Here is a 144179-nt window from a genome sequence, read left to right on the forward strand (position 1 = left end):
GGGTCGAAGGTACTTACTGCAAATTCCATCAAGGAAATGGGCATGACACTGAAAACTGTTGGAATCTAAAACATACGATACAGGACATGATAGAGGATGAAGTAATACCTCTCCCTAACGTTGGCAAACCCAACAACAACAAGAGCCCACTCGGCTCTTGTCACATCTCTCTCGACCAACCAGAAAATTTCGACCCCACGGTGTATATTACACCTCAAGGTGCACCACTCGCTGTGGTACCTATGGATCGAATCGAGGGGGAAGTGTACGGTGTGTGGAACGATGATGCTGAAGATATTTACCTATCTCAAGTCTCGGGCCAGGACCTCTTCACTGAAACTTGGCCCGGGTATGCTCTCATTGACACCACCCCTCAGGAGCCCGAGGTCGACAACCTCACCCGATCCGGAAGGATATACCAACCGGATATTCACCCACCTCCTATGGACGACATCCCGGTTAGGCAAACTCCTGAGAACGGGCGGCACGCCACCGTCGCGGAAGTCATTGAAAATCCTCTCCTGAAACAACTGAAAAGAACCAAGGCTGAGATTACCATCTGGGATCTCATGTGTACTTCAAAGGAACATCGCGAAAAGCTTATTCGCTCACTTGACCTCATCTCAGTACCCACAGATATCACACCTGACTCATTGGTTAGCCATGTCACGAGAGATGCCGGAGAAAAGGCCATAGTTTTCACTGATAAAGACTTACCCAAAGAGGGGGGTGCTCACAATAAAGCCCTTTACTTAGTGGTTGGATGCAAAGGACAAAACATCCCCCTAGCACTCGTAGATAATGGTTCGGCGGTTAATGTCTGCCCATTGCGAACCGCCCATTGCTTAGGGCTAGGAAGCGATGACTTCCAAACCTCCTCACAAGGGGTACGAGCTTATGATAACTCCCGAAGGCCTGTATTGGGAAAAATCAACCTTACCATACAAACTGGGCCTGTGGCACGCACCACGGAGTTTCAAATAATCGACATCAAGCCCACTTTCAACCTCCTCTTGGGGCGACCTTGGCTCCATGACTTAGGAGGTGTGGCTTCAACCTTGCACCAAATGGTTAAACTTAACCATAACGGGGTAATACTAGAAATCCGCGCCCCTCCTCTCGACGTCAGTTGTACTATGGTTGGAAGGTCTGAAACTGCAGACGACCTTTATGGGTTTCAAATGGAAGAAACAATCCAGTTCATCGAAGATTATGATCCAGCATTCCTAGACCCGCATGCAGCCCGAGTCATCCCTAGGATGCTGTTAGCTCAAGGCTATTTTCCAGGAACCCCATTGGGCATAAGGAAGAAGGAATGCACATTCCATCCTTTTCCCAACAAATCTACTCCCTTTGGCTTAGGTTATGAACCAACGGAGGAAGATATTGCTGACCGCCTATCCAGGCTACGCCTTAACAAAACCAAACAAACCACCCTCCTTCCCCCATATCAAAGGACCCTTAACGGGATGTTCATTCGGGAAGGAGAAGAACACCCATGCTGTGATTTCCCTGAACCCTTCGTTCAGGATGGCTTGCTAAAACCCGGATTTGAAATTTTCCATGACTGCCACACCTTGAATGAGGCACCCCACCTCACCAAGACTAAAACAGCTGAAATATTGGACAACCAGGCTCTATGGACATTATTTAACGAATCGAGGCCTATGGAGAACGAGACTGTGATGACTACCCTAGCTTTACAAGATGAAGGTTTCGATCCAACCCGGTTAATCTCTCCTGCATCAACACTAGAAGAGGTCGGGAACGGATGGGTGAAGACATATCAGTGGGTCAACGCAAAAGGAATAGGATTCAAGATGAGTACCGGTGAAGGACCAAAGTTTTATGAGACTAAACCCCAGGCTTGAGCCATATAGAGCGCCATTAGTAGTTCTTTAGATTGATAGAAAAAATAATAGAGACTTTAGATGGTCCTAAGGCCCTTTAGAATATGGGTCAGTTTTATTTCAGTGTGTTTTCCTTACTTTCCAAATCAATAAAGGCGTAATATTTCTCCTAAAATTTTTATTTTAACACTAAATAAACACCAAATGTACTTGCAAAATAAAAAAAAATAAAGAAGCGGCCCACTATAGGCCCAACAAACAAATCCCACTCGGTTTTGAAATAATGCCATGTGAACCAGTTCCCGAAACCCACAAAATAAACCACACTATCCCATCCTCAAAACCTAAAAAGCCAACCAATGTCATCATAAGAGCCAATCCATGAAACCCAAAATAAAAAAGAAATCAAAAATTTAAAACAAATGCAAATGTTACCAAAAAAATAAATTCATAAAACATAGAATCCACCAACAGCGGTTTCACATAGATTCCATCATACCCTCCACAAAGATCTTCATAAGTTCCGCACCCTAACTCCATTCTCAAAACTGTTTTGAGTCACCAATAGAAAAAATTAATCTGGACAAAAATGCGTTTCACGCTAACAGTCAAAAAGCCTCCAAAATAGCCTCAAAATTAACTTTAACTACGAAGCAAAATATCAAGGCACAAAAAAACGAAATAGGAATAAACGCAAGAACATGTGAAGCAAAAACGTCAAAATTGACCGCCCAAGTTATTTTCAGCGCCCAGGGCTGGGCGCCGAAATTTCTGACGCCCCAGCCTGGGCGTTGAAACTCTCTGCCTGCCAAAAGTTTTCCTTTTTTCGAAAAGTGCTCGTCATTTTATCCGCACACAACGGAAAAATAACGAACACTTGGGGGGTACAGTACGTATCCAAATAGGTTTACCAACAAATTGGTCGAATTTTACGCAACCTATGGAAAACGGAAGATGAAAATAATGGCAAATACTTCACTCATTTGACCGATTAAGTAATATGTTTCCACTTCAGGACATATCTACCGAAATCCGGCATACTAGAACTTATTCTAAAGCTAAGAACTACGCGCGACCTGATTCTGACAAGATACGTAGGCAATCCTTACCAAGGATTCGGTCCAAATAATAATAAAAAAAATTATATTCTTTGTGTAAAAAAGTGTTAGACATATAAACAAAATTGAATGGAAACTAAAAATACGCCTTTATTAAAATATAATAAGAAGGAAAACAAAGTGCTAGGAATAAAAACAAACACAACTGAAATAAATAGAGGGCACCTACACCCTAGCAAAGAACTACACTACTCTAGTTCTTCCGGATCATCAAATAAAGTCTTGAAGAGAGCAATGTTCGCAGGATCCACCCCCATAGTCTTCTGCGCTGCCCCAATATCAATCTCCATAAGAAATGGCTCCTGGACACTAACTTCCAAAGATGCCAAAGCTTTAGAAACATTCTCAGTTATAGCCCGCTCAGCCTCAAGGGCACAAACAGTGGTGGGAAAAGGATTACTATCATCAACTGGACTAGCCACTGTTTCTACAGGCGGCTGAGCCTTCCTAACCCATACATTGTTCCGGCGACGATCTCCGCGAGAGCTTGCATTTCTTTTAACAACAGCAGGCCCCTTCATGTTAGGCATATTTTTAGGCCTGACACTGGAACGGGGAAGAACTTCCTTTCGCTTTCGATCAGGACGAGCTTTCACAGTCTTAAAACTATAGGTACGAGGTCTGGCAGAATCAGGACCTTCATACTTAACACGAATACGAGGTATCAAAAGATCAGCCGGCTCCCCATTACGAGCCTCGGTCCTCACATCCTTGTCATCGGAACTCATCCACAACTTATAGTTTTCAGAAAGACCCACAAACCCATTTGTAGCTACAGCCCAACGCGGGAGACCATCATAATACCTAGCCCACGCTAAGACCCGTGTTTGTGCAAAGGTCGCTACCTTAGGTGGTACCGTATCAGAAAAGGGGATAGTCTGCCTTAAACCATATTGACGCATGACTCGGTAAGGGAAAATATAAATGGGACAAGATAGCCCCAACAAAGAAATATAAACCGATACATCAGACCCCCCTGTCATAGTAGTCAAACCCCACCATGGTACCACCCACTTAATAGAACAAATGCCATAAGTAAAAAAGGAGGTCCATTCGGCCTCGTCCTGGCCTTGGTGCAAGTATTTTCGGTTACCCAAAGCTATAGGGCGATAATGTTTAGGATCGGCAGGAGCTTCCAAAAGTCTAAGCCGTTCCGCAAGCCAAATCTGCAAAAACAGGTACGATCGAATCAAAAGAATGAAAAAAGGTTCCTGGGGCGCAGTTTCAACGCCCAGGACCAGGCGCCGAATATTCCAGCGCCCAGCCCTGGGCGCTGAAACTCAGCCCCAGGCAAAAAGAAATATATAAAAGTGACGTATGTGTGCGCAAAGAAAAAAATAGATTACCTGCAGTAATAGGGGGCTTCCCTTAAAAATTTCGGATTTGGCATCCTTCTTCAGCTCATCCGCACTCAGCAAAGTCTCAGCAACAACCAACGGCATAATAGAATAGCAACTTTCCATCTGGCTAATCAAGGGGATCAGCCTTATGTCACCGAACTCACCATTATTATTCGACAGCAAATAATGATTCAACAAGCAAAATACAAGGGCTCGAATGTTCAATTTTTGTTCGGTCATATTCTTACTAGGCCTAAAATGATGTTTTACGAGTTTTGCCAAGTTAACCTTATCGTCTACAACGAGTTCAGCAAATATGTTATCATCTAGCCCTAGGAAAGCCCTTATGGTTGTTTTACCCTCTTCAATAGTGCCAGGGGTAACAGGAGTAGCATTAGTAGGATAACCAAGGATTGCAGCAAATTCATCAGGCAAAGGACATATTTCATTCCCCCGAAAGGAAAAAACATGATGATCGGAGTCCCAAAAGTTTAGGGCAGCATGCAGAAAATTATAATCAATATTAATTTGTTGTAAGCCTAAAAGTGCCTCTAAGTGGTATTCTTTTAACAAAGCTTTTTCTGTGGGAGTAAGGGCTCGTAGCCAACGCCTAACAGTCCGTTGGAGTGAGAAAGTAGGGATCGACATGGCAAAAGCAGTAAATAATTAGAGCACAGCAAAAAAGAGAGAAAGAATTTGAGAGTGGTGGAAAATAAGGACGTACCTAGCCCCTATATATAGCTGAACGCACCCAATAAACATCCTGATCCCATTCGGAAACGTGTTTAGAAATCCGAAAATCAAATATTACCAGGCAAGAACTTTCAGCGCCCACCTCTGGGCGCCGAAATTTTTAACGCCTGAGCTTGGGCGCTAAAAATGCAGCCCAAGGCCCAGATTTAACAAAAACACGGAATAGGAGAGGACTTAAGACCGTGTTGCTAAAACACGAGGCCCTATTACAAGTAAGATCAAGCCCAAAGCACCTTTAGCTCCCAAATAAGCAAAAAATAATAATAACATTGAAACTTGGTCGAAACTTAGACTCATCTCAGAAAACGCTCATGTACACTTTTCAAAAAAAAAGCAAGTTAAATATCATGGTCATTCTTCGAAACACCAAAAATATGTGTCGTCAAGTCATTGGTTTTCCAAATAGAAAATGTATGTATGTCAAAGGGATAATCCGGGCCAAGCCAAAACTGGATGTCGCCTGAAAGCTAAAGTCGCACTCCACGGCTTCACTAAAATAGCACACTACTATAGGAGGTCGCTCGCACATACGAGCGTGACCCCAAACATGATTACAAGACGCGAAAAACAACCGACGAGCCCCAACACTTGGGGGCTCGCGAAAAGTGGACTCCAACAAGGAGCGCGCAATCAAAATCACATTCCCAAACTGCGCCACACACCATATCATGTTTGGATATCTCAAAAAAATATATTGTTAAACAAAAATATACACAGTGTGGACCCACTTATAGGACACATCTAATCAGGAAATATTACGACCCACCAACAGGTTGTAATCACCAAAAGCTCTTCTACACAGGCAAAATGAAAAATTCAAAATGGGCTCGCCCACCCTCAGCGGGCGGGGTCTGCGTCACTAGCCGCGCAGGTCCTCAGTTTTCGACAAAAAATAAAGTCTTCAAATTTAAAATAGGCTCGCCATCTTCAGCCGTCGGGGTCTACGGCGCAAACCACGTAGGTCCTTATTTTCAAAAAAACAAAATAAAATTTCAAAACAGATTCGTCCACTTCTATCGGACGGGGGGTCCACCCTCAGCGGACAGGCTCGCCATCTTCAGCCGGCGGGGTCTACGTCACAAACCGCGTAGGTCCTTATTTTCAAAAACATCAAAACAGATTCGTCCACTTCTATCGGACGGGGGGTCCACCCTCAGCGGACAGGCTCGCCCACCTTCAGCGGGCGGGGTCTGCGTCACTAACAGCGCAGGTCCTTAGTCGCTGCAGCGATATCTTTTATCGGTTTTCCCTTTTTCCGAAAATCAAAGGATCGGTTTTCCCTTATTCCGAAAATCAAAGGATCGGTTTTCCCTTTTTCCGAAAATCAAAGGATCGGTTTTCCCTTTTTCCGAAAATCAAAGGATCGGTTTTCCCTTTTTCCGAAAATCAAAGGATCGGTTTTCCCTTTTTCCGAAAATCAAAGGATCGGTTTTCCCTTTTTCCGAAAATCAAAGGATCGGTTTTCCCTTTTTCCGAAAATCAAAGGATCGATTTTCCCTTTTTCCGAAAATCAAAGGATCGGTTTTCCCTTTTTCCGAAAATCAAAGGATCGGTTTTCCCTTTTTCCGAAAATCAAAGGATCGGTTTTCCCTTTTTCCGAAAATCAAAGGATCGGTTTTCCCTTTTTCCGAAAATTAAAGGATCGGTTTTCCCTTTGTCCGAAAATTAAAGGATTGGTTTTCCCTTTTTCCAAAAATTAAAGGATTGGTTTTTCGTTTTTCCAAAAAAGAGCGATGTGTTGGATTTTCCTTCGTTTTACGTCCTATAAAAACAAGGGGGTTTTCTCGTTTAGCTAGCCCTGAAAATGAGAATCTTTAAAAACGTTTTACCTCGTGATTGGGCTTGGCCAGGCCCAATTACACTTTACAGCTTTAATTTCGAAAACGCCTGTAGTTACTCCCAATGACAAAGTGAGGGAGTTTCTACGCATCTTTAGATCCTTCCAATGACAAAGTGAGGAAGTTTCTATACTATCAGTTGACAAATCCCAATGACACGTGAGGGATATGTCGACACTTCAAGTGATGACCCTTAAGTCAAATGTTATCACTCGGGGGCTCGTGAGACCCTCGCAAAACAGGTCACATACACCATGGCTTGTGTGACGCACTCCGTCTAATACTTTGACCATCGTCTTACTCCAAGACTCAGTCAAAGTGGGGGCTAACTGTAGACACCTACTTTTGTCCCCGTTCCCGCAAGGGAAAGGTTCGATGATGAAAGCATAAAAACTCCACTTGACAACGCATCTCCTATAAAATAAACGAATCTCGATTCCCCATTTCATTTCACCCGAAACCTGCTATTTATGGAAACCTGCTAAAAATAGTAGCTGCCGTAAAAGGTAGCTTCTAAAAGTGGCGAATCATAAAAGATAGAAACCTGTCAGAATTAGGTGTTGCATTCCAACATAAATCCTAAATGAGATAGAAAACCGCGAGAATCCTATTCCTAATAGGATTCGGAAATAAGAGTTACGTATTAATTAAAATCCTAACGAGCCTAGAGTTCGTAACGGGCCCAGACGCATTCCGTCACAAAATTGATACGCGCTAAAAGACTCGAATTAATCTCAAACTCTACAGATTTTAGGAATCCGAATCTGACTAAACAAAACTGCCCAGACCCTATTTTCAACGCCTGGCTCTGGGCGCCGAAATCTTCGGCGCCCAGGCCTGGGCGCTGAAAATACCTGGGTACGTCTCTTTTCCTAATTCTTTGTGGATTAGAACTCTGCAATTCTATCTTTCCACGAACTCTTCCCTATAAATAGGCCCCTAGTTTCGACGTGAAAGAACACACAACAACACATAATATATTCTGAGTATTGACTCTAAACCCCTTAGCCTAAGCCTCTCGCTGCGAAACTGTTCACGCGTTCTGTCGCAATCGATCCATGAATCAAACAGAACGTATCCTGTCCCATAATCGAGATTCGTTAAATAAAAAGGAGAAATAGCAAAGTCAAAGTGGTTAGTTTTCTGAGAACCGTGACGCACCTCTCAAGGGTGCGTCGTGATGTGTCCCTTTTCGATGATTTAACTGCTTTCCTCGCCCTTTTTATGAACTGTTAAACTAACCTAATATGATTGTTCTATCACGCCTAACAAATATAATATTTTTGGGAAATCGGATTATCATGCTAGGTCCCTTAATGCTATTTAAATCAGATAATCACGATCGAATTAGTATTATATGTTGCATATTGCTAAAATCAACTCAGATTAGTTTAATAGTTAACGCATGTCCCTTCAATTATTTATGCTGAGCTAGTAAGGATATCCTGCCTCTGGAGTTATCGACGAGCGAATTACTCCTCTCGGTAGTTACAGTCCCCCGAACCCTCAATCTCTACCTTGCGGGTGTATATTGAGAGATCCCCACACCAGGGATCACAAGGGAACCTACGGCCGTCGTGGTCAAACATAATTGCACTCCCTTTATGTCACGATAACCGGGTTTTGTCAGTTTTTCTCATTGTTGTTAAAAACTGAATGGCGACTCCTATATTACTAGTCAATTGGGTGTATACTCACAGGAAATCCAATTACACTTGATTGAATAAAAATAATCGTCACTAGCACGAGGGACAAGGTCACGCATTAGCCTCGCGCTTTTTCGACCCCCTCACACATGTGCCCGTCGGGCGGCTTACGAGCCGCAGGCCCGTCGGGCGGGCGTTGGCCCGGCGGGCGAGGGGAGACTTAGGCTGAATAAACACGGGATTTCCCTTTCTTTTCACTTCATCTTTCACTCATCTTCTTCAATCCTCTCACATACTCCATTAAACCTCAAACCCTAAGAACTTTAAATCCCCATATCTCCCTCATTTCTCACTCAAATTCATCAATCCAAATATCAAAATCATCCTTATCACATCCTCTTCAACCTCCACCAAACAAATTTCACCCTTTCTCACTCCCCACAAAAACCCCAATTTTCACCAAAATCTCAAAAACTCAAAACTCTTCAACAATGGGTTCAAGGCCAAAGAGGACTTGCACGGGAGCAACAAGGAGACAAGAGGAGGCTTCCACAAGCCGTCCACCACCACCACCTCAGTTTGCATCGGATTCGGCTTTCCCGAACATGATTCTTACTAGTGAGGAGCAACAAACTCGCCTTGCACACCTCAAGCTACGGAAGGTAGTCCCTACTCGATTTATTTGTCAGAAAACTTTGCATGATATGGGTATCGAGAAGGATGTTAGGAGATTATTTCATGGGGTGGGCATGAAACATATGTTTTCCATGGTTAGGTTGACATTTAGGGATCTTACTCTTGAATTCCTTAGCTCGTTTAATGTTAGAAAGAATGGATATAAGGATGTCACTAGAGTTTCTTTTCGATTGTTGAATAATGATTATGATATGCCTATAAAGGATTTTGGTGCTATTTTTGGTTTGAATGTGGAGTATAATAGGTTCCCCGGAGAGGGGCATCTCAATAGCTCTGTATGGGGGAAGTTGACTGGGGATTTCAACCCTAGTAGCATGCAACATTTGCACGCCTCTAGCGTGCAATACCCCGTCCCTTTTGTTTGGTTCCGTTTTATGGCTTTTACTATTTTTGGGAGAGACCAAAAGGAGAATGTGAGGAGCACAGAGTTGGAGGTGCTCGAGGGGTATTTGTTGGATAACAATGAAGGTTACAGGATGAATTTGGCCCATCACTTGGCCATGCAGTTGCTTACCACTGCCACCCACCGCTACTCGACCGATATTGCTTTAGGGGGATTGGTCACCCACATTGCCATAGCGGTGGCGAACTTTGCTGAGAGGGACCATGTTGCGGTCCGGGGTAATAATCTGTTAGATTTAGAGTATTTTGGGAGCCTTTACAGGGTGCACTTTGAGTACGGGGAACTTCTTCCCGGTCAGATGTCATGGATGTTCCAGAGGAACGCTCTCTTTACTCTACCGGACACTACCGGGCTCACCAGTTTTACGAGGGGTCAGTCCCATTATATATATGTAGGTGAGCAGGCACCACCCTTAGCCCAGCCCCTGCCCCAGCCACAGCCCGAGGCCGCGCCTCACACCTATTTCCGGAGGGGAGGGCGTAGAGAGAGGGGGTCGGGACAGAGAGGTAGTCCGGCTCCACAGGAGGAGCAAGGGTCTTCGGAGGAGTTGGGGGCCATTCATGAGAGGCTGGGCAGGCTTGAGCTCGGTTTCCATGAGTTTGCCGCGGATCACCAGAGGACTATGTTCCCTTTCTACGATCAGTACGCCAGGCAAGGCTACATTGCCCTAGATCATCAGCACCCTTCCTGGTTTACTTACCCCGCGGAGGGGTACGGAGCCCCCGGTTCCATGGGCACCTTCACGCCTACCCACTACGGGGGGTTTGGAGCGGGCACTAGCGGCTATGGTGGCCAAGGTGGCCAAGGTGGTGATGGTGATGATGGTGATGATGGTGATGATGGCCAAGGCCATCAGTGATGTTGTTGATGATGATGATGGTCCGATACCCCTTGAGCCAATGAGGACATTGTCTGATTTGGTTTGGGGGGGTTTCACATTACCTGTACATATTAGGTATGTTTTTCTTTTATTTCAGCATTTGCTTATTGTTGTGTGTTTATTTTGGTGTGTTTATTGTTTTCTAGGGTAGTTTATTGCTTTGAAAAAAAATACAAAAATACGTTCCGATGAATACAATATCATGCTTCCCTGTGCCCCTTGATCGAAAATTATTTTGATTCTTGGTATTTGATGATGGGCAATGTAGATGTGTTGGCCAGGATTTGATATTCGATTGCTTTGATGCCTTAGCATGAGTCAACACTGACTAACTATTTGTGGACTTGGTGCTTGACTAGTTGACTTGGTTAAGATGTGTGATAGTTTCCTGGTGTGTCATTGATTTTGAGTATTGATTTACAACTGTTAGTAGTGTTTTATGACTCATATACATGCACATTGTGGAGGACGAAGGCATTTTATCTATTTAGGTAGCCTTCAGATGAATGTAGATACATTTGTTCCCTCTTTTTCTACCCATGTTGTGCTTGTGCCCTTTATTCGGTGACTAACCACATTACAAACCCGTGAACTCCCCATTGGTTACTAGTCCCAAGCCTAGCTTGGGGGAGCTTATAGTAGTGAGGTGATGGAGTTGTAGTGTGATGTATTTTTGAGCATATTGAGTGTGTAAAAAGGAGTTCGTCTCATCATGGTTGTTGTTGAAAATGAGTTGAAAGTGAAAGAGATGAAAGAACAAAATAAATGTGAAGGTTTCTAAAAGAAAAGAGAAAAAAAAAATTTGAAGAAAAAAAAGAGAGAGATTGAAAAAAAAATTGAAGAAAAAAAAATTTTGTTACTCTAAAAAATTTCAAAGTATTGTTTCACCTCGAGTTTCGTAAGTTCATTATTCCTAAGAGTGATTGGTTTTAATTGTGAAAAGGCAAGAAAGTATGGTGTTGGTGTTTGTTGTTTCATCATGTGTTGAGTGCGAGGTTTTTGGTCATCATCTTGTGGTTGATCATGGTTATTTAGGATTCATGCTCCCCAAAGCCAAGGCTTTAAAGCTCACATTATACCCAAATTTACCGCACCCTTACCTAAGCCTAACATTACAAGCTTTGAAGACCTTCCGACCTTTGTGCATAGAGTCGTACTAATATGAAAGTAGTTGTTTATCAATGCAAGTTATGACATGGCACATTCCGAGTCGACTACTAGGTTGAGTGTATGTTTTTCTAGACACACGAGTGTTGTGAGTTTGGGAGGGCATTGTTCACTTATATGTTGGGAGGGGAGCGAACGGGTACATCTTTTATCCGCCACATAAATGAGTGACGAATGTGTGAGCACTAGTCTTGAATTCCATTGTGCATTTGTGGTTCGCTTTGCGTGACGATTGTTAAGGTGGATTAGCGATTGAATGGATTTGATTGGTTAACATTGATGCATGCTCGTTGGATTTTACATTGGATTATGTTTTCATTTTGAAATATGTTGGGGGTGAAGTTGGTCTTGTGTTCATCGATGATTTCCTTGCTTAGGGACAAGCAAGGATCTAGCTTAGGGAGGTTTGATATGTGCGTTTTATATAGTGTTTTCACCCCCGTCCCTTAGTACTTTTATGCGTCAAATGAGCTCTTAGGAGCCATTTTAGTACTCATCTGTGTATTTGAGTGTGCCTTGAGTTTCATGACTACTTAGTGAGAAATTGGTCTTTTTAGACCCGTTTCATGATGATTTAGGCCACTACACGATCCCGAGGGGATTCGGGACGACTATTGTCGACTTACGGGACCCCTAGATGTTCATGATCGAGCCCCGGATGTTAGACTCGGTGTTGCGGACGAAGGGCGGATCACTTAGCCCTCTGCCCGGTGGATTGCCCCTCGCCCACCGGGCGAGCAAGCAGAAAGGAGCAGCAGGCAGCAGGCAGCAGGCGCCCGACGGGCGGGTCTTCGCCCGGTGCCCATCGGGCGCCCATCAAAAGCAGCAGCAGCAAGTTCTCCCTCCGCCCGACGGGCGAGTGGCGCCCGACCGGGCGCGTGCAGATGTTTCAGAAGTTTCTCCCTCCGCCCACCGGGCAGCCCTGCGCCCGTCGGGCGGATTTCGAGCTGGTCGCCCGTCAGGCGGTTGGCCGCCCGATCGGGCGACGACAACCCTGGGGCTACTTGTGCGCGCGTTTTGCCTTAGTTTTTCCGGTTTTCCTTAATGTTTTGGGGCAAAACTATAAATATAGCCCTTAGTTAATTTAGTTGAACATCTTATTATCTTATTTTCTAGTATTAGCCCCTTAGTTTATTTCTCTTAGCTTTGTTTTCTCTCTAATTTAGTTCAAAACACTTAGTTTCAAATTCAATAAAAACTCAAGCTTTGCATTACCATTGTTCTTCAATTAGGTATTGTTCTTTATTTCAATCCTTTATTTTGCTATAATCATGTTTCTAATCGTGTTAATTGCTTTGTTTATCATTAATATGCCTGAGTAATTTAATTTCTAGGGTTTGGGGATCCATGATTAATATGAATGGATATTGAATAGTTATGGTTGTTGGCAGTGTAATTGATTCCTATTGATTGGTTTATTTCACTATACAATTAGATTTGCGCAGGTTTAATTGTGGTAGTTATGCAATGTCAAGTTAAGATTCGAGAGATGCAATTTGATGTTTAGGCTTGTGTCAATAGGTGGAATTAGAGTTAATACGTAGCGAGAGCCCGTTAATTCTAAGTCTATGATTAGTATCGATTCGAGAGAGCATGCTAGTCTAATTAATTACTTGTCGATTATCGTAATTGTTCATTGTCCTGGATTATTATTTGTTGGTGAACCTATGCCCTAGATTTCTTAATATATTGATTCATTCTTATTTAATTATCGTTCGTAGGCTTAGCATACAAATCACCAACCAACTCTTGTTCCCAATAGTCTAGTTTAATTAATTAATAGTAGGAAGAACGCATGTTTCCCTGTGGATTCGATCCTGACTTCCCTTGCTACCTAGCTAGTGGACTTAGGTTATTTTTGATTAGGTGATACGACTTTAGCCTGTCAGTACTATGGGTATAGTGTTAGTGTGTTAGTAGATAGGAATATTATTGTCACTTTTTCTTAATATGTGTGCTAAAATAAAGTGTATCAACTAAAAAAAGGAACATACAAAATATGTAAATAGTCCCCTGAGAAAATTGAGAATTTCATAGGGGTATAAAATACAAGTAGCAAATGACTATACTAGTAGAACAGAAAATATTAACTATTGCTTACACATACATTTAGTCCAAGTATAAAAACTCGATATAGAAAATTTTATGAACAAAAAGAACATGGAGTATGAAACTCGTTCAATAAAATGTATACCAACTTATTTATATTCAACTTAGTATACGTAATCAATCAAAATATGTTATACAAATGTACATCTTAAACAATCAAATGACACATAAATATATGATCACTAGTATAAGATCCGTGGATTGCACATATTATATACTTCAAAATTAATTTATTATTTCGACAATCTTAACTAATAAAGTAAATCAGAACAAAATAAAGTTGAAGTTGACTTGTCATACTGATATACTAGTAGTAATGTTAATACATGCGATGCGTATGTGACATTTTAAATTAGGCAATGTTTATTAATCCTTATTTTAAACTATTTTTAGGAAATTTATTAAACAATTTATATATTAAGTGAATGGGGGTAATGTAGACATTTGCATGGTCACCATAATCCTCAAGAGTAATGTATACATTTGCATGAATAGGGGCATTTAAAGAAAAGTGGTTTTTGTTGTTGGTAAAATTTTGACTATTTCTTCCCAAATATATATATATATATATATATATATATATATATATATATATATATATATATATATATATATATATATATGTAGTATTTTCTTTTAAATATATGTATTTATAATAAATTTTATTAATGATTTAGAAGATTTTTTACTAAGGAAATTGTATGGTATTCAAATTGGGAAAAAAAATAGAGTGTATTGCATAAAAATATTTGGAAAAAAATTTAGAACAATGTAAAATTCCAAAACTTCACTAGGAGGTGACAAGTGATATTCCTAATTTTGAACATATTCATTTAATTTATTAATATAATATGCATATTTTATATGCATAATATGCTAATTTGACCAAAATATCGAGTTAATGTATTTTCCATTATAATGTACCGATTTGACTAAAATATTACCCAAAAATTTTTAGGAAAATTATTATTACGATAATTTATATAGTAATGTTTTTTTCCCATACATAATTGTTTATAAAAAATGGTAGAGAATAAAACAGATACACTTTTTAGGAAAATGAATTTTGGCTGGAAGTGACACGTGTGTTGACGTGTTTCCATAATTTATATACTAATGTTTTTTTTTCCATACATAATTGTTTATAAAAAATAGTAGAGAATAAAACAGATACACTTTTTAGGAAAATGAATTTTAGCTGGAAGTGACTCGTGTGATGACGTGTTGTTTGTTTTAGTACAAAGGTAATACGTAGTAGGTTTTTCCCCTTATCTTTGAAAAATAAAATTCACGTAAAAAAATAAAACAATAAATTATGCAAATTTGCTAAAAAGGACCTTTTATAACCCAACTTTTGCGAGAAAGGACCTTATATAATTTTTTTTGTGAAATCACACCTTAATGTAAATTTTTTGTTGCGAAAAGACCTTATATATGTATATATATATATATTTTTGTGAAATCAACCTTAATGTAATTTTTTTTGCGAAAGACAACCAAAAGTAAGTTTTCGGCATTAACTGAGTTTTTCCGGCCATTGACTTGCACGTGAGAAGCACGTGTGGCTTTATTTTGCTAACCACACCCAATTTTCCTCCAAATTTCTAAGCTTTAAAACCTAATGTTGAAAAAAATATCGAAATAAAATCTAAGTTTGAAAATTCAAGACTCAGAAAATTCAGTTTCTTTAGCCAACTTAAGCCACGCGTGCTTCTCACGTGCAAGTCAATGGTTGGAAAAGTTCAGTCAATGCCGTAAACTTCCCTTAGGTCCTTTCTCGCAAAAATTTTTACATTAAGGTGTGATTTCACAAAAAAAAAATTATAAGGTCCTTTCTCGCAAAATTTGAGTTATAAAAGGTCATTTTTGGCAAATCTATACCTATACTAAAACAGAAGTTCCTCTCTCCTCTTCTGTCCACATGTTGATGTCGCTACCACAATTTTTGTACTTTTTTATTTTAATTTAATTAGAAAATTTTAATTACAAAATATATGCATGGATTCTTATGTTGACAGCCGTATTCGTATATTGAAAAAATATTAACTAAATCTTTGACATTGAAAACATTATGACTAAAGTTTTAACCTTTACCTTTTCCATTACTTAGAGAAAGGAACTTTAATCCAAAGAAGGAATGAAATAACCCCCAGAATATTGACCACTACAAAATATTAAATTTATACCTACTTAACATATTCAATTTATTAAAAGTGAAATCGTTAAATATTTTGTTGATATTTTCAATAAAATAAAGTACCTGTAAACTGGTATACTTTACCAAAATGCAACTGATTCGGAAAATTTAATCAATATTTTACAAGTTTGTTATAGAAACATCCAGAGAAAATATAATCATCCAAAAAATGGAATGAAATATTCGCAAAGACCATATATATTACACCCATTACCCACCCTTCCAATACAATGACGGCTTCTCTTCAATCTATCTATCTATATAACAAAGAAGCCCTAGATGCAAAATTGACATGTGTCGCTCTTACATTGATTTTTTTCCACTCTTTTTTCTTTCCTTAAATAAATGAACTACAATTACATAATTAATTTAATAATATTATGTGTGTATCTTTTCCAAACTAAAATATTATTTGATTTGCGTATAAATATTACTTCAGGAAATATTATCATATATAAACTTATTAATAGAAATAATCTAATACGGAGTATGCATATACTAAAAGAGACATACTCCATAACAAAAATTAACATAGAGTATCTTTTCCAACATTATATCATAATCTAAATAATACTATTTTATATTTAGGTATAGTAACTTCAAACAAAATTTTATCATGATCTAATATCATTTAATTTATAATAGAAATAATTATTATACCTATACTAAAAGAGTTATAATAAAATTGGCAGAGTATCTTTTCCAATATTATATCATAATCTAAATAATATCATTTTTATATTTAGGTATAATAAATTCGAACGAAATTTTATCATGATCTAAGTATCATTTTTATTATAACTTCAAACGAATTTCTCTAAATGCTCTTTTAGATCATGGTAAGTTTAAATTATTATCTAGATCATGGTAATTTTTAGATGACTATGATCAACAGATTCTACTTTGAATGAAGTTTAAAGCAGAATTTTAAATCATATTATGATTTTTATGTTTAGGTACAATAATTAGATAATCTACGTATACAATATTTAGTGCATTATTTAATGAGGATTATAAGCTGCTAACGATAATAAACAAACAACTAACTATTTAGGGTAACTATAATGAGGAAAGTTAACGATCTTTGCAAGAAGTAATATTTAACTGGAAAGGGCTCTCGATTAAGATGACCCACGTTATATGTACATATCTCATTGCCATAGTGTACAATTAAGTTGTGGAGTATAACAACTCTTGACGAGTCTATTGTTGATATTTATAGGCATATAACATAAATATTTTATATATCTATCTATGTACTATACTTTTTGTACTAAAACGCACGAGGTACCTTCAACTAGAACTAACATACGGAGTATATCGGTTTCACATAAAAAATTCCCCCTGCCACCAGTTTGCCTACGTACTTCTAAATAAGACAATTTCACATCTCATTTTCTTATGCTGCATATATAATTATAATTATGTATGCCATATTGTTACAGTTTATACAATTTATTACTCCTCCATTGCATATTAGTTTTATACGTTTTCCATTTTATTTGTCCCAAATTAGTTTTTATACTTTTTATTTTAGGAAAGACTCTAGCTATAACTATTTTAATACCTATCTTTTCCCACTAACAAAAATTTAGGGACCATTACTCTCTCACATTCAAATTATATTAAAAAAATGATTGACTATCTTCTATCAGATCTACTTTTCAATAACATAATATTGTGTTATCTTCTTAATTTTCAATAAAACAAAATTTGATGAATAAACAACAACTTTTCTCATTTAGATCACGAGCGACCAAAATTCTGATGACGATACTGCATGTCTACTTTTCTCATTTAGATCACGAGCGACGATATTGCATATTATGGTCTTAGTTGATGAATAATTATTTTTAATTATTTCGTATGTGTAATTTGATTGTAGGTTATCAAGTTGCAGTTAGAAATTTTAATAAGAGTAAATTACTAAATGATGTAGATCACTTCCTACATCTTCCTCTCGATCACTAAAATTGAAATTGATTAGTTAGTGTAGTATATAAAGATATCAAGAAATCAACATAGTAATAAGTTAATAATAAAAAAGTGAGTATTAATTCGTATGAAAAATAAATGTCATAGAAAAAAAGTGAAACTCTTTGGTCGGTCATCCCGCACACACGCTCACACTAGGGCACGCATGCGCATGGGCCTAGACATGCCATGTACGTTGCCACACTTTGACAGACATTTTTGTCCCGTGCGCGCCAAATCCCAAGCTTTTGGGTTGTTGTTGTTGTGGTTGTTGTTGTTGTCGTCGTCGCCGTCGCATGTGCTTGTGCGCGATAGGGCTTGCGCGTAGGTTGTTGCGTAGCGTGCATGCAACCTTGTGTCCAACATGCCACACACATCCCATATATGGTTATGAGGCCCGTGTTTGTGCGATAGAGTGTACGACCTTAGGTCGATCTAAACTTTTCAATTAGTTATGAATCATTGAGTATAGTACCCTATTTCCTACAACCTTGATGTTGATGATCGAAAAAGATTTTAGATAGTGCTATGGTAAACTATAAAAAGAAAAAAGAGAAAGAAAGAGAAGACAACTTATGTAAAATGCAATTTGTAACTTTTTAAATGAAAGAGTTAGATAACATCACTCATTCAAATTATTTAGTTTATATTTAATCTTGGTATAAATTTATAAAACCGTGCAATTGCACGGGTTCTATACTAGTTTTCCAATAAAATAAAATTGAGTTTCATATGTTCGGTTTTGTACTCGTAAGTCGTACGGTATATCGTATTGTATTCGTATGTGAAATCGTACGTTATACATACCCCCTACTAAGTCCTACGTGTATTGGCCTGTAAACCCTCGTAAAACCGAGTTAAGTACAAGATTGGGACCTCAGTTTTCACATAAATCACCAATCAGGACCTCAATCTTATTTACTCACCAATTGGGACCTAAGGTTAACAATCCGGCAAGTTAACCCAAGTTTAACTCACCGGAGCAAAAAATAAGAAACTTAGGTCCTTAATTCAATAACATCAATAACATAGGTCCTTGTTGCTTACTTATGAGTTTTCTAACATTTCAACTCTAAAATTAAAAATAAAAGCAATATGTTCTTGCTTCCTACAAAATATATCTGTTGGAGATCTTCAAAACAATGCATCACCTGTTATAAAATTACAACTAGTGCTGATAGTTCACAAAATTACAACTACTACTGCTAGTTCACAAAACCAAATTCTTGCAATCTACAGAAATGTTCCTGCGCGCTCATCCAGTAGTTCCTGCACTGCTTCCATTCTTCTCCAACCCTATGATCAACTTCCAAAAACCAACCCAAACCTTGAAAAAAAAACCCACAAAAAATCAAAGTATGACCATGTTGTATAGATGTCATCAAAGAGTTATGAAAAGGGTTTCAAGACCAACAAAAAAATCAGCAAAATACATGATTGAAGATATTACATGAATAATATATGAAGATTAAGACAACACGCACTTGTTTAGTTTCATATTAAATCAAGCTTTCCTTCTGTTAATTAGGGTCTTGGTTACTTTCACACACCTGTTTAATTGTTTTAGTTTAAGAACATGATATTGGTGGCAATTTTGTCATCCATGTGCCTGATTTTTACTTCGACTTCTGAGACCCTAACCACTAAATTATTCTAATCAACCACAGTACATCTTAAGTACTCCTACATTTTGATAAAACTAGTTTAGATAAAGATAGTGCTAACTTTCACTAAGAGATAAAGTAGTAGTATTAAGTAACGGTACAATATGTCGTTAGCTTTTAGGTGAATGTCGTATGAGAAAGGCTAATTAATTAACTCTACCTGACATATCTGGATGCATTTCCATGGAGTAAGATTGAGATTTTCTCTGTCTCTTATATCTCATTAAGTACAGTAGGATATAAACTACTCAATACTCATATAATCTGTATTTATGTGTTAATTAGTTTGGAGGTGGGCGGTATGTTGTTCATCCATACGTGTTAGGTTATGATACATATGACAAAACATAAATCATGCGGAAAAACCATAAAGCCAGGAAAGCATATTATTTACACATAATCATTTAGCATAGTTTAGATGCATACACTTTGTTGCGTGCCCTCCCTAGCTGCGCCCGAACCGAACAAGAACAAGTCTTTAGGACTCCAAGTGTCGTCCCTCCGTAGATAGTCCACAGCACGTCCGGATCCGCCTTAAGCTTGACCAACTAGAATCGCCCTTAAGGTACTTAGAATTTTCGGCTATTGTAGGCAATTATATGACTGAATTTTTGCTCTCAAAAATCACTTTGAATACTTGAATACTCGATATAAATTATGAGCCCTTAACTCATATTTATAGACCATGGAATAAGTAATCGAATCCTACTAGGATACGAATTAATTAAATTAGAATCCTAGTAGAATTCTTATTTAATTAATTTATCTTTTAGGATTAGGAATTTTAATCATTAAACAAATCCTATACTCTTTAAGTTTCGTATGTGAACACAAACTCTACACGAGCATGACCCGCAAGCGTGCAGGCCATGCCCGCGCACAGCCCACACGGCCCCTCGGCCCACGCGAGCTACAAGCCCACGCGAGCTGCAGCAATGCTCGCAGCCCACTGCTCGCAGCTGCGCGCGCTGCCACGGCCAGCTGGGCCTGGCCTTGCGCTGGGTCTGGCGTGGCCTTGGCTGTTCGTGTGGCGCGCTTGGCTTGCTGGGCGATGGCCCGGCTTCGTGCTGGGCCTTCGTCTGGCAGGCCTCGTCCGATGCTAATTCGTACGATACGCTTCCGATTAAATTCCCGATTCCGGAATTTATTTCCGATACGAACAATATTTAATATTTTCGATTCCGGAATTAATTTCCGTTTCGAACAAATATTTAATATTTCCGTTTCCGGAATTATTTTCCGATTCCGATAATATTTCCGATTCTGACAATATTTCCGTTTCCGGCAATATTTTCGATTCCGGCAATATTTCCATTTCCGATAATATTTTCCGATACGTACCATGTTTCCGTTTCCGGCAACATCTACGAATTGGATAATATTTATATTTCCGATACGATCCATATTTCCGTTTCCGGCAATATCATCGTTTCCGGAGTATTCATTTCTTGCCTGTGACGATCTCAGCTCCCACTGAAACCAAGATTCGTCGATTCCAAATATCCATAGATGGAGTATTTAATGCCATTAAATACTTGATCCGTTTACGTACTATTTGTGTGACCCTACGGGTTCAGTCAAGAGTAAGCTGTGGATTAATATAATTAATTCCACTTGAACTGAAGCGGCCTCTAGTCAGGCATTCAGCTCACTTGATCTCACTGAATTATTAACTTGTTAATTAATACTGAACCGCATTTATTAGACTTAACATAGAATGCATACTTGGACCAAGGGCATTATTTCCTTTAGTCTCCCACTTGTCCTTAGGGACAAGTGTGCATTTCCTAATTCCTTTGTCGCTCGATGCTTGCTCTTGAACATAAGGTAAGAGTTGTCATCCTTATTATGTCCAGAGGTGTTTCTCGGTTTCAGAGTTTAACTGATCAAATAAACAGATAATCATAGCCTATGATTCATCCGAGCACGGCCATGCATTTCACAGTTTCTAGCTCTCCGAGTGGCCTTGTACAACTTTTAAGCATCTCATCCCGATTTATGGGAGGACAATCCCAATCTTGCGATCTTGAGATTAGACTTCGTTTGATAGGTGATTACCTGAGCGTTGCCTTTATAGCCTCCTTTTACGGTGCGACGGTTGGTCAACGTCAAAGCAACCAGTTCTCAAACAAGTAATCTCAAATCACTCAGGTATTGAGGATTTAGTGTCTAATAATTTTAATGAAATTTACTTATGACAGATTTTCATCTCTTACAGTAAAGTTTCATAGGTCTTGTCCGATACTAGTCTTCCCAAAGTAAGTATCTATGCAAATGATTATGACATTGCCATGTCCACATAGTTCAAGAAACAGAACTACTAGTCATCTTGCATTCTAATCGTCTAACGTTTTCTATGCGTCCAATTTTATAGAAAACTCCGACTAGGGACCATTTTCAACCTTTGACATTCAAGTTCACTTGATAGACATTTCTTAGTCACAGGACTGGTCCTGACAGTCTATCTTGAATATATCGTCAAATTGAAGGGACTCATTATTTAATACTAAACCAAGATTAAATGGAATATGAAAATACACTTCATATATGATAAATGTTCAACCCCATTGTTTTACAACCATGGGCCTCAAACCCATCTTTAAAACAGTTCATGGAATTCAAAGTTATGCTTGATTTCCAGTGCTACAACGTGAGTGTTGCTTCTCACTTGTTGCATAGGTTTAGTTATCACGCTTTGCCAATCTTAACATCCTTTTCATCGAATGTTCTTCGAGATATGATGATAAGAACTTTTGAGTATGTTTATTTTGTGATCTAGTCTTTCTTGCTACATTAGTGGTTCTACGCATTTTGCAATGAAGAACCATTAAGTCAACAGACATGTGATCTTCCCAAGTTCAATGAAGAACTCATATAAACAACTCTATTTTATTGCTTCTTAGGCAATAATTACTTTTACTTCAACTGTATAGGTCGCTAGTGATGCTTTGTTTGGATCTACTTATCCAAGCAGTTCACAGATATGTGGAAGACTCTCCAACTATATCTTAGAACATAGAAATTATTATTTTAATTTCCCACGCAACAACTCATGGTCTTCAATCCATGTTGCCATTTCAAAACACGATGCTCTTTAGCTCGTCCTTGTCAATGGTTAACTCCAAAGGGTCTTGCTTGATCATTTACCAGTGTTTATGCGTGTAGCATCAATATTTAGCACATCTTTATTTCCTTGAATCAAGAACTATTCCTATGTACCTTTTCAAGTACCATAAGTGTTCTTGATCTCAATCTAGTTGATCTTCACTTAGATCAATAGAGATTGGTATATGTTCGTCATGCCTAAAGTCATACGATACGTTTTTGGCGATCCTCATATTATATTATATAGAATAATTCCCAATTGAATTCTATTCATGTAACTTTAGCTCATTCAGTTACAGTAGATACTGAATCCAACTAAATTCTTTGACATATAATATAGGTGAAGAATCTCATTAGATTCTTTGATGTTTAACTTAGTAAATGCTTATACATAGTTCAAACATTCATTACTTAGATTTATTCATATGGATCGAATATCTCCAATGGAGTCTTTCGTGTTTGATCTAGTAAATGCCATTACTAAACAATATCATAAGATCTTTGTAAATAGATCTTAATACCAAGTATGTACTAAGTTTCGCCTTGGTCCATCATTGATGAATAATTTCAAACCTAATTCATTAGCATTTGAATGTTATTTCACAATAGAGAGATATGTGTGATACACATAGGACCAAATAAGTTTTACGTACTCCCACTAAACTTCTTATATATCTATAAGAATCATGTATATTTTATGAAACTAAAATGCTTATTAGCTTCACTAAAATACAGTTCCAATTCCCAATTGCTTGCTTAAATCTGTACTTAGATTTCATAAGTTAGCATTCCTTTTCAAGCATTTATTTGGATCCACAAATCCTATGACATGCCATGTACATAGTTTTCTTCCAACATTTGATTGAGGAATACATTTTGTCATCCAATTGTCATATGTACCAATATGCAATCATTGCTTGAGTTATAGACTTGAGCATTACGATTATGCATGAGGTTTCAACACAATCCATGCCATGAATTTGCTTGTAACCTTTAGCAACTAATCTAGCTTTGTGTGTGAACACAATTCCATGTTTGATGGTTTTTATCCTTAAAACAAACTTGCAACCAATAGGTGTGAAACTATTCTTGCAAATCAACAAAATTTCAATTTTGTCATCAAAACATTGGTTATGTTTTATGGCCTTTAACCATCTAAAACATTTGAGTCTATATATGGCCTCTAACCATTTTAGGGAATCTGGGTTTCGTCATAGCTTTCTTACAGGTCACAAACTCATTAATAGTTTGACTGCAAGTTGTAGGTTTCTTCATTATTAATAGAAGAATCTCATAGTTTCATTGACTTGAACTCTATGCCTACTTGGGTATAGAACATCAAACAATAGAATATCAATAGCCACTTGAAAGTCCTTTGAATATTCTGTTCTCCTTGAAGCACTTGTAAAGTCTTCTAAGAGATGTCTATTCTTTAAAAGCCACTTCTAAAGTCCTTAAAGAATACGTGTTCGGATTTTCTAAAGAACTTCGAAAAGCCTCCAGATTGTCCGTTTTATGTTTGATGTTCGCCTCGAAGACTTTCGAGGTCTATTTTCTCCCACTTGTCATTTTGGAAACGAATCTCCAAAAGGACATCATTTCGAGCAAACAAACATTATGTTCTCAAAAATTCGTGGTAGAAACAATACGCTTGTGTCTCATTTGAATAAATCACAATGAAACATATATCTATACTTGGGCCTCAGTTTGTCGAATGATAAACACTAAGCTCCCACTGAGTTTTGCAACTCTCTAGATATATTTTATGAAAAGTTATTCTGAAATTACTTTTCAATAGCTTTGACGAATTTGGTTTAGTTTGGTGGTAGTTGAGCATTTTGTTTTGGAAATTATAGGAAAAGTCTTTATGATTCATCATTGATCGAATCAAGTACTAATTGACTTCGATCATTCCAACGTAGATATGCCATATCTTATGGACCTAGATTGTGAAATTACAATACACAATCATTGATGATCATATTTGGTCTCAAGTAATCATCAACATGATCTATCCTAGATCTTTATGATTTCTTGCCAAGTGGATTTTATACTTCTGAATCTTTGAACTAGCCAAACACATTCAACTTATATCACATTTGAGTAAATAAACCTATATTCACTCAAATCCATGTGAAATAATAAAGTCATAAAATCTTTCTTTAGCTTTGAACTCTATTGTCTAGGCGTTCTAACAATAGTTCATATCTTTTGTTACTTTCAACAAGTAAGACTAGTTGTCTTAAATTGATTTAGAAATCAATGAACTTTCAAAAGTCCATCAAAATAGAGCTTTTGAATGTTAACTTATTGATATGGTCTAAGCAACAATGCCAAAGATTAGTGGAACTCAAATCAAGTGGTTGATTTGAACCTAGTAAAGTTCTTTAAAGAGTTGTTTGTTTTAATCAAGCATATTGACTCATCCCGTAAATGACCATTTCATTCAAATAAACAAACAAACAAGCATTGTTTTTGTTCTTCTGAATGTGAGTCTTTCTGTGTTTGAAGCAGAAATTTAGGTATGCTGATTATGGAACAAAATAGCCATTTAGTTCCAGCCTTGAAAGGACTTAAAACAAACTAGATGACCCTACAGCTAATGTAGCATTGCCATGCTTCATTTCCCACTTGTAGGCCATTAGTGTAGCCTAGCTTCCATTATTTGAGTTATTACCGAAGTAAGAACCTCAAGCGGTATATGATACCAAGGAAGTTTGATTCCTAGGTCACTTCTCTTTAAACATAAACTTATAGGTAGAAACGGAATTATAAATTCCTTTCATTTGTTCCTTTGTTTTCCTATTTCTTGTACCCTTTCTTATAGTCTTAAGAATTGAATTCTTTAGTGTTGACTTTTATACTTTGTTAGACATGTCCAATGTCACCAACAAGGTTCTTTACCATTTTAATTTATGTTGAATATTTTGTTTCAACTAGATGATCTTACCAGAAGCTTCTAAAGTTCTCTAAGTATCGATCTATTCGAATGTCTAGGAACTAGACTCATTCGAGAATTAAATGGAAAAAAAGATTTTAGGTTGTTAACCATTGGTAAAGCTGAGCGTTTAAACTCAATGCTTTATGATCTCAAAACTACATTGTATTTTTAATTCACAAGCACCAATCGGTTCGCCATTCGACTTTGATACTCGAAAACAACCATAAAAGTCGCTAAAAGAAACGTACATTTTAAATTGCTCATTTTCTCTCATTTCCGTGAATCGTTCTTGGATTCACTACCAATCGAGGAAATTTACTGTTACCTTTCTAAAAGGATTTACTGCAGTGCAAGATATTTAATTATAAACAATAATTAAAACATTCATTGAAGCATGCAAAGTCTAAACATTTATCATGAATAATAACTTGAAAATGAAAGCAATCATGCAATTTAAAACAAGTTATTAGCATTTTATTCGAATTTATTGTTCCGGCAGGTGCGAATAAAATGATTCCAAGATCCTAAAACCATTGAAGAATTAAGCACAGTTTGTCGACTCAATTCTAAGACATTTTAGGTAAGCAAAAGCCTTTTGCTAATAGTCTAGAAACTATTCTTGGTTGATAGGTACGTCTAAGAACTTATTAGGTAAACCTATCGATTTTGCCACGACATAAAAGGACTCCTTACTTATATCGTTGAGTTTCACCAAAACTAACATGTACTCACAATTATTTGTGTACCTTGCCCCTTTAGGACCAATAAGTAACACCTCGGTGAGCGAAAACTATTACTAGATTGATGTAAAGGATATCCAAGCAAGTGTATATTTTGGCATGGCACCTTTTAACTCAATTTTTAAGTTTGGAACTTAAGGCTCTTACTATGTTGGTTAGATTTTAAGTGAACTAAAATCCTTAATCATGCAACACAATCAAGCTTTGATCTCATGCATATTTAAGACATATTTAAAGCAATAAATAACTTAAAGCATGCATAAGATAAATGTGATCTAGTATGGCCCGACTTCATCTTGAAATTTTAACTTCAAAGTCCGTCTTGAAAATCTCCGTGGGAGGCACCATTTTCTTCAAATATGATAAGCTATAATTAAAACTAATTGCAACTATTTGATGGTACGCAGACCATATTTGAATTGAAAAACAACTTTGGTACTTTAGACCAATTACATTCAAATTAATGGTACGCAAACCATATTTTCTATCCTATTTGGGCCATACTAGTCACTTCATAACCTGCAAAACAGTACATATACAATATATACCATTCACCCATTCATTAACATGAATGGCCCACATAGCTGGTTAGTAAAACACATTATGCATCACGTAAATATTTGCAGCAATTAATCAAGGGCACCAATAATCTACCAATTATTCAGTCCTTATTAATTCTAATCAAGTTGTTTTAACCTTAAGGATTTGTAGACCTAATCAAGAGTTTATGACTAAAAGGGCTCCCACTTAAACCAATAAATTCATATGCTTTACTAATTTTAAACATAAAAATGTATTTCTAGTCTAACCGGAAACATACAAATTTAATTAAAATTTAAAGCTCATATAAATTTATAATTGAATCCATAAATTTAATTTAATTTCAGTCGTATTTAAATTAATTCATGATTTTAATTTTAGTAAAATAATTAGAATAAATAAAATTTATTATAATTATAATATTCAAAATTAAAATCCAAGAAAACAATTTAAATTATTAATTTTAAAATTAATTAAAATTACGAAAACTGAAAATTTCAAATTAAAATTTTAAAACGATCTAATGGTAACGCAACAACCCCACGCAACGCACAGCCATAGGCCACACGCACGCAGCCATCGCTGGCCATGTGCGCGCAGCCCATGCGCTGCGTCGCATTGCTGCTGCATTCCATCGCAAGGCATCCAAGGCATGCTTGGCCTCTGGCTCGCTGCGCGCCTGCCCTCGTCGCACGCGAGCTTGCGCACATCGCACGAGGCAGTGGCATGCGAGCTGGCGCTCGCTGCGCGCGAGCGATCGATGCTGGGCGTAGCACTCGTGGCACGCGAGCTTGCGCTCGCTGCGCGCGAGGTAGTGCGCACTGTGGCGCAGCTCGCTTGCTGCCCACACGCGACTGCTCGTGCCTTGCTCTCGCCCTCGCCCATTCGCCCATCGCACACAGCCCACGACACAAGGCAGGGCTGCTGCCTTGTGCTCGTGCACCATGGCCTTGCTCATTGCATTCGTACCGCATGGGCGACGAGCTCCCTTGCTCGTCGTCACATGCCCGCACTATACAACACCCCTTAAGGGTAACACGTAGCGTCCATTGCTTTGTGCGTGCAAGTTATATGAGCGAATCGCATAAAAATTTAAAATTTATATTCAAAATTAATGACAAATTAATAAATAATATTAATTTCATAATTTTAGGGCGAAAAATCAAAAATTTATTATTTAATTGATTTCCGATTAACATGGATTCAAGTCTAGGTCATAAAAATTTAAAATTTAACATAAATTTACAATTTTTATGGTGGTTTTTAATCATAGGTATCTAATTAAATTATAACTAATTATGAAAATCAAATTAATTCTAAATTATTCCAATTTTCAACAAATTAATCATAATTACAAATTAGATTGCATAATTAACAAGGCTAGGCATTCAAACTTGTTAAACATATACAGTAGGTCAATCAAAAATTCAAGATTTATCAACAAGAATCGCAAATATTTAATTTAACATCTTAAATTTACGAAATTTTGCATTCGAAAAACTAAAACCTCCGAAAAGTCATAGTTAGGCTTCGAATTTGAGAATTCTGGGTTCGGCCGAAAAATTTAGAATGCCTTTTACATGCAGAATTGACACAAAAATCACTCGATTTGGATGAGTAACGAAGAAACTGCCGAAAAACTGCGTACGTATAATTAAATAAACGCAATTTGCAATTAATTAACAATTACGAAAATTAATCACCCCTTTTTAATTCTTGCAAATTTGTAATATTTAACCATGTTTATGCAATTTAGATTATGAAAATAATAAGAGGCTCGTGATACCACTGTTAGGTTATGATACATATGACAAAACATAAATCATGCGGGAAAACCATTAAGCCAGGAAAGCATATTATTTACACATAATCATTTAGCATAGTTTAGATGCATACACTTTGTTGTGTGCCCTCCCTAGCTGCGCCCGAACCGAACAAGAACAAGTCTTTAGGACTCCAAGTGTCGTCCCTCCGTAGATAGTCCACAGCACGTCCGGATCCGCCTTAAGCTTGACCAACTAGAATCGCCCTTAAGGTACTTAGAATTTTCGGCTATTGTAGGCAATTATATGACTGAATTTTTGCTCTCAAAAATCCCTTTGAATACTTGAATACTCGATATAAATTATGAGCCCTTAACTCATATTTATAGACCATGGAATAAGTAATCGAATCCTACTAGGATACGAATTAATTAAATTAGAATCCTAGTAGAATTCTTATTTAATTAATTTATCTTTTAGGATTAGGAATTTTAATCATTAAACAAATCCTATACTCTTTAGGTTTCGTATGTGAACACAAACTCTACACGAGCATGACCCGCAAGCGTGCAGGCCATGCCCGCGCACAGCCCACACGGCCGCTCGGCCCACGCGAGCTACAAGCCCACGCGAGCTGCAGCAATGCTCGCAGCCCACTGCTCGCAGCTGCGCGCGCTGCCACGGCCAGCTGGGCCTGGCCTTGCGCTGGGTCTGGCGTGGCCTTGGCTGTTCGTGTGGCGCGCTTGGCTTGCTGGGCGATGGCCCGGCTTCGTGCTGGGCCTTCGTCTGGCAGGCCTCGTCCGATGCTAATTCGTACGATACGCTTCCGATTAAATTCCCGATTCCGGAATTTATTTCCGATACGAACAATATTTAATATTTTCGATTCCGGAATTAATTTCCGTTTCGAACAAATATTTAATATTTCCGTTTCCGGAATTATTTTCCGATTCCGATAATATTTCCGATTCTGACAATATTTCCGTTTCCGGCAATATTTTCGATTCCGGCAATATTTCCATTTCCGATAATATTTTCCGATACGTACCATGTTTCCGTTTCCGGCAACATCTACGAATTGGATAATATTTATATTTCCGATACGATCCATATTTCCGTTTCCGGCAATATCATCGTTTCCGAAGTATTCATTTCTTGCCTGTGACGATCTCAGCTCCCACTGAAACCAAGATCCGTCGATTCCGAATATCCATAGATGGAGTATTTAATGCCATTAAATACTTGATCCGTTTACGTACTATTTGTGTGACCCTACGGGTTCAGTCAAGAGTAAGTTGTGGATTAATATAATTAATTCCACTTGAACTGAAGCGGCCTCTAGTCAGGCATTCCGCTCACTTGATCTCACTGAATTATTAACTTGTTAATTAATACTGAACCGCATTTATTAGACTTAACATAGAATGCATACTTGGACCAAGGGCATTATTTCCTTCAATACGAACTCCTGACAAGTTAATTGGTGTATATATTTTTACATAGTGAACAAAGGTTGTTGCTGCTGTAATGTGTGTGGTATCACTCAAGGCTGATGATTTGTTTAGGTTACTTGTGTTGATTGAGTGAGATACATTTGGAAGTTTACAACAGACTGACAAATTATATGAGTATCTCCAAGGACAGGCTGCCAAAATGAAAGTTGATCAATTTATTTTACATTGTATATCTAGCATTGTGTTAAAAAAATACAACCTGATTCCTGTTCAATTAGATTAATGTAGTACGCAGATTTAGCGTGAAAAAAGATCAGTTTTAGGCTCTGGAATCTCATTAACAAACTGTAATCCCCCGTAATTTTATAAATTTTATTAATATATTTTAACGTATAGTTATTTATATTTATATAGAATTTACGAATTTTAGAAATAAATATGTAATTAACGAATATTTATTTTTATACGTTTTAAATATTTCAACGATGTATGAAATTAAAATAATTTTAGACTTTAGGTTGAAAAGAATTTGAATTACGAAAACACGTTCGAAATTGGAAAACAATCCTAAACGGTTTTGGATTCAAGTTCTAAAACTAAATCATAATTCTAGCCCAATTGGATGAAGCCCAAATAATTAAATCCAAAACTCTTTACTCCCTTCTCTTTCAATCTCACGTAAAAAGCAAAACAAAAACAACAAAACTCCCTTCCCTCTTATTCCTTCACGTGAACCATTCCAAACCCTTCTCTTCAATTTCACGTGGAACTGCTGCTCCTCAAGCAACCGCCGCACCACCGCAGCGCCGCCATCCTCAGTCGCGCCGCCCTACCACCGCGAGCCTCACCTTCCTTCTCTTCTCCGTCCGGTACTCTCTCTCTCCCCTCGTATCTCTTTCTTCTTCTTTCAGTTTCTTACCCTTCTCCTCTTGGTTGTTCTGCTTTCGCGCAGCGAGACCACCATGCTCGCCACCAGCACAGCCGCCGCGAGTTCTTCTCCATCGCCTGACCGGCGGTCTGCTCGGTAACTTCTCCTCCCTCCTTTTTATTTTTCGGTCTCCTTTCTTGGTTGTTATTTCTTGCGCTCTTCTCCTCATTTGCTTTCATGCTGTCGCACAGCAACCGCACGCCCAGCCACGTCGCATCAACCACCAGAACCACCGCTCGCTGCCGCGCCTCCCATGCCGCCGGCCAGCATCTCCTTAAACCTTTATTTGGTTAATTTCTTAAACCCTAAGTTAATTAAATGTTTTAAATTATGTTTTAATTATGTAATTTATGTTCTATTAAATTAAATGTTTAGTTTTTATTATCCAATTATGAATTCCAGATTTCATGTTTCGCAAAATTGAATCATTAATTTTCAGATTTATATAATTGAATTAAAATAAGGATTTTAATTATTAAAACATGAATTTTTAAGGTTTTAATAGATTTAAAATCATGATAGAATGGTTGTGAATTATTAAAATTATTATTTTATGTTCTAAGCATGATAATTTGGTTTTGGGAAAGCTTTAAACGATTTCGTATTGCTGAAAATTTAAAGTATGATGTTTGCGAAGAGTTTTCAACGAATTTCAATCATTGATTCAATAATTATTATGCTAGGAAATCAAATACTCAAGTTTTGATATTGGGAAAGGATCTAATTATGTTTAGGAAGGGTTTGAAGCACCCTAATGTTGCTGGAAATTTAAAAAGGAACGTTTGTTGGAGTTTATGATAATTAGGGATCGTTAGGGAATTAATCACTATTCTAGGAAGTTAATTAATTAAGTTTCGATATTGGGGAATGTTCTAAATATGTTTAGGATGTGTTTAGAGTACGTTAGTGTTGCTGTAAATTATTAGGAATTGATTTGGGTACGTTTCTTGATTATTTTAGGCGGAGAATTCTTTGTGGGCGACTTTTGAATTCGTTAAAGTGGCCTATCAGTTTGTTTACACAAGGTACGTACATACCTGTGTGCTTGGAACGTGTGCTAATTGTTGAAACCATGTTGAATCTTGTTGTTGAACTTGGTTATGTTGATATTATTGTTGAACTTGGTGATGTTGATATTATGGACGAACTGGGTTATATTGAATGTGCATGTTTAATACTGTTGGACAAACTTATTGAACTTATTTTGCACTATAAGAACTGTAACATGTTAGTATGGATGTTTGATACAAACATGTTGGTTGGGAACACTAGATTATTCTATATGATTGGGTTGGATCAATTGGTTGTTGTTCCCTTTCTATCTTTTCACTACTTTATAAGGGCGGAGGACCTTGTTTAGTAAGTTGAAACTTTATGCCCATATACAGGGTTGCTCATGGTTAAAGGAAAGGTTGGTTAAGTTGGAATGAGTCTTGATTGATGCTTTTATGATCACTTACTTAATTCCAAGATAAAAACAGTTGTGAACAAATGTGAATTGTCTGTCTTATGTAATGGTTGAGTCATAACGGAATCTCAATTTGTAAATCATGTAAAGTGAAACTGAATAGCAATAGCTTTAGACTGTGCACGTCTGAAGTGACGGACAAACAGGAGTTGGGGTTCATGGTGGTAGCCCATGGCCTTTTCTGGGACCGGATTGATCACCGTGTCCTATTTTTATTTAAACGTTCCTCGATATCGCAGGTCACTGAGGTTACGGAGTCGCGCCCGTACCTCGTCTTCCTTAGTGAAGACTTCTGGATGGTCAACTCGGTCCATTGTCTATTTCAACTAAAATAATATTATTGCTAAAAGTCTAGCCTAGTCTAGTCTGGTCAAGTATGGTCGTCAAACTATCATGTTTTGTCTGCCCTTGTTTGTGTTCATTAGTATCATGTTAGGGTTGTTCGTTTAATAGAACCATGTTAGGATTATTATTGATTTAGTATGTAGTACTCAGCTTTGCTGATTACGTGCTTTTGCTTGTGCATGTTGATCATGGCTATGCCTTATTGATCCTGTGATGACCCAATCTTTGGTAAGCAGTCTCTAAGGATCAATAAGCATTGTCCATCTGCAGGTTTGAAGATGTTGCATCATTGGGATCGGGAATAGAGAGCTTGTATTTAGTTTTGATTTGCTAAGTTGACTTAGGTTTGTTTAAATGGACTTTAAACTTGTCATACTATTTATATTTCCTTATTTTCGTTGGTTGATTTTTGGGACTAAACCTGTAATCGATTATTTATAAACCTAAAGTTAGTTTTATGTTTTCCGCTGCAAAATTCTGAATAAGCCGTTACGTTTTCACACGGGCGATAATGCCTTGATAATTCTCCACGTTTATATAAAAAGGTTATTTTAGAAAAGAGAGAATTGTCGGGGTGTTACAAAGTGGTATTTTAGAGCTATAGGTTTTATTGATTTTTCGTGTTTACTTTTTAAATTTTTAGGCGCCTAAACTAGCTATTTTTCCTAAAACGAATTTCCTAGAATTGAGCTTCTACTTATTATATCATTAAAAAAATGCTTACTTTTTTTTTGGGGACCAACTTCATTTTATTTTGTTCGAAAGTATATTAACATTTCTTATTTAAGTTCGGAATTAACTTATTTATTCGAAACTTTTCGTTTATGTGAATTAAGTACGTTTTTCTTTATTTTTGAAATTAAATTAAATATATTCAAAAAAAATAAAATAAAAATCTTATTCCTTAAATATATTTATTCGTTTAATATTTATTCGTTTAATAAATATTTATTCGTTTAATAAAAATTTCTTATTATTTATTCGTTTAAAAAAATAAATAAAAAAAATATTCGTTTATTATTTATTCGTTTAATAATTTTTTTTTTTTAATCGTTCTTGTTTTATTCTTTAAATTCTTCAATGTTTGACCTATTATGATTTATTATGAGAGATGGGTAATATAGGAAAGGGCATATAGGATAGAATTATATGTGCATTAGTAGTTAATTGCTAGCATAAGAATTACTTGCTATGTGCATGTGTTAAATGTTTAACTGTTGCATGTAAATGTGCATAGAAATTGTTTGATTCCACCAAACTTATTGTTTTATTGAATTCTGATTATGCTTTGGTTGGGAAATCGTTAGTAAGATCTTAAGTTGTTTGTTTCATGAATAAAACGCTTCTTTCCAAGTAAACCAACATAAGATCCTTTGAGAAGATCGACGAATACTGAGGATCTAGATTTCACTTCACAAATTTCCAAGGAAAGAACAGATAGACAAGATGCCTTAAACATTTGAAGTTGTAATAGTTAGTTAGTTCTTTTATGTTTTAAAGAATAAGTGACATATCAGCAACGGTTTAAAGTTAAAGCAATAAGAGTTTGAGTTATTCTTTATTCTCTTCAAGGATATAATAAGCCTTTATAGAGTTAGCAATAGAAGTTAAAGTATTCATTTCCAGTTTGAGAGTTTCGTTATTCAACAACAATAGTTTATGTTTGTGTCGTAGAACCTTTATGTTAATTTGAGGACAAGTGCGTTATTATGGTTTAGAAATTGTTATTAACATTCTTTTGAGGAATAGAGTTAAATTATTGATAATCCAAATGATCAAAAGTTTATTTTGGGCACGCGAATGGGAATATTATTACTTATTTGTTGTGATTGAACTTCCATTCATTGGTTTTCAAATTGTATGTCCTTGATGAGGATATTTTCTTGAATGAGTGACGATGATTGCTCTATTATTGGTGTACATTCTTGAATAAGTGTTTGTTGATGCAATCTCTATGATCAAATCTAAATTTCTTTCGTAGAGGGGAAATATGAGTTATGGATCGTAGAGTAATTAATTTTAGGTCGCACACTAGAATGTCAAGCAATAATAACTTAGTTGTCGCTATTCGCCTCTTGACGGAAAAGGTGATCCAAGAGAGAATTGAGCGTCCCGATTCTGCTGGGGACATGTTTAAAAAGACTAGCCAAAGTTAAGTCACCATACTTTAAGGGGGAAACTGATCTTACTTTTTAGAGAACTAGGTTAGAGAGTTCGAGAAACTGTTTGGGGATTTGAACTGTCTTGAGAACATGAGAGTGGGTCAAGTTGTACTGTACTTGGAAGATGAAGCTGATTTATGGTGGAGAGAAAATGGGGTTAAACTTAGCGCTGTTGAGAGATTCAATTGGGATTCGTTTTTTTTACTGCCTTAAGGAAACCCTTTTTTTATGAGAAAGCAAAAATCTTAGGAATTCTTAAACCTTAGTATGGGGAGCATGACCATCGCTGAATACTCTGTAGACTTATAGCATGACCACCTTAGGATTAGGTGGGGAAACTTTTATGTCTTTAGATATTGTGTATGGGAGAGCTGCTCATATTTATGGCTTGTAGTCCAAAAAGAGACAAGAAAAATGTTGTTGGGGAGAAAAGAAAAGAGTTTAATGCTGGGGAAAACCAAGGGAATTTCAAGAGAATATGAACCAATGCACCTGCATTAATTATGGATTTAGAGTAACGTCTTTTGGGTTAACCAATGCACCTGCATTAATTATGGATTTGATGAATGAGATTTTCTACGAATTCCGAATTAAGTTCGTTATTATGTTATTGATGATATCCCGATTTATTCAAGGAATGAGAAAGAGCATGACAAACACTTGAGGAATACTTGGAGACGCTTAGAAAGAATCTAGTTTTATTAAATGAAGTATACAAATCTTGAAGTCATATGTGTATCAGTGACACCGACGGAAAAGTCAAGGACTAAATTGATTGAGAACTATGTTACGTAAGGGAATAAATTTAAGAGAAGATTTGAGTGGTCCAGGATCGTTAGAAATCATTTGTTGTCTGGAAAAGATGAAAAGAAATACATGAATTGGTGCAAGAGCTAAGAGTTAAGCCCAAAAGTTATACAGCAATGAAAAGCGTAATGAGGTTCGGTAACAAGGAAAAGTTGAACAGAAGGAGTTCCGTAGATCCTGCTAAGATTCAAGCTGTGAGTGAGTGACCTACTCCAAAGAACGTGTCCGGTATTTGAAGTTTTCTAAGCCTAGATGACTATTATAGGAGGTTGTGAAAGACTTTTCGAAGAAAGCAAAACCAGTGACCAACTTGATGAAAAAGGAATCGAAATTCGAGTGGAGTAAGAAATGTGAGGAAGCTTTCCAGATTTTAAAAGAGCGTTTGACCTCCGCACCTGTTGTCGTGTCAATTGAAACCTTATGAGGCTAGTCACCCTACCCATGATCTAGAGCTAACTTTATTGTGTCCGCTTTGAAGATTTGGAACTAAGATCCTTATGAAGCTTATGAAACTAAGATATTTACCGACCATAAAATTCTGAAATTTTGGCAAAAAGGTACGATGAATCTTGGGGACGACATTGAAAATGAGTATTGTTTTCCACCCTGCAACCGATAGACAGATTGAAATTACTAACGGAACATATGTTGAAAACTTGTGTTATTTACTTTAAGGGTAACCGGGAAAACCACCTAGAGTCGATTGAATTTCTTGCAACAATAGTTATCATGCGAGCATTAAGATGTCACATTTTGAGGCATCCCATGGAAAGAAGTGCAAAAGCCCCACTTGCTGGAATGATTTTCGCGAAAACATTGTATTGGGGACAGAGTTCGTTGAAGGTGAAATATCCAAAGTATTCCCTGAGATGAGTTACGAGGGCGTAACTCGTTTTCTTTAAGAGGGGTAGAATGTGATAAAAATTCGCGCTTTTACCTATTTTTATAGCAATTTTATGCATTTTACGCTCATTTTTAGCAACTTATACATGTTGGTGCAAAATAAATAGATTCTCCGCATAAGAAAAAGGTGTTCATGAGTAACACAAGCAACTTTAAGTTGGCAAAAGAGTGCACATGAGCGGCACAAGTACTTCTCCAGTAAGAATAAGTTGATAACTTTTGGAAAATATGTGAATTTTCGTGTAAAGTTTCGGGACGAAACTTCTTTTAAGAGGGGTAGATTGTAATCCCCCGTAATTTTATAAATTTTATTAATATATTTTAACGTATAGTTATTTATATTTATATAGAATTTACGAATTTTAGAAATAAATATGTAATTAACGAATATTTATTTTTATACGTTTTAAATATTTCAACGATGTATGAAATTAAAATAATTTTAGACTTTAGGTTGAAAAGAATTTGAATTACGAAAACACGTTCGAAATTGGAAAACAATCCTAAACGGTTTTGGATTCAAGTTCTAAAACTAAATCATAATTCTAGCCCAATTGGATGAAGCCCAAATAATTAAATCCAAAACTCTTTACTCCCTTCTCTTTCAATCTCACGTAAAAAGCAAAACAAAAACAACAAAACTCCCTTCCCTCTTATTCCTTCACGTGAACCATTCCAAACCCTTCTCTTCAATTTCACGTGGAACTGCTGCTCCTCAAGCAACCGCCGCACCACCGCAGCGCCGCCATCCTCAGTCGCGCCGCCCTACCACCGCGAGCCTCACCTTCCTTCTCTTCTCCGTCCGGTACTCTCTCTCTCCCCTCGTATCTCTTTCTTCTTCTTTCAGTTTCTTACCCTTCTCCTCTTGGTTGTTCTGCTTTCGCGCAGCGAGACCACCATGCTCGCCACCAGCACAGCCGCCGCGAGTTCTTCTCCATCGCCTGACCGGCGGTCTGCTCGGTAACTTCTCCTCCCTCCTTTTTATTTTTCGGTCTCCTTTCTTGGTTGTTATTTCTTGCGCTCTTCTCCTCATTTGCTTTCATGCTGTCGCACAGCAACCGCACGCCCAGCCACGTCGCATCAACCACCAGAACCACCGCTCGCTGCCGCGCCTCCCATGCCGCCGGCCAGCATCTCCTTAAACCTTTATTTGGTTAATTTCTTAAACCCTAAGTTAATTAAATGTAAATTATGTTTTAATTATGTAATTTATGTTCTATTAAATTAAATGTTTAGTTTTTATTATCCAATTATGAATTCCAGATTTCATGTTTCGCAAAATTGAATCATTAATTTTCAGATTTATATAATTGAATTAAAATAAGGATTTTAATTATTAAAACATGAATTTTTAAGGTTTTAATAGATTTAAAATCATGATAGAATGGTTGTGAATTATTAAAATTATTATTTTATGTTCTAAGCATGATAATTTGGTTTTGGGAAAGCTTTAAACGATTTCGTATTGCTGAAAATTTAAAGTATGATGTTTGCGAAGAGTTTTCAACGAATTTCAATCATTGATTCAATAATTATTATGCTAGGAAATCAAATACTCAAGTTTTGATATTGGGAAAGGATCTAATTATGTTTAGGAAGGGTTTGAAGCACCCTAATGTTGCTGGAAATTTAAAAAGGAACGTTTGTTGGAGTTTATGATAATTAGGGATCGTTAGGGAATTAATCACTATTCTAGGAAGTTAATTAATTAAGTTTCGATATTGGGGAATGTTCTAAATATGTTTAGGATGTGTTTAGAGTACGTTAGTGTTGCTGTAAATTATTAGGAATTGATTTGGGTACGTTTCTTGATTATTTTAGGCGGAGAATTCTTTGTGGGCGACTTTTGAATTCGTTAAAGTGGCCTATCAGTTTGTTTACACAAGGTACGTACATACCTGTGTGCTTGGAACGTGTGCTAATTGTTGAAACCATGTTGAATCTTGTTGTTGAACTTGGTTATGTTGATATTATTGTTGAACTTGGTGATGTTGATATTATGGACGAACTGGGTTATATTGAATGTGCATGTTTAATACTGTTGGACAAACTTATTGAACTTATTTTGCACTATAAGAACTGTAACATGTTAGTATGGATGTTTGATACAAACATGTTGGTTGGGAACACTAGATTATTCTATATGATTGGGTTGGATCAATTGGTTGTTGTTCCCTTTCTATCTTTTCACTACTTTATAAGGGCGGAGGACCTTGTTTAGTAAGTTGAAACTTTATGCCCATATACAGGGTTGCTCATGGTTAAAGGAAAGGTTGGTTAAGTTGGAATGAGTCTTGATTGATGCTTTTATGATCACTTACTTAATTCCAAGATAAAAACAGTTGTGAACAAATGTGAATTGTCTGTCTTATGTAATGGTTGAGTCATAACGGAATCTCAATTTGTAAATCATGTAAAGTGAAACTGAATAGCAATAGCTTTAGACTGTGCACGTCTGAAGTGACGGACAAACAGGAGTTGGGGTTCATGGTGGTAGCCCATGGCCTTTTCTGGGACCGGATTGATCACCGTGTCCTATTTTTATTTAAACGTTCCTCGATATCGCAGGTCACTGAGGTTACGGAGTCGCGCCCGTACCTCGTCTTCCTTAGTGAAGACTTCTGGATGGTCAACTCGGTCCATTGTCTATTTCAACTAAAATAATATTATTGCTAAAAGTCTAGCCTAGTCTAGTCTGGTCAAGTATGGTCGTCAAACTATCATGTTTTGTCTGCCCTTGTTTGTGTTCATTAGTATCATGTTAGGGTTGTTCGTTTAATAGAACCATGTTAGGATTATTATTGATTTAGTATGTAGTACTCAGCTTTGCTGATTACGTGCTTTTGCTTGTGCATGTTGATCATGGCTATGCCTTATTGATCCTGTGATGACCCAATCTTTGGTAAGCAGTCTCTAAGGATCAATAAGCATTGTCCATCTGCAGGTTTGAAGATGTTGCATCATTGGGATCGGGAATAGAGAGCTTGTATTTAGTTTTGATTTGCTAAGTTGACTTAGGTTTGTTTAAATGGACTTTAAACTTGTCATACTATTTATATTTCCTTATTTTCGTTGGTTGATTTTTGGGACTAAACCTGTAATCGATTATTTATAAACCTAAAGTTAGTTTTATGTTTTCCGCTGCAAAATTCTGAATAAGCCGTTACGTTTTCACACGGGCGATAATGCCTTGATAATTCTCCACGTTTATATAAAAAGGTTATTTTAGAAAAGAGAGAATTGTCGGGGTGTTACACAAACACAAATCACCTTACCTCCTAGCAACTCTATTCAAATATTCAAGCTCATTAATCAAGCAACGCAATCTAATGCAATAAGTTGTGTGTAATTCATGTAAACAGAAGAAGAAATGCAGAAAAGAGATGCACCTGTTTATGATTTTGTTAATGTTGAAGTGTTTGATGATATGCTTGTTTGCGATTGACTTCGGTTTAAATTCTGCAATGTGACAAAGAAATCATTAGTGAAGACACAAGCACCATAAATAATTAAAGAAATAGTTAGTGAGCTTACCACTGCTTGCCTTTGATATCCATTAGGATAAGTATAAACACCAATACCTCTTGTGTGCATAGGAGCAGCTGTATGAGTTTGCTGAGAAGACGGAACCACTGGCTTGGGTTTAGGTGGTTGTTTCTGCTTCTGTTTAGGTGTTGCAAGCGTCTGTGATGCTTGGCTTGGTACAACTAAGGGTGTCTCTCTCAATGGAATATGGCATTTTCTTTTGTTATGTCCTTCCCCTCCACAGTTACTGCACTTGTGCACTTGACCCTTCTTGGTTAACTTAAACCCTTCAACCTCACCAACTGATGGCTTCCTCTTAACGGTAGGTCTATTGTTTAATTTCTTCACCACTGGTGCTACAATTGGAGCATAAGGAGATTCTGGCCATTGTTGTGGACCATTTAAAGGCTCTAAAGGATACTGATAAGCCTTTAAATATGTGTCCTTGGCGAAGCAGCTTGCTACGTAGTGTTCAGGATGCTCAACTGCTTTCCAAATAGCCGCAACAGCATGGTTACATGGCACACCACTAAGTTGCCAAGCATTGCAACTACAAGTTCTTTCCAGTAAACTTACAACATATCTAACCTGTGTAGCACCCTCTCTCACACCATAAGAGAAATGTCCATCCCAAAATGTTGACCATCCCCGTGCATCAATTTTAGATTTCTCTAATCTTTGTTGAATCCGAGGACAAATCAGAATCTCCTTCTTAGCAATAAAGTCCCTCTTTTTGTGTAATCTCTCCATTAACCCCTCCCTTATATCCTCAAGCATTGTTATGATTGGCTTATGCCTTGATGACAGTATGTATGCATTGAATACCTCATTCATATTGTTGTCGATGCTGTCACACTGAGATTGAGGAGTAAAGTATGCCCTAACCCACTTTTTGTAATTCCTTTTCTTCAAGTCCTCTGCAGCAAGTTCTGAAATTGAAGAAAACAGTTGCATATTTGTCTTGTAATCATTTTCTGTTGTACTCTTTGCAATTTTCCAAAACCCTCTCCTGTACAGCAGACCGCCTCCGTATACTTGCCTGAAATTACAGTAAACATGCCTAGCACAGACCCTTGTATCTGCCCTTGGCCATATGTCAGACACGGCTTTTAATAACCCCTTATGTTGGTCAGACATTATTGTATAACCACTCCCATCTGTAGTGTCCAGATCATCAGCTAGAAGTTGAAGAAACCAACTCCAAGTTTCAGTGCTTTCAGTTTCTACACATGCCCAAGCTATCGGGAACATTTGATTGTTTCCATCCCTGCCAACAGCAACAAGAAGTTGGCCACCATATGGACCCTTTAAAAAACACCCATCAATTCCAAAGAAAGCTCTACACCCAGCCAAGAAACCTTTTTTAATAGCAGCAAAGCAAATATAGATTCTCTCAAACACATTGTTGTCAAGTTTGAACTTGACTGTGTTCTCCGGGTTCGACCTTAGGATCTCCTGTGCATACCTATGCAACAATGAGTACTGCTCTTTATACTCACCTAATATCACATTTTGAGCCATTTTTCTTGCCTTCACAGCGAGCCACAATGAGATCTTTATACCCCATTCAGACCAAACCGTCTCAACTATCTCTTTGCACCTTATATATGGATTTACTTTGAATTTTACATGGTAATTCTTAGCAATCCATGCACATGAAATTTTTTTAACCCTAGGCAATCTGCCACAATTGTGGTGTGGGATGTGTGTCTTGACTACGAGTGTTTCTTTCCCCCGCTCAAGTGATGCCCACATGTACCATGGACAACCCTGCTCTTTAGCTTTGCATCTAGCCCCCATCCTTCTCTTATCATTTTTTGTGTAAACCACATCCCTACCTACGCTCACACAGTAGCTAGTCACAGCCTCTCTAAACTCAATAGCATCTTGAAACTCTTGACCTAAGAAAAACGGAGATTGTGATTCTGATGTCCCAAATAGAAGGTGATTGGACGTAGACGATAACTTAGGTCTTTTCTTAACCCTAGATGGTTGTGGTAGAAGGTAACCACAATCTTCTTCCTGGTCATCATCTGAGTTAGCAGGAGAATGAAACTCCTCATCATCATCCTCGTAATCACTATCAACCTCTAAATTCTTATCACCTAACCTCCCTGCAACTCTATTCAAAGACTCCAGCTCTTTTAGATATTCATTTTCAGTTTTGGCAGCCTCTTTGATCTTTTTCTAGCATCCTTAACTTCTGCATCCTCATTATCACTCCCTTCTTCGTCATAATCTATGTCATCACCTAGATGATCATGCTCAGTTGTATGGCCAGTCACACCAGGATTAACAACATGATCCTGCTCAGCAAACACATTACCATGCTCCGTAAACTCAACCGGATCAACTTGAACAGATTCAAAGTATGACTTAAATGGTTGCCCCTGTCCCCCAACAACAACTTCATCATCATGCTCAGTAAACACATCGATAATTCTGAACTCTTCTAGAAGGCTAATGAACATACTAAAGATGGTATCATCATAAGACAAGAACCTAACACCAGTTTGTAAGTTCTTAAGGGGATCACAATAATGAAGCTTAATCACATTATCATACCCTAATGAGTTGATCAAGTTTTTGAAGTATTGTGCACTGACATTATTAGGCAAGTCATTGACAATCTTAACTTGACCCCCAAGATAAGAAAAATTAGGATCACACACCCACTTTCCACCATGATGCAATATAATACAAGGTGGGATATCCATATCTACATAAAAAAAAACGACCATATATCAAGCACCGTTATAATTAATCGTACATTGATTTGAAGAATATAAATAAATATCAAAGAAACAACCAATCATATATCAAGTACTTCAATTTTGAATTATTAAGCTAGGCTTTAGCTCATCAGTGCTCAATACTTAAGGAATTGATATTTATTTGGCTCTAAGATAAACTACTACATTCTTTTTTATTCCATGTCCAGAGTCTTGACTTTAATTGTGTCAAAAGATCTGATTTAGGGGGCAGCGGCACATCCTAAGACTTGAACTAATATGTTATAAACAATGTCAACTGTTTTTTTCTTTTGACAGCCACAATGTCAACTGTAAAGACTGTCAACTGTCAAGTAGGCATTAAAACAAGAAATGTGTTAAGACTATCAATTCTCAAGTAGACTCAAAACAAATTCATTTCAAAGTACTTTTTCCTAGTTTAGTAGAAAAAATACACTTTGGCTTTGGACAATTGTGACTGAAATAGAGAAGAGGGAATGAAGTTGCTTTGCTTCAGGTTCTGTAAAGCTTAATTACATTTACTCGAGTGATCCATCTTAAACCTCATTTTGTATCTAATTACCCATAACCATGGTCGGTTTCTTGATTACCAATCCATGGCCCATTCAGAACAGAAGCTTAATTAAAGTCTATTTCCAATAAATAGTTGTAGCCTGTAGGTACACTCAGTTTACAACCTTGTCATATTTCTTGTTTACGCATACTCTCTGAGGGTCCTTGTCACATTTCTTTGACGCTTTAGATGGAGAATATGATCCTGGGAATAGGCCTAAACTTTCCTTACATTGCTAGCCATTGTGTGCCATATGATTCTTGCACACTGTTAACTGCATTTTAATCTCTGTTCATTATTTTTGAAAAATTTCTCATTATTTGTTTTCCTGTTCTTTTGAAACACTATACTGAAATAAAGATGGCTACTATTTCGAACCCAGACATGATTCCCTTTCAAAAGGATAATAAAAGTTAGTGATGCTCAATTTACTAATCTCTAAACAATTTCCCCTGTTTTACTAATTCAAACCCTAATAAGTTTATCAATTAGCCCAATTCATAAACACTTTTGCCTAAATTTTTTGTCTTTTTAGATTAATATACCAACCCCTGTAAAAACAAAGCTTAAACAACATAAAATCGCACAAAAAAAGAAAATTGAACTTGCATCTACAAACCCTAAACCCTAACATATCCAGTAAAAATCAACTCAATTTCGAGGGAAAAAAATTGCTAGCACACAAATAAACTACATACCTTTCACAGTTGGTGTGAATTTTCTGCGATTTTCTCGTTTGGGTAGCTGTTGCAGACGGCTTCAATACTTGACAATGGGATTTTTCGAGTTACAGAGACAAGGAGGACAACGAATTGAGCGGGAAGAAGAATTAGAAACAGCGTTTCCTTGTGAACGTTTGAAGGGTAGGTATTTTTTCATATTCCCCATGCTTCTACGTGTCAAAGAATAATGAAGTATTGTAGTCCGGGCCCATATTTAACTCACCTTTGGTTAACATTGATCAGAATTCTTTTTATAGGTCCTAAACGGTGACTAAATAAAAGATAGGTTCTGATTGGTGATTAAAACCAAAAGATAAGTCCTTATTTTGGACTTATGTAAAAGAGAAAGAAAGAGAAGACAACTTATGTAAAATGCAATTTGTAACTTTTTAAATGAAAGAGTTAGATAACATCACTCATTCAAATTATTTAGTTTATATTTAATCTTGGTATAAATTTATAAAACCGTGCAATTGCACGGGTTCTATACTAGTTTGCCAATAAAATAAAATTGAGTTTCATATGTTCGGTTTTGTACTCGTAAGTCGTACGGTATATCGTATTGTATTCGTATGTGAAATCGTACGTTATACATACCCCGTACTAAGTCCTACGTGTATTGGCCTGTAAACCCTCGTAAAACCCCAAATGAATTTTGTCCCTCTCAGCTGTTCTTCATCTCCTTCCTCATTCTGACTGCCTACTCCTCCTACAACCCTAACTATCTTCCTCCAACCTCTGGTCGGCGGCTCCTCTTCCAACCACATCTCCTCCTCCGCCGCTGATTTTCTCGATTAATATTTTCTCTCCGCATTGTGTAGTCGTAGTTGTACCGCTCCCTAGTCGGCGCCGCCTCTGCAAACCGCCTCTCATCTCTGCTGCTGCTATTCTCGGTAATTATCTACAAGTATTTTGTATCGTTTTTTCTATTGATTTTATTTTTACTTTTGATTATATGATGAAATTGTGTTTGTAATACAGATACAACACAATGGCACCTCCACATAATAAGAACCTGAAGAGGAAATCCGGGGAACGGCAAAATAAACCATTAAAATCTGGTGATACTGCTCCTTCTCAGGCCTTGCCACTTCAATTTGATGATGATGCTCCCGATTTTCCGAGAGGTTCTTCACATTTCTCACTCTTCACTCTTGCACATTAATGGTTTATTTTGTTTATTTGCTTGTGGATTCAATCTCAATTTGTTATGGGGGGTTTCTATTTAGGAGGAGGAAGCCGGTTGAGTCGAGAAGAGAGAGATGGAATTAAGGCTGAAGTTGACGAGGAGTTTGATGCCGAATTGAGGGACTCGAAGAGGAAGAAGAATAGTAAGAAGAAAAATCATGCCAATACACCGATTGACGACGATTTTGGTTCACTTTTTGGAGAGGGGATTTCAGGAAAATTACCTAGGTTTGCAAATAAGATCACTTTAAAGGTATAATCATATCGTGCTTCCCTTGTGAAGCATTTTTCTTTTTGCCCTCTACGTGTACTAAATAGTAACATATTACTAATGATGTAGAAAAAGCTATTCTTGACTGTATATATTTTTGAGCTAATCCTTTCCCTGCACGTATCTCATTGGTTTAGTTGGGATATTTCATTACATGTAAAAAAAGTTGTATATGTAATATACATTGTCACTTTTTTTACAATTATGGCTATTTTGCTTCTCTCTATGCATTCAGTTTGTGTTGGGGACTCTGGTTTTAGTGCAAGGGTTTCTCGTTTGCCAACACTAGATTGGGTATTATGTAAATCTGGTAGATGACAAGATAGGAATTGGAAAAAGAAAGTGGTGGTCTTTTGTTTATGACTCTTGATTCTAAATCTAGTCTTATCAGACTGGAATTTTACAAGGAAAGGAAACGTGAAGAAAGAAACATTAGGTGTTCTAAGGCTTTTAGAGTTAGCATCTGCCCTTGTTAAAGTTTCCTGTAGATTCCCCAAGGATCATGGCTACTTCTGATGGCAATTAGTCTACAAGATAACTGCCTAAGCCATTTTTCCCACCTAGGAGATGCTATTAGATGAGAAACTCCCTAAAGGCCACCCTTTCTCCAGTTTAAGAGACCAAGCCCCGTTTAGTGAAGAGTATGACAAAAAAAATCATAAAGTGTTTTTGTATGTCAAATGGAAATTTGGGGTTTCTTTTTGTCTCCTCCATATAACTCATGGTTAGTTGGTAGAGCAATACTTATTCTGCTATATAATTATATGCCTTCCAGACTTACATTGGTCATTCTTTGTTAACATTGATCATTATACTTGAATATCTACCATGAACCAAAAGTGACTACATTATGAGGGTTATTGTTAGCGTCAAGGTACATTTGACTTTTGGAGGCTAAAATGTCTGTTCAGATGGTCATTTTAATTAAACTCATTCTTAAAAGTAATTAGCAGGTTATAGACCTAACGAAGCCATATCATCCTGTGATGGTTACATACTATGTCATTACCAATAGCCTCCTATATGATGTATACCATATTTGAATTCGAGTGTCACCCCCTTGGTGCCGTATTGCCTTTTATTTGAATCCGTCATTACCTAAAAATTCATGTTTGAGTGTTAGATAAATGATGTGGTTATGGGAAGTAAGGGAAGGTCTTCTAAGGACGTGTATATCTATTCTGGAGAAGAATTAAGTAATCTTCTTGAAGATATATACTTGTTGACTTGCTGTGCTGTTGATAGTGGTTTGGTTTTGTTAGCCTCCATTTAAAGCATCCTTTTAAGGCTTTCTTGGGGTCGCTTTCCTGATAGTGTGACATCGCCCATACGTCTGTATCATTAACTTTTTGTGGTCATTAAAAGATAGGTGGTAACTCCAAATCCTTTGGCCTGCTTTATTCTTTTGGTTTTGTCCGATGAATAAATTTAGTTATTGCAAAAAACTAGAGGATGTTATTTATATATTAATTAATTATCAAAAAAAGAGTTCGAGTATTTATTATATTTTATATCAAGGACTCATTTCTATATCTGATTTGTATGAACACCAGAATCTTTCTCCGGGAATGAAGTTATTTGGAGTTGTTGCTGAAGTAAATGAGAAAGACCTTGCTGTAAGCCTTCCTGGTGGCTTGCGTGGATTAGTTCGGGCTAGTGAAGCGGTTGAGCCTGCTTTAGCAGATAATATTAAGGTGGTGGTTGCAATGTTTTTTGTGGCAGTATGAATTATCTTTTGGAAATTTAGCTGTCATAGATACTCTGTCAGCTAAAAGGCCATGCCTTCGCTTATATTGATCGTTTGCTTCCTTGTTTACCTCCTTGCACCAGGATGTAGAGGGTCATTTCCTCTCAGGCCTGTATCATGTTGGCCAGCTCGTGTCATGTGTCGTATTGAAAGTGGATGATGATAAGAAAGAGACAGGGAAGGGAAAGGTTTGGCTTTCATTACGTCTTTCTCTATTGCACAAGGGCTACTCTTTGGATGCAGTTCAAGAAGGGATGGTAAGCTTTAACTGATTACCTTTCTTTTTTATGAGCTTGATAGTGTGCCACTGTGCCTGTTTGATCATATTTGATTTGTGTGCCATGGAAAATTTCTTGACCCATCAGTGTTTCCCTTCCCTCAAGATTACCTTAATGATCTTTTCCTTATTATTAGCAGTATTTTGGCTGTTTCATTTTGAAGCTTTTAAATCTTATACAAGTGTACTTTAACATTATTCTGCTGTGCACTTGTATTTTGCGGAAAATCTCTGATACGCTTTCAGTAATAAAAAACGAGAACATTTGCTTCTTTTTTCCTTTCCGATTCACAATTAACAATGGCATGCATTTTCTTTTTAAATTCATGTGAGTCCATTCAGTTAACTAAATTGGAAACCCCCTTAGGTGGTGGGCCCTGGTGGCTCTTGGAATAACTAGTGATTCTGATAGTTGATTAGAGTTTGCTACCGTTCAGAAACAATTAGAACTTAGACCTTGTTCTCTCCGGTTTAAAATTATGATATTAGTTTAAAATCATTTTAATATTTGTAATCAGTAAAAAATTGTTTTACGAAGTCTACAAGTGTCAAACTGTAAAGACAATTTTTTCACTAACAATCTGTTTAAAGTTCAATCCGATAAAATTTAGCCTGTAAAATTTGTTTCAATCCTAAAAAATCAGTTTTATGTCTTTTATCAGTAAAAGAATTGTAGTTTGGTAAAGAAACACAACAGGACTTCAATCAACTATGCAACCATTAGTAGATAGCTCAACTAATTGGACACATAGTGTTGCTTAATGCCATTGTTTCTTGATGCCTTTTTGAGACAACGTGCATACTAGACCTGGTTATTGGGCGGGGCGGGTCAGGGTCGGTGCGGGTCAAAAGAGGGTCGGGTATTGAAAGGGTCATTTTTAGCGGGTCGATAATGGGCGGGTCAAAAGCGGGTCGCGGGTCATTAGTGGACGGGTCAATAAACGAGCAATGAAAAATGAAAAACAAAAGAGCCATGTGCAAGTACAAGTAAATACGAAGCTATACACGTAATTTTTTGTATAATTACGATTTTAATTTTCAAAATAATTGTAGTATAAGTTTGACCCTATAATGACCCTGTCCAATAAAGGCCCTGTCCAATAAGAGCCCTGCCCAATAAAAGCCCTATTAACTTGACCCTAACCCTATATCCATTGGATTACCCTGTCCAATAACCAGGTCTAGTGCATACATCACAGACAGTGGTTCTTGACTTCTTGTATGCACTGGTGGTTACATTTTTTTAAGAATTGATTACAGACGTAGATTCTCACCACTCACAGCTTGGTCCGAATTTATTTGGATCAATTAAGTCTGCCCCTTTGTCACGAAACTAAAGCTTTTGAGAACTTCAGATGTATATTTGTTTATGCAATTACTTTTAAAATTCTTAATCTTTTACGGCTTATGACTTTTACTATTGTATAATAGGTCTTGACTGCAAACGTGAAAAGCATTGAAGATCATGGTTACATTCTCCACTTTGGGCTGCCTTCTTTTACTGGATTTTTGCCAAAGAAAAGTGATAAAGGTTGGTCTAGTGACATTGTTTATGTACTTTTCGTTTAAATTAGAACGCTCATCTTGGAAAGGACTTCTTAGGGATGAGAACTGATGTTACTTTTTCTTCCTTTTATTGTTTTTTGTTTGATATGTATTATCTATTATGATATGTTTATCCATCCTTCATCCTCCTTTATCCAATCTACCATCATATAATTGTATCATTTTTGTTAGTCTTAGTTGTGTGTAAAATAACTCTTAGGATCACTAGGTTGTTGATTGTTTGTCCCGACTCCTAAGGCGTTGTCCCTTAAATTTTCAAAGCTTTCTATTATCTTTTTAAGAATGAAAAGCAAAATGATTGTTCCTTTATCCACAGGGGCAACCTTAGAAAATGTTTGACTAGAGTTCGGATTTTAGTTGGCCCGACTTCCCTCCTCCATTGAAGTGGTTTTGCTTAGGGTTGTAAACTTGTAATTGAACCAAAGTTGTCATCGAAGCTTGACTTCAGGTCACTAAGTGTCACCAATTACGGTAGCTCAACGACCTATGATGCAAAATTGAATTGTCTCTTGTTATGAAACCCTAAATGTTCGTTTCATATCTGACCAAATTTTTTTTATAAAGAATTGAGGTTCAACTGAAGATTTTAGTGATTTGTTGTAATCTCTATGTTTGAACTTTTACCTTTGAACAACTTGTATCACCAACTTGTTTGAGGAAATTTCAATATGAGATACTTAAGCTCTTTTGTGTTGACAACCTATTTCCAAGACCTATGAGGCTATGATACTCGAACTATTCATTTTTCTTCACCAACATACTCGACAACCGGACATGGTTATGACGACACTTGAACACATTATTTTGAGCCAAAATCATGCAAACGATTTTGTAAAATATCCATCTCCAACCCTTCTATCCGAGTCCAATTTTCATAACATAGAATGATACCACTACTACTTCCTGAGTTTTGCAAATTTTGTTACGTTTCTGAATTAGGAACAGCACCATGTTTTTCACTATTCCGCCTTGTGTGTAATTTCATAATATAGCTTTATTTTGCGAATTTGCGGTGTAGATTTTTTCCCGCTCCTAAGACTGTCTGTTTACATGTTAAAGTTAATTAAAATTTTAAGTTCACACAAGTGTTTTGAGGAGGTTTTGTTTTTGAAAACTTTTGATGGGTTCTGAGCGTCTGCCTAATTAAATTTGTAATTCATCATGAGAAGTATTTTGTAACATGCTGGGATATTTTTCCACTAATGAGTAACTATTAGTTTCTGGCTCGACCGATGCACAACCACTCTTTGTTATTATATTAATAGGTATAAATGAGTGCTTCACGTTTCAAAAAACATGTACTACAACTCATAGTGTGTTAACAATGGAACAAATAATTATAGGAGTACATTATTTTTAAGGGCCTCGTACGTTTTTTAGGTGGACTCCAAATTGCCCAAGAGTTGGCTTATATAATAGGGATAAATGCTTTTCTTTTCCTTCCAATTTGTTACTATGTATTTAAGAAGCTTATTTATTTCAGAGAGTAACATAATGGTACCAAAGTAGTGGTGGAGGTTCTATTTATCAATATTGATAGGTTACAAGTTCATTTCTAACTTCACTATTTATTAATTATTTTTTTGATGGACAAAAACTGGCTTACATGTATTGGCTCTTGTAGATAGAGATGTGCCACATGACAACTTACCCATGCTTGAGAATGCTTTTTAATATACAGTAGAGATAGATATCCATAATTACAATTAATTTAGATTCTTGCTACATTAGCAAGTTATAGTGGATCTTCAACCATTGGGAAGTAATATGTCGCATGTAATTCAAATCCATATTGTTCATCTAATCAGACCCATCACATAAGAGTTTGTATTATAGGCTATTCCCTCGGCATAACAAGAAACTTTTGCATTGTAGATCTGCCCCCTGAATACCTAGGTTCTTTAGCATGTATTTTTAAAAAATAAGATATAATCTACACTACGGACTTCCGCTTGTGGATTTTCCTTAGCTTGTGATTGCATATGCTATGCGTTGAGGGCCAATTCTTCATATATTTCGGCTGCCTGAAAGGTCCGCTGGGATCTTCTCTTTCATTTTGCGTGATATTGGTATAGATTGTTGTTGTTCTTTCTTCCCATGAAATCTGAAAATTTTCTGCAGATGCTAGGGAGTTAAAGATGACTGCAGGGCAGCTTGTGCAGGGAGTAGTTAAAAATATTGATAATGTTCGTAAAGTAGTTTATCTGACTACTGATAGAGATATGGTGTCTAAATGTGTGGTAAGTCTTTGTTATGTTGGTGTTCTATTTTCAAATATATTGAATCATTTTGTGAACTTTTTATTTGACAGTTCTCTTTTTGAAATTTATTTGCAGATGAAGGATCTTAAGGGTTTTTCGCTTGATCTTCTTGTGCCTGGCATGATGGTTAATGCACGAATACAGTCTACACTTGAAAACGGGATTATGTTATCTTTTCTAACTTATTTCACCGGAACTGTATGTATTATGCATCTTTGTTTTCGTTAAGTCCTTTGCTAATGGATGCTTTTTCCTCTAAAGAAACCCACTTCTCTTTATACAGGTTGATATATTTCATTTGCAGAATGGATTTCCTTCCTCTAACTGGAAAACCCAGTATGAAAAAAATAAAAAGGTATGGCAAAAATGAAGCCACTTTGTCTTTCATATGCTTGATATGCAAATATGCTGTGATATAAATATATAATGCAAATACTTTAATATACAAGATCAGATTTGGTGTGGCTTTATGGCTCTGAGAGTCTGAGATGTATGTTATTAAGTATGGAACTGTTGTTAATTTACAAGAACGTCTCTAAGATATTAAGAACAGTATTACCATTAATAAACAATTTTCATTTCTTGCTTGTGTTTCCCGCTTCCCCATTCTTAAGTGGTTCTAAATCTGTTTGTTGCAGCTTTTGACAATTTTAGAGTGATTTGTATGAGATGACTTCATATTGTCTAAAGATGAAGTTGGAATTGAATGGATTTTTTTTTTGAGTGGGTGATTGTTGTGATGCAATAAAGGCGGACATTCAGCAATTTTGGGAATTACGTGAACCAAAATATATAATTTGTAACTCGCAATAAATAGGGAACATCTTCAGATGTAAACTCTACAAATCACTCCCAGACCTCCCGGTCCAACCATATATAATAAAATGATCTGGAACTTTTTGGTCAATTTGTTATAAGTTATACGACACTGAAGGAAGAACTGAAATATGATGAACTGTCATCAGTTCAATATAAAGAAATGAAAAAAGATATTAAGAGGAAAATAGAAAAAGGAACATAGGAAACAGAGGATATGAATAAAAAGGAAAGAACTAGTCAAAGAAAAGTCAGTACTCCGTGTTAAAGTCTTTTTTTAAGAAGATAAATGAACAAGGAGGAAATAGAAAAAGGGCAGGATGTTAAAGTATTGGTTTGAACATGCAATGTGAGGATAGATATAAAATCGCACTATCATCCTCTCTAGTTTTACAATGGCTCTTTTGGTTATTTCATGAGTCACACACTCACACTGCACAATTGATATAAAGATCAATGATAATAAGCAAACTTGGGAAAAGCAGAAGATGATAAGATGAAATGGGGGGTGGATGGGCATGATGTTAATCAATTTGAAATCAAATAACTTAAGATTCTATCTTAATTTGAGTTAGAAAATCCATGCTGTTGTAGCATCTGTTTTATCTAATTTTGCATTATATTTCATCTCCAGTTCTTTCTTCTCTTACTGACTCTCACTCTCGCTCCATTAGCTTTTGGATGCAGATTGGTCTATTGGGAGTTGGGGAGGAAGAGTTGTGTTCCTAAATAGTGAAATGAATATTCATTTATCAAAAAACCTAATGCACTGAATATTTCAACTTCACTAGGGCGTTTTTTAAACTGACCTTTTCAGTTTCTTTTTCACCTGATACCAGACGTGAACTCAACTGAATTACCAAACCAGTAGCTCTACTATGGCCTCACGTAGATATGTGCAAACATGTAGAATTGTAAATGATGGGTCTTGCAGTAATTGTCTATGCATGTTAAAATCCATATGATTTGGAAACTTTGTATGTTCAGTCGTAGATTTGCTGTTGCTGGCATGCCGCAGCCACACCACACCTTGACATAGGATTTATTTGTGATGGAAGTACAAGATTTTCCCAATAAACTGTTCTGTAACTGATTCTCTTAAAATTTTGTTCTTCAAGGCTCATTAAATGTGTTCATTTTTTTTCCTACTCGATGTTAAGTGTGATAAATTAGATATTTTATCAACTAAGCACTTGCCACATACGCAGGTCAATGCTCGGATTCTCTTCATTGATCCGTCTAGTCGGGCTGTTGGGTTGACGATGAATCCTCATCTCCTTCTCAACAAAGCTCCCCCATCTGTAAGTTGTTATGTAGCTTGATTTTGAAGTAGCTATTGTATAAACGTTATGTTGATGCAAGGAAGCTATCAGATTGTTTAGTGTTTATGTTTATGTTGATTCAAAATGTTGTCAAATCTTATTACTAAATTCTTGGTCAGATTAGCAAACGTTATTCAAGTGCTTATAAGCTTGTGTTTCTTTGAGGAGACAACTAGTATAGGGAGATTGGTTCCCGTTAAGATAACAAAACGTAATTAAAGTGCTTGTAAGTTTGTGTTTCTTTGCGGGGAAAAACTAGTATAGGGAGATTATTATCACACCCTCAGCGCATGAGCGAGAGTGCACATGGTGCGAATGTGAGAGATCAAGGGTTGACGTTCATAGGAAAATATGAAACCCTACGTAGGTTTTATATTTCAACTCTACTTTTTCTAGTCATTCTTATTCCAAACACTTCAATTGATAACCATACGTCCATTGAATATCGTAGATACTTGCATGACTATCAGGAATTTCTTTCAATAGCCTTGCTCTTGTGAGTTTCAATTGCCAAAAACTCTCAACAATTTTGAAACAGTCGTGATATGGGGTGGGATATGCATGTTTTCTCCCATAATTTTTGGTAAAGGGGCTTGAAGTTTTTGACGTCAGTACCTGTCTCCGTTTTCTTAGTTCCACCCTTGAGATATTCAAGCACAATGTTCGAAATCTCCTTAAGCATGTTTTTGTTAGCGGAATTTCAAGAACTTCATTGTTATCGCGACATTTGTTGTACCGGATTTCAGGAGTGTAGTTGTATATATAGTTGAGGAGTAGTATTAATTAGAGACTAGGTTCTATTTGAATTCAACTAAAAGGAGAACGGGGAGGGGAGTGGGGAGGAAACAACACAATAGCATGCAATAGATTTAAACAAAATTCTTTTTCCATGTGCCGAGGTGCGCTTTTATACGCGAACACGTGCCAAGTTGCAACGATGGATGCAACCGCACATACGAGGCTGCACCACACTCAAATTGGTGGAAGACACTGATATGAATTTGGGATTTGGTGTGTCCGCACTGATATAGGGTGCAACTGTACTTTGGTAATTCGTGCTTTGTTAACGGTTGATTGGTGGGATGCAGTTGTTGGTTTGTTGTTGCTGGCTGTTTAGCGAGGAGAAGGTGAGCAAAGGCAGGGAGTGGCGAGGTGGAGAGGGAGAGCAGGCCTGCGTGGCTGCTGCTGTGAAGTGGCCAGCAAGTTGAGATGCGTGGTTGGTGGCTGAGTGAGAAGGCAGCTGTGTGGTGGTCGGTGTTTTGATGGTGGCTGGATTCTGATGCTTGGTGGCTGTAGTCACAACGGGCTAGGAGTGCCAAGCCACTCGAATTACTTGGACTTTATCTTCTGTTTTTGCTGTTTTGCAACTTTTAAGTCCAAATCAGTTTCTCTTCTCTTATTGGTCGTTTGGTTGTTTGGTCGGCATGTTACTATGAAGGTGGGAGATTTACTTACCTAGTCCCCCTTGGTAGGTGGAACTTTCTTCAGGAATTTGAACTTCTTATGTTCAACCATACTAAATTTGGCTCTGAAGTCTCTTAAAAGTTTCTTCATGAAAAGTTTCACTTCTAATGTGCAACCAAAAACCATTAACCTCTATCTGAATTTCATATTAGTATGAAAAACTCTCTCATCATTAAATGTGTATCCAATGATATCTGGATATCGCAATGAGTAAAAGCCTTAGTTTAGTGTTACACCTACAATAGCTGGGCATGAAGAGGTCAGAGATCTGAGAGTGTTAGTCTTAATACAAAAACTCTTTACCTTTTTGCACAAGAGCTTATACTAGTTTCAAATGTCAGGATATCAAATAGAAAGGATGACTCCAACAATCTTTGTCCACCCCAATGGAAATAACACGTGAACAGTCTTTGCTCAGAGGGATATAGCTCAGTTGGTAAGGCTGCCGCCCTCCCTGCCGACTTACGTGTCATAGTTGACAACAATACAACATATAGCTAGTTTGACTGAACCAATTGATTTGTGTAATGTATCAAGAGAAATCGCGGATATTATATAAAGCACTAAATATTTGCTTCATGTCTTTCGTAGAGTTCAATTACTTGATGGAAGTGAGAATTTATTGATTATATATATGCTTTTCCCAAAAATAAGATTTAGGGTTACCTAGGCCCTGTTCCCTTAACCTTAAAAAAGTTATATACAATAAAAATAAGTTAAAATATGAAAATTAAGATTTAATCAGTAAAATTCAATAACTTAAATGTGGCGAATCTGTAAAATAAGCTTTAATCAGTAGAAGTAATTTAACTAATTCATTACCATTACCCCATTGCCTTCAAAGAGGCTCCTGCAATAAGCGGGGTCCGGGAGGGTCGGGCGTACCCAACCTTATCCGTGCAATTGCAAAGAATCCAATTCAAATTGACCCATAAGTGAAATAATTTGACTAAAGTACACAAATAATTTAAATTCAGTAAAAGTAATTTAAGTCCAACAAAAGCGAGTATATATTTTAAGTGCAATGTAAGTAATTTTAGGCATCAGTATATATGGTCTTGGAGAGAAATTTAATTTGACAGGATGTAATCCATAGCTAAATTGTGTGAACTGTGTTTTTCTTTCCACCTGTGATGCTCGGGCTCGCCACTTGCCCTAACTGTATGGAGTTAGAAAACAGACTCGCCTCTTTCTAACCCTAGATCTAAAATTGAAGTTGAAATCCGCAAAAACAACAATGTTAGATCTCAAATTGAAGTTTCTAACCGTATATATTAGGCTTTATTCCGCTTTTTAGAGTGACCTAGTACAATTCATGCATATGTGTCCCCTCCGGCCACGCGGCCACCTTCTCTGGTCATGGCTGCTTGATCTTACGGGTCTATTGCCAAAATTTTCTCTATGTTCATTTTTGAATGGGGGCAGTCTGTTCAAACTAGAGAGAGAATTGAGTGGGCCTGATGTCATGTGAGGTTAGGGAAATACAGTAAAAGATTAGCAAAATTTTCCTTTCCCTATGTATGCAATAAAGCTTCTATTTTCCATGTTTTTTTAATTCTCTGATTTCACTTTTCTTCTCCAATATTTATTATCCGACCAATTCCCTCCCTCCCTCTTGATTACCAATTATTGTTGGTCATATATGATGAAGTTTTTTTTAATTGGATTTTGCATCTGATATGCAGCTCGTCAAGACAGGAGAGATCTATGAACACGCCAAAGTTGTCAGAATAGATAAGGATTGGGGCCTTTTGCTTGAAATCCCATCCTCTCCAGCTCCCACTCCTGCATATGTGACTGTATGTATTTCTTTTGCCTTAATATTTTTGTTTGCTATCTATCTATACTTTGGATGACAAGTGTGATTCATTCAACAGATTGGTGATGTGGCTGATAAAGATATCCATAAACTTGAGAAGACATTTAGGGAAGGGACTGATGTTCGAGCAAGAATACTTGGGTTTAGGCACTTGGAAGGGCTCGCTATGGGGGTTTTAAAGGTTTGCTTTCTTCCTCTTGCATGCACATTTTCATCCAAACTGAGTTAACTTTTGGTTGCTTTATTAAATTTTCTTGTACAATTTAACACCTTGTGCTAGATATTATTATCATCATATCGGCAGTATTCTGTTATGATTGGGGGATTATAGAGATGAGCTCAAGTAGATTCTAGGAAAGGTACGTTCATGAAAAATCAATAGAAAGTCGGAAGCTATTGTTGGTAGTCCATTTAATTTCTCCATCTAAACAACCTTCTGAAAACGTTTTATCTTCGTGTTTGTAATGGCTAATGGTGTTGCATCTCTGACAGTATTACAATTGTGTTTAAAGAAAACTTCTGACTTTCAAACTCTAGTACTTCGTAGTTTGTTTCACATTTCCACTGATATTGTGGTCATTAAACTGTTAATTTGAGATGATTCTTTTAGCCCCTTTATCTAGGCATAAGATTCGTTTTATGAAAAAAAATCTTCTTGCATCGTGTGATTTTTTGCCAGGCATTATGATGAGAATCATATGACCAACCTTTGTTGGAAGTGGGAAAAATTCAGATATATATATGCCTACTTGCCTAGAAAATGAATCTTATAGTGTTGAAATCCTACATCAACTTTTAGAATTCCCATTACAATTTCGGTATGCAGTTGATCTTTTTCCTCTATGATCTATGTGAATGTAGACTTTGAGGAGTACGGCTATTATCTCAATTTGTAAGACGTGATTTTTGGTATATGTCCTTACTCTTGCTTTAATTTATTTGCATTAAAATACAGTAAGTTGGCATTAATAACGAGTAGAACTAGAAAACTGGGGAAGTAGACAAAAAAAGCTGTGGAGTTTATAATCTTGATGTGTGTGATAGGGGAGGGGGGGGGGTCCCTCTCCCATCAGAAGCTCAGCTCTTAAGTCCAATTAATGATACTTTCTTTACTCCTGTTATTTCTATGGTGGTTGCATTATACATACAAAATATTGCTAGTGGAGTTTTCCTGGAGATACAGACCAAGATTTCTCCTTTATATGGAAAGAGTTTCCAAATAATCTGTTTGCTAGTCTGTGTTTGTTATTTCTCCCTAACAGTAATATACATCTTCTTTGATTAACTTGTTCTATTTTATATCTGTGCAGGCTAGTGCATTTGAAGGTGCAGTCTTTACTCATGCAGATGTCAAGCCTGGAATGGTAGTGAAGGCTAAAGTTATTTCGGTCATGAGTTCAGGTGCTATTGTGCAATTTCCCAGCGGTGTCAAGGCACTTTGTCCTCTAGTACATATGTCTGAATATGATATTGAGAAGCCTCGCAAAAAGTTCAAGGTTTTTAGAATTCATTCCACTTTATAATTTTATTCTGCTATGTTTATATTCTCATTTTCTATGGACTATTCCAATGCTTAGGACTTAGGAGTACTTAGGGAATGTTGCGTAATAGTCTGATAGGAAGTTTCGCAATTAGCTGTCACGTAGTTGTGAAGTTCAACCTTATCTAATTATCATGTCACCTAATATATGATGTGAACATAATTTCTCCAAGTATATTGTAGACCATGTTTAGTATTATACGGCCAAGGGATTATCCATTTTGTTGTGATTTTCTCAATCCATATATGGATCTTGGGAGTCTTGGACAGTTGGACCTCTAGGCAGTGCAGATTCTGGGAGCTATATTTTCTTTGGCATCCTTTTTCCTTGAATAGGTGGTTTTCCATTGTGTTAGTGGGTTGGGGTGGGGGACACATATGAAGGAGCCCATTTGATGGGAAGAGGGATAGAGAGAAACCAAAGAAAAAGTCCGAATACGTAATGCTGTTATTATATTAGAATTTCCCTTAATGGTAAGTTCTTCAATGTAAAAAGAAAAGATGATCTATTTACCTTTTGAATTTTTTTGGCAGAATTTAATGTTCTAAATCATATTTTTTGTATGGTTATTGATATTATGGTGCTGTGCAGATTGGAGCAGAGTTCATCTTTCGCGTTCTTGGTTGCAAGTCAAAGAGAATAACTGTTACACATAAGAAAACACTTGTGAGTCCCCTCCCCACCCCCCCTTTCCACTTTTGAAGGTCTTATTATTATACTTCGTATGGATTTTTTTATAATTTGTCAAATGGTCAGTTATGCCTGGAAATAAGTGTGGTACTCTGTAATAATTCTTCTATGTACTTCACAAGTCAACCTTCTTCCAGTGTGTCTTTCTCTCTTCTAAATTTTCAATTGAACTGAATTGGGCATCCATGGAAGAGAACCACATTTACATAAACTTTAGCTCACCAATTGATGAATCACATGAATGAATTAAAGATCTCCTTTCTCATATGATGGAAAACGTGCGGACCGTCACATCTCCTTCCCCCTCAAAGACCATATTTCCTCACAATGTTAGTCTTGGTACCGTGAGGGTTGGTGATTTTCGGTAGGTGTGGTTGTTTCGGGAATATGGTGGTGGTTTCGGTGGTTGGATGGTGGTTTTTGGTGGATAAGTGGTGGTTTTCGTAGTGGTTTTTATTGGGTGGTTTTTGGGAAGTGGTTGGTGATTTCGGTATGTGGGTGTTTCGGTATGTGAGCTGGCTGGTGGTTTTGGTGGGTTGGGTGCCTGTTGTTGGGATGGTCAGGTGGTTGAGCTTAACGGGTTTGTCGGGTTGGACATGAGCTATGGGTGGTTGTGGTGGTGGTCAAAGTTGGTAAACATTTAACTAGGATTACGTAAGTATTTTAGAATTAAATTGTGGGTAGTTAATTATACATAACCCGAGGGTCACTTGAGAAAATAAGGAAAAAGCGACCAAATAGAATTTGCAATACCATAAGGCCACTCTTTAGAATTTCCTTTGATTTTTCCTTTTTTGTTTTGTCTATGTGTTTGGAAATGGAGGAGGGGGGTTGTAGGTAGCTGGCAAAGTGTCAACAGTGCACTTTTGCTGTGAAGCGCGTCATGGTCACCACTCTATGCTTTGCTTCAGCACGGTCACACCGTCGCAAAAGCAGCATCTTGTGGGCTTAAGATCTGGGTTATCATTTTAATATAAGAGTTTTTGGTAAATGATCTGTAGATTTTGTCATGTTATGTACTTTCTATAAGCCATAGAATTAGGGAATATTCTTGAACAATTCTACCAGCAGTGCACCTATATTACTTTGCACAATTCCAATTAAGGTTCATGCTTCTTACAGAAAATTGCTCAATTCAAATTATTTTGCATAATTTCATTATTTTTAGCCAAACTTATTAACGCACATTATATAAAAATAAAAGATAAGTGAAAATTCTTGCCAAGTTGGTGTTTCAAGACACTTATATAACCTACATGCACAGCTTCATATAACTCTTTCAAAATCTTTCTTTTAATTGTTATTTTATTCTCTTTAATTGCCAAAGATGGCGCATATCCGACAGTTTCTTATAGAATGGATCTTTCCGTTTTTTGTGTCTTATGTAATGCTTGGCTTGCTTCAGGTGAAATCAAAACTTAGCATCCTTAGTTCCTACACCGACGCAACTGAAGGATTGATAACCCATGGATGGATTACGAAGATTGAGATGCTTGGATGCTTTGTCCGATTTTACAATGGAGTTCACGGATTTGCCCCGAGGTTATAGCTCGTTTTTTCTTGTTTGGCAATGTAGTTTCATCTGTAGACCCACACCTTTCAAACTGATTACAATGCTTAGGTTCGAATACATTTCAGTTGCCTTCTTGTTTGAATGTGACTTTGTGCTTTATTTGTCATACCAGAATTAAAGGTTTGTTCCTCCACATCACATCCTAGTGGCAAACCTTTTCTTTCTCTTCCTCTAGAGCAATTACTAGGGTTTATAGCTAGGGTAGAATGGAGCTACAATCTTAGGAGGGGGAGGGGGGACGAGGTTCTACGGGGATGTGGTGGAGGTAGAAACCGCCTAGTATGAGATTCTAGTGCAAAAAGAGAAATCCAAACTCTAGAATGGAATGGAGTCTAATCTATTCCATTTCAAATAGCCTAACCAAACACCGCCATAGAAACTAGATGTTGTTGTATATTGGCTAGCAAAAGGGGGAATTTTCGGAGATGTTTGATAGTTGTTTGAATTTGAAAATTAATATTTGGTTTGAGAATTATATTTATTTTCTTTAATTAAGATAGCAGAATCTAGAAATAGCAAGGGCCTTCAAAGTTCAAACCATGCCAGAAATCTGGAAAAGTCTTCGTAGTTGGTAGTCAAAACTGTTTATCAGGTGTAGTCTTTATTCCATTCTTTTTTTAAGTGTAGTGATTCTTTAGCAATCCTTCGTGCTTAACCTTACACTCCCTCCCTCGTAAAGAAAAGAAAAAGAACAATTTGAGAAGGGAAAATGCATTCTCTTCATCTGGTGTAAGGCTGGCTACTCCAACTTGTTAGATAATGCTTCTAGCAATTAAGGGATAATGCTTCTAGCAATTAAGGGATAATGCTCATTGTGCAGACCTGCTCTGAATGTCCAAGCCTGCGACCATTTCATCATGTTGAATGTATTAACCGAATTCTTCCAAATTTAAGGATAAAGTCATAAAACGGTTATGTAAATATTATATAAACCATATTTCGGTTAAGATGCCTAGATTTAGGGAAAATAATAGTGAACGTGTCAAACTCCCGGAGTCCCAGTCTTAGACTTTAAGATCATGATGGCTTACTATTTCCCTTTTACAAACTATTATATTATGCTATATCATCTTTTATGAGCATAGCTTTCTTTTCTCATGATAAGATTATTCATAACTCTATTGTCCTAGATCTAGATCGATTGCATCACTCCTTCATATTTATTTGTGCATCTCAGTGGTGCTGATGTTTTCTTGTTTTCATGAACTTGGTGGTATAGTCAGTTTGATAGACAGGTTTTTGCTGTGCCACTTTTTATTCTTACTTTGAGTTTCAATGATCAGTTGTTTAATTATTTGTTCTCTTTACAGATCTGAGCTTGGTTTAGAGCCAAGGTGTGACACAAGCTCAAGATATCATGTTGGGCAAGTGGTTAAATGTAGAGTAACAAGTTCGATTCCCGCTTCACGTCGTATCAGTCTTAGCTTTATTATATCACCAACTAAGGTTTCTGAGGATGACATGGTCAAGTTGGGTAGTGTGGTATCTGGAGTGGTTGAGCTTGTCATGCCCAATGCCATATTCTTACATGTAAATGTAAAAGGAAACATGAAGGGTACATTATATACTGAACATTTAGCTGACCACCAGGGACAATCTGCACAGCTGAAGTCAGTCTTGAAACCTGGGCATGAACTTCCTGAGCTGCTGGTGCTAGATATTGAAGGAAACAATATTATACTTAGTGCAAAATATTCTCTCATTCATGCTAAGCCTCAGCTTCCTGCTGATACCACACAGATCACTCTGAACTCAGTGATCAATGGTTATGTATGTAACTTGATTGAAACTGGATGTTTTGTCCGATTTCTTGGACGCTTGACCGGCTTCTCTCCAAGGAAAAAGGCACTAGATGACCGTAACATTAATCTTTCTGAAGCCTTTTTTGTTGGACAGTCAGTACGCTGCAATGTCCTTGAAATCAACAATGAAAGTGACCGCTTAACATTGTCACTGAAGCAGTCAAGTTGCTCATCTACTGATACTTCCTTCCTCCAATCATATTTTCTAACAGAGGAGAAAATTACCGCGATTCAAGTGTCAGATTCAAATAGCGCGGAGTTTGGTTGGCCAGAAAATTTGAATATTGGATGTGTTGTGGAAGGTAAAATTAACGAGGCTAAAGATTTTGGGGTTGTTATCAGCTTTGAGAAGTATAGTGATGTTTTTGGTTTTATTACACAGTATCAATTGAGTGGGAAGACTCTAGAAACTGGCTCCACTATTAAAGCTATAGTTCTGGATGTTTCTAAGTCAGAGCGTCTAGTGGACCTGTCCTTGAAGCCAGAATTTGTTGAGGGGTCTAAAAAAGATGTTTGTGTGGCTAAGAAGAAACGAAGAAGAGAATCGAAGGAATTCAAAGTGCATGAAACAGTAAAAGCTGTTGTTGAATTAGTGAAAGAGGATTACTTGGTAGTTTCGTTACCAGAGCATAACTTTTCAATTGGATATGCAGCAGTAGCTGATTATAATATGCAAAAGCTACACCGGAAGCAGTTTTCTACTGGGGAAACAGTTGTGGCAACAATCATGGCACTTCCGAGTGATTCAACAGCTGGGAGATTACTTCTGCTCCTTGAATCCTGTAACCAGGCCGTGGAGACTTCAAGTTCAAAGAAGGCAAAGAAGAGGTCTGGCTATGACATTGGCTCTCTGGTCCATGCAGAGATTACCGACATTAAACCTCTTGAGATGTGGTTGAAGTTTGGAATTGGATTTCGGGGGAGAGTTCACATTGCGGAGGTAAATGATGAGTTTGGTGTTGAAGATCCCTTCTCTGCATACAAAGTCGGGCAGGCATTGACCGCTAGGATTGTTGCAAATTGTGTGAAGCCAGAGAACAATAAAAAAGGAAGCCCGTGGGAATTGTCTCTAAAACCATCAATGATTTCTGGTGAGTTGGTGTTTTCTCGCCATTGTGATTTAATTAACTATCCTTCATTTTGTTCAGATTGAGTTTAGGTTTAATTAATTAAATTGTTTTTAAGAGGATGTGATTCCTGGATTGGCGGATATACCGTCCACCCAGTCCCGCTACTCAGTAGAGGGGAAGTTTTAGTTTTCAATAGCATTAGCACGTGCACGTCCATTAAAGAATTATCAAATACTGCAGACTAACAGAATAGTACTTTGAAGGAACGGGGCGGTACAAACAAGTTATCTTGTGAAATTTTTCAATGATTTTGGCACAAAATGTGCCCAAGTGTACTCAAGGGAAATGAAGAGTCTGAGTAACATAGCAAACTAAAAAAATGTACTCCCTCCGTCCCAGATTAGTTGTTACACTTTCCTTTTTCGTCCGTTCCAGATTAGTTGTTACACTTCTAACTAGGAATGACCCCACAATTATTATATTGTCTCTCTCTTCCCACTAAATTTTTTTTGTCCCCACACCCTCTCTCGTTCAATTGAAAAAATACCCCACTAAATCCTATCACATCTACTTTTTCAATAAAATAATACTTCGTAATTGATAACCACACTACTACTTATCGCATTAAACTGTGTGCCCAGGAGAGTGTAACGACTATTTGGGACGGAGGGAGTATTATTTAATTGGAGGGTGAAATACATCGTTCCATTTTTTTCGCAGTGGTACATGTATGATGTGTCATTTAAAATTTACTGTTTTTCTGACCTTTACTGTTCACCCTTCCTAAGGTTTCTTTTTGATACCGTGTTCAGGTTCTAGTGCAATGGAGAAGATGCAAATAACTGAGGATTTCAACTTCTCAGTAGGACAGCATGTCAGTGGTTATGTGTACAAAGTAGATAAAGAGTGGGTCTGGTTAGCAGTCTCTCGACAAGTGAAGGCTAAGCTTTTTATTCTCGACAGTGCAAGTGAACCAAGCGACTTGGAGAAGTTTCAGAAGCGGTTCCGTTTGGGGGCTTCTCTCTCTGGGTACATATTGAGTATGAGCAAAGAATGGAAGTCCTTGCGTTTGGTCTTGCATCCGTTTTCTACTACCTCTGATGGATTAATTGGTGGAACGGAGAATAGTTACACATCAGATGAGAAAGAAGTGTGTCATGTACATAACGGTGATGTTCTTGGTGGCAGAGTGTGGAAGATTCTTCCTGGTGTCGCTGGCATTCTTGTGCAGATAGGACCCCACATATATGGTAAAGTTCACTACACCGAACTTGCTGATCCCTGGGTTTCTGATCCCTTATCTGGCTACCATGAAGGTCAATTTGTTAAATGTAAAGTCCTAGAAATCAACCACTTAGCTAAAGGTTCTGTCCACATCGATTTATCATTGCGCTCCTTAGAGGATACCGAATCTAGGGACTCCCATAGCGGGTTTATTCAGAAGATCGAGGACCTTCAGCCTGATATGGTGGTGAACGGTTATGTTAAGAGTGTTACTCCCAAGGGCTGCTTCATTTTGCTTTCCAGGAATGTTGATGCAAAAATCAAGGTTGCCAACTTGTCTGATGGATATGTTGAGGATCTTGTAAAGGAATTTCCTGTTGGTAAACTTGTAAAGGGGAAAGTTTTATCGGTGGAGCCTTTATCCAAGCGTGTTGAGGTTACTCTGAAGACAGATAATAAGAGTAGCAGATTTGAGTTGAGTGATTATGGTAGTGTGAAAGTTGGTCATGTTGTGAGTGGTAGGATTAAACGGGTTGAATCATTTGGTCTCTTTATTGTGATTGATAATGCAAACTTGGTTGGATTATGTCATGTTTCAGAGATATCTGATGATCATGTTGACAATCTTGATGACCTATTTAGAGCAGGGGAGAGAGTTACTGCAAAAGTTTTGAAAGTGGATTTGGAAAGACACCGAATATCACTTGGAATGAAGGCTTCATATTTTGATGATGAGGAACATGGGAATGATAACAAAATGGTGCAGGTTGATTCAGTTAATAGTTCTATAACTGTGCCACAAGCTAAAGGTGACACCACTCAAGTTGAACATTCCGATTCTGCGTTTCTTGAAGATGGATCAGCTCTTGTCCAAGTGGAATCTAGGGCTTCTGTGCCTCCTCTGGAGGTTACCCTTGATGATCTTGAGGATGATGAGGTGATTGATCAACCTGACAACAAGGAAACAAATACTAATTGTTCCATTGCTGTTGATGAGAAGAGCAAGAGGCAGGCTAAGAAAAAAGCAAAGGAAGAGAAGGAACTACAAATCAGGGCTGCTGAACAACGTTTGCTTGAGGCTGATATCCCAAGAACTAGCGATGAGTTTGAGAAAGTGGTTAGAAGCTCCCCAAACAGCAGCTTTGTATGGATAAAATACATGCAATTTATGCTTTCTATGGCTGATGTCGAGGGAGCCCGGTCTGTGGCTGAAAGGTAATATCTATCTTTGATATCCATGCCTGAACTTAATGATTTACGCTCCAGCTTACTTAACTACTTACCAATTGTTATTGTTAATCCATAATGCATTCTGAGTTGTGAATCCTTACTGTCCTATGTTTAAAGGGCCTTGAAAACAATCAACCTCACTTGTGAAACGGAGAAGCTAAACGTATGGGTGGCATACCTTAATCTGGAAAATCAGTATGGGAATCCTCATGAGGTGCATATCTTTATAATTGTGAATTATTTAATTTCTTTTGTCTATATCCCTTCATTTTTATGCCTTCTGAATGTGGTGGTCCCTCAGGAGGCGGTAGTAAGACTATTCCAGAGAGCATTGCAGTACTGTGATCACCTAAATCTGCATTTGGAGCTGTTGGGTTTATATGAAAGGACGGAACAGCATAAGTTGGCTGATGAGCTTCTTGAAAAAATGGTCAAAAAGTTTAAACAGTCGTGCGAGGTATGTCTTTAATTTTTGCTTGAAGGCAGGCTTGGATTGGGAGCTAAGGGGGTAGAATAAAGTAAACAGAAAGATGGGAGCTAAGGGGGTAGAATAAAGTAAACAGAAAGATGGATGGGGGTAGTGATGGGAGAATAGCTGCCCTCAATTTGGGGGTGATATTGGTGGGTAAACTGTCCCCCCATCCCTTTCTCCTTCTTCACCGCTATCGCACTCTAATTCTTTCTCTTGTACTCTCTTGCTACCTCCTTAATTATTTACCCCCAATCCAAATATTTATTTCTAGATGTTTTACTCTATGATATTAGGTATGGATGAGGCAAATTCAGTGGCTTTTAAAGCAAAATCCGGAGGAAGTTGATAAGATGATGAATCGTGCTCTTTTATCTCTTCCAAAGCATGAACACATACAGTTTCTTTCACAAGTAGCTGTCCTTCAGTTCAAAAATGGGGTTCCTGATAAAGGGCGTTCAATATTTGAGAAAATGTTGCGTGAATATCCAAAGAGAAGAGACCTATGGAGTGTTTATCTTGATCAAGTAAGATTTGCTTTTTTATAGTTTTATAAGAAATTTGTTCAGACACCTAGCCTTTATGGCTTACAGATTTTGTATTTCCATTGTACAGGAAATTCGATTGGGTGATGTTGACAACACACGTGCGTTGTTTGAAAGAGCAATTAGTTTGAGCCTTCCTGCAAGAAAGATGAAGGTTCAATCATCTTCTTTCTTCAATACCCTTATACTAGTATGTGATTTTTGCTCATTGTTTTTCTACTCTTCTATTGCAGTTCTTGTTCAAGAAGTATCACACTTACGAAAAGTCACTTGGTGATGAAAAACGGATTCAGAATGTGGCTCAGAAGGCCAAGGAATACGTGGCCACATCTACAGTATGAGATGGACTGCTCTGTGTTGTTCTACTTGCCTTTCCCCCAGTGATTGTTGACTGAAATGGAGAGCACACACAGTAGAGGCATTGCCACTTGAAAGATCATTGGCAACTGGGGCTAAACAAATGTGGTATTGGTCACTGTCTTTGATGGAGATGGTGCTGAGAAGAATCTCCTTAACTGCAGTAGCCCCTTGCCCCCCTTATTTTCTCCGAGGTATGCGGGAATTTTTGGGGGATTTCAGCTGCGTTTAGAGAGCACTATAACCAGAGGTTGATGAAAAGTCTCTTGTTTGGGGCCCATAATTTTGTATGTTGGTGCTGTAAATTAAGAATGTTTCTGGAAATTTCGGATTAGAATTCTGATGGACTGCGTTGTGGCTTTCATTTTGTGGGGAGAGCTATGTGTTCTTATAGTAGGAGGTGTCAATTTAATGTGTAAAGTTCAGCTTCCTTAGGACCTCATGTTTTAGCACCTCATATACTTGGTTAAGGGTATTGTTTTATTATCTTATTGAAATTTTGTCAATTTTTTTTGAAACATTGTATCTTATTGATGTGTAAAAGAACTCGTAATATCATTTAGAGGTTCTCATCATATGAGATTTTATTTTCATGGATGTTGCCATTGTTGATTTGGATTGTAATACAGAATTGTAAGATCATAAAAATTTCTATCATATTGAAGCACGTTGAGGAATAAGGACTACTCTTGTGAAGCTTTTAGTTTTTACAGTGAAATTAAGATGTTAGTTGACTAGATGAGGTTTTTGGCTAAGCTTGTTTTCCTATCAAGTGACTTGTTTTAGTCTAAGGGGTTGAAAGGTTAACTTTTGGTCCTAAATATTGCCCAAATTGTCAACGTTGTTGGTAAAAACTATTAGGTTTTGTGCAATGTGCATGTAACTAACTTTACTTTGTTCATTTTGTTTTAACATGGTCGGTGATGGTTCTCATTTCTATTAGGAACGTGTCATGTGTCTAAAAATTTGCGCGTAATTTAAGATATACTCCGTAGTAATGTCGATATTGCATGGATATTTGTTTATTCGAACCACGCACAATTATTAAGTGGATGTCCCGAATTAAAATGTGGGTGATGGAGGAAGCGGGTGACATATTATTCGGATAACACTTAAACAATACTCGGTAAAAATTTGTATGGCTTAAACAATAAAAATTTGTATATCCATATATGAAAAATTTGCATGGATATAGTTTATAAGAAATTCTTCAAGACTCCAAGCGTTATGGCTAACAATAAAAATTTGTATGCCATTTATCACCACCTTAAAAACTCTTTGTTTTTTTTCCGTACAAACCTCCCTAAATATTTTAATAAAATAAAACCCTCAGCTTAAACATTATTACCTTCTCCATTCATCAATACAAGACGACTTGGTTAGTTCATTACCCCTTCAAATTTTATTTTAACGCTATTATTTAAATTTGATTAAATAAGTATAAATTGTGTGTCGCACGTGCTAAAAGCTACTCCGTACATTTCCAAATACTTGCAATTGTTTGATTTTGCACTAGTAATATATTACTGCGGAGTACTACGTAACACATAAAATCAATTGTTATTGTGTACTATGTTGTTGGATTAGCCTAAAATCTAATTGCATATTTTTTCAACTATCAAATTTTTATAGCTTTTACTAGTATATAATTGTATATTATGACTGTCAAACTAGTGTTTTGGCAAGTATGTCAGTCAAACAGTTGCAAGTATTTAGGGACGGATGACCTAGTATTGTAGATATAAACATATTGGTGGTTAAATTTGTGCATTGACAAGTGTGACCAATCAAAATGTATCAAGTAAATAAACACAAAGAAGTATGCCGTTAAAATCATGTTGTATAAAAAATCTTTCAATTTTATGGCCCCTTGTTACATATACCAAGTACATTTTTAACGCATTAGACCAGCTTTAAATTTAAATAAGGAAGAACTACGATTCATCACATGCATAGAGTCATATAAATCGTTACGATTCCTCCGCCCTTAAAAAAAATATCCCTATAGGATTTCACGTTTTCAATGCACAATTTTAACATTTATATCTTTAATTTTCGATATATAAAAATTATGAAGGAAAAAAAATTGATATCTTAAAACTAAATACATTATATTTAGAAGAAACTAACCAAATTTTAGATGACTATTTATTTTCTTTACACATAAATTGCAAAAAATAATTAGAAGAGTAGGTTAATATTGTAAAATTAAAAATGTATTGTATTGATTATTTAAGAACAGAAAAAGTATGCAAGTGTGGTGAGCAAATACATATTGGGCCAAAGTAAAATAAAAAAAAGGCCGAGGTCTTGGCCTGAATTTTACCACAGTCAACAAAACATCCGAGTGTGTGACGAAAAGTCACCCGCCAGGCCGTCAACCCAAACAAAACGGAAAACGAGGAAACCGAAGTGCCACCGCCACTTCAAGTTTCATCGCCGGAAAACTCTCTCCGGCCATCGGAATCTGAAAATTCTTCAGCAAATTTGGTCGCTGTTAGTAAAAACCATAGACTCACACGAACTCGGAACACCCAATACGATGAAAGTAGTGCGTTCACAGAGATGGGCATACCTTCGTATCATCGTCGGCACCATTTCTGGCGGCCTATTAGGGTTTTACGTTATGCATCGTGCTGAAATCAGCTACAAGGTTCATCCTCTTCTTTTGATTCTCTCCTTTTCTTCGAATGTGATTGATTATTTTGTTGATTTTGAATTAATTTTGGGGGGTTTTGATTTGGGATTGCAGGCGAAATGGGAAGAGAGGTTGAAGAAGTACGAAGAGGAGAAAATGAGGAGAGAGACAACCGAATTTGAAGCTGACAATACTGTTTATTTTTCTGATGATCAACAAAATGGTAATGAACAACATGAGCTTTGAAGCAGTTTGCAAGTTTTCTTTATGTTGAATCTGTTTATTTGGATAAAAATTGTATGATTATCATTATTATCAAATGATTCAAGCAAGTAATACATGAGATTTTTCTCTATGCTAAGTAATTCTGAAAGTTGGCAATACATTTGCGAGTATATCAACTATAACTAGTATTGATTTGAATTGCATTGTACAATGATGATAGCAAATGTTGAATGTAGTAGTAGATTATCTTGTGTGGCTTAAGGAAGATGAATTTGCAAGTTCGTCTGATGGATCCCAATCCAAAGACAATGAGAATATCTTTGAGAGTGTCATTGAAACCTCGGACATAGATGGTCTAGAATTCATGTCTCGGTCGACACATCTGTTGCCTAATTGAGCCATTGTGTATGCCAAATCCAAGGGGTACTCCCTTCCTAGATTAGAATCTATGAATTCCATTAGTTTCTCCCTCACATTTTCCCCCTCGAACACTTTTCGTATTACCATAAACAACATATCATCTGCACCTCCCTTGTTAGTTCCTGATGGTTTTACTGCTGGTTTTCCTGACATGAGCTCAAGAAGTACAACCCCGAAAGCAAACACGTCTAGTTTGGTTGTCACTGCCCCGTTTTCTATGTACTCGGGGGCTAAGTAACCGTGAGTTCCAACCACGTGTTTGGTTAAGTGTAATTCCCCGTTTTCACTTTCGTCTTGGAAAGTTCTTGCTAGCCCGAAATTTGTGATCTTTGCACGGAAGTGGTTGTCTAAGAGTACATTGCTACTCTTGAGATTCTTGTGGATGTAAGGAGGGTGAATATAGCTATGCAAGTAGTTCAGGGAATCAGCTATGTTACAGGCTATTTGGACCCTTTGTTTCCAACTAAGAACAGGCGGGGAGAGCAAATCGTTATCTTCAGATTGGAGCTTCTTTTGGTGAAAAATCCAGTTGTCTAGTGAACCATTCTCAGCATACTCAAATACCAAGTAAGTATTTCCCTCATGTGTGCAATACCCAGACAACCGAGTTATGTTGGAGTGGTTGATATACTTCAAAATATTGATCTCATCATTAGGAACATTACCTTTCAAGATCTTGACTGCAGCTTCATCACCGTTGAATTCGCCTCTATACATTGAGCCCTTAATCCTATTTCCCTCACTAAAATTCCCGGTTGCTTTCTCTATTTCCTTGAATTTGTAAACCGTCAATGACCCAATCGCAAGCCTCAACCCATCCAAATCAACAGACGATGATCTTGTGCTGATGTGACTAGTGGTATAAGATACAGGCGTGGGTGTAAAAAAGGATGATGATTCAGAAACTTTCTCACCTTTCTCCGCGATCTTAAATATAGGAAGCGGCTTCTTCTTTGAAGGACGGATTAGGAATAACCAAACTAGGAACGAACCAAGACCAAGCACCAAAACCCCAGCTCCAATCCCAATTCCTATAAACACCCCGTTGTTGGAAGAAGTACCACCACCACCATTATCAGGACTAACAGGAGGAGAATCAGATTGAGGAGGCAGAACAGGTGGAACCAAGGGAAGGTTTATATGAGTAGGAGCAGATGTTAGAGGCACTAAAATCGGTGTAAAAGGAAAGATAACATCATCAACTCTGAGCTCATTAGCGTCCAAAACAGTCTGTACATCAGCCCCAAACATATCAGCAATGTGAGAGATAGTATCACCCCAGGTAACAATGTAGGATAGCAGATACTGAGACCTGTATCGACTCACCTGCCGATCAGTAGGGCAGGCACATCTGAGAGGCACCAAAAGCTCATCCCCAATTTGGAGGTTGGTGATGTTGAAATTGTTCTGAGCTATCATAGCTTGGCATGTGGTTAACCCCTGATAAGTGTTATTTGCCATTGAGAAATAGGTTTCACCCATGTTCTGCAGCCTGTAACGCCCATTATGTTGGTAATAACTAGTGTTGCGGCTTCTTGTCCTGCTGCAGGAGCAGGGTACAGGGACAATGATCATCCTTCCTTCAGGGATAGGGTCCAACTCTGAGATGTTGTTGAGCTGGCCGATGGCGGAGGCGCTGGAGTTAAGGAGGAAGGCGATGTTCGGGGGCGTATTGTTAGGCGGTAGTGACCGGAAAGTGACATAGGATGTGCATGACCTGTTTCCATTGCATTGGAAACCATATGTGTTGTTGGAGTTGTTGTTACAGTCTAACTGGTTGTTGTTGACATATGTTTGTTGCGAATTCGATTTCCATATCTGCAATTGTAGAGTTGTGAATATGATTAGCAGCAAAACTAATGGAGATTTCTTCATGGTTGAGGAACTTCAGAATTTCAGAATTTGGGTGTTGAGTTGAGCTGAAAGATTGGGGATATTGCTAGTTGCTAATAAAGTAATAATGGTATTTATTGGTGTGCGGGGTCCTTTTTGTCTTTTACAAGCATTGTTGAAAAACGACTACATGTGTGATTTTTAATCATATCTCTTGTTGTCCCAATTTATACGGAGTTAGTACTCTGGAAACTCAATTATGCAAATGATGCTCAAATACTTTATGCTAGTTAATTAAATTCAAAAGGTATAATTAAAAGTCAAAATTTTAAGGTTTATTGTATGAAAAATGTTATGCTATAGTTGAATAAAGTCTAATTATTGATTTGAAAATTATTGGATACTTCGTATAATGGAAGGAATCAATTCATTATACCTATAATTATTAAGAGAAGTAGAAAAAGACATTGAAGATGAAATTGAAGAATAAAAATCTCTCAAGGTCTTATGACTTTGGTGGAGCTTGATTTGATTTAATATCGGAGTACTAAGTAATTTTTAGGCCCTGATAATATCCCAGGTTTTTACATGAACCATGGACTTGTTGGTTTTATGTATGAAATATATTCATGGTTGAATAAATATTTTATATAAGCCCGATCCTTCTTTCTCAAAATAATGAATAATAAAATACAACTGAAGATTTATTATTTGGCATTAATTTTTATGATTAGATTAATTACTACAAGTGCATGCTTTTTTTTGGAGGTCACGATAATGATTCTAAATCTCAAATGAATCTACTCGATCCAGTTTAGTATACAAAGTGTCTTCTGGATAGGAGTGAAGAGGGGTGAGGATTCCAAATATTTCTAGCGGGGTTTGCTATTACAATTCACGAAGTTGGTAGATTTAGTGGGGAACTCATCTTGTTACTTGGAGATTATAAGGTCGAGCCTCATTCGCTGCAGAATGCTAAGCAGTGGCGCAAGAGATATGTATTTGTTAAGTAAAATTCTTCTTACCTAAAAAAATTCACAAACTACAATTTCAAGTAATACATAAATAAATAACACAATTTAACAAGATACGAGTATATAAATTATAAGGAAAGTCTGAATTTAATCATGATTATTGGAATCATGAGTTTCGTAATGCAAAAATAAAATATATAAATTAGGAGTATAGTATTATGTTGTCAACATTAACCAGTTTATAATAATGAAACAGCAATTATAATGTGGTATGGAATAAATTATGGGGTAGGCAGAAATAATAGAGGGGGGGTGTGACGCGTTATTGTGCATTGACTTGACTCTGTCTTGCAAACCCAAAAGTAATAAAATGCGTATGGGCCTGGGTAATAAGAGCAACCCCAACTCCAATTGTTACGAACTTTTATATTGTCTTATATAAAAGATTACTTTGGTGTCATACTTCGTATAAGTTAAGCAGTGGAATTAATTAGTTAATTAATGAAATCAATTAGTTAAGAAATGAAACAATTAGTTAAACAATGAAATTAATTAGTTAACCAATGGAACCCGTTAATGACAGTAAAACCAATTAGTTAAACAATCGGAGTGGTCTTTTCGGTAAGACATTCTTACAAAAAAAGTTGTCGATATTTTGTTGGGTGCGAATGAGTCATAAGAGACAAGCAAATTACAAATAGAAAATAGAGATAATGGATAAAAAAAATATATAAAATAGGTAGAGAGAAACCATGCAACAATTTGTATTCATGAACAACAAAAAGAAAACCATGTTGAGTCAAGGAGTGCTTGACATGTGGCAAATGAAAACCAATTTTTTTATTTAATAATTGCAAAATAGATGGTGGAAAAGTGATGCATACTTGTAAAATTTTGATGTTTGTAAAATATGCTCAAATGTTATTGTTGTTGATAAGAGAGAAAAACTAAAATATTACTTCGTGTATTTTATTAGTTTGAATTCAAAACTGTTGGTATTCGCTAAATATGTTCTAATAAGATTTATTGTACACAAACCTTTAAATTTAACCACAACGCCAAGACTTTTTGGTTGGGCTAATAAGAATATGGTTTATTGGTATGAAACTATGAACCACGGCTTAAAAGACGTTTATCAGTATTTGACAATTGACTATTTGTTGCAGCATTCTAGGCAGAGACGCATATATGATTCAAAGAGGAGATAACCAAATGTGTATTTGGCACTTGCCTTTTTGACTTGACTCCTTCAATATTTCTTTGTGGAAACTAGGACGTACGCAATAAAAGTCATGACACTTTCTTCAAATTGAAGTGGCTACGCTAGTGAATTTTGTATGTTACACCCCCCCCCCCCCACTTGTTATTGTGTTTGTTAGGTAAGAGAATGTTTATTTTTTCACTTTGTTTTAAGAGTTAGATCAGCTGAAAAATATATAGAAAATAAATTAAAAAACATAATTAATTTTTTTACAATAATACATTTTTGGAAAAGCGTATTCCGTCAAAAGAAAGGTAAATTTGCCAAATACAATCTAATAAAGTTCTCTATTTGCCAATTACAACCTCAAATTTCTAATTTTGTCAATTACAACCATTGGCGGACCCAGCTAAGGGCCAGGAGGGGCACGTGCCACCCACGAAAAAAAAAAAAACTGAAAATTGATATGTGACAACCTTGAATACCGCATATATAAAAGGATCAATACCGTAATTTGTCAAAGTGGTCAGCAGAGAATGATGAATTAAGCTTCAGTGCCTCTATGGTCCCGGGTTCGATACCTACGTTGGGCCATCCTTTGCGTATTTTTTTTCCTTCTTAACTTATTTGTCATTTTTTGGGTTCTTTTCAACTAGTTTTCTTTCTTCCTATTGGTCAATGATTTTCTACTATCAATAAACATCAATTGTAATTTTTTTTTACATTAAAGCACTTCTTTCTTTCACCTCTTTAATTAGGCTATATTTTCTTTCTTCTACAAAAAGTCTACTTCAATAACAATAAATAATTTCCTTTACCTACTACGGAGTATTCTATCACATTAATCATCTTCTTTTTTGTACATAATTTTATAGACTTTTAGTGATACATTTACAAAAAAAAGAAAAAGTTCTCAATCAATTTGAACTTTGTGTTATCTAGAATCAACTTATACGAATTTAACATCATAAAACAATCTAAGTGTACCCACTTTTTTAGTTTTATACAAAAATTATTATATTGTCTTTTTATATACTACGGAGTAGCAACTATATTTTTTGGACTATATTTTTTTTCTTCAAAAAATCCAATTCGATAAGAATAAATACTTTCCTTTAACTACTACGGGATATTCTATCACAATAGTTACTTCATTTTTTTACATTATTTTTGAAAAAGTTTCATTTTTAGTAATACATTATTTACAAAAAGGTTCTCAATCTATTTGAACTTTGTGATGTCTAGAATCAACTATACGAATTTAACACCATAAAAAAAAAAATCCTGTGAGTTACCCACTTGTTTTATTTTATACAAAAAATTATTATAATGTATTTTTATATACGGAATAACAATTATTCGTATAGCTTTTGTGCCACCCCTGACTCGGGATCCGCCACTGATTACAACCTTAAATTTGTACATCTATTTTAAATTACAACCCGAAACCGTTTTCCGACAAAAATCACTGGAAAATAATGTCATAACGTATTAAAAAAAATTATGAAATACATAATATCTGTAAAAAATAAAAAAAATCGATTAACTTTTTTTTTAATTCTTATTTATCGATTTAATTATTTTTTTAAGAAAAAATGTAACTATTTTTTTTAATAACATTATGACATCATCTTTCGGTGATTTTTGCCGGAAAATAATTTCTGGTTGTAATTTAAAATAGATGTACTCCGTATAAGTTTAAGGTTATAATTGGCAAAAATAGAAATTTGAGTTTGTAATTGGCAAATAGAGAATTTTATTGGGTTGTATTTGACAAATTTTGCCAAAAGAAATCTAAACATTTCACATTGGTTTGGTTTTAATATCTAAAAAATAATGAGAAGGTGTTACAACATGGAATTAATATGGAGTTCGTATACTAGCATTATCCTAATATAAACAAAGTTTAATTAAGTTATACAATAAAATCAAATGCGCCATAGAATTACACAACTTATACCAACATAATAATATAATATCATATATATATATCCGAAATGTCGATAACCGTACTCAACATATAGTACGGATATGCAGACAATGATGAACGAGAGTAGTATCGATCTAATTAATCTAACAATAAAAATAAGATTAAATTGAATGAAGCTTAGAAGATGAAGATCAGCAAAGTCGGTTTCGGTTTCGGTTTCGGTTTCGGTTTCGAAGATTCTCCTGTTCCAGAGCCCAGAATGCAACGTTATCCCTTAAACACTGCATGATGATACTACACTCTTTAGGGTAATCCCTTTTTTTAATCAACTCCAATGTAGCCTCATCATAAGTTTCCTTAGCAAAAGTACACGCCCTTTTACAAGAATTCATAATATCATAGTAAAAGACAGACAAATTCAATGCTAAACCCAAGCGTGCCGGATGACCAACCGACAAATTAGCCACTGCTATGGCCATTCCTTCCTCATAAGCTTTCAAGGATTGATCAGCAGCTTCGTCCCTCTCATCACCAGATTTGATTTCTGCTAGGTACCGATAATTATCGGCTTTCATGTTTAAGTAAAAGACGGAAGATTCAGTGGTTGAAGCAAAAGGAAGAAGGTGATCATCAATCATCTTAATTGCATCGTTACAGTGATCAGTAATCTCCGATTCGATTTTAAGGCGATAATCTCGAATACGCATTAAGTTCGTCTGGTCTTTTTCCTCCTTCTCCAGATCACAGAAGGTTCTCCGAGATTCTCTCTTAGGTCCGATGACATTCTTGTACGCTGTAGAGAGAAAATTACGCTCTTCATCTGTGAATTCCATGTCGAATTTAGCCAATTTCTTCATTGCTTCAGCCATATCGGGGTAGCGATTGGCAGATAGGGCGGCCTTAGCGAGGTACACGGTGAAGTAACGATCATTGAGAGTAGCCATGAGAGCAGAGAGCAGAGATCGAGAAAGAGATGACAGAGTTAGGGTTTTGGAGGGGTTTTGGAATTTTGAAGGAACTTTGTTTTCAAGAATAGTTGGGAAGTGATCAGATACAAGATCAGAATTTAAATATATAGTTGAAGATTAAGAATTCGAAATTGAGTAGAATATGGTTTTGTAGTTTCCCGAATTTCCATATTATTGCCAGAGTAATCGAAATTGAGTAGAATATGGTTTTGTAGTTTCCCAAATTTCCATATTGTGAGAGTAGTTTTATTAGGATTAGGGAACTTTTTTTTTTTAGTGGATTCTATTTCTGGTTAACATAATTTCTAAATGCAGAAAAAAAATTCTCTTGGAAAAATTTAAAAGGTCAAAACTACCCTTTACCGCTTGATTAAAAAAAATACAAAACAAAATATCCTTATCTTCAGTAATCGTACCTAAAATATGAAAATATGAAACTCGTAACTACCGCATGTCCGCATGTACTAAACTTTAAAATTTGTAAAGGTCGTCGACCAACAACGACTAAATTCTTGAATTAAATTTGGACCGTCGATTGATTTCCATTAAATTTAGACCGTTCACTTAATTTATCTTTATAAGACTTGTTTGCCTACAATTAAAAAATAACTTATTTATATTTAATGTGTGCGTCAACTTTTAATATTAAACTAGTGTGGCTCGGGCGATGCCCCGTTTGCTACATTGATCGAATAGTTAATTCTAGATTCTTCTTGAGCTCAATATAATTTGACCAAAATACATGTATTCCATGAAGTGAAAATCATTCATTAAATTCGTTAAATATACAAACACACTGTATCATTTATCATGCCAAATATATTTTCAATTAAATCATCTTAATTACAGTTTGTATAATTTGTTTTATAGTGGAAAATACCAAATTAGATAAAGGCATGACATTTATGTAGTTAATGTTTATGAGACTCATGACATCTTTCTTCATGGTTGTCCTAATGCTTTAAATATTATTTTTATTGCAAAATAGTCATAGAAAATAAAGTCACATCAAAATTTAGTTGTTTTAGACTTCATGTTAACATTTATTTATAAATTAATGTGAAGAAATAAACCAAAATTAATGGTTGGTTAAGATGGTAATGAGAGTTACCATCCATGCTTGAGGTTTGGTGTTCGAACCTCGTTGTATTAATTTTTAGATGTCCATGACATGTGACATAACACTAGGTGAGTGGATGGCGTGATGTAAGGAGGATAGTACTACGTGACGCATCGATATTATTCACAACGCTTTTTAATATATTAGTATAGATATCAAGTCCCTATAAAATGTGTAATTATCATCTTCTTCTTCGATTATTTTCCTGCAAAAAGAATGTCCATCCTATCATCATCTTCAAAATAAATAAAATTGTCCATCATCTTTTAAAAGAAATTAAAATTATTCATATGTTTCATTCATATATTGTTTTCTTCCTCAACCATCAATCCATCGTCTTCTTTCTCGGTCACATTCTATCCATCGGCTACATTATTCTCGAAGAAACATTAAAGCCTAACTAAAACATGATCATTAATATCATAACCAACTAAACATTAGTAAATCTGCCTAAGTTTGGGATGAAGGGATTATAGTAACGTGTTCTTTATATGATTAGAAAAAAATAACATACTCCATCCATATATAATAAATGGTGCACTTGACCAGCACAAAGTTTAAAGAGGGTGAGTTAATTTTATTAAAATAAAAATACAAGTGGGTAAGTGAAGGTATTAAGGTATTCAAATAATGTAAAAGTTAATGAGAAATAAAATGAAGGTATTCAAGTCCCTTTTGTTGAATCGTCATTTCAGAGAATGTACTAATTTGTTCGAACATAGTATGAAGTTGATTGAATGCCCCTCTTGGATGGTGAAGATCGTACATATTTATCGAGAAGGCAATCGAGCGGCGGACTGACTTGCAAACCAAGGAGTCACTCAACGCATTAGACTACAAATTTTATCTTCAGCACATGTAGAACTAAGTAGAATAATTAGGGAGGATGCTATGGGAGTTACTACTCCTCGATTAGTCCCTATGTAGTTTGTTCGTTCTGTTTGTTGTCTTTTCTGTTCTTTTTTTTTTTACTGCCTTTGCCTCATAAGAATCAAAAAAAACATTAAGGTATATAAATGATTCACAATAAGTATCAATATAATTCGTCTATCATTATACAAAAATTTAAATGCACTTTTGAGTTAATGCATTCTAAAATCAATGTACACTATAAAATCTTATAAATTACATTAGCATAATACGATTAGATATCATTTTTTTTTTCAAACTTCCATTAACGTTGTTTGAAAAACTCAATTGATTCGTGACGGAAAGACAAAACTAAAGCGGAATATTAATTATTTTGTTTTATTAAATAATTAAACTGAAAACACTATATCTGATATTTTTTAATGACTTTTTGTAACACCCCGACAATTCCCTTTTTCTAAAATAACCTTTTATAAATATAACTATAGAGAATTATCAAAGTAATATCGCCCGTGTAAAAACGTAACGACTTATTCAGAATTTTGCAGCGGAAAACAGAAACTAACTTTTAGGTTTATAAATAATCGATTACATATTAAGTCCCAAAACCAATTAACGGAAATAAGGAAATACGAATAGTACGACAATTTCAAATCCAAATTAACAAAACCAAATCACTTAACAAAACAAATCTAATTACAAGCTCTCTAATCCCGATCCCAATGATGCATCATCTTCAAACCTGTAGATGGGCAACGCTTATTGATCCTTAGAGACTGCTCACCAAAGATGGGTCATCACAGGATCAATAAGGCATAGCCATGATCAACACACACAAACAAAGCACGTAATCAGCAAAGCTGAGTACTACATACTAAAACAATAATAATCCTAACATGATACTATTAAACGAACAACCCTAACATGATACTAATGAACATAAATAAGGGCTGAAAAAACATGATAATTTGACGACCATACTTGACTAGACTAGGTAATATTATTTTGGTTGAAATAGACAATGGACCGAGTTGTCCATCCAGAAATCTTCACTAAGGAAGACGAGGTACGGGCGCGACTCCGTAACCTCAGTGACCTGCGATATCGAGGAACGTTTGAATAAAAATAGAACACGGTGATCAATCCGGTCCCAGAAAAGGCCATGGGCTACCACCATGAACCCCAACTCCTGTTTGTCTGTCACTTTAGACGTGCACAGTCTAAAGCTATTGCTACTCAGTTTCACTTTACATGATTTACAAATTGAGACTCTGTTATGACTCAACAATCACATAAGGCATACAATCCACATTTGTTCACAACTGCTTTTATCTTGGAATTAAGTAAGTGATCATAAACGCATCAATCAAGACTCATTCCAATTAATCCAACCTTTCCTTTAACCATGATCAACCCCTGTATATGGATATAAGGTTTCAACTTACTAAACAAGGTCCACAACCCTCATAAAGTAGTGAAAAGCTAAAAAGGGAACAACGATCGATCGATCCAAACCAACATATATAGAATAATCTAGTGTTCCCAACCAACATGTTTGCATCAATCATCTATACTAACATGTTATAATTCTCATAATGCAATATAGGTTCAATATGTCCATCCAACAGTATTAAACATGCAATTTCAACCTGACCAAGTTCATCAACAATATCAACATAACCAAGTTCATCAACAATCTCAACATAACCAAGTTCATCAACAATTTCAACATGGTTTCAACAAATAGCACACATTCCAAGCACACGGGTATGTACGTACCTTGTGTAAACAAACTGCAATACCACTTTAATGAATTTAAAAGTCGCCTACAAAGAATTCTCCGCCTAAAAACAGCCAATAAAATTCCCCAATCAATTTCTAACAATTTACAGCAACACTAACGTACTCTAAACACATCCCAAACGTATTTAGAACATTCTCCAATATCGAAACTTAACTAATTAACCTCCAAGCATAACAATAATTATATTAAGAATTGAAATTCGTTGAAAACTCTTCAAAACATCATACTTTAAATTTCCGGCAATATAAAGTCGTTTAAAGCTTTACCAAAACCAAATTATAATGCTTAGAGTATAAAAATAATAGTTTTAGTAATTCCTAATTGTTCTACCATGGTTTAAAACTATTAAAGCCTTGAAATTCATGCCTTAAATAATTCAAACTCTTATTTCAATCAAATTATGAAATATGAAAATTAATAATTCAATTATGCAATATTAAAATCTGAAATTCATAAATAAATCACAAAAATCATAAATTTAATTCAATCAAAACATAAATTAAATTAATAACATTTAATTAAAACATTTAATTTACTTAGAGTTTAAGAAATAACCAAATCAAGAAGAGAGTGAAGAGAAAGGGCGCCGGCTGGGCAGGGAACGGCGGAGGCCACGGCGGTGCAGCGCGGGTGCAGGAGTGCGGTGCGGCACGACTGTCAGGTGGCAGCGACGGTGGTGGTTGTGCTGATGGTGAAGCAAGAAAAGAAGAAAGGGGAGGATGCTTGCGTGCGTGGAGGAGAAAGGAGGGAGACCGACCGAGGTTGGGCGGTGCAGCAGCAGACACAGTCAGCAGAGGTCAGTGGAGCCACCGGTGGTTGCGCGACAAGGTGATGGTGGCTGGTGGTGCTTCGCAAAACAGAAAGTCTGTGAGGAGGAAAGAAATAACACGAAAGAGAGAGAAAGAAGGTGAGAAGGGAGGGGAAGCTTACCGGACGGCGATGCCGGTGGTGGTTGCAGGTGGCTGGTGGCGGCGGCGCAACAAAGAGGGTTTGGGCAGGGCCGGTCCTGACATTTTAGGGGCCCAGGGCGAATCACGATAAGGGGTCTTGAGGGGGCCCTTATATATGGTGCGAGGTCTTAAAATATCCACCGTATGTACATATTACATATGGCATTTCGAGTATATTTATTTCTTCTTTAAATATTTGAACCATATTTAACAACACATATGAATATACAATGCCATATTTTACGTATTTATTAATGACACAATGTTTAAAAATTTACACGTACTACGTATTTTTTAATGACACAATATTTTATAAAATTTGCACATAAATATTTCGTTTATAGAACCCATAAAAATAAGTCCATTTAAAGAAGAAGAGGATTAATATCAAAATAAACAGAGAAAATCAAAACGTCCAAAAAATGTTAACAAATTTTCAGCTATTGGGTTCCGTACCCCTGTTGTTTGGAAGACTTTTAATATGATTCGACCAACTAGCCACTAGCATTCTATGATTAATATTTGTGTTTATAATCTATTTAACGTATAACACAGTTGTATATTTTGGGCCCTTTGTCCTCGGGGGCCCTGGGCGACCGCCCCTCAATTCAACCCCCAGGGCCGGGTCTGGGTTTGGGTGTTTGTTGGTTCACATGGATTGTTGAAGGAGAGAGAGTTTGTTGTTTTTGTTTTTACGTAAAATTGAAGGAGAGGAAAGGAGAGAGTTTTGGGTTTATTATTTTGGGCTTCACCCAATTGGGCTAGGAATAGGATTTAGTTTAGCATTTGAATTCAACACCGCTTAGGATTATTTTCCAAATTCAATCGTGTTTTCGTAATTCAAGTTCTTTTCGACATAAAATTCTAAAATTATTTTTTGATTTCATAAATCGTTAAAAATATTTGAAATGCATTTAAATAAAATAAATATACATTCAATATATATATTTATTACTAAAATTCATAAATTTCATTTAAATATAATTAATTAAACGTTAAAATATATTAATAACTTTATAGATTTACGGGGGATTACACTTTTTTAAAAGTTAACTGAAAAATTATACTCCGTATATGATTTTTTCCTTTTAATTGAAAAATTAATAATGTTTCTTTGATTAAACTAGAAAATTATACGGAGTATCTAATTTGTTTTATTTAGAATGAAAAATTATATCTGATGTTTTATTAAACTTATTTTATATCTGGTTTAATTTATATCTGAATTTTTTTGTGGAAAAAATTGACCTCAATTCTTTTTACAAACAACACACTTTTTCCTTTTTGACGAAAAAGAAAGTAGATATATAAAACCTAAGAATTAGGAAAGAATCCTACATATATTTATGGAATCATCTTACTTAACGACAACTACATATAGGCTTATGTAATGTTGCTTACAAAATTATTACAAAAGTCTTGGTTAATCGCATAAAACCGGGATCCTGGCCCTGCTTATTTCAAACACTCAATGAAGTTTTGTCCCGGGGCGACAAATTACAGACAATATTGTCATTGTCCAGGAAGTTATTCACACCATGAAAAGAAAGCAGGGAAACAAAGGACTTATGGCCATCAAAATAGACTTCGAAAAGGCTTATGATCGACCGCCTAAGATGGGCCTTTATCCATGATACTCTACTCCAAATGAATCTGCCTACTCTTCTGGTAAATGTTATAATGAGTTGCATAACTACTTCCTCACTCAAGGCGTTATGGAACGACGAGCCCACAGAAAGCTTCATCCCTCACGAGGTATATGACAAGGAGACCCCTTATCCCCGTACTTGTTTATCATGTGTATGGAGCGTCTCTACCAAACCATTGAGGAGGCTATCATTGAGAAAAAAATGGAAGCCTATTCGAGCAAGCCGAGATGGCCTATTACTCTCAAATTTATTATTTGCAGACGACATAATTTTTTTTGCTGAAGCAAGCCACGAGCAGGCATCAGTAATAAATCAATGCTTGGGCCGTTTTTGTGATGCATCAGGCCAAAAAATTAGCCACTCAAAATCCCGTGTTTACTTCTCAAAAAATGTGGGAAATTCAACTCAAGCTGACATTTGCAATACTCTGGGTATGGAGGCAACTGATGACCTCGTAATGTACTTGGGTATGCCGACCTTGACGAGAAGAGTAACAAAGAAAACCTTCATTCATTTATGCGAAAAAATAGACCGCAAGTTAGCTGGATGGAAGACAAAATACTTGTCTTTGGCTGGACAAATTACTCTAGCAAACTGGACAGTAGCAACACTTGGGTTCTACTCTATGCAAACAGCTAAACTTCTACGAACCATCTGTGATGATATGGAAAAAAGAGTAAGGCTTTTTATCTGGGGAGGGAGTGAGGATGTGAAGAAGGTCCACCTTCTGTCATGGGAGGTGTTACAACTCCCTAAGCAGCAGGGAGGTATTGGGGTGCGATCAGCGCGACAAGTTAACTCCGCATTCTTAACAAAACTTGGCTGGAGGTTACTAACTGAACCAAACTCACTCTGGTCTAGTGTTCTCCGAGCCAAATATTGCAAGGGTCGCTGCGACATAGATATGTTCGAGCCAAAGTTAGGTTGTTCCAATGTTTGGAAAGGCATCACAGATAATGCAAGAATCCTTTGCGAAGGTATGAGAGTTGTTGCAGGGAATGGAGCTAGGACACTCTTTTGGGATCACAAGTGGGCAACTCCCAGACCACTATGCGATCTTGTCACACAACCAGTTCAACGGAACTTACTGGTGCGACGGTTCAGGAAATGTGGGACATTCCTCTTTGACATGGTAGCCCACTAAACTTTGCATCCTTTCTTGACAAGCATTAATGTACCTCTCTTCTTCTACTTGAAACGCACCATTTCCATGGAGACCAATATATTTAACCTTCATCCTCTTCGCCATGTTTTAATACAACGAAGAATTTCATATTGAAAACTAGAGTTTTTCAATTAATTACACAGATTTTTGTACAGAATGGCAAATTTTTTTTTTATTTTTTTTGACATACCAAAATGGCCAAAATTGCAGTACAATTTTGTTCGCAATAAATGAGTTGTTAAAATCAATTGCCCAATTAGCTACTCCCTCCGTTCCTAAATGTTGTATCTGTTTCCATTTTAAGCGTTCCCTTTTGTTGTATCCGTTTCTATTTTGGACATACATTTTATCCTAAAATACCCTTACATTTCTATCTAATTACCAAAATACCTAAAGATTCTACCCATATTCCCACCTAAATTTCCCAACCCCTATTATTTAATTCTTTTCCCTTCCCCATATACCCACTCTCTCACCTCCTTTATCACCCTATCATTATCACTACTCCCTCTTACCTTATTTCTTTATTATTTTCTCTCTTTTTTATTATAATCCCTTACCTACAATCATTTTTCTTACGCCCAATCATTACACTTATACCAATACAAATCAAGATTTCAATTTTCTTAAAAACACCCCACTTTTCCAAATGGATACAACATTTAGGAACGGAGGGAGTAGGTATCATTTAAATGAAGATCATGATCTACTTTTCTAACTTTGAAGGTACTGCGAAGTGCAAAGTTGACTTTTTTTTTAATTTTATGTTAAGAAATTAATTTTTACATTTAGCAACACCTTTACAACCAAAAATAAAAATCAAGGAAATTTGTAAATTAAGTGAAATCAATTAAATTCTGAAAATTATCAAAGAAAATTAAAATTAGAAAATAAATCCTTCCCAACCCCCAAAGCGGAAAGTCACCGGACCTCCGGCACATTCGATAGAGGAAAGAGAGCATGGAAGGAAGGAGAATCAGGTTCTCTTCATGCCATTGCCGGCACATCATTTTTCTAGCTTCCTAGTACCATTAGACTGAGATCATCAACGTTCCTCGACTTGTGCACCCTCTCCTCTATCTCTGTTAATCTAAAATGGGGTTCAGATTCTTCAGATTGAATCCCATTTCCAACCCATACCTCTCAAGAATTTCCTCAATTACCCACAAAAACTCAATCTTCACCCATCAAAACCCATCAAAAATTACATCTTTAACTACCCAATTGCAACAATTTAATGACCCCTCCTATGTCACAATAAACCCACCAAATTTCCAAACTTTCAAACGCTGGCATTTTGGTCACTCGCATCATCATCATCAGGGCCCACATCAAGATTCTAGCAAGAAGAGTGAGGACATCTTTAGGCTTGGACTTGCTGCTGATATTGGCTTAACTGCCGGAAAAGCTGTCACCGGTTATTTATCTGGTAGCACCGCCATCATCGCCGATGCCGCACATTCTCTCTCCGACGTGGTAATTCATCACTTTTTTACCCCTTTACCTCCGTTTTTCCTTGTAATTTTAGCTTGTTTCTGTAATTATTTTGAAGCTTATGTTGTTTCATTTGATGGGTTGTTTGGCAATTTGGCGCGGAGGGTTGTTTTTTCTGATTAAGAGTGTGCAATGTATATATTTTGTTGGCATATTGAGTTTTCAGTACGAAGTAGTATGCCTATGCATACTGTTTGTTGGACAGGCTAAGGAGTGAATGCTAATGTTTTTTATGATACTCTGAGACTCCAAGTTTTCGTATTTTTGATGGAATATGTGCTTAGTATGTATACTCAGCAAAAGTCTTTGTAACCGGAGTGAGTCAAGGAGCCGGGTGATGTTTATGCTTTTTTCGGAATACCTGTCTCGGGGTTTCCGGATTTATGGCTGTACTAGCGGTTGAATTTTGTTCTAGAACAATACATGAATTAGTTGTTGAATGTAAATATTTGATTTCAGGTCAAATGTCAAAATTTTATTCCAAAAAACTCATGGTATGTTAATGCAGGTCATTGTGATCTTCCTCTTCCTGTAAAATTGACTATTAGTTTGTACTATGTTGTAGTAAGTTTTGGAAAATACAGAGAATCATTCTTTGGGTAAAGGACATAGTTTTTTGAATGGAGGTAGTAGGACTTTTAATAAGCCATTCTCTAATTGATGACTTTGTGTGTTCTCATTATATGGAATTACTTATGCCTTTAGGTGTGAATTTTAAAGCAATCTTTAGTGTGCATATTTGTCAAACAAATCACCTAGATGCAGTTACATCCCCCCCGCACTTCCATATAAGAAGAAAAAGCGACTTCTGCATCCTAGGCCACTGGCCGAGATTCTGGGAGTCAATTTAAGGAATTGAATTACAATACCATAACTATCCTTCACCGTTTCAATTTTTCCCTAGTTGCCATAATGCCATCAGTGTAATCTTAATTAAAATTCACTGTTAAGGCTTAAAGGTATCTAAGTGTAGTATAGGAAAATTCAAAGTTTAAATACATAATTTATGAAGTGCCCTACTATTTTCAGATGAGCCAAAATATAAATGCGGCTATTGGTAGTGAACTCAAAATATAAATGCGGCTATTGGTAGTTAACTTAGTTACTCAGGCGATTAGATGTTGGTTTATATGTACTATTTTCTGAGTCAGCCTACGTTAAGTGCTAGGTTTTTGAAAGAAAGTTAGAACCACCCTTGGAGGATTCACAGATCATGTGGTTAATTTGAGTAAATAGGGTGTTCTTCCCTAAGAAGTCCCTCATATCCTTTTTCGTGTTTTTTCTGTCAAGAGAGGCAAGACATGAATTAGATAACAAAAATATTTTCCTCCAACAAAGAATTGTCCATAATTTGCTTCTTTAGCGTAGACAATCCCCGTCTTTTGGATATTTTATCGATTTATATAGATGATGGTGATATATTTCTGTGTGCTTACTTTGACTACCATTACTGTATTGTAGGTTCTCAGCAGTGTTGCTTTACTCTCATTTAAAGCTGCGAGAGTGCCTAGAGACAAAGAACATCCATATGGTTGGGTTATTTTCCTTTTGTTACACATATTGTTGTTTTAGGTCTAACTCTAACCTATATATTTGTTTATTGCATTTTATATGTACTTTTCCATTACGAATTTGTTTGTGGCATGAATGTTCTTTTGTTAATCTTTGTTGTAATATTATTGTAATTGTTATTTTTCATTTCCCTTGTACACTTTCAGTTTCCACTAGCCATTAGATAGCTGTCTGTATTTACCAATCATTGTCTCTTAATAGCTTTGTAAAATTATAGTCCCTGTCATTTTGTTTGTCATGGAGGTGTAATATTTAGTGTTCTTTACTTCTTTAGGATTTTCCTTTCTTATCTAAAATATTCAAATATAATTCCTAGATACTTTTTTTTAAAAGGTTCTATCTTCTACCTTCCAGTACTGGAAAATGAAATTTCACGGCATTTTCTAAACGTTCATATATCCAAGTTGTTTCATATAGAAAAATGGCCATGTGGTCTAGTTTACTAGACTTGAGATCAAGTGATTTGTATCTTTGGATTTTAGGCTTGCTTTTTAATTTACTTCCACTTCAAGATGAAAACAATAATTCTGTCGCAAAATTGTATATCGAGTAGTTCTTCAGATCTCATTTTTCTTTCTATGTATTTTGCAGGACATGGTAAATTTGAGACTCTAGGAGCACTAGGAATCTCCGGCATGCTCATTGTAACTGCAGGAGGTATTGCATGGCATGCTGCTGATATTTTGCTGGTATGGCCTACTTCTCTGTTTCCCACAAACTCAAATACTCCTATTAAGTGTGTCTACTTTGCATGAAAGTGCGTGCTCATTCCGTGGAATAATATAGTGGTCACCTGTCACAGTCTCTGATAACTCCATTATTGTAGCGTTGGTTATGGGTTATGGCATCTCTAGGAGGTTAGAAGTCCGGAGGGGATTAATCATTTTAGAGTGAACTTGAGGTTGATAATTCAAGTGTTGTAATGTTTGCAAAGGCTATATTAAGTACATTAAGGGGAGTTTGGTTTGCCAAAAGGAAAGGAGAAAGGAAAACAAAAGTCTTTGATGTCATAAGTTGTTTGTTTTAGAAGTATTGAAACCATTACTGCTATATTGTCGAGTTCCCTCTGCATCCACTACAACCTTGCGCTCCCCCTTTCCCGTCCTATTGCCCACCTTCCTCCCTCGCTCTCCTTCCTCTTCCCTTCGTCGGCGCCTTCCTTCCCCTTCCCTTCTCTGGCGCCTCCCTTCCCCTCAACTCAAGGTAATTTTTTCTCTCTCTGTCTTCTCTCTCTTAGATCTGGTGGTCTAGGGTTGGGTTGAGTTGTTTTTTTGGGGGTTGGGGTTGTTTAATGGTTGGGTTGGGGGGGTTTCGGAGTGGTTTCGGTTGTTTTTAAATGGGTTGGGTAGTTTTTTCGGGTGGTGGGGTTGGTGTTTCGGGTGGTTTGGGGTAGTTTTTCGAGTGGTTGGGTTGGGATTATCTTCCTCTAATGGTCCCTTGTGACTGGTGACCTGAACTACGGGTAATGTTTTTGTTATTTTCCTTTTATTACTCTACCAAAGTGAGGCCATGGTGAGTGGGGGCAGTGTGACTTTGGAGGGAGAAGGTCGGCGATGGAGGGAAGGGGAGAAGGGGTTTTTTAATAAATAAAATAACAATAAACAAATTAGAGTAGGACACATGGACAGTTAACCTGTTACAGCCGTGTTGGGACCATTAAAAGAGGATGGTTCCAAAACTTTGGATTTTGAAAAATAACTCAAAGGTGGGATTATGTTCTGCAAACTGCCCAATGGTGGGACTATTAGATCCATTTTTCCTAATAAATATTGCAATTAATGACTTTGAGATTTTGTGAAGTCACAACTTTGGCAACAATTTCTCTGTGAAAATTTTGATAAAATGTACTCCCTACCCCCTTTTTTGATTTTCTTGTTTGGATCTTGAGAGATTCCAGTGCAAATGAGATCTAATACTTTAATGCTAAATATATGTGAAAAATATAGTCATGTGGGTTCTTGTTAGATTCGGCTCAATATTTAGTTTCCAAAAGTTAGATTTTTTAATTTATTGTAATACGTAGAGATATTGGTAATAATCATAATATGATAGACATTGAAAACTGTGCAAAAAAAGCAAAAAGGACAAACAAAAAAACCCCGTAGGGATTAGGTAGTATTGAAGTCAGGTTTTAGTGACAATTTTCTAATTTGTCCTCTGGTTACATAATAGCCACCTATGAACATCATACTCTGATTTTGAAATTTGTGTCACATAACTGGTTAAAAATCTGAAGACAGATTAAAATAATTCTGCTTGGTATTTGTGTGTTTTCTTTAGGATCAATGAGGAATACTGGGAGTAGTTTATCGAGACAGCTTGTTAGTTGTAGTGTAAATATTTTACTGTGAGAGTGACTATGATGTATAAATGGTTGGGCTGCCAGCCCACTAAGGCAAATCCTCCATTTTTTTCAAAATCTACTTCAGTCAAATGTGAATCCTTCTAATTTAGTTGCTTCCCTTTTTCTTGATGCTTGTCAGTTGTAAAATTGTGTAATAGATAATCATGGTTAGAAACTTGAAAGAAATTTGTGGTTTACTAATAATCATGAGGTTGTATGTTCTTCGTATTATATAGTTATACTTATTTATGTTCTTTAAATAGATAAAATGCTACCCGATTCCTTACAAAAATATGTTTCTCTGCAGGCTTGGTTTACAGCAGCCCCTGAAGTTGCTAGTCATTCCTTGATGCATGAGCATGGTAATCATAGTGGGCAATCTGGGCATGACCATAAGATTGATATGCAGCACCCAATTCTAGCTTTAAATATGGTTATATTATCCATCGCTGTTAAAGAAGGGTATCTTTTTAATCCGAGGCTAGCTCCTCTACCTTAGTTGTTAACCTTTTGGATTCTGTTGTTTGGTTTCTCCTTTTCAAGGACTTTGTTGCTTGTTCAATCTGTCTGATAATCCTGTTTTTCATAATGGACCTCATATTCTTTCATTTTGATATTAATTTGATGCTTTAAATGATGTACTTCATCCATCACAAAAACAACTCAGTTTTGCTGATTTTTTAAGGCAGACACACGCCTGCACTCTGCTAGGAGCCCCTCTCTTACCTCCGTGATTTGCATGAAGCACACACAACTTGTATCACCTCCAAAATGTCAATTTAATGACACTTTGACTTTTTGTTACCTAGCAATGCCAATAAGACCCTCTAATTGATTTGACGATCTGGCTTCTTGTCTTATATCCCTTAACTAGAACATGTTTTGTACTTTATTTTCTATTCGAGAAATGGCTTTAGCTTGCTCTAAGGTAAATCTTGACTTGGTGGCCATTCTTAGGGGCTTTTCCCGATGTATTGATTCATATTATTGAGATCAATGATAATGGACCCAATTATGGTGCTTGATACAAGCTGAATGAAGTAATTATGTGCTTCGTAAGAGTAGTATTTGTGGGCAACCTTTGCTACTACCAGTATATTTTGACATTTGGTTCATGAAACTGACCCATCCTGAATTTATAATACTTTGAAAGATAATAGTAATAATAAAGGAAGCAATGTGTGTTGTATTGTGTTATGTTTCATAACTACCCGTATTTGCCTCTCAGATTGATACCTTATCAATGTGCCATTCCATTACAACCTTAACAGAAGATTTTGGACAGCTGTACTTAAAAAAATCATCTTCGTTTGGATTGGAAGGAGCGATATTATTCCAATTTATAACTGATTTGATAAAACTAATAATAATAATTTCCTACAAACATTATTTAGGTTTTTCGTTACTTGACTATATCTCTTGTGAGAAACTTCTGTGTCATGTTTCCTATCTGATCCCCTTCATTTTGTTTCTTTTGTTACTTCATGCTTAAATGCACTTAAAGTTTTGAAGACTGTGCTTTACATGTTTTATTATTATTATTGCAGTCTTTTTCGGATAACAAAGAGAGCTGGGGAAAAAGAAGGCAGTGGGCTCATGAAAGCAAATGCATGGCATCACAGGGCTGATGCTATTTCTTCTTTTGTTGCTCTTATTGGGGTAGGTAAGGACTGTCTTTTGTGAATTTGAATATCCTAAAGATTGAATTTGTTCCCCACAGCCTCAGTCAATTTGACAATTCTGAAATTCATTACCACTTCATTTGGATATCAAACTTCTGCAGAAATTGATTAATGCAAAACCATTAAGCTTAGTGTGGTGTATTGCAGGCCCGGCCCTAGGGGGTAGGCGAGGGGTGTGACCGCCTAGGGCCCAAGGCGGAAAGGGGCCCAAAATTATAGTATGTCCAGTAAATTAGTATTAGTAATAAACAACACATTAAATACACATGCTATTTCCTTGGCTCATTGGTAGAAAGTAGGTGTTAAAGTTTAAACACTTATCATAGCTCTAGGGTTCGACTCCCCTCTATGTCTTTATTATTTTCTTTTTTTAACTTTGTCAATATTTTTATTTTTGTGTTTGTTAGCTTGTTATGTAATTTTTTATTTAAATTTATTTTTTAGCTACTAATTTTCTCATTTATAATACTTTGTATATATAGTGTCTCAATTATTTAAACCCTTTATTTGTATTTGCTCTGTCCTTTAATCCTTTACAAGATAATTAAGTTTTACATTGAGTTTATGTACGTAGTATTTGACTTTTAGTACTCAGTTCTAATAGATGTAACTATTTGTGGGCGAAAAAAATGCTTATTTGTCTATAAGTTTTAAAATAAATAGCAAATTTTAATGATGACAAAATTAACTGATACTTTTATATGCTCGAAATGAATCTTTTTTTTTAAAAAAAATCTCTTTTTGCATATTAATTATCTTGTAATTAAGTAAGTATTTATTTTATTGAAATATTTCAAGAGATCGACTAGAGCAGGATTTTGAATTCTATGATCTGCAAAGGAGATATAATAATTTTTTTATTGATTTGAATTCAACAATATAATGGTTTTAACAAAAAAAATGATATTATTTCAGTTAAAGACGTATCATTTCGAAAGGGGCCCTAATACCTTATTTCGCCTAGGGCCCTCAAAATGTCAGGACGGGGGCTGGTGTATTGGGAAATTTTACACTGATAAATTTGTGTCATGTTTGCATATATGGGAAATTGATCTCGCATTAGCATTTGGAACTCATGCTAGGAGGCTTAGTGTAGTTTGTTATTAAGCAGGGTCTCTTTACCACTTCTCTTACTCTTATCCAGTATGCTTCTCGGAGCTGCACTCAGTAGGACATAGTTACTACTTACTAGGCATATTTGCTTCCTGTTCATTATTGCAAAATCAAACACAGATGTCACTCCCTATGTTATTGGACTCTTCATTTCACCTCAAGTACTTGTGTCGACATGGGTAGGAAACATCGATACTTCACTTTGGGTCAGAATCATGGAAAATTTACAAAATAATTGAGTCGGACTCTTGGACACGTACCCGTGTGAGACGCAAGTACTCGAGTCCAAAGGAACATTGGTCACTCCCGGTTAGCTGAAGCTGTTTACTCTTACGTAGGCAACCTACTCTATTTTGCTCTTATTCTTTGCTAGAAAGCCTCATTAGTTACATCTGCCATGGTATATTTGTTTCATAATCGTCATTCGTATCAAAGCTGGCACAAAAACAATCTCATGCCTTCTTATTCTTGGTTTGCGTTTCCCCATCCTTGTCTCGGCAAGACCTTGTCTAGTACAGGTCATTAGCTTTTGAAAGTTGGGATCTGTCTCAAGAGATAATGTTAGTGGAACTGTGGAAGTTTGTGGTCCAGATTTCACAGTTGAAAGAGGCTTGATAGCCTGATATCTCACCTGTTGTGGTGATTGATCTGCCATTCCATTGACCTAATTATATTTTACTCCCTCCGTTCTTTATCAATTGCAACATATGAATTTTCACACTGTTTACACACTAGCCTTTCACAATCTATTGTGTTTTTTACGTAAGGAAAAATAGTCTTGGGGTCTTGCTAGATTGTCTCAAATATATACATCCTTTCAAAACATCAAATCTTTATAATTTTTACTAAAAGGTAATTAAAGATACTAGTATGTTGCAACTGATAAAGAACAGAGGGAGTGGAAGATCAAAAGGTCTTGCGCGCACAAGGTGTACAATAAATTTATTGTACACCAAGATAACTTTTACCCATTTTTTTGTAACTTTAACCTAGTTTTGATTAACTTTTATAATAGTAAAAAAAAAGTTGATAGAAATGGTTAAATGATTAATTTTATACATTATTAGTAGTTTTGAAGAAATATGTTTTACTAAAATGAAAAAAAAATATCACTAATAAATAGATAACTTTTACATATATAAGCTTAACTTTTAAACATTTTGAGTTAACTTTTACTCCGGTGTACAATATTTATTGTACACCCTTTGTAAATAAGAATTTGTGGTGGAAGATATCATCAATTTTAAGTTGTGTTATGAATATGAAATCAAAATTGTGACCATACTGTGTTGGTTTGTTGTTTTGACTGACAGTAATTGTTGCTGACGAGTATCTTTTAATTTTGACCTCAGGAGGATCCATTGTAGGTGTAAAAATTCTTGATCCCCTTGCTGGACTTCTTGTGTCTGGCATGATTCTAAAAGCAGGTCTGGAAACTGGTTATCAGAGGTATCTTGTTTGTCAGCCAACCTATACCTTATAGATTGATGTCTTTATTATTGTTGTGAATTTTTCCTACTATATTTCGCATGTTATCTTATTATTTGCTCATCCTTATCATAAAAAATTGAATGGATGAAGGGGAAGGAATGATGGAAAAAATAGTATAATCATATTTCCCACTTTACTTGCTACCACCCTCTGTCAGGGCCGACATCTGCAGTGTTCTATCACTTCTATGAGAACCACCATCATTACATTTTAGGATGTTTCACAACAATAATCCCAACTATGGACAGTTTTCCCATAATAATCCTAACTATGAGTTATACCACAAAAATCCGAACCATGGGAGGTATCTTCTCAAAATGATCTGGCAACGTGTAAAAACTGGTATAGAAGGTAATGTACCCACGTGGAAAAATGTAATTGATTACTTTTTAACCTTTTTTTTTCATTGCCAGTTTCCCTCTCTCACATCTCCCACCCCATTGCAACTCCTCTCCGCCACAAGTCGATCCCCCATCTTTTTGCCCAGCAACCATCCCCCTCCTCGGAGAATAATTTCCTGCCATTTACTGCCTCGTCTTGCCTCACCACCGCATATGACCTCCTCTACCATTTCTTTGATCAAACTTAGCTTACGAGCGTTGTAGGAAGATACGCTCGTTGTGTCACTTTGCTAAAAACAGGTGAAGAAATGGTCATTTGAATACCCTGAAGAAAGATGAGTATTTGACACGTGAAAAATACTCGTATTACTTTCTTCCGTATAGGACTTTTATTAATGAAGATGTTAATTTGAAGTTTAAACTTCTAAATACTTGGTTTTTGTTCAAATCAAAAGGGGAGAACAAAATTCTGGCAGGGGTAGGAGTAGGACCGTAGGAAGGGGGTTGGGTTTGACAGGGTAGGTAATGGTGGTGGTGGTTTTGCAGTGGAGGCTGGAGGGAAGGAGTAGTTGCTGGACAAGTGGTCAACATAATACAATGAATTTAAGAACGGGACATTTTAGTTGGCAGCAAACTAGAACAAAAGCGAAAATGGAAAAAAGGAGTCAGCTAACTGGTTAACCAGGTAAACTAGTCACACCGGGTTTTATTTTGGGAATACAACTCACATAGTTCTGATTTCTGTGGGATAACACATACTTGGGATTATTGTGGGAAGACTATCCATAGTTGGGATTATTGTTTGAAATTTTCCTTACATTTTCTGCCAACTCTTTCCTGGAACTACACTGTCTAAAGTTCAAACTAGACTGCTATAACCACTTGCAGTTCCGCTAGAATTTCCAGAATCTACCTCCCGGTTTCTACACAAGCTAAGACTGACATACGTCACTACTCCTCCTCTTAAACAAGTGATTTACAGCAAGTTTGTCCCTGTTATGACCAGACGCACACTGCTGACTGTGTGATACTTGATGCTGTTATCATCTTATCATCATAAACTGTTTGTCTGATAAAATGTACCTTGAGCATTTTGTAGCCATTATATAACTGCCTTTTTATAAATTCTCAACAATGTACATGTTTGAGGGAGGCTACATTCAACTCAGGATGGTCAGGCGGTATGCTTTGTCGTCCAGTCCTTTACATCAATTAATTGGTTTGTCTAAGCTTTGAATTCATACAATTTCCTCTTGGACTGGTCCTTGTCGATATGAATGTTTTTTATTGTTGGAGTTGGAAATGAAGTTGGTGGCTAGGTGCATATGTGTTGTAGAGTCATGTTAGTATGGATTATAACATCTGCCAATCTTTGCTATAAGATCCGAGTTCATCTATAAATTTTCTAATGTTAATAGACATATTGCTTCTTTTAGTCATGTTAGTATGTGCATATGTGGGATATAATGGACTAAATCAAAATGGCTCTTAAAACCTATTCGCTTCTTTTCAATGAAGTAGAAGATGGACGTCCCGTTGTCGTCCCGTTATCTCTTTTGGGTCAATTGGAAACAACCTCTATGCAATTGCAAGGGCAAGGTTGTGTACACCCAACCCCCCTTACCCCGCTTCTTGCGGGAGCCTTTTTGAGGCAATGGGGTAATGATAATGATAATGATAATGATAATGAATAGACATATTGCTTCTGGGAAAATTATTGATCATCTATAATGGAAGTATACTATTGTGAAGACTGAGTCTACGACTCTACGGTGTATAATCGAGTTGAAAAACATGCTGGGGAACCAAGGACAGTACATTGGCTAACCGGATTTACCCTTTTTTGTTCAAATATTTAGTGTTTTGGAGCTGGTGGATGCTGCGATTCCACAACAGCAATTGGACCCTCATCGAAAAACAATTCTACAGGTTGAAGGAGTGAAGGTAAATTCACATTTTCTTCTTTCTTTTTTCTAATTCAAATATTATTTCCTTTGCAAACTGAATGAATGGATAGTCGGTGCAAAAATTGTTAGCTTACTCCTGTAAGAGGCATTCCGTGCAGTTCTCATAGTTCCCTACGAATCCTTCAACGTCATTGATTTTGTAAGAATACAACCACGTGTTCAATTAGATATGAGATAGAGTATTCATTTTGTTCACCATGTCCATTTCCGATGGAGCCAAAAATTCATTTGTTCTTTTGGTTGTGGGATGTAATGGACTAAATCAAAATGGCTCTTAATACCTCTTCGCTTCTTTTCTATGAAGTAGAAGATGGTCGTCCCGTTGTCGTCCCGTTATCGCTTTTGTGTCAATTGGAAACAACCTCTCTGTAATTGCAGGGGTAAGGTTGCGTACGTCCGACCTCCCCTTACCCCGCTTCTTGCGGAAGCCTCTTTGAGGCAATGGGGAAATGATAATGAATGAATGAATGTTGTGGTGGACGTGTATAAATAGTTTCTGAAGCTTTTATCAGAATACCTGCAATGACATTGCCATAATGACCACTACTCATGGAAGTGGAATTTTGACATTTTGCAGGTGTTACTTTTAGAATAAATAAAGGTCATAAAGGCTGTCATGCATTTTACCTTTTGAGAATTCTCCATTAATTTTAGGTTTTAAAGTTAAAATTTTCTGATGTCTGAACATTTGTATAATCTATAATGTTATTGAAAAAGTTGCTTATATGTGAAATACGATACTATTTATAGGTGCAATGACATGATTTTATTTTGACATCACTAAATGATCTGTCACGTGAAAGCAAGTAGAAATACTTTCACCCTAGCACTAGCAGCTGCTGAGAAGTATACTTTTGGGTCCATGTTCTGTAGCATTCTACTTGCAAAATTGTCACCTTTAGTTTTCTCTTGCTAGCCTTTTAAGTTCTTGCAACAGTTGTAGTACTTGAAAACTTGTAGATTTAAATGTCGGTCACCATCCAATTTTCAAATCGACTACTTACTCAGTCACTAGGAAACCCTAGATGAGTGCATGTGTTTTACATTGTTTTGGATTTGAGGTATAATTATAATCCTTCTACTTGTACTCAATGCTTGTGTTTGCACTACTGTTTGCTAAATGGTACCCTTGGTTATGTGTATACTCTGTTTAGGGATGTCACCGGCTAAGGGGGAGAAGGGCTGGCTCGTTTTTGCACCTGGATGTACACATAGAGGTACAGTACCTTCTCAATGTTCTCTAATTTGGATGTGTGCGTCATGATCTTGATGGAATTTGCGTCAATCAGTTATTGATAATGTTTAGTTTACTGAATTTCCATCTTTAGCTGAATTTTTTCTATGAATGAAGGAATTTTTATGAAACACTACCTTTTAGTTTACCACTTTTGTGAATCGCTACCTTTTAAGCTTTTTAAAAACAAATAACTACTTTATTTAACAAAAAGTTTGAGTACTACTGCCTTCTAACGGTAAAAACAATTTTCTCCTTTTGTGGGCCTTATTACACTCTAATGGCTATTTCTCACAAAAATCAAAAAAATTACATACAAATGAAGGCAATTTGATGAATATTTAGAGAAATTGAGGGAAGATGAAGAGGGTATACGTAGGTAAAGAAGTAAACAAGGGCTAAAAGATCATTTCGAGCGGTAAAAGTGGAAGTAAAAGGGAAAGAATAGTTTACTTGGGTTTTAGGTATTAAATTTTTGAGGTTGTATATGTGGAGTGAATCTGTCTTACCTGTTTTGGGATATTGAAAATTTTATAAGTTGGATATGGATATGGATATGGATATGGTAGAATATGTCGTTTTAGTTCTGTATATCCTGCCGGTGCTGTGGTTGGAGATGAATGATCAGATATCTCTTCAGAAGTTGTTGCCTAGTTGGATCTTGATATTGAAACGTATTTGTTGTCTTGGCCTCTCATTGAACATGAAACTTATGGGATTTTACAGTTTTTGTCATATTGATATTTAGTGTAATTTTCCCTCCTTTTAGTTTTTCCTTTTTCAGATTCTTACTGTTTTTTGTGCAACTCATTGGTTTTCTTTATTCCTTTGTTATACCTAATTGAAGACCTCTTTGTTGCAAGTCTCTTTGTACCTGCTAATTTTCTTTTGTTATCTTAAAAACAATGCAGACATGAAAGAGTTTGATTGAACATTGTGTATTTAAAGTAATGTGGACCTTGCAGGTTGATCCTTTCACCAGTGTCAGTGCTGCTCACCATATTGGTGAAAATGTCAGGCACCGAATTCACGAGTCTCATCCTGAAGTGGTTGAAGTCTTCATACACATAGGTAGATTCTTCAACAACTGTACTTTTAATCAATCCCTACGTCAACATAACGTGGAATATCTTTGCTGTTACAATGTGAAGCATTGACATCTGGTTTTGTTTTAGATGAAATTACTGAACATAGAAATTAAAATATGTTTTTTCTATTCATAGATTGGGTTGTAGAGAAAAGCATAATGAACCTGATGATAAACTTCTAATTTCAAAGATTGCGTATTTGAGCTGGCATTAGTGCTTGTTTTCACTGTGAGTCTTTTTGTGTTCCGAGTTAGTGTTTGTTTAATTTGGATATTCCGTTAAAAAAGTTTATATCCAACTAGAAATTGTATGCGAAAGATCTTATAAAGACAATCTTTAGAGTTAGGCTATCATTTGAAAGAACCTTGTGATTTCGAAAATCCTTTTAAATAGTCTAAAGAAATAGAGATATTTGTTATATACTTCGGTTGCAGGCCCAGGAACGAGGGAAGAGCGAATGGAGGGTGATGAGCTCATATGGTCTTCTTTTGGCTTGGTCAAGAGAATTTCTTCTTAGATTTTTCTAATTTTACTTCTGTTATATTGTGTTGCAGAGATAGATACTTCAAACAATGACATTTGAACCTGTTTTTGCTTCTGAAATCTCTGATATTGCAGAGATAGAATAGTTGCATCAGTTTTATTGTCGGTTATACTTCCTTGTGTGTTTATTTTAATATATTAGTATTGGAACTACTACTGCAGATCCTTCTATTTCTCAAATTTCACCAGAACTTGATGTGAAGGATGACTTGAATGACTCAGAAGAAAATTATGACATCTCCTTAAAGGACGAAGAGTTTGACAATATCATATCTGATATATTCTCATCACACTTCCCAAAGGTGAATGTTTTTCTTCTGTACCACTCCTAGTTATTTTCCCACTTCTCTCTCTATCCATGCACTATATCTATACTCTCATTTCTAGCAATGTTGATTAAATAATCCCCTGTATTATACATAGTATTTGCATTTGTCTAAGTTTTCATGTCTTGAATTCTGATACTCAAATAGTTTTTTTGAAAATTAATGGTAGCTTGTCGCTGTTGCCCTTGTAACTTGATCAAGAGTCTGTTTTATGGGAAAGTGTTGGGTGGTTGAACAAATACTACGCCGGAACTTTTTGCTGGTTTTCTAAAACACGGCATTCAGGCTTACTGACCCAAAGGTTCAATAAGCATAAAACAGTTTGTAAATCCACAATGTACAAATGTCAAAGAGTAGTTCTCTACAGTCCCCCTCTCCCCTATTGAATCGATCTCTACAGACCTGAAGCATTTTGTCTTAGTTGCCATTACTAATTCATAGGGCTTGATGTATTTTCCAGAAAGTGAAGCTAGAGCATATAACACCTCACTTGTTGCAAAACAAGATTATGCTGGATGTCGAGGTCTCCATGCCACCTGACATCATGATCAGGTAAATCATTCTTGCTATATTAAAAGAAAATACATATTCTTATGCCAATTTTTGTTACAGAGATGCAATGATGATGGCAGAAGAAGTGGAAAAGGAAATTCTCAAAACAGTATCAGATGTCATTCAAGTTCATGTTCAGTTGCGGCTGTCATCGGCTAACCATACAATTCCCTCGTAAACTGTCCTTGAGACTTGACTCTAACACCAAACTTGCAACAGATGTAGATAGCTTTATATAAACATCAAATGTTTGTTCCGTAGTAAATTGTCGTGGAGAACATGATAGACAAGAAATCTAATTGCAGGAAAATAACACTGACGATGCCATCTTAAGATGGGTAAGGTGGGCATGGGATATAAGGTTGATGTGTAGAGAAAGAATGGAAGTCAAATATAGTGATTTTTGTTCTTCAGATGCATTGTTTTGGATGTATAAATTCTCAAATTTTGGATGTGTGACTGTGGAAGAAGTCTATGTCAAAAGTAGCTTGTGTCTAAAATAGACACAAGTGACTATACTCATAAATTTGTATTTGTACTGACTAGTGTGTACTAAATACTCATTAATTTGATATTGGTACTGATTAGTGATTGTACGTTTTTTTTGGGTCCTTTCTACCAAGTTAAGTCTCAATGACTGTACGTCGGGTACTAATTAACATTGCTCAAATGTTTCACTTTGTTAAGAATTGTTATGCTCAAAGCAAGTGGGTAAATAGATTTGTCTTGTAGTTAAATTATACTTCCTCCGTTCCGCAATAGAGGCATCGTTTCTCTTTTGGACACTATTCATTAACTAACTTTGACAATTATTCTTTCACATTATGTAAAAACAAACATGGTCAAGTGATATCTTGTTAAATTCGTATCGATGTGAGGATTCTAAATATCAATTTTTTTGTAATTTTTACTTACACGCAATTAGAGATGTTAATATTCAAAGAAGCATGTTGAGATACGTGAAAAAAGAAATGATGCATCTATTGCGAAACAGAGGAATTATAATAGTGTGTCAAGAAAGCATTGTGGGAGATCACATACCAAATAAGATATGGGACAATTAAATACGGAGTATGATTCATTTATGTATACGAGGCAATTTTTAAGGGACAGAAGAGTAATGTCAATCGAATCTTGTCCGTTGTACGAATTTATTTTTGGCTTTATCTACTTCCTCCGTCCCTAAAAGGTTGTCCCATATGAAAAATTCACTTTATTAAAAACAAATGAGTAGGTAGTTTTGTCTTAGTCAGATTAAATTAGGGGTGTCGATGAACTGATACGTCCGTGAACAACTCGGGTGAACAAGTTCAGTCAAAGTTCGTTCATTGTATATAAAAGAGACCAAACAAAATTTTCGAGCTTGTTTATTAAATGATACTCACTCCGTCCCTTAATACTCGACCTGTTTTGACTTTTTGCACTATTCACATAATTCATTTTGACCCTACTTTATCAATTGGTAAAAGGTACACCCGGTTGTACGTAGCTCTACATGCAACCGGGTAGTTTTGGTTTTTAACCCCTCAAAAAGTACAATTTTATAGTTTAAAGCACATTTTTACAGGTTAAAATACATTTTTATAGCTTAAAAGCAGATACATTTCAAAAGAACACATTGTTAATACAAAAGAACATATGAGCGCGAAAAATTTGAGAGGATATGTAAACTGATGTTGGTTGCTCACCTTTTAAGTTTAGGTTTTTTCCTAATTGGAAGAAGATATTCAATATCATAATATTTGAAAACATATGTGCATTAAAATTGTAAAAATGTGCTTTTAAACTGAAAATGTGCTTTTAAACTGAAAAATGTGCTTTTTTGAGGGATTAAAAAATACAAAACGATCCGGTTGCACGTATAGCTACGTACAACCGGGTGTACCTAACAATTTGTGCTATTTTATTTATAATATATGAAAACAAATGTTACTTCCTCCGTATTTATTTAAGAGATACACTTTGTTGGGCACGGGTATTAAGAATAAGAATTGAATAACATAAAGTAATAAAACAAGTGGGGTTGGATAGATATTTTAATGAGTAAAACAAGTGGGGACCATATCATTTTAGGGGGTGGGAGGTGAGGGTGAAGAAGATAGATTATTTAATTAGATGGTGGGGTTGATAAGTTACTAAAAATATCAAGTGTATCTCTTAAATAAATACGGCCGAAAAAGGCAAGTTTATCCCTTAAATAAATACGGAGGGAGTAGTATTTAATCTTAATATTTTTATAAGTTTTTATAATATATAGTTAAGAAAATGGTGATCAAAGTTATGCATTGACAAGCGTGTCCGGTCAAAACAGGTCGAGTATTAAAGGACAACTTAGGGTTCAGCTCTAGAGTACTTATTAAAAGATTTAAGGGTAAAAAAGGACTAGTACACAAAATTCTTTGTTACACTAGTTGTAATTGATCTTTTCGAAAAATTCAAAAGACCAAGTGTGACAATGAATCTTATACACTCATCCTTTATTAACCATTAATAATCTTTTAAAACAAAAAGATTTAATTTAAATATCAAATCAACTAAAAACTGAGATTTGGTATTATTGTCCACGATTTCTGATAGGCATAATTACCAAGTTTACCATTTCTATGTGCGTTTAATACAATCCAAACACAAATTGCCGGAGGTAAATTTCTTTCATGGCGTCACTAATCATCTGTTTCCCAAATAATTGTTCGAATGCACAGGCAGTGGAGCGATTTTAGTTTTAAACTTTTAACCTCCTAACAAGGTGCTTATAAATACAGATTAATTAGTTCAAATAAGTTATGGTCCTGTAAGTTCAAGAGAGCACTTTTGAAGATGATATATACTTCGTAACAAACAAACATTGCAAGTAAAAATGAACAGCAGATGGTACTTAATTAGTTAATTTGAAAAAATTAAAAAGATTAAGTGCAAGAAAAATAAAACTCAGTCCCTTAGATGTTCAATGAATTGCGATCATTTCCGCTAATCATTACAGGTCTGTGTCTGTAATTAACTCATCACCGTTTTATTTTCTTATCAATCCCAAAACAAAATAAACTGTGGAGTAAATTTAAAATTTAGCTGCTTTCGATTATCTTCATCACAATGTTAAAATGCAAAGAAGAAAATAAAAGAAAACAACACAAATTATTATAGCTTCAAGGGAACGAGTCAATAGGAATATATATTCTCCGTATCAACCAACAAATGAAGCTCTTTTCCATACAATTGTTCAAATAAAATGAGAGATTTTTCATATTGCCAACCTCAACAATGCAATATTTGCAGATTGTTAGTTTTCAACCACAACAGAAAACAACCATAAAGATGATATAGCAAATTTAGTGTAAAGAAACAGAAAATGTAGTGACTTGTTCGAGGCCATAATCGACACAACCAGATTTCGAAAGGCACGGAGAATCACCCAATATTTTTATTGCCAACCTTCAATGCAAGATTGCATTATTCTAAAATTAATGACCTTGCTCTGCAAATTGGCTAATCTTTAGAAAAAATAAGGAAAAAGGAGCTACTGGATCAGATAATTGTAGTCTGTAATTTTAGTCGACATATTTTACATTCCGACGCTAATTTCATCACTTCAACAGCTCCATTTTCATAATCATATCATCAAAAATCAATGAAAATGCTTAAATTTCATAAATCCGAATCTAATCAAAAATCAGAAATCACATGTAATTTCATATTTAAAAAGTTTAAAAATACAGAGAAATTTGAGAGAAAAAGCTCAGAAGGATCCATTGGTAATTATTAATCAAAGAAACAATGAAGTTTCTCAGAAAATAGGTAGTTTTGAATCATCACTGCAATTTCTCTAAAAAAAAATCAAATTAAAATAACAGAAAATGCAGTAAAATGAAGGAGAAAGACGAAGCAGATAACTATGAAATTGATTGTTGTGAAATGGGGTTTATATATGATTACAGCGGCTGTAATTAGGGTTAGGGTTAGGGTTAGGGTTTCACGCAGAAACGTTCTCTCTTTCAGGTCTGGGCTGCGTTTTGGGCTTTCTTATCTGGATTTTATTTTCGGTGTTTTTAAATTTGGGTTCCGTAGGCCGTAGCCACATTGGATAACAAACAAACTTTCAACACAATCCCGATCATTGGATATTTAACATTACTGTATGATATTTGGGTCTTGTTCTCTTCGACTTATACTACCTTATTTTTAGGTTCTATAAATTCAGATAATTTCCAATAAAGTTATACTTCGTATAAATTTCAATAAGGTCTTACAAGTTCAAATAAGGTTCTATAAGTTAAATAAGGTCCTATAAGTTCAGATAATTTCCTATAGGTTTAGATAAGATAAGTTCAGATAAATTCAGGCCTTATAAGTTGAAGAGAACACAACCTTAATGTGAAATCATGCATAGGGAGGGCTGTCAAAAACTGACCTCATCTAACCGATTTTTGACAAAAACCGAAGTGACTTGGAAAAAAATCATACATTCAATCCGCATAAGCATAATGGCCCTGTACAACTACATTATCCGATTATACCCGAACTGATTATACCCGACCCGTAACCAACCGATGAGCCGATTTGACACCCGATTCATCATAGCTAATAATGTGAAAACTAGATACGTGGTTTGACAATTAGTAAACGATAAAATGATATTTTACAAGAATTTATATGCCCAATTCGCACGTATAGTAAATGATCAAACAATCTTTTACAAGAATTTAAATGCTCTTTTACTATAATTTTGCTTTGAGAATGTCTAATACTCCGAATGAAGTATATGTCTAGTTATACCTTGCAGATTGCGTTATTTATGGATAATGTTTTTGTCATTTGGAGCTCTTTGATTAAGCAAAATGATAGCTTCCAGGTATAATCGGGAGTATAACAATTTGAACTCTCTAATTGCAACTGTTTCCAGTGTAAACAATTTCTAAGAAGGTATTATATATTTATATGTCTAAATTGAGGAAATCCACGAGTTTGGGCCAAGGTCCTTGATTAGCGTTTGTATCTAATTTCTCAATATAATAAATATGTGTAATAAAGTCAAGTGAGTTCTAAACAGTAAACATGGAGAATAGTTGATATTTAATTATGGATATTTTGATATTTACCACCTTTTAAGTTTCATGTTTTTGTATTTACCACCTTATAAAATGTTATTTTATATTTACCACCTTAATCTTATGAAATATTTTAAATTCACCACCTCTTAGCGGTTTTGATCAAATTTTCGGGCCATGTGAACCTTGTTTAACTAACTTCTTCAATTGAAAACCTACTAAAAGATGAGGAAAGTTAAAGAAGTTGGTTAAGTGGAGTTCACATGGATGAAAAATCTGATGAAATTCGTTAAAAGGTGGTGAATACGAAACTTTTCATAAAATTAAGGTGGTAAATATGAAATAACATTTTATAAGGTGGTAAATACAAAAACATGAAACTTAAAAGGTGGTAAATATGAAAAATTCCTTTAATTATTTATAGTAGCATTAATGATAGTACTTGGGCTACTTCGCTGTTGGGCTTGCTGAGCTAGTTGTACTTCAAGACCTTGGACTTAATTTAATAGAATTCCATATTTGTCCTTTGGGATGTTGGCTTCCTTAGGTCCAAAAGGGAAAATAGGCCTAAAGTGAAGAACTATTTTGGGCTCCGACAACAACGTTTCTTTTTCTTATTCCCGTTTAAAAAAATCTACTCCCTCCGTCCCATAATTATAGTCTCGTTTGACCAAAAATACGAGTTTAAGAAAAAAAGAATATAGTACATGAAAAAATGGAATAAAGTGCAAATGATGATTGAGTTGTATAGAAAAGTGGAATAAAGTACACGTTTAATAGAATAGGAAAGTGGAATATAGTACATGGGTGGGGTTTTCAATACATTTTTAATTAATATAGTACATGAGAAAGTGAGGACCTTAGTCGCCAAAATTAGAAACAGAACTATAATTTTGAGACGCCCGATTTAGAAAACAGGACTATAATTTTGGGACGGAGGGAGTATTTTGTTACAACCTTTTTATTTTTGGCAACTTTATCCATTTGGCTTTATCAAACTACCATCCTCGTAGAACTCTCCAATAATGTATATGGCCACATAAAAGTCTCTAAGTACTAGAATATGTCACGTCATCTCCTTAGCAAATAATATGTTTCACATATAGCATGCATAAAAGATTTCTTCAAATAAGATTCGAACTTGGGACCTATGACACGAAAAATTGGTATCTTACCATCTAGCCATCCATTAGATATGATTTTTATTGCACATAAATACATATAACTTGGAATATCAAGTGTATAATATACACTAACTTTTTACATAATGCACACGACAATATATGATGTTCAACGTAATAACCCGGACATCGCCCGGGCCAAACAGGGTAGTTATATTTGAAAACTAGGTTAGGTCCCATGCAACGCACGTTTATTACTAAAATATTTTATTATTTCAATAGTATCTAAATAAAAGAATTGTGATATTAGGAAAACGTGAAAGTAAAAAGAATATATGCAAAAGTATGAATTCATAGTGTATAAAATAAATATCTAAATAAGCTAAATATGCATATTAGTACAATACGGAGTACAAAGTTAAGGATTATATAGTTGTATACTTACCACTTATTATTATTTTAACTAACATCTGTACTCACCGTGTATTATTATTAGACTAACATTAGAAATCAATTCTTCAATATTATATAAATTAATTAAAAAGTTATAACAATACATAAATAAAATCAAATTGTAAAGGAGAAAATAATATTGATTCATCTTTCCTCCAATAATATATCATGTATTACGTAGTTACATTTATGATTATGAGAAATAATTCCCCTGACTTTCATTGATTGTGTATTGTCAGTATATATATACAAACTATTTGTTGTACAATAGCGCGATATGAGGCTATTAATTAGGAATCTAATTAATACATAATATTTACAAAATAACTGCATATTCTATCAAAGGTAATTCAATTATATTTTTATTTCAATTTTTATCTTAGTTTTCTAAATAAAAATGCAAAGTAAAATCTTTAAAAAAAGTTAAAAAATATATATTTTGGTGGGAATAAATCGCACCAGGAAATGATACGTGTCACTCCTGGTGTCTCTTTTAGTATATAGTAATAGATGAGAGATAAATGTATTTTACTACCTAACCACTTGCACTGCAAAAAGTAAGTTAAGCGGTGACAATTACAACTGAAACCAAACAAAGAAGTATTTTGTTTGAATTATCTAAAATGATCTAAACTTATCAGAATTTATTTGCAACCTCCTCCAAACTCTTGAACAATAAATACTCCCAAAAAAAAAACATTCTCAATCATTACCTCTTACACACCATTCAATTTTATTAATTACCGTGTAAATGTCCAAAGTGGACACATATTTAAAAACGGAGGGAGTACTATGTTGTCAACTTGGATATATTTTTTTCCGCACAAATCAAATAAATCTACAAAAATAATTGAGCTACTCGTTACTAGGAAAAAGACATCTTTCCCTAAAAAAAAAAAAAAGGAAAAAGACATCCAATCAAGTTAAAGTACATGTGTGACAAAGACCAACATTTTGGTTGGCTCAATTTGGCATTAGCGACTTTCCATACTAAATTAAGCATGAATACTTGAGCTACTTACACATTATTGTGGTCCCAAATTGAACTCCAATGACATAGCTAGAGTTTCGAGGAAAGCCTTAAACTAATCTCAAATGTATTAGCCCTTCTAATCGCACCTTATACATAGATCTTATACTTTTTTAGCATAACCATTTGAAAACAATACAATATTTTAAGTCTCTAAGCATATATTCCAGAATTGACACGGAGTACTACGTATTATTATGAGGCCTATTCGATAATAACTTTTAATTGATTGATTGAATTAGAATTTTGAAGTTTAATATATTATTGTTGATTGAATTAGAATTTTGAAGTTTAATAACTTTTAATTTCTAAATTGTTAATTTCAATTACTATTGTTTGATAAAGTAGTTGCGAGTACCGGTTAGTGGAGATTAAGAAATAGTGTTACTTATTGATTTTACTACTCCAATCGTTTGTTTTGCTTAATTCCCATATCTAGCAACTAAACTAATGAATGATCTTCGTTCTCAAATGATCTTCTACCTTCGTTCTCAAATGATCTTCGCGTTTACTAATTGTACGGTAATTAATTAATTTTGATGAGCATGTGATGATGGGGGTAATGAGTGAGAAATGAGTGGTTATAAGTTGTCCAACATTATAAGTAGGTAAAAATTAATATTAAAGTATTGTGAGTGGGTAACTTATATTTCGTATATTGTGGACTCCCATCATAAAATAATGCAAATTGTGTTAGGCCGAATGAGAGTGTAAATATAAAATTTATTTGCCAAAAATGAAATAAAATAGAGTGTACATATCTTCCAGAACCGGACTAAAAACGAAAAACGTAAAAAACTTTGGGAAACTAAATTACAGTTATATACGGAGAACTTGGGGTAATTAACTCGTCTTTCTTTGCATTGGTACCCGGCCACACAAGGCCACACATGCACAAAGTGACAATTCCAAATCCAGAAATGAAGTGGAAATTGCCAAGTAGTGATGAGAAATTGAGAATGGCACAATATTACAAAGAAATCACTTCTTTAGTCACAAAGACAAATGAAGGTAATTATGAAGAAATAAGCAGAAAAAGAAAAATGTTACTGTACTAAGTGCAGTGTAATAAGTTTAACCAAGTCGTTGAGTTGTGCTGATTTTTAAATAATCAAGTTTAGGTGGAGATGTCGCGTAGAAAGTTGGTCGTTGAGACAATTCGTAGATTGTACAGTTTGTACTATTACTAGTTTACTACTATAAGTGTAAAACTTCCACTATTAGTAACTTTCTTCATTAAGAAGGGACAACAAAAATTTAAATACACCTACCTTATAGGCTGCATTACAAAATCAGATCGTGCAATGAGTGAAATTTAGGATCAACGGCTTGTATTACGACAAATAATTCATGTACCTTTTATGTCTTAAAAAAAATGCAAAATATACATCGATTAATAAAAAAAATGTAAGATCTAACATGAGCTTTTTCTTAAGTACTTACTTATATACTTGTGAAATAATTGAATGTCATAATTTGTGCTTCATTTGTACCGGAATAGTGGAATCTACTACGTCGTCTAAACTGTGGCACAGCCACACAAAGACAAGCACCCCGATTGTCTCAGTAAAAAAAATTATACCTTGTATTTACAAAAAAAATTGTGTGCCCCCGATCTACGGTATTTTACTGTACATCCAACCCAACACGTAAAAAGTGAAAAATAAAACTCACTCAAGGTAAAAAGTGACCCAGACCAAAGATAAAAGTGAACCTGGCCAAAGATATAAGTGACTTTATTCAAGGACTAAAGTTATCTTATACTCAAGGATAAATGTGACTTTAATCAATGAAAAATGTGAACCTAACAATAAACAACGAAGTGACTTGGATTAAGAGTGATATGCTTGTTACAAGTTATAACTATGACCAATACAACACCAACAATCAAAATATAATAATACACAAGTGTAATATAGGTAGTAGGTTATGCGGGGATTGAAACCACACCATGTACAATATTATACGTTGCTATGACATTTGAGCTAATAGCCTTGGAAATAAGGTAACTTATAACTAGAATAAAGAAAAATAATAACATCAATAAGGGTAACTAAAAGAACATAACTGTTAGGAAATTATGCAACATTCCTAATGAATCAGATTAGATCGCAGATTAGCTGGTTGGAAGGCTAAGTACTTTTCCTTAGCTGGGCGTATCACTTTGGCAAAATCCACACTCAACTCTCTAGCGTTCTACTCTATGCAATCTGCAAAGATCCCTCGATCGATATGTGACAACATTGACAAACGTACCAGAAGATTCATATGGGGTGGAAACGAGGAGAAAAGAGGCACACACTTAATCTCATGGGAGACATTACAAAAGCCTCGTGAACATGGGGGCATTGGCATACACTCAGCAAGACAAGCTAACTCAGCATTTCTCACCAAACTTGGGTGGAGAATATTGACAGAGCCTAACTCATTGTGGTCAAGGGTGCTACGTTCTAAGTATTGCGAAGGGTGATGTGATGTGGACATGTTTACTCCGAAGGCAGGTATGTCGAATGTTTGGAGTGGTATAACCTCCAATGCCAAACTACTTTGTGAAGGTGCAAGAATGGCTGTAAGTGATGGTACAAGAACAATTTTCTGGGATCATAAGTGGGCAACACCCACTCCATTAAGTGAGATGGCCACACAGCCAATTCCAATTGATATTAGCGGAGCTACGGTTGCTGAAATGTGGGAACCAGAATTTGGGTGGAAGTGGGAGTTATTTGCTCAATACCTCAACCAGGAAGTACTCAAGGAGATTCAGTCATTTGAACTCAAGACAGACACTGCAGTAGGGGACCTAATGTATTGGTAGGGTGACAACAAAGGTAAATTCTCTATAATGTCTGCTCTGAGTATTATGTGCCATGAAACGGATATAATAGATGACGAGTGTTGGGACGCAGTGTGGAAAGCTCCAATTCAGCAAAGAGTACGAGCATTTCTGTGGATTGTTTTCCATGATCGTATACTTGGCAATGCCAATAGATATAGAAGACAAATGACTAACAATCCTAGATGTTACATTTGTGGAGAGGAAGAAGAAACAACACTGCGTATATTGCGAGATTGTCCCGCTGCAAAGGTGATATGGAACAAGCTTGTTGGACCCGCAGAGGACACTAGTTTTTACCAAGATCAGTTGAAACAATGGGTGACTAGAAACTGTACAGGAGGTGGAGCTGAGAATGAAAAGATATGGGTAACGTACTTTGGAACAACCATTTGGTGGATTTGGAGGTGGAGGAATGGATATGTCTTTGATAATCATTTTGCAATGCCGGTGGATATTGGTGCATTCCTATAAGTGAGATTCAACGAGGCAATCAGAAGCCTAAAAGAAGCTGAAGCAGAAATGGGTACTACTAGGATCACGAAGGTTCAGAAGTATGTTAGATGGAAATCACCCCTTATTGATTGGTATGCAGTGTTGAACTGTGATGGAGCAGCAAAGGGGTCTCCTGGTGCAGCAGGAGGTGGAGGGGTGATTAGAGATCACCAAGGAACCTTTGTGACTGCTTATTACTCTAGTTTTGGTCACTGCTCTGCTTACATGGCAGAGATTATTTCTTTGGCTAGAGGATTAGAGATTGCAAAGAACTTGGAGATAAAGAAACTGGAGGTGCACATGGACAACCTTGCGTGTGTCCAATTCTTCAACTCGACAGAAACAGGCAGAGGACTATGCACACATGAGCTTAATCATTGCAGATCAATGCTAAATAGTGAAGAGTGGGAAGTGAAAGTGTCACATATCTATCGTGAAGGGAGTAGAGCGGCGGATTGGCTTGCAAATCTTGGCGCTTCACAAGCTAGCAGGCTCTCAATAGTTAATGATATCCCATTAGAACTTAGTCATATTTTAGAGGAGGATATTAGGGGCGTGGTTATGGCACGTTTAGCATCTGCTTAGTTGGGGTTTGTTTTTCGTTTTTGTTCTGCTTTAAATTATGCATATTTGTTTCCTTTATTTTGGAGCCTTTCTCCTCTCAGGAATCAAAAAAAAAAAAAAAGATTAGTAGAAATAACAATAATATTTAAAATAACACACACAAATAAATTGATATCCGACAAGTGTTATAATCTCTAAATACGCTGCAAAAATTTTACTGAAAAGATAAATAATACACAAGTGTTCACAACACTTATTTTAACTCACAACCCATACACACCCCAATTACACCCAAGAACTTTTCCCTAAAAAATATCTTAAAGATTTTCTCTCTCTGCTTTTGTGTTTTCTTTTGTTTTGGGATGATTATTACAAACAATAACCTACATTTATATTGTTTTTAGTTTGCTAAAGATAGGTTGTATGTTAAAATTAGCAAACTATTTATTTCCTATCAAATTTAAGACAATGCATGCATGCATTCTAAAAAATTTCTAAGGATTGCATTGCTTCCTATTCTTTTTTTTTATTATTTTTTTATTTTACCTAAAATAATAGTGGTTGTTAATTAATAATTATCCAACAAGAACAGGTGCGGTAACTTTCCTCTTTTGGGCCGCCACACAATAAAGTATCGTAGACCGGCCTTTCTGAAAAGTTTGTGTTGCATGTACTGAAGTATTAGAAAAGTAAATTAATAATAATTATTTTATTAACATGTCGATACCCCGATTTAAAAATGTCGACACTCCGATTAAAAAATCATGACTCCGCCACTGATCCACTGCGTATAAGTATCATGAACAACAACTTAAAGAAACGAGAGGAGTATACATCACTTGTTAGTTGCATGTTCTAAGCGTAGATATTTCTGGTTATGAAGTACGTGTTTAAAACGTCCATCGGTCCATGTATAGATTTGTACAGAAAGTTCCCTTAAGAAGGCGAGAACATGACATTGAACAACATTTTTACTTCTCTCTAAAAATTTCTCTCTCACTTCTCTCTAAAACCAAAACCCTAGAAACCCCGATAACAACTCCTGCTCACCGGCGACCTGATCTTGTCACCTTCCTTGAGTCGCCTGTGAGCCGCAATTTTAGTGAATAGGTTAGTTTGGTAGTTGGTGAAGGTAGCAGCAAGAAGATCGCCCTCGAATTGAAGCTAGGGTTTTGAATTTTGGGTTGTTGAAGCAAGGGAGGTCGTCGGCTGTTACTTGTGTTGTTCATCGGTGAAGAAGTGAAAGAGGAGCCAAGCTATGCTATAGCTTCTACCTCCTTTTAGATCGAAGCACTTCTGGCTGATTTGTGTTTGATTTTCGTCGGATTTTTCCAAGTTTTGGTGGGGAAAAGTTTGTTGGTACAGATCATTTCAACCTTGGGCTTTAATTCCAGATATTCCTACTCGCCGTCGTCGTTCTTTCGCTGGTAAAGGTAAATTAAGGGTTAGGGTTTCAAATTGGAATTGAAATTCCTTGTGTGTTTTTGGGTTGTGATCTGAGATTTAGGGGTTTTAGTGTTTAATTTCGAAACTAGCCTTGTCGCCGCCGTCTTGTAGTGTCGGAAAACGCCGATCTTGACGGTAAAGGTAAAGATTAGGTTTCAGATTCCATTGCTAGCCGTGTCGCCGCCGTCTTGTGGTGTCGGATAACGCCGACCTTGATGGTAAAGGTAAAAGATTAGGTTAGGGTTTCTGATTTCGGTCTTAATAACTCTTAGATTCTGGCCTTTGTGTTTTTGGGTCTGCCTTCTATCATTTTCCTCGGTTTTTTTTTTGTTTGTTTGTTTTTCTTGTTAATTAGTTTAGAATGTTTAGTGTTGCTAGTTTCTTGAGGGTAGTATGTTGGTTTCTCTTTTTTATTGTTGAAAGGTTTTTGTATGAGGTTGTTGTGTTTGGTTTTAGCCTGTGGTTTCCATGTTCATTTGATTGGGCTTTGTTGTTGGAATGTGCCCATTTGTTTTGCATATCATGGAGGGTTGAGGATGCAGGAAAGGTGGTAGTAGGTAAAATGATCATGGAGGTGTTATCAAATGGAGTTTTTTTCATTGCAAGTCTTAGTGTTCTTGGGCCTGTTAGAGTGTTTTCAGGTTGGTTGATGAGGGAGGGTAATTTGGGTGGAACTCCACCTAAGGTTTGGTGTTGTTGGGTCCTGGTTGTGTGTTGGTGTATGAGATTTAGAGTTATTAAATCTCATTTTAGGTTAGCATTGAGATTAGTTTTCATTGCTTTCAAAAACCCTTATTTTAGCGCTGCTCCCCAAATGTTTTTGGGGGTTCATAGTATGCTTTTCAAGTCACTTTTAGTGACTCGTTTCTCTTGTGAACGAATCACAAGCAAATTTCAACCAGGACTGCTTGTTTACGTTGTTCTTTGTCTTCCCTTTTCATCTCCCAAATGTCATAGGTTCTTAAAGGCACCTCTAGTGGTCTTTCATCCCTGTTTTAGCTTGCCCTTTGTGAAAGGAATCATTGTCATTGATGGGTTAAAAAAAGTATCAAAAAGCATAAGTGGTTTATGCTTTGGCATGCTTACATTTCAAAGGTATTGTAAGCGAGGTTATCACGACGACAATCATGAGCCGGCAGAAGAAGAGAATGCTACCTCTACAAGATTTAACGGTTTTTATTTTGTTTGGTTTGTAATCTATGTAAAGGTCTTTCATGGCCTTAGTTTAGTTTTTGTTTGTACTTTTAGTTTGTAATCTTTTTAATTTTATGCAAATTAAGCTTATGTCAAAAAAAAAAAAAAAAAAAGAAGGCGAGAACACTCTAGTTTAGGTTCGTTGAGGCCTATTAATAGACATTTCCACTCATTTGTACATTCAATTACTAACTACATTTACAAACCTTCTAACATTATTGTATACTCTCTCCGAGGATTAAATTTAAAGAATATTCTTTTGAATTAAACATGAAAATAGAATCAATTAACAATTTTCATTAATTATCACTATTTGTTACCTTTCTCAAGTCACAACCCATGGTAACGAAATTATTACCCTCCTCAATCCCCAATTTATTACAAAGTATATCAAACAACTATCGATGATAATAATTAACACTAAGTTTATATCAAATATATGAAGTTTATAAAAACTTTCAATCAATGAATCGCTAATTCCGGCCTAAAAAAAACCAATTTCATGTTAGTATTACAAGATAGTCACATAAACCACAAACACAAGGATGCTTTTAAATATATTCTTGTAATCCTAGGGCCCAATATTCTTGAGAGTTGGTTTCGGTTATGGCGCAATTTTATGTTGTGAACTAGCGTTTGTAAATCGAACCTTACAATTTTCTCACATTACTCTGAATATACCAAATTTGATTATTTTGTGACCATATTTTTATTAACACCATTCTTTTTTGCGAAATGATTATATTGGAATCATAATAAAGTGCTACCATCATTTTGAAATGCAATATATTATAGAAGAGATGTAGAAGCGCTTGTGTGATGGCTCAAGTGTATTGTACGCACAAATATTTGGACAAAAAGAGAAGTCAACTTTCGAAAATGTTGACTTTTTAGCCGGAAAGTTGGTCAAAGGTGTTGTTTTAGTTAAAAATTAAGCTACTGTTTCAACCAAAAATACTCGATAAGCTAGCTCACATTGTGGAAGCTATATATGAGCGTCCGTGCCCCTTTTACCGTTGATCAAAACTAGATATTTTTGTTGTTGATTTTACAAATTAGGACAATACGGAGTAATAAATAACACGTGATAATGATTTTCTAAAAATGATTTTTGTAATATATTTTAGTCAAATTATTATACTCTGTATTAATAATGGAAAATATATTGAATTGATATTTTGGTCAAATTAGCATAATATCGGATATTTTGGTCGAATTATTAAATGAGTACATTGAGAAGTACGTTATTAATAATGCAGTAACTTTAGGAGAGAAATATTTTAGTTAAATATTTAATAAATAAATGGTCAAACATTATTTTTAGATTATCGGTTCGTACACGGGACCTACTCTAGTATACTCAATCTAAGTCAAAGCGATATTTTAATTTGCTTAAATCTACATTTCATTACCAACGTAAGTAAAAATTATACTTAAAAAACTACATTTCATTACCAATATAAGTAAATTGTACTTAAATCTACATTTCATTACCAATATAATTAGTAATTCTAAGTACAATTAGATTGGTAATGTAATGGGGCACATGTTTCCAGCCTATGGGGAGAGAATGTTTTGAAAAAAGAAACACTAAGATATATTTCATGTACTTGAACAGACACAATTATGTATAATCAAACTCCCCTTAAAAAAATCTGAAGCCTTAATCATTATTTAATTACATACTGTATGAGCTTACTTTATTTAGCTGAAAAGAAAAGAATCAGAAATATCATTTTACTAAAAACGTACTCCAGCATAGATAATAGCACAGTATATATTAATTTAAAAAGGTCGTGCGCGCACAAGGTGTACAATAAATTTATTGTACACCAAGATAACTTTTACCAATATTTTCGTAACTTTAACCTAGTTTTGATTAACTTTTATATTAGTAAAAAAAAGTTGATAGAAATGATTAAATGATTAATTTTATACATTATTAGTGGTTTTGAAGAAATATGTTTTTACTGAAATGAAAAAAATTATCACTAAAAATAGATAATTTTTACATATATAAGCTTAACTTTTAACATTTTGAGTTAACTTTTACTCTGGTGTACAATATTTATTGTACACCCTTTGTAAATAAGAATTTGTGTATTAATTTAGTAATTTATTTGACCAAGTCATGACCTAATTGGCTTATTGTCAAAGATGGAAACTTTACCTCAAAAGGTTATTCGTTTACACTTTAGATCCCTCACCAAAAAATGCATGATAGAAAAAAGTAAATTAGAAAACATTTAAATGAAGTTTACACAAAACCATATAGATGCAAACTCTAATTAATTAATTAATTAATTAATTAATTAATTAAATAATATAAGTGGACATCCGAATCAACCCGTTTAATCTCTGAAGTTTGTGGTGAAACCATGAAATCAAAGATATGAGATCGAATCTGGTGTTTTAAGGTGAAACCATAAAATTGAAAATCTTAGATTGAATCTCGCCTACTTCTCTACTTATTGCTTACCCTCCCAATAGAATTTTTTTTTATTGAATCCAAAATATAACAATCTACTTTCATAGGCGAAATTATTTGATGAATTCTTAAATTCAGTATTGGAGTATAATCTTATAGCCCTAACAAAGGCAATTAAATTAGTATACTCCGTATTTTTGAAAATGTTTAAATTAATTAACCAACACAAGAGTTAGAAATCAAGATCTAGTACCAGATTTGGCCATTACAAATTAAGTAGATTATAAAAAGGTCCTACTTTTGTTTTTATTTTGATCTCATAAATTAAAACAACCATGAACAAGCTAAAATAAAATAAAATAAAAAAAAACAAAAACAAAAACAAAATATGCATTACCAAGAGCTAGTAACTCATATAAGTTGTTGTTGATCAACCATGGAAAATTTCCTTGTCTTTGTTTTGATTAGCAATTCTTTCACCCTCGAATTGACGGTAGCGATAAAGGTACCTCTTCAAAGGATCAGCATACTCATCAAACCCTAGAGAAGACAAAGCCCAACAAATATCATCACCATTCACAGTTTTACGCTTCTCCTTGTGACATTTATCAGAAGCTTCACCGGTAACAAAGCTAATAAACTCGGAAACACATTCTTGCATAGTTTCCTTAGCTTCTTTTGAGATTTTAGCATTAGGAGGTAATATATTCTTCATGATTCTTCCAACGTTAGCTATAGGGAGCAATCGATCTTGCTCCTTGATAGTCCCCGAGGCTTGATCTTCGTGCTCGTTATACGGTTGATCTTCGTTCTCGGCCGAGTTCTTGGTGTTACTCTCATGGTAGATGTAGTTTCCATGGTGGTGTTGTTGAGAAGAGGATGAAGTTGCTGTAAGGTTGTAGTTTGGAAGTAGTACTTTATTTGTGTAAGGACTTATGTTATCAACCATTGTTTTTTGTACGTGTTTTGTATAAAAAGAGAGAAATTAATTTTGAGAGATATGATCCTCTTAGAGAGAGACACGTTGCTATGAGTTCAAATTGCTCATTGTGTTGTGTTATATACTTATATATATAAGCACTTGTTCACATTGTGTATATATTAATGATTTTAATGTGTTTGAGATGAATGAGACCTACTACTTGTTATTTCTTAATGTTATTTCATGTCTATAGCTAAACCTTTACCCAAAGTTTGTGCACATAATCAATGATATATTTTTATGCTTTAGTTTCTACGGAGTAATATTTTTCAAAATTTTATCAATTTAATTTTCATGCTTAACTATATATTTTTTCTATGATTTTCTGTTTATTATCTATTGTTTTAATATATTTTTAAAATATTTTTTACCATATTCGATCTATAGGGGTTTGAATGTTTGATTTTACCCTCTTTATCAATTTAATGTTTGATTTTCTGTTTATTATCTACAAAAGGTCTTGCATGCATAAGGTGTACAATAAATTTATTGTGCACCAATCTAACTTTTACCCAGTTTTCTTTAACTTTTACTCAGTTTTCTCTAACTTTTATATTATTAAAAAAAAAGTTAATAGATAAACATTTTAAAGTGTTAAATAATTAATTTATACATTATTAATGATTTTGAAAAAATATGTTTTATTAAAATGATTTTTTTTTTTTTTACTAAAAACTATATAACTTTTATCTATATAAGGGTAACTTTTAAGCATTTTACGTCAACTTTAACTTCGGTGTACAATATTTATCGTACACCCCATGTAAATAAGAATTTGTGTATTATCTATTGTACATGTTTATAAACTTATAAAATTTCACTACCTGTAAACTAAGTTTGTAAGTTGTTTTATTCAAGTGAGACATTTAAATTATTTGTGGCTTTTCCTTCTCTCATCTTCCACGACTTCCAAATATACATTCTTAATTTCTCAATTACACTTCTAATTCTCGAAAACAAAAAGCGAGGTTGGGGAAATTATCTTATTTAATTTATAGTTTTATTAAAGTCACTTAAAGAGAAACATTTAGTGTGAATTTTACTTTATTGTTCTTCATATAGGATTTTAAATTGAAATTCATAATTTATTATCAAATACAGAGTAAGTTATTTACAAAATTAGGTAAAATTATAATTGCACAATTACATTTGACATGTACTCACTTATTATAGAAATTACAAAAAGCATGGTTTCTTAGGTCGAAAATAGCCAATCAAATAACTCTCTCGCCGCTTTCTCTCCCTCTCTCATTTTCTAGGTTTTTTCTGCCTTCGTAGGCCGGAAATTGTCTAATTTCTTCGGAAATTAAACTATTTTCGACCCTTTGTCTTCAATTAATTATTGTCTCTTAAATTCAATAAGATGGGCGGAGTTCTTCGTACTTGTTCGGTAGTCTCCTTATGGTGGAGTTAGTTTTGGTTTGTCGTTCACTCGTAGTGTATTTATGTAGAATTGGACCGTTGGTAAAGTTTTATGCAGGATGCAACAAATACCAATTTTTCGAGTACATTCAGATGAATCAAATGGAAATCATCCTCGCCGCTACAAAAAATCGTTAGACCCTCTCTCCGAAAAAGGCTGCATGTTCAAGCATTATATACGAGAGACGTTCTACAGTGCAAGATCTATTCAACGACCATAGTTTTGATGAAGGAAACCTTTATTTGATTCGATTTGTCATGTATTGTTAGATCTATATTTCTCTTGTAGATATCGTATGACTCTTCATTAATGAATTAATTTTCCTTTCATAAAAAGAAAATAAAGGTAAAAAATAGCGAAAATTATTCTCTTCAATTATATTTTGATTTTTTGCTGTTAATTAATTTCAATAACACTACATATTTTCAAGGTAAGTGCCCATGTGTACACGTGGTGGGTTTGCCTCTAGTTAAATTTTGTAAGTTTAGTTTAGTACAAGTTGTTTCTTTGGTAAATGGGATTTTTTTTTTTTTTTTTTTTAAAAAAAAGGAGGTAATTATTCGACTACAATCAGATGGAAATCAATTCAGATGGAAATCAATTCACCACGGCCACAAGCGATATAAAGGAACACTAAACCAATAGACAATAATGTTGACACAAGTGAGTCTCAACATTGTTTGTATTGAAATTATTATAAGTACGTAGTAATAAACTTTGAATTATAATGGAAAATTCCCGAGTTGATTATTATACATAGTATTAAACCTTCAATAGTTCGATTATAATGGAAAATTCTCTGAGTTGTATAGTAGTTACATTATCCTTAAATGTTGTACGATTTGTAATAATTTGAAAGTGGATATATGTTAACCTGAATTAATTAGTTAAAGTCGTAGTGGTGATGCTTAAGACCTGATTATGTGGTGCCTATATTTACACCAAAATCAACCACTTGAAGGAGACTTAATAATAATGTAATTGATGTTTCATGGGCAAATGGATTTTATGACATCACATATGACATATCAATATACACTTAGCTTGTTATTACTCCGTATTTCATAGTCCACAAAACTTTCTTCGTCAGCTCCCCCTTAAATCAGGAACTAGTGATGATCGATTCAAAAGGCTTCTTTGCCGTTTGTATTATATATTTATATTTGTTGTAAATCAATTATCCAAAACTTTAGAAGAGAAACAAAACAGATCGAATAACTTATTAATTCATTATTTTCCATTATCCAATATGTGGTTCAAAGCCATTCCCATTACATACATTCCATCACTATAATTAATTACACTCTTTCAAAACGCATTTGATTTGAAAAATATTAACACAAAGAACATTTTTGTGAGCATATATAAATATATAATACTTGGTATTTATTTCTAAAACTTTTTTATTTTATTTTTGTTAGAGAGAGCCACAAAGGTTAAGGAGGCAAATGATGTAGACGAGATTCGATCCAAATCTTGGGTATCACCCCCTCAAGACTTACCAACTAAGCTAATTGAAATCCACATGCAGATAAATGAAAAAGTTGTATGAGGGGGTCGCGTATCTCGGAGAATAGTCTTAGCCAAGTGTCTAGACTCTAGACTAGAGTGGTTGAATTGAAGGTCGTCCTTTCATGTTCTTGATTTCCATGGTTTCAAATTATAGAATCGATCTTACGATTCTACGATTCAAACATGCACTTACAATCCGATTTACGATTCTACACGATTTTACACTTTTTTTTTATTGAGTAGCAAAAATCTCGTAATTTTGAATCATGCTGATAAAGTTATTAATAGATAAATGTGGTTAATTGTTGCTTATTTAGCTGGTACGGAGTATGCAACTACGAATTTCAATTTTTAAGTTTTTCACCTATAAAATAAGCACTCTCATTGAAATTTAAGAAAAAAAATTTGATTAGACTTGTTCGTAGAATCTTACAATTTTTCGATTCGATTCTAAGAGTCTCTTCCGATTCATAGTAGAATTCTCATGTGTACTATGAATCGAGCCCACGACCTTAGGTGATATGATAAGAATTACTTTATTCACAATTTTCCACTCACAGGTAAGAAGAAATACTATTTGCTGCCCTCGCACAGGGCCCCATCCAGAGGCCCATTTTTTTTAAATCAATACCGAATATAAATTTTAATCAATTTTTTTTATATATAAAAAAAATAGCAAGTTCACCAAAATTAAGGAAAAAAGAACATGGCCTAAGTGTAATTTTTAAGGCGAGGATAACTTTGGTAAATATAAGAGTATCATTTTACTTTATGGCCAATAAGCTGTGCGGTATAATATTATAATAAATCGGATTACACAAATTTTGTTTTCACTAGACTTCAAGGGCACTTGTTGAAAAATCCCAAAATTAAACTAATCTGTATGATTTGGTGAACACAAATTCTTATTCAAAGCCGATGTACAATAAATATTATACATCGAAGTAAAGTTAACTTAAAAGCTAATTACCAATATAATGTAAAAATTATCTATTTTTAGTGATAAAATTTTCATTTTAACAAAGCTATTCCTTCACAAATAATCCTAATAATGTACTTCCTCCATGATGTGATGAAAATATGAATCGAGACAAATCTAACAAGATCCCACATGATTTATAAGAAAAAAATGATAAAAGAGGGGTGTGTGAATAGTGTAAAATTGCAAATTATGCAATAATAAGAAAATAGAGGAGGTATAAAGGTAACAATATAACCATCTAAAATGTTTATTTATTAAATTTCTTTCACAATATAAAAATAATTAAAACATATTAAAAATTACTAAAATTAAGTAAAAAAATATATTAATGCATAGTATTAATAAATTTATTATACACCAAATACAGGCAAATAGGCAATACCTGTTGTTCTATAAATCACAAGGGAACTCAAACGACCAATAGTTCGTAGTGACTAGTGAGCAGTGGAAGCATTAACGCAGCCATTTCAACCTATATACTTACGGTACGTCTCAAACACCTTTTTCCTCCAAAGATTTGGAATTGGATTTGATTTTGATTTTGATTTTGGAAAAATATTACTCCGTACTTCGTATTTATAATAGTTTTTAAGTTTAAAATAAATTAATTAATTAAAATGTCACAACACTAAAATGAGAGAGTACCTATGGGGGACAAAATGGCAGGCAATCCCCTAATGTGTGATGTAGGTACCCATTAGTCCATTACTTACAAGTATGTGCTGTAATTAAGAATGAGGTTTTTAATTAAGAAAATACTACATACTTCATTAAAGCTATAATTTTAAAGGGGATTAAGTGAGACTAATTATTAATTATATAGATTATGGTCCCCCTATATAACATTGGTCTTCGTTAGTCTCTAATGCTGTCAATAATTTTGGACAAGTATTTTATAATTATATATGGTTTTAATTTTGATTCTGTGGACTGCGTTACAGCCACGTAATCCTACATATACGTGCGCCCACAACCTAAATAAATTGACCCGTAAAGATTTGATTAAGCGTAATAGTTTTTTTTTTTTTCTTTTGTGAATGAGCTATGAAGACTATAAATTACTCCGGATAAATAAGGAAGGGAGAATTTGAACTTGTATCCAGTCTTAACCATTAAATCAAGACATCATTATTAAACCATCATTCGTATACAAAATATTAGTCTTAATTACTAGGTCAATACATCATTGATAAACCCCTACTTAATGTTGAATTGCATAATTAATTTTTTCATAGCTACTAATTTTGAGTGTTTTAGTTTGGGCTGGGCCTTGCTCACTATCGTGTTTTGTTTTTGTTTTCATTCAGAACACTTAAATAAAAAAATAAAAAAATGGAAATGATATAAATTATGGCCCGTTTGATATAATTGTCGATTTTTTGGTTTATGTATTTATGATTTTGTAAGCCGTATGATTTAAATTAAACCATAAACTAAAAAACAATCAAATCAAAAGCAATAATGATCTTAAAACTAACAAAAGAAAAACAAAAAAACTATTTTTTATAGGAAAAATTGATAAAGGTAGTCTCAACTATGAGCGTTCATCTTTAAAATGGCTCAACTATGGATTATTACTGGTAAGTCCCAACTTTATGGGGTCTTAACTTTCATTGGGTGTTGTGACTTACAACCTGCTGAACAAGTTTTTTTTTTTTTTTTTACTTTTTTAATCTTTCCAACCCAAGTGGCACATTATAATTGGTAAACTTTGAAATTTAATTTATTTTTAAAAAGATCATTAATCTTCCTCATCCCCTCATTGGTATTACTGTAAAAATAAGGTAACCCACCACAACTCCTTAACTCCTCAAGTCCCCAACCCCAAACACCATGCCACCGACCGACCCCAACCACCTAATGTGGCTGCTACTATCTACTTTCTGGCTGCCTCTCTCTTTTCACACGTCTCCGATTCGGCATCCAAATCTATCACCGACACTAGACAAGTAGACGGGTAGATCAGGTCACCAGAATTTCACCCATGTTCTTCCATTTTCCGGGAACATCCTTCAAATTTCGTTTTCCCATTTTCCGGCAACATCTATTCTCTTCGAATTGCCTTCTTTTTAGGTTCAAAACTAAAGTTCAGAGTTCTTGGTAGGCATTTTGATGATGAATGACGACGCGTGGTAGGGTGGGCTAAGGAGGGTGGTTAGTTTCCTATTTTTTCACAGGGAGATCGATGTGCCATTGTTGTTAGAGATGACAAATAAGTAGCGTGTTGGTATTAATGATGAAGAATGTGGGTACTTTTTCTATGTGGAAGAGGTTACCATGGTTGATTGGGCGGCTAAGAAGGGTGGCCTTGATGTGTTTTCGTCCGCGGAGAACTGGTAGCGTAAGGTGAGGGTGGGTTGTGGTGGTTTAGTGGATGGGGTGAGGGTGAGCAACACCTATGGTCTGGTGTATAGAGAGGAGAGAGTTTCTAATGGGTGATGTGGGTTATTGGAGATGGTGATCAATAGTAAGGGGGCGGCGGTGGGAGGAGTGTGGTGGTCGATTGAGGTCACCATCGATATTTCCGATGGGTATGCAAAGAAAAAGGATTATTCCTTTTTTTTTTAAATCAAAGAATTAAAGAATTAAAGAAGGCATTTTTAAAAAATAAAAAAATTTAAACAACCAACTAAAACATTACAAGTGGTATTTTAGTAGTATAACCATACACGTCATTAGTTTTACCCATTTTAGCCGGTCATTTTTAGGACGGGACCGTGCGAAGTTAACACCCCATGTAGTTGGGACCTGCCAATAATAATCCATAGTTTAGCCCTTTTAAAGATGAACGCTCATAGTTGAGACTGCCTTTGTCAATTTTTCCTTTTTTATATTAAAAGGTGAAAACAAAAACCAATACTGAATGAGGCCTATTTCTACTTTTGTTGTAAATTTTTAAAATCAACACAGTTATCATGGACTTAGACTAATTTTTAATTCATGATTTTCCCTTAAAAAACATAATTTTCAAATTCACAAAATCAAAAGTCATATATATTGTTAAAAAAAGCCAAAATAATGAAAATATTACGTTACTCATCATAAGCCAAAAGTAAGGGTCCAAGATTCCAAGTAATTGCATTTATCTATGAGCGTGGTCCTAATTTTGACCCTTGTTTGTTGGTTAGCAAAATAGGAAGGTCTTTCATAAAAAAAATAAAAAATAAAAGAAAAATGAGGAAGGTCATTCTATAATTAGAATATAGGGGTATTTGTGATAGTTCAGTAGGAACACTTGACAAGAGGGGGGGTTGAATTGTTTCTTGGGAACTTGGGTAAGTTTCTTGCGGAATTTAAACAATAAAGAAACTGTGATCAATGAGCGAAGAAAGATATGAAACCCAGGAACCTTATTGACCCTAATCAAGAAGAACCTCACAACTCTTTTGTATTGATGTAATACCTCTATTACAAATACGCTATTTAATTCGAGTTCCTCTCGAACACGAGTTCCCCACAACAATCCCCGTCGATTACTGTGCTCCTCTTTCTCACTCTGACTTAACTCTAAGTCACTCTTTCTCTCTCTAACTTAATTAACTCGATCTAAGTCACTCAAGGATCACTCAACCCTTAAACCCAAAATACAATTTGATAGAAAAACTCTAGTACATAATAAAGCTTATAGCAATAAGGAACTCAAGGAACACTCATTTTGTAAACTGATTCTCTTTAAACGTTTAAGCTCTTTAAGATATATTTTGCAAAGATCAGTGGTGTGTTTTAAAAAGCAAAAACACTTCTCCTTTTATAGAGGAGTTTTACCTAAGGTTGGATACCCATGTTTCCCTCAAATACCCATTAACTGTTACTGCTCAGTAACATGGGCATAGTTGGAAAGAAACAGAGGAGACCAAATCAAAACACTACTTGCACGTTTAAATGAAAATACTGGGGAGAGTTTTAAGGATCACGGAAAATATTTTGCTTGGGAAAAAAGGAGAATGTAAATCAGAATCCTATGTTTATATTTATTAATTAAATTCATTTTATTTATTAACAAAGATTTTCTTGTTTAAAACTTTTCTATATTTATAGTTAATATTTTCATTTAAAACGTACCAAAATACTTATGTTCCTTTCGTTCCAAACTACGTATAAACAACATTAAATACTTACATAAATCCTAAACATAATCTCATATGTTATAGTCTTCATGCTTGCACCTTTAAGAAGTTTCACTCGAAGTCTTCACAGTTTGTTCCTTCTCTGGAACATCGAGGATCCACATAATATATGAGGATCTCGCCTTAGAGCATGATCAGCCCCAAGTCTTAAGACATGAGGTGTGCTGACATGGCATATGATTCATCAGTCTTAAGATCACACATATAGAAATTGTAGCATTGAAGTAGACAAGTCTTATCAAAGTCTTAAAGTGAGTCGATCTTGAAAAATTAAGACTCAACTTAAGACTAGGTATGTGAGTTAAATTAAATAATAAAATGATATTTTACATAAATTTACAAGTCTTAAATGATTTAATGGGTGAAGAGCTAAATTTGATTGAATCTTAAGGAGTCTTAACAATAATTTAATTATTTAATATTAATGAAATGTTGACATGACAAATGAAGAAAATCTTAAGACAAGACCCCCGGCCTTGATCTTGCTCTTAGGAACTCGCCTAAGGATCTCGCCTTTGTAAACTTGCTAGATGATTAATTCTTCAACGTAGTGTCTGACATGAATCAAATACTTGCATATATTCCACGTTGCTTAGTTTATCCAACTCAGGATCTCCCTAACTTAGCATTATCCCTCTAAGGATCTCGGAACCTAATTTGCAACATAACTTAATCAATAGTCAGGAGTTTGCTTTGTCATCATCAAAACTTTAGGGTCAACAATTTGTTTTTCAATTGACACACTAACATTGATATAGTACTAGCAAGATGTATATCATTATGACCGATGATTTTCTAGTATCCTTTTAACAACAAGTCAATAACTTTAGGTCCCGTTCAGTATTTTTTGTTGTTTCCAATTTTCTGTTTTTTGCAAAATTGAAAATCAAAATATAAAAACCACAAAAAGTAGTTTTTAGTTTTTTGTTGTCAGTTTTCAAAATCAACACGATTACTATAACTATTTTTAGTTCATGATTCAATCTAAATCATATGACTTTTAAAACCATAAAATCAAAAACTGAAAACTGACAGTAATACCGAACGAGAATTGAAGGTTGTGTCTAACAAAATGATTCAAGATTATTGAGTTTTACGAAGAAAACCTCCTAGACCCAATGAAAATTGAAAACCTCTCATAACTCCTTATCATAGTCCATAGGGCTACAATTTAGTCACAAACCTATTACTAATATGGATCTCACTTGAATTCCTCTAAAACTCAAGTTCTTGTTAACTTTCTTTTCTCTCTATATGCTATGTAGTAAACACTATACTTCCAATGGCTTATACTCTCTAAACATTTACGCTTACCTCAATTCTACACATTTCAGTAAGAAGTTACTCAAGTTCCTACCCCATCTTAATATATATATTAGACTTTACTCAAAGCTTTCTCAAGATCACAAGCAGAGCTCAATTCCCTCAAACCTTTAACTAATTAATTAAAGAAGCAACAAATCAAAATTATACATTTTATACCTAAGCTTCTGAAGCACACAAGCTAGGTATCATCTTCATGCATTCTCCAAACCAAGCTAGATAGTTATTAAACTCGTGTTATGCACGTTCATGATAGTTGTAAGCTAGATAGTTATCAAACTCGTGTTATGCACATTTATTATAGATGTGTGAATTATTTTAGGTCCATTAGGGTTACTTTTGGAATGATGATTTTTAACCCATACCCTCACTCGTTCTTATGGAGTCCAATTGTTAAATTCGTCCGATTTTACCTATTTAGTAGACCTGGTTATTGGACAGGGTAGTCCAATGGATATAGGGTTAGGGTTAAGTTAATAAGGCTTTTATTGGGCAGGGCTCTTATTGGACATGGCCTTTATTGGAAAGGGTCATTATAGGGTCAAACTTATACTACAATTATTTTGAAAATTAAAATAGTAATGATACAAAAAATTACGTGTATAGCTTCGTATTTACTTGTACTTGCACATGGCTCTTTTGTTTTTCATTTTTCATTGCTCGTTTATTGACCCGCCCACTAATGACCCGCTATTGACCCGCGACCCGCTTTTGACCCGCCCATTATCGACCCGCTAAAAATGACCCTTTCAATACCCGACCCTCTTTTGACCCGCACCGATCCTAACCCGCCCCACCCGATAACCAGGTCTACTATTCAGTCCGTAATATTATAATCCAATATGACACTTCTTACAGGTAAATTTTTTTTTTACATAATTTCTTTAAACGGATAGGATCTCTACCCATACTTTTGAGACATAATTAAAATTGAGAATAATCGTTTAATTTGTTAATGCTTTGTGAGTAATTTGTTAATGTTTTGTGAGTAATATGGAATTGTGGTCCATGCATGATACGTTGAAAAAGAAGATAGATGTTATGAGAGACATACCTAAGGTGTAATTTCTTTTGGATACTATATTAATATAATACTTCTACTAAGCTAAGTGTGTTCCTTTTTAAATATTATAGTGATAATAAATTATTAACAATAGTCCAAAGTTATAAACACCTTACTTTTTTTGTGCAACTGTTTTTCTTTTTCAGTTATATATTCTTAATTTAGTAAGGCTGGTACCTTTTTTTTTGAGAGAATAGTAAGACTAGTACCTAAGAACACATTATTACTCTTATGCTAGATAATTGGCACTTAACATACATCATAATTTATTTTTTTGAAGGACATATATACATCATAATTTTTTATTAGTCATATTCCTCCTTTTTTTAATTTTTTTTTAATTTGTCATACTCCAAAACACGCACATGCATTGTGACATGGTCAAAACCTAAAATCTTCGAACTACTTAAGAGTGACTCAAACATAGATTTGCATAGTGATAGATGCTCACTTCTACAGTGATAGATGACTCAAAAAAATATACTGCAAAACAAATACTCACCTCTGCGCACAGTCTACTTTATTTAATTAGCGACAAATTCTAGCCCAAAGAGAAATCATTAGAAAAGAAATCTACTACCTCTGTGTTTCATAATGTTCTTTACGGTAACTATTTGCACAAATATTAAGACAAAAAAGGAAGAGTGCATAAAAAGTTGGGTAAATGTAATAAAATATGGATAAAGTGAAGGAGTGCAAGAAGAAAGAAGGTGTGCAAATGTAAGGAAAAAATGAATAAAATAAGATAAAGTGAGTGGAAAGTAATGCTGTGAAGTAAGATGGGTAAGATATTAAATTTCATGTCTAAAAATCGAATAAAACATGTTGTAAAGAACATTATGAAACAAACTAAAATGAAAACGTAAATAACATTTTAAAACGGAGGTATTATAACTGTACAAGTCGAGAATGGAAAAACCATTAACTTTTTTCTAGATAATTGGGTCTAGACCTGGTTATCGGGCGGGGCGGGTCAGGGTCGGTGCGGGTCAAAAGAGGGTCGGGTATTGAAAGGGTCGTTTTTAGCGGGTCGATAATGGACGGGTCAAAAGCGGGTCGCGGGTCAATAGCGGGTCATTAGTGGGCGGGTCAATAAATGAGCAATGAAAAATGAAAAACAAAAGAGCCATGTGCAAGTACAAGTAAATACGAAGCTATACACGTAATTTTTTGTATAATTACTATTTTAATTTTCAAAATAATTGTAGTATAAGTTTGACCCTATAATGACTCTTTCCAATAAAGGCCCTATCCAATAAGAACCCTGCCCAATAAAAGCCCTATTAACTTGACCCTAACCCTATATCCATTGGACTACCCTGTCCAATAACCAGGTCTAATTGGGCCTACCAGCAAAAGGAGTAGTACACTTTTTGAACTCGGACTACCATACCATAGCCGCAAATCTCAGTCGCATATTTCATCGCTTCCAATTTGATAAATAAGATTTGAGGCATCCCCATGAGTCCATGACCCATCCCGCAAAGATTATGAAATATCCGATTTGGGATATACTTCTTCCCGCAAATTTTCAGTCAAAACGTCACTATGATCGCCCAAGATTTTCCTCCGTCAGATTGAATATTTCTCTTCCTAAATCTAAATGCATAATTAAAAAAACCTTGAACGATTATTGCCTAAACTAACTTGGCATATTGACCAATTTGGTAAAATGGTGGTTGGCCGACAAATTAGTGAGTAATAAAAAGTGTTTTGCGACATATTGGTAAATGAAAAATAAATTTAGCCACGATCTATTACTTTACTGTATCGAAAATTCTACAATAAATGACGTGTATTGCTATGTACCATTAATTTGGTAAACGACGTGTACTGCTATATAGGAGTACTAAATTACTAATTTAATTTGTGCAACTTTATAAATTAACCTTGGAGGTTAGCTAACTTTGATAGACACTTTATAAAATTTGTTGGGAGATTTTTGATCAAACATGTTTTCCAAACACCAATTTCTTCATTTTGTACGAGGGATTCATTTTTGTTATATTTGATTTTTTATAAAGTAAGTATTTGGACTACATTTATTATATTTGTTTACGAATACTACCTTTATTATCAAATTAAAAAGGGGTATACTGTTTTATTGACGAAAATCGAAATTTAACATTATAGAAACTCATTGATTATTGACTAATATTAACCAATTTACTATTTTCCCTCATAAAAATAAAACCAATTTACTCTTCCGCATTCCCACCAAAATATATTCTTCATCTTCTTCCTAAAAAGCACTAATTTATATGGATTACGCGAATTACCTATAGTTAGATCAATTCTACATAGTAAGTGGCAATTATATGTCAATATTATCTCAATCAGTTTAAACTACAGAATACAAAAAGATAAATATTTATTAAAAGTTAGATCAAAATTTTCAAGAAATTATTGACAGTTTGACACATAAATCATAAACTTACAATAAATCAGAAATTATTGACAGTTTAACATAGTTACATACTTACAATAAATCATAAAAATAAAGGGGCAAAAACTTTAAACATATGTATTTGTAGTCGATCGCTAAAATTTTCAAATAGACAAATACTACGAACTCGTATAAGATTAGTTCATATTTCTATAATCAAGACCAAAGAGATCCGTGGAATAAAAGTTCCTGTTTAATGAGCTTCTTTAACAAAATTTTGATGCAATTTTTCAGTTTCTAATACTCCATTTTTGTTTGGGAATTTGAATGTTGTATTTTCTGAGGAAATCTTTAGATGGAAAATTAATTCCAAGTTGTTCTTAAAAAAAGAAAAAAATTGTCGATTTGTTGATCGGAGCTTAGATCGGAAAATAAATATCGGGGAATGCAAGAGGAATGGAAGTGGAGAATGGAGATTATAATACTATTGGGATGAAATTAGGAAAGAGTATGAATTATTTATTTATTTAATACGAAGTATAAGATAATTTTTTTATAATACATAGCAGTACATAGCATTTGTAGTACATAGCGGTATGCGTCGTTTACTGTAGACTCATTCTTACTGTATACTAAAAGACACAACAGGAATGACACGTGTTACGTACTGGAGAGTCCTTAGTACTTTTTTCTTTTCACAAAAATATATTTTAATTGAAGAATCTTTTAAAATATATGATTTCCTGATTTTTTTTCTTATTCTTTCAGTCTATTTAATATAATAGAAATATACATAAAATAAATCACTATTTCACGAATAACGATAAGGATAAAAAAAATATATTAATACTGATTTACGAACATATATGATAGAGTGGAAAAAAATCACATTTTTTTTATATTACTGTTAAGCTATTACGGAAACTCCGTAATAGAAAAATAGCCAAATATTTTCTTGATTTTTTTCATATAAATTTTTTTTTAAAAAAACATTATACTCTTAACCTACAATAGTTAATAAGTCAATAAATAATTTACTCTGAAATGTGATATTATACGACCATACCCAAAAACAAAAAAAAAATTATTTTATGTGAAACAAGTGTTAAAAAGTGAGTTCAACAAAATTACTTATAAACCCGAAAGCCATTTATATACACGGTCTAGAAAATAGGGTATTGATTATAACTGATATGGTTATCAAATCAATATCATATCCAAAAATTTGGATATATCGAGGGTACGAGTATGTTTACGGTTACAAATATTATTCAATTTCAGAAGAAAAGAGTACCTAATAACTGTATGATAAGTTTTTTTTTCTTATATTTTCCCAAAACTCCTAAAACCACACTAGTCACTTTACAATTCAAATAAATAATAATTTTCTCCGATTTTTCCAACAATCATTGATAAAATTTAATTTTATTTTATTTTATTAAAAACTTCTTTTACATAAATTATTCAGAATATAAAAAAAATATTTAGTCTCATCCGTGCATTTGCACGGGACCTAACCTAATTTGATAATAAAAATTACGTTCGGTAATGATTGGGCCACAAATTCAAATTGAACTTGCAAAAGTCCACACCGGGACACCATATTTTATCCTTCAAATTTTTAGTAGTACTAAGCTTGCCTACCATGCTTTTGATGTTTTCTTTGTGTTAGTGACTTTAAATGTTAATACCATAATATGTGCAATTAAATATTTTTTTTGGTGGGTGTTTAAATTGATTTTATTTCCATGGCTAATAGCATCTAATTTTTCTATGTATTGAGCGAGCCATAAACAATTATAATCAATATATCCATTTATTTATGCTCATCAAAATCAAAACTAAAAAAGGCATTGGAGGGAAGAAAGGGAAAAAGAGAGAAAAACCTAAAAGTCAAGGGAAAAAAAGATAAAGTATAATTGTGAGTATCCATTAAAATTTTGCAAACTCAAATCCAAACTTATAGCCTTATTGTCACTGGAATTTTTTTTTATTACTAAATTGTTGTCTAGACATTTTTTATAACCAAATTATCGCCAGCCACCAATTTTATTTACAAATTTGATCAATTTGCCGACAAATATGGTGTCTACGTGTGGGTTTTTGCAAGCTCGGTTCAAATATGTGGTCCAACTATAGCCGAATGTAACTTTTATTACAAAATTGTCACACAATTTGCTTTTATTTACCAATTTGTCGCATGTCGCTCAACTAGCATTGTTTTTAGCAAATTGGGCAATTGGCCAGCTAACTCTAATTGTTTTTCCTAGTGAAACCAAATATTTCAACATCAATTTGATTACACGAAGCATAATGGTATTCCTCTCTGAGAAAAAGACCAAAAGCTTATAACCTTGCAAGTTGTATATATATATATATATATGGTTGAAAATTTGATCTTGATATATACATGAATTGAAGGATAAACTTATTACTATGTAACTATGTATACTCTGCGTTTCTACCCTTTTGTAGCTTAGAGCTCATATGCCATACCAATTTTCAACAATCGTTTTCGAGGAATATCAAACATCTTATCACTCTGTCTCAAATTCCTCTTGAAGAAATTAAACGCCAAATCAATAACAATCCTCTTGCCAAAACCAGCTCCTTTACCAGCCATCACTTCGCTTTCACCCATCATATGTACAACCCCTGAACGTCGTGCTTTCTCAATCATCTCAATTTCACTTTCTAACTCTTCCTCCTTTTTCCTTACATCATTCTCGTCACCAGTCCCATAACGTATGTTCATCTCCTCCTCCTCCTCCTCTTCTTCTTCTTCCTCGACCAACTCCACACTTTGATCAGTACGAGTTTGACAAACCCAAAAGTGGTCGTTCCTCATAAACTCCTTAAGTCTTTCAATCAACATTGTCTCAAAATTAGGTTGTTGATCCTCATCACGAGTTTCAGCATAACCGTACCTAACCACACAACGGAACACATTATGGTCCCTTGGGTTAACCCTTCGAAAGAGAAACCTCTCTTCCAAAGGGATCGTACTAACAGGCAACGACTTGATAGATACAAATACAACCACGTGGTGCAAAGCAGGGATGTTATCCACATAATGCTCAAAGATAGGTGGTATTCCATGAACAAGCTCCGAGTAGAAGATTGCTAACCCTGGAACACGACTAATGTTGCTTCGACTAACAATATCTCTTAGAGTATCGGGTGACACTTTGTTCTCCATCTCGTAGTAGTACTTGTTTCGATATACATAGTTCCATATGAACATTACACTTAGTAGGATGCTAGCGAATGCAATTGGGAAGTATCCACCGTGAGGAAACTTGTATAGCACCGAGCTCAAGTATATAAACTCTACTGACATGATACAACACACGTACATAATCACTACCATTATGTGCTTCTTCCATATCACCAGCATTACAAGAACCATGAATGATGATGTGATTGTCTCCGCAAACACCACTGCAATGCCTGCCACACCACGTAAACTTATCAGTTTTAACATTTTTCTACAAAATCTAACTAACTACTCCATTTTGGTGAGCTCTACTTAGTTACTGTAACACTAGAAACCGAGATAAACTCTAAATTGCGCCCACTTGTAAGTAGAAACCAAATATTAGTTAACTGCCAACTTATCAAACACATTTTTAGAAAGTTTACGGTCAAACAACCATAACCCAACACGAACAGTCATTCAAACAATGTGGGGTGGAAGATGATAAGTTATGAATAAAAGGTTGACACAAATAGAATAATGTAAAAGTGGGTACAACTTAGAAAAACATCTCAAAATCGAAAATGAGTAGAACTTAATTACGAAAACAGAGGGAGTATATAAGTTGAGCATGAATTATTTGGTTAACTTACCATAAGCATGACCAATCTTTTCGGTTGTTTTGAAAGCAACTGTGACGAGTATACTAGCCAACATGAGGATGTAGTTAATTTCCGGTATATAAACTTGACCTTCGAATTTGGTAGACGTATGAACGACTTTGACACGAGGGAAACATCCTAGGGCAAGAGATTGTTGAATGATAGAGAATGTTCCAGAGATCATGGCTTGGCTAGCTATGATTGCGGCAACAACAGCTATAACAAACATTGGCCAATATATGGCTTCTGAAAAAGATAGTCAAACAGAACACAGTGAACATTTTAGGCTATGTTGCTTAACTTAAAATACATTTGATATATCGTTCCAAAATATTCGTCATGTTAATTTTAGAAAAAATATTAAATTTGGGACTACTTTCAATGTGAATTTTCTAAATATCAATTTTTTATTATGATTTTTCACTAATGAAAAATTAAAACTGTTAATGGTTAAAGTAGTGCATTGGAGAAGGCCTACGATGAAAAAAAAGAGTAACGTTATGGAATGAAAAGAGTACTACGGAGTGGAAAGTTTACTTGGTATGGCGCTATAGAAAGCGTTGCTAACTTCATGTTGGTTCAAGCGAAGAAAAGACGCTTGTCCGGAGTACGTTAACATAAGAGCAGGGTATGCAACAGAGGACATACTTATTTGGATTGACTTTACAGAAAAATGCCCAACATCAGCAAACAATGCTTCAGTCCCTGCATATACGTATCAGGGTGTACGTGGATGTCAGCTAGTTTAATTTGTAAAATGCTACGGAAAAAATGAATACAGTATTTGAATACGAGAGTACGTTGTATGTAATGTAACAAACCTGTGACACAAAGGACCACGCCACCTAGAGAAACCCAAGCATCTTTGCCATTTCTTTGAAAATACTGAACGATGTACCATGGATTTAAAGCTTTGATGACAGTAGGATCATATTTGATGAAATTGAACACACCAATTCCAGCGTTCACTAGAAACCAAATACCGACAATTGGAGCAAAACTGTATCCAACTTTGTCTGTCCCAAATCTTTGAGCTGAGAAGAGAATTATTAAGATGGCAACAGATATCCAGACCACCCTCCCTTGAAAACAAAACAGTTAGTAAAGTCTGTGGTCTGTAATCAAATTTCTATGTAAAATAAGTTAAAAGTTGTGTCTACCTTCAGTGAAAACGGGTGAAGCTGCTTTTAGGCCTCCAACCGCGGATAAAACTGAACATGGATCATTATATACAACATAGGGCCGGCTATGTTAGTTAAAACAACATTTTACATACTAGTCTTATATACACGTACGCGTTGATTTAAAAAGGAAGATATCCTGGTACCTGATATAGAGGGAGTGAGGACACCATCTCCTATGACCAATGAGGTTGATAGCATTGTAACAAGTAAAAGAATGTATTTGGCAATGGTGCTGTTTTCTAACAAGTTCTTGAGCTTCAAAGACAAGCCTAATTGGTTGCTTGGTAATTCAAGTTGATAATTTGACACCTCTTGATCTTCATCTTGTTGACTTGGAAGTAAACCCACCTTTGCATTTCGGCATAGTAGGGAATACAAAGCAAATGTTCCCCCTTTTTACATATTTGCAAAATAAGTTAGATCATCATCGCCATTATTTGAAGACAAAAATAGAAAGTCCATTCTATACTTTTTTCAGTTTTAAATTAATACCTGTGTAACAGTGTTTATGCACGAGATGTACCGTGATCGAAGATTATAAACCTTAAAAGTTAAAACCTAAAAGATCATGTGGTCTTAAAAGTAAAAATTAACATAATAAGCGAATTATTTATCTAAGGAATCTCTTGGTTGATTTGCGTAAATTTAAGGAATCTACATATATGATGATTGACGATTTACATAAATTTAAGAAAAAAAATAGTAATTTTTTTTTGTTTTATATTTAAATATTGGTTGATGAAGGTTAGATTAGTCAATTTAGGTGGACACCAAACTTCTCAATAATTGACTTATAGAATAGAATACTTTAACTCTTTAAATGAGGGGGTTTTCTTACACTTTAAAGTATATATCTTGTGTAAGGCCCGACCTGTTCTTTTTGGCTTAATTTCAGTTACAGGACTTATTTGGCAGTTCAGTTCAGGTCAGTTCATTTTAATTCAATTTAATTCAATTCAATTTAACTTAATAATAATAATAATAATAATAATAATAATATTATTATTATTATAATAATAATAATATATTATTATTATTACTTATATTATTACTTATATTATAATTTATATTTATATTATTATATTACTTATCATATATTTATATTATTATATTACTTATTATTTATATTTATATTTTATTATTATTTATAACTATTTATTTATTATTAATTAATATAATTTATTATTTATAAATTATTAATTAATTATGGATTATTAGTTATTAATTATTTATTTATTAGTTATTAATTATCAATTATTATTATTATTAATATTTATCATTTATTATAATTATTTAGTAATAAATTACGTATTATTATTATTATTTATTATGTAGTTATTTAGTTATTAATTATTATTTATTATTTATTTATTAATTGACATTTTTTATTATTATTTTGTAACTAACTAGTTATTATTTATTATTTATTATTTATTATTTATTATTTATTATTTAGTTATTAATTGACATTTTTTATTATTATTTTGTAACTAACTAGTTATTATTTATTATTTATTATTTATTATTTATTATTTATTATTTATTATTTATTATTTATTATTTATTATTTATTATTTATTATTTATTATTTATTATTTATTATTTATTATTTATTATTTATTATTTATTATTTATTTATTATTTATTATTTATTATTTATTATTTATTATTTATTATTTATTATTTATTATTTATTATTTATTATTTATTATTTATTATTTATTATTTATTATTTATTATTTATTATTTATTATTTATTATTTATTATTTATTATTTATTATTTATTATTTATTATTTATTATTAATTATTAATTATTAATTATTAATTATTAATTATTTGTTATTTGTTATTTGTTATTTGTTATTTGTTATTTGTTATTTGTTATTTGTTATTTGTTATTTGTTATTTGTTATTTGTTATTTGTTATTTGTTATTTGTTATATATTATATATTATATATTATATATTATATATTATATATTATATATTATTTATTATTTATTATTTATTATTTATTATTTATTATTTATTATTTATTATTTATTATTTATTATTTATTATTTATTATTTATTATTTATTATTTATTATTTATTATTTATTATTTATTATTTATTATTTATTATTTATTATTTATTATTTATTATTTATTATTTATTATTTATTATTTATTATTTATTATTTATTATTTATTATTTATTATTTATTATTTATTATTTATTATTTATTATTTATTATTTATTATTTATTATTTATTATTTATTATTTATTATTTATTATTTATTATTTATTATTTATTATTTATTATTTATTATTTATTATTTATTATTTATTATTTATTATTTATTATTTATTATTTATTATTTATTATTTATTATTTATTATTTATTATTTATTATTTATTATTTATTATTTATTACTTATTATTTATTACTTATTACTTATTATTTATTACTTATTACTTATTACTTATTACTTATTACTTATTTCGGTAATATTCTGTTAAGTTAATAAGTTCAGTGCAGTTAAGTTCAGTTCAATTCAGTTCAGTTCAGTTCAGTTCTAAAGAACATGGCCTAACTTATCTAAACCAATAAATTGACACCTGTTACACTAAAATTACGGCTCTTTTTCCTTATCTAACAAAAATCTACCACGGAGTAGTTAGCAAGAATAGTATAAGCGAAGCTAAAATAAACAAGAAAGAGGTCTAAGGCGTTATAGTCACTACTACAAATATGGGCAAAGAGACCCTTACAGAAAGACCCATTGGTTGAGATAACGGGTCTCTTTAATATAAAAGATCTAATATTAGAGATAACGGGTCTCTAATGACTCAAATGGCCCATAATTTTGGCTGGAAAAATAATGTAAAAGAAACACGAGATCCCTTGTTTGACATAACGGGTCTCTATTGTATCATGGGGCCCACATTTTCTAAACGAAAAATTGAGAAAAAGTAATATGAGACCTTGTATTTGAGTTAACGGGTCTCTTCTACACGGTGGGGCTACAAAGAGATGACAATAGGAGAAAAGGAGAGACCTCTTCTTTCGTTACCGGATCTGTTTCTTTTTTGTTTCATTTTAAAATAATATCACGACTCACGAGCTTTACCTTTATCCCTCTTTCTCCGCAATCTGCACTGGCTGCCCCTCTCAATCTGAGAAACACTCAGAAGCGACGACGTCGACGCCTCTGTAATTGGAAGCAGTCAGAAGAGAGCATCCACAATGGTACAATATAAGTGCAGATCTGAACCAGACGAACCTATGGCATCAACTCATTCTCGACCTCGCTTTTATCGCTCTCGCCACTTTCAAGGTCTGTAATTTTTTAGCTTGAATATTTGATTTTGTGATTTTTTTTTTGTTGATTTCATTTGAACTTCATGTTAATTTTGCTGAAATTTGTTGCGTTTTTCTTATTTGTTATGGATTTAGCGGATTTTTGGTTTTGTTTTACTTGTATGGTTATATGTTGTGAGATTAGGGTTTGGAGGATAGATCTTCGGGAGTATTTGAGCGGCATTAGGATTTGAGATTGCTTTAAATGTTTCAAGGTATAAATTAAGGTAACAGGAACTGACCTCACCCCAGATTTCAGTATTGGTCTCATACCTTATACTAGAAGTGATGTTGCGATTTGATTGTCCTCATTGTCAAGTTTTGGATTTAATTTCATGACTTTTCTTTGAATTATGATGTTTTTTGTAACAATACCGAAATTGTTCTAAAGAGGCTTCCTCCTTGGCTGGAAAAGGGGGTTCTTGGTCCTATACAAAATTAGTTTTAAAGCAGTTTAGTTGGCTAATCTATTATGATCCAAATGTTAAAGTGGATTGAATATCTTGCTTACATTGCCTCCATCAAATTAGATGCAAGTCTACTTATAATTGAACATTAAGCTATTAAACTATCTAGATTTTGTGGTGGTAGAACTACATCTCCGTTTGGTGTTGACTTGAATATATGATTGCCATCAATCAAGAACATTTTGAACTGCTTACTGAATGATGAAGTTGGCCATATCACATATCAAACCTATCATAGAAGACATCATATCAGGTGAATTTATCTAAAATATAATGCAAGCTCTCATCACGGCAGCCGCTCTCATCACATTTTTATTGCAATCAATACATTTATACTTCCTATTTTTGAAGGTTTATTTAGTGCATTTTCCAACATATAAATCAGATGAAATTCCTTTTGGTCTCGGTCTCTCTCCGCTTCCTTCTTTGTTTTCATATTTAGCCATTCAGTTCCACCTGGTTGTGTGGTATCAAATCAATCAGAGTTTTACGTTGGATTCCAAAGGGTTAACTTGATGCTACCATTCATATTATTTTGTTAAACAAGAGAAATACTGATTTTTTGAGCTATGAGAGGTGATCATATTCCAGTAAGTGGTGAAAACTTCTGTGTTCGACTGTGAGATTTTAAATTATCCAAAAGCTAGTTGGTAATAACATATAGTTACTATCCTGATTGATTGTTTCCTGTGTGTGTGTCACATTCTTGACATTTATCTGATGCACTTTCCATTTTCATTTTCATGACTAATGAGTTTTTTCTATGCCATACTAAAATATAAAGAATACAAACTTCCCATGCTTTTAATTTACTGCATTTTCTTGTCTACATGTGATTGTTGCAGAGATGAAAAAACAACAAAGGATGACATTAGCTGATGGAAGAAAGTTTGATGGAAGGAGCCAAGGAGGGGTTCTGGACTTCTGGTGGATAGTTGAGCATATGCTTGTGCCCACATTGATAATAAGTAATAAGTATTGTTGTCAATTTTATTGTTTAATTTTGTCAAAGTTACGTAGACTCTTTTGAGCCTTTGTTATTTTTATGTTTTTTGAGACTACAATCGATGTAAAGCAAGAAATATTTTTGTTTGTTTTGGTAATTGTAAGAATTACAGAGTATTTTGGAATTACGAAATTGGTTAAATGCAGATTTGTTAGGCCGAAATATGGTTTATGCTGAATTTTTTTTAATAAAAATAAAGGAAAAGAGACCCGTTATTTATAAAAAGGGGTCTCTCGAGTATAATAATAAATAATAGTAAAATATTCAAAGAGACCCCCTATCTAACATATGGGGTCTAAGTTTGTTGGATAAAATAATATTAATAAATTCAAAGAGACCCTCTATGTTAAATATGGGGTCTGATTTTTTTTACAAACATACCTCATTTCTCTAATAAGGGGTCTCTTCTCCTTCTATATTATTTTTGTATGGTAAACATATTCAGACCCCTTTTCTTTAATAACGGGTCTCTTGTTTTTAACAAACAGACCCCTCTTCTTGAGGGGGTCTCTTTTATAAAGAGACCCCCCACCTAGAGACCACCTTAAATGGGGTCTCTTAGGCCATTTTGGACGGATCTCTTTGCCCATTTTTATAGTAGTGAGTGGTGAGTGGTGATAAATGTAGTAGAGATAATGAGATGGATCCACAAAAGTCATGATGCTTTAGGAATATACAACCGCTTACGTATGGAATATTCTTCAATCAAGTTAGTATGACGTATATCAAAATCCAAACAACGAATATATTAATACATTATACTACTATTAAAGCCGCCAATTCAAGGTGCCAGACAAAGTTAATAAGTCAATATTCTTCAAAGGAGGACGTGACTTATGAAACAAGTGATAATCTAACCATGCATCAATTCAACTACTACTACTACTTTGGGTTCTTCATGTACGTGATTCTTTTGCACTCTAGCTATGCCCTTGTTTCATTGTTTGGTAAATGTATCATCATCCATTATTTATCAACTACAATAGTAATTAGTAACATAAATTCTTATTTACAATGGGTGTACAATAAATATTGTACACCGGAGTAAAAGTTAACTCAAAATGCTTAAAAGTTAAGCATATATATGTAAAAGTTATCTATTTTTCAGTGATAAATTTTTTCATTTTAGTAAAACTTATTTCTTCAAAATAACTAATAATGTATAAAATTAACCATTTAACCCTTTAAAATATTTATCTATCAATTTTTTTCACTAATATAAAAGTTAATCAAAACTAAGTTAAAGTTACAAAAAGAAGGGTTAAAGTTATCTTGGTGTACAATAAATTTATTGTACACCTTGTGCGCACAAGACCGTTTGAATTAGTAATTGTAATTACTCCCTCTGTATTTATTTAAGGGATACACTTGTCTTTTCCGGCCGTATTTATTTAAGAGATACACTTGTCATTTTTAGTAACTTATCAACTCCACCATCTAATTAAATAATACATCTACACCCCACCCCCACCCCACTCCCTAAAATGACATGTTCCCACTTGTTTTTCTTATTAAAATATCTACTCAACCCCACTTGTTTTATTACTTTATTTCATTCAATTTTTTTTCTTAATAACTGTGCCTGGCCAAGTGTATCTCTTAAATAAATACGGAGGGAGTAACATTTAATTATAATGATTTTTTATAACAATTACAGAGTAATACTTTTTTTTTGGAAGGATAACAATTAATACTTAATAATCAACTGAATATTAATAATTAAGAATTCATAATTGGTTCAAGCGATGAATTTCCTTGGTCCTTTTAACTACCCGTTTGTTTTGACGGAAAACGATTTTTGCATTTTCCATGGAGAACAATTTTTACAAAGGCAAAAAAACTTTCTTTAGGGGAAAATCAATTTTCTCTTTGAAAAGAATGAATGCTACACTCTCCACTCTAATCCTTTACATTTCCTTTTCTCTCCTCTCATTCCCACTTCTATGTTCACTTTCTTTATGTTTTTTTTCTTGTAAGGAAACAAACAAAAGAAAACTATTTCCCCTTGATGTTTTCTCTCAAAATTGCTTTCTATGGAAAATCATTTTCCTTTAAAAATATTCCCCGTTGAAACAAACAAAGTCTAAAATAATTAATTAAGGATATCAATTTCAATACTTCGTAATTGTTGAAATTCTCTTGAAAATACTATTCCTCCTAAATTTATCTTGAAAATACTCTAAATTTCTCATAAAACTAAGAGCATCACTACAGGTGAACCTCAATTTACTATCTTTCCTAATTGTTTTTTTTCTACAATGATAAGTCCATAGCAATGACCAGTACTTTATTACAACAACTTAAGTTAACAAAGGGGAAGTAAGTTGCATATTCTAGCTAAAAGCAACACTTATTTAATTGGGTAATAAAGAAACTAGTTAAAGTTACACTAATTTAAAAATAGGGGAAGTAATAAGGAGTATTACGTAGTACTTCGTAATATTTATATTCATGGCCAAATTAATGTGGTCATAAAACATTTTCTGTAAACGTAATTTAAAATTATTAATTGGCCGGGTCATATTATTAATAGAATAAACAATTAATAAGAGTTTATAAATCGAATTATTTAAAACAAAATTAGAGGACATACCCTTTCCATTGTCGTTGGCCCTCAGGACAATAAAGACATACTTGATCAAGGGTAGCAAAGTAATTGTGTAGTAAATAAGTGAAAGAACTCCCAAGATGTCATCACTATTTTTAATTCCATCCGTAAAAGTACTTGCATACACATATAGTGGCGATGTACCTATATCTCCATATATCACACCGATACTTTGGAAAGCCAACGACAATACCACTGCCCAACTTACATCCTATATTCATCATATAATTAAGGAA

General features: G+C 35.0%; 7 protein-coding genes, 2 long non-coding RNA genes and 3 other non-coding genes across 15 annotated transcripts in view; 5 read left to right on the forward strand and 7 right to left on the reverse strand.

Moving 5' to 3' along the window:
* The first annotated feature begins 30826 nt into the window (after positions 1 to 30826).
* On the forward strand, positions 30827 to 31396 carry LOC130462513 (uncharacterized). Its single transcript, XR_008922922.1, has 3 exons — positions 30827 to 31047; positions 31131 to 31202; positions 31298 to 31396. It is a non-coding gene; the product is annotated as an uncharacterized lncRNA (long non-coding RNA).
* Positions 31397 to 37374: 5978 nt separating this feature from the next.
* On the forward strand, positions 37375 to 37945 carry LOC130462531 (uncharacterized). The gene is made up of 3 exons (XR_008922944.1): positions 37375 to 37596; positions 37680 to 37751; positions 37847 to 37945. It is a non-coding gene; the product is annotated as an uncharacterized lncRNA (long non-coding RNA).
* A 7047-nt stretch (positions 37946 to 44992) lies between these two features.
* On the forward strand, positions 44993 to 68256 carry LOC110795442 (rRNA biogenesis protein RRP5). The gene is made up of 22 exons (XM_022000451.2): positions 44993 to 45237; positions 45326 to 45471; positions 45574 to 45785; positions 47357 to 47497; positions 47634 to 47807; positions 49259 to 49358; positions 51515 to 51633; positions 51730 to 51852; positions 51938 to 52009; positions 53679 to 53771; positions 56942 to 57055; positions 57134 to 57256; positions 58386 to 58571; positions 59208 to 59282; positions 60712 to 60848; positions 62190 to 63772; positions 64564 to 66190; positions 66323 to 66419; positions 66507 to 66662; positions 66971 to 67201; positions 67290 to 67373; positions 67453 to 68256. Exons 2-22 carry the CDS (start codon positions 45336 to 45338, stop codon positions 67558 to 67560), a joined length of 5691 nt encoding a protein of 1896 aa, XP_021856143.1. The 5' UTR covers positions 44993 to 45237; positions 45326 to 45335; the 3' UTR covers positions 67561 to 68256.
* A 1616-nt stretch (positions 68257 to 69872) lies between these two features.
* Positions 69873 to 70597, forward strand: LOC130462567 (uncharacterized). Its single transcript, XM_056831078.1, has 2 exons — positions 69873 to 70229; positions 70329 to 70597. Exons 1-2 carry the CDS (start codon positions 70119 to 70121, stop codon positions 70458 to 70460), a joined length of 243 nt encoding a protein of 80 aa, XP_056687056.1. The 5' UTR covers positions 69873 to 70118; the 3' UTR covers positions 70461 to 70597.
* LOC110795441 (protein LYK5) lies at positions 70494 to 72883 on the reverse strand. Of its 2 annotated transcripts, XM_022000450.2 has the most exons (2): positions 72186 to 72867; positions 70494 to 72089 (listed from the first exon to the last, which is right to left on the reverse strand). In XM_022000450.2, exons 1-2 carry the CDS (start codon positions 72732 to 72734, stop codon positions 70683 to 70685), a joined length of 1956 nt encoding a protein of 651 aa, XP_021856142.2. In that variant the 5' UTR covers positions 72735 to 72867; the 3' UTR covers positions 70494 to 70682. The 2 variants fall into 2 exon arrangements, with proteins under 2 accessions (XP_021856142.2, XP_021856141.2); XM_022000449.2 differs by having other exon boundaries at positions 70494 to 72883.
* Positions 72884 to 76821: 3938 nt separating this feature from the next.
* Positions 76822 to 78022, reverse strand: LOC110795440 (14-3-3-like protein GF14 omicron). Its single transcript, XM_022000448.2, has one exon. It carries the CDS (start codon positions 77739 to 77741, stop codon positions 76989 to 76991), a length of 753 nt encoding a protein of 250 aa, XP_021856140.1. The 5' UTR covers positions 77742 to 78022; the 3' UTR covers positions 76822 to 76988.
* Positions 78023 to 86158: 8136 nt separating this feature from the next.
* On the forward strand, positions 86159 to 101666 carry LOC110795439 (metal tolerance protein 2). Of its 2 annotated transcripts, XM_022000446.2 has the most exons (12): positions 86165 to 86799; positions 88279 to 88348; positions 88981 to 89078; positions 91041 to 91195; positions 92281 to 92396; positions 94881 to 94977; positions 97220 to 97304; positions 98482 to 98544; positions 99527 to 99632; positions 100355 to 100494; positions 100979 to 101070; positions 101131 to 101666. In XM_022000446.2, the coding sequence occupies exons 1-12, from the start codon at positions 86419 to 86421 to the stop codon at positions 101246 to 101248; spliced, it is 1521 nt and encodes a 506-aa protein (XP_021856138.1). In that variant the 5' UTR covers positions 86165 to 86418; the 3' UTR covers positions 101249 to 101666. The 2 variants fall into 2 exon arrangements, with proteins under 2 accessions (XP_021856139.1, XP_021856138.1); XM_022000447.2 differs by lacking the exons at positions 100355 to 100494; positions 100979 to 101070; positions 101131 to 101666 and adding an exon at positions 100084 to 100348 and having other exon boundaries at positions 86159 to 86799.
* Positions 101667 to 103992: 2326 nt separating this feature from the next.
* Positions 103993 to 104083, reverse strand: LOC130464451 (small nucleolar RNA SNORD25). Its single transcript, XR_008924864.1, has one exon. It is a non-coding gene; the product is annotated as a small nucleolar RNA SNORD25 (small nucleolar RNA).
* Positions 104084 to 104415: 332 nt separating this feature from the next.
* On the reverse strand, positions 104416 to 104543 carry LOC130464714 (small nucleolar RNA snoR86). The gene has a single exon (XR_008925069.1). It is a non-coding gene; the product is annotated as a small nucleolar RNA snoR86 (small nucleolar RNA).
* A 252-nt stretch (positions 104544 to 104795) lies between these two features.
* On the reverse strand, positions 104796 to 104889 carry LOC130464711 (small nucleolar RNA R41). The gene has a single exon (XR_008925066.1). It is a non-coding gene; the product is annotated as a small nucleolar RNA R41 (small nucleolar RNA).
* A 12783-nt stretch (positions 104890 to 117672) lies between these two features.
* Positions 117673 to 118733, reverse strand: LOC110795464 (nuclear transcription factor Y subunit B-5). Its single transcript, XM_022000479.2, has one exon. The coding sequence runs from the start codon at positions 118623 to 118625 to the stop codon at positions 118107 to 118109; it is 519 nt and encodes a 172-aa protein (XP_021856171.1). The 5' UTR covers positions 118626 to 118733; the 3' UTR covers positions 117673 to 118106.
* Positions 118734 to 133696: 14963 nt separating this feature from the next.
* The window catches only part of LOC110795455 (potassium transporter 5), an 11511-nt gene continuing 1028 nt past the window's right edge, over positions 133697 to 144179 (reverse strand). Inside the window, exons 2-8 of one of the 2 annotated variants that reach the window (XM_056833381.1) lie at positions 143929 to 144154; positions 136660 to 136908; positions 136493 to 136543; positions 136154 to 136366; positions 135870 to 136037; positions 135324 to 135578; positions 133697 to 134924 (exon numbers count right to left, since the gene is read on the reverse strand). In XM_056833381.1, the coding sequence (XP_056689359.1) occupies positions 133951 to 134924; positions 135324 to 135578; positions 135870 to 136037; positions 136154 to 136366; positions 136493 to 136543; positions 136660 to 136908; positions 143929 to 144154 (2136 nt within the window). In that variant the 3' untranslated portion in view covers positions 133697 to 133950. Of the gene's footprint in view, positions 134925 to 135323; positions 135579 to 135869; positions 136038 to 136153; positions 136415 to 136492; positions 136544 to 136659; positions 136909 to 143928; positions 144155 to 144179 lie in introns of both variants that reach the window. The other variant, XM_056833380.1, reaches the window with a different exon arrangement.

The sequence above is a fragment of the Spinacia oleracea genome, chromosome 6, assembly GCF_020520425.1.
Source record: "Spinacia oleracea cultivar Varoflay chromosome 6, BTI_SOV_V1, whole genome shotgun sequence".
NCBI lineage: Eukaryota > Viridiplantae > Streptophyta > Magnoliopsida > Caryophyllales > Amaranthaceae > Spinacia > Spinacia oleracea.

What these genes read in the sequence shown, in the direction of transcription:
- LOC110795442 (XM_022000451.2), top strand. Translation starts at nt 45,336, where the DNA reads ATGGCACCTCCACATAATAAGAACCTGAAGAGGAAATCCGGGGAACGG. An exon ending in AAAACCATCAATGATTTCTG is followed by an intron (nt 63,773 to 64,563) that starts GTGAGTTGGTGT and finishes TACCGTGTTCAG; the next exon opens with GTTCTAGTGCAATGGAGAAG. An exon ending in GGAGTGTTTATCTTGATCAA is followed by an intron (nt 67,202 to 67,289) that starts GTAAGATTTGCT and finishes TCCATTGTACAG; the next exon opens with GAAATTCGATTGGGTGATGT.
- LOC130462567 (XM_056831078.1), top strand. Translation starts at nt 70,119, where the DNA reads ATGAAAGTAGTGCGTTCACAGAGATGGGCATACCTTCGTATCATCGTC. An exon ending in GTGCTGAAATCAGCTACAAG is followed by an intron (nt 70,230 to 70,328) that starts GTTCATCCTCTT and finishes TTGGGATTGCAG; the next exon opens with GCGAAATGGGAAGAGAGGTT.
- LOC110795441 (XM_022000449.2), bottom strand. Translation starts at nt 72,734, where the DNA reads ATGAAGAAATCTCCATTAGTTTTGCTGCTAATCATATTCACAACTCTA.
- LOC110795440 (XM_022000448.2), bottom strand. Translation starts at nt 77,741, where the DNA reads ATGGCTACTCTCAATGATCGTTACTTCACCGTGTACCTCGCTAAGGCC.
- LOC110795439 (XM_022000446.2), top strand. Translation starts at nt 86,419, where the DNA reads ATGGGGTTCAGATTCTTCAGATTGAATCCCATTTCCAACCCATACCTC. An exon ending in TGAAGTCTTCATACACATAG is followed by an intron (nt 99,633 to 100,354) that starts GTAGATTCTTCA and finishes CTACTACTGCAG; the next exon opens with ATCCTTCTATTTCTCAAATT. An exon ending in CCACCTGACATCATGATCAG is followed by an intron (nt 101,071 to 101,130) that starts GTAAATCATTCT and finishes TTTTTGTTACAG; the next exon opens with AGATGCAATGATGATGGCAG.
- LOC110795464 (XM_022000479.2), bottom strand. Translation starts at nt 118,625, where the DNA reads ATGGTTGATAACATAAGTCCTTACACAAATAAAGTACTACTTCCAAAC.